Raw genomic sequence first — 144179 nt, 5'->3', positions numbered from 1 at the left:
ATTGAAAACAAACTAAACAACTACTCATTAAAACAAGAAATTTGTGGATTTAATTTAACTAAACTAACACTTAATGAAACTTAATTGAATATGAACTAAAACACTTTTTAACTCTAATTCAAGAAACCATGAAATCTAAACTAACTAATTGAATTGACTAATAAGTTGCACTACTTCTACGTAAAGACGAAACATTAATTCATGTAAATTACTTAGAAACAAAGATTAACCTAATCTAAATAATTTAAGTACTAATTTGATAATGTTAATTGCTAATGTTAAAATTATGAATCCAACTAACTGGTAAAAAAATTATGAGCTACACAATGAATTATTCACAAAACTAAATATTCAAAACAATATAAATAAACAGAGACATGGAATCAAATAAGTTAACTGAATAATACTAACCAAAAGTTATTTGCTGAATCAGTATGCTAACTAATAAATGAAATATAAAACTAGAATGTAAGCCAAACAAAACTCTATTTCTTAAACGACCTGCATGCAATATTAAACTACTTGACTCAAGCCCACAAACTAGACTCACGCACGTTGCATCTCATGCTTTACCCAATGACGTGATTGTGACGTGCACATTCACATGTTCAGTCCAGCATATAAAAAAATGTTATTCCCAATACCAGTCAACTGAACTACATAGTACACGTAATCCCTGTATTACGAGGAAACTGTGTAGCACCCACATATACCGGACTTCATGCACTATATAGATTTTGATTTCTGCAGATTATAAAACCTTGATTCACGTCTGAAATCAAAACTTCAGATCCTGAGCACGCCCATAAATATGGATATCAGAATGCATGGTCTAACAAGAGTATGTTGATCTGCATGATTTATAAAAATCACATTGAAAAACATAATCTCCTGTTGACGTGAATAGGATTCGGCCAACCGGTTAGATCCTAATCCAATGACTGACCAGACCTGTCTACATAGACATCTCACGGTCGATTTCTTTCTTTTTTAGCAAGATCAAACAACGTGTGTTATACTAAAACTCATCTATTTGACGCTGAAATAAATTTATCGTATTCTAGATACAACAAAAAAAATCATGAAAGAAGAAAAATATGAATCTTAAACTATGGAAATAGATAAGAACAAACAATCTAAGCTAGATGTCACTAATATGCAACTCTTAAACTATGCTATATGTATAATGAAACATTTATCCTAAAATTAATCTAAATACTAAATTATAAAGAGACGAGAGGGGAGAAGAAACAAACCTCACGGCTCACTTCTGATGGAGGGGTTGAGAAGAAGAATGTGGTCTTTCCTCTTAGCTGCACGTACCTCCGATGATGGGGATAAGGAGAAGCCAACGATAGCAGGCATTAGAAGCAAAACAAAATAAGAGTGAAAGGAAGAACTGAAAGAGGAACCGACCAAGAGTGAAATGGAGGAAGAAGAGAAGAGGAGGAGGGAGACAGAGGACGTGTTTTTCAAAAGAGAAGACACCTCTCATGGCTGAAAAAACAGATATCATAATAAAAAATTCGATCACACAATTTTTTAAAAGCGGTCTGATTAATTTTCAAAATTTCTAAAGACCACCTCTAGAAAAATGTATTTTCAAAGAGAGGATAGATCTAAACTAATTAAACTAATTATTCCAACTCCAAATCTAATTAAACTACAAATTAAAAAGTCTTAAACTAATATAAACACTAAAAATGCAGAGCAATTTTTTCTTTATTTTCAATTTAAAGTAGTTTCTTGAAAATATTGACAAGAATGAGTTTTTAATGCAATTTTTTGATGGATCATGCATAAAAATGTATGAATAAAATACAAAATATTATGCATGATCACTACGCAACACAATTTCCACTCTCCCATGGTGGAGGACCAAAAATCATGCATCTTACTATATTTGGTGCGAGCAAGCTCATATACAAGAGGGTACAAGTCCCTTAGTTTGATATTTTCATGCCATAGCTCTTTTCAAAAAAGAGTTTGATCACCACATCCTATTTTAACTTCCATTGAATGTCGTTAACACTGATATCCAACCCTTTCAAATATCAGATCGATCCGCTAACCCATTTATGGTTTTTGAACTAGCACCAAGACCACCCTTTCAAGGCATATTTCTCCACAAAGATAAGGGTAAGAATGTCTTCTCTGCTACAAACTCTCCATAGCCACTTTGCCAAAAGGGCTTTATTAAATCTATCTAAATTGTGTATTCTTGACCCCCCACAAATTAGAGGTTGAAAAATAGAGGCCCAATTAACCCTCGCCTTAGCCTTGCTCTCCAAAGACTCATGCCAAATGAACTTTTGGAACAAAGAGTTAATAATTTTTTCACTTTTTTAGGAATCTTAAAGACTTGTGAAAATGAATAGTCAAGCAAGAGGTGTTGAACCACACTAAACTGATTCTACCCATTCTTGAAAGAAATAGGGAGGCACATGATTGAATCTTCCATCCACACTCCAATGATGCTCCTTAGAGACCCCCAAGTGTAGTGGAAGACCTAAGTAGATCATAGGTAGAGTACCAATATCATAATTAAAAATAGAGGAAGCCAAGATTTGGAAGCACCCATTAGAGTCGTTGAGTACCAAGACTTGAGATTTTCCCTCATTTATTCGTAGGTCCGATATTTCTAAAAATACTTAAGGACGATCCATAAGTTCTATGTGTTAGTCTCTAATGTCTCACTAAAGATTAATGTCGTCCACAAAGAGGTGTGAGATTGAGACCAAATCTGATACCCTACAACCTTTGAATATTCCCGCCTTCTTTGCATTGATGATTATAACTAGCAATGCTTTCATTGCAATAATGAAGAGAAGAGGAGAGATGGGATCACCTTGCCTTATACCCTTCTTAGGTTTAAAGAATTCACCCTTTCACCATTAATAGACATCAAGATGGAGGTGGCAAACAACCCATCTATCCAATACAGCCATTTGTCTCCAAACCCCATGCATCGCAAACAACTCAACAAGAACCTTCAATCAATAGAATCAAAGGCTTTTTCTAGGTCAATTTTTAGAATGATTGAATGCATACCTTGAAGATTGATGGAGTGGATGGTCTCGTGAGCTATGACACATGTGTCATGAAGTCATATTCTCAAAATAAATGCACTTTGTGATTCCGATATCAGTCGCCCAATAATACTCTTCATTCTTGAGGCCAACACTTTTGAAATAAGCTTGAATAGGGAAGCCACCAAATATATTAGTCTAAACCGACTATAGTCCTCGGGATGTGGTTCCCTAGGGATTTAAAATCATCAAAGACTTACCCAAGGACATTGGAATTTTTGCATTTACATAGAAGTCTATCATTATTTGTAGCAACCTCTCATTTAAGGTATACCACATAAGCTTGTAGAATTCGATAGGGAAGCCATCCAAACCTAGAGTTTTACCATTGTCAAGGAACTAAATAGCTTTTTTTATTTCTTTCAAGGAGAACACAAGCGATTCCCACCCTCTCCGATTTATTTAAATATTTCAAAGTCAAGGGAGAAAAATCATAGCCGACAACTACCACCTTCGAAAAATGATCCTTGAAGTATAGAGTGACACACGGAAAAATATGTGACCCTTCAATTCTCACCCCATCAATAATTAGAGAGATAACCTCATTGACCCTTCTCCTTGAAGAGGCACATTGGTGAAAACAGTGAGTTTGTTTCCTCGGACTTAAGCCAATAAGCCTTAGCCCGTTGCTTTCATCGCATACATTCACTGATTCTCTACTCACCAATAAGGTTTACAAGATTTTGCCTTTCCATTTTCAAGTTGGTTGCCTCCTCCACTTCAATGGTTGATTCTTCAAGGGATTGCAAATAATGCAATCTAGCTTCTCACTCTTCAAGGTCCTTAAATTTTGCAAGACATCTAGATTTATTTCATTCAATGAGTTGCCTCCTCATAAAACCTAACTTAGCAAAAATTCTTTGTGCACTCCAACCACTAAGTAAAGAGGCTGAATTCCACCAATCACATAGGAGTTTTAAAAAGTTGGGTTTTCAGAACCACCACATTTTCATCTTAAAACCATAGCTTTTTTGGTAGATTCTCCCCACAAGACATCCAAATCATTGAGTGGCCCGATATCTCAATCGAATCTGTCGAAGCTCGCAAGTCATGAAATTGATATACCATATTAGAGAAAACCAAAAACACGGTCCAACTTCATCATCACCGGCGGTGCAAGCTTATTGGACCATGTGAATTTTGATCCATTCATGTGAAGGTTCGATAGATGTGCATCATCCATAAAAGAGACACATGTTCCTTGTGGGTAATTGTGGATGATTCGAATCTTTCAACCTAAGGATGGAGTTGAAATCACCCTCAATGCACGAATTGCTTATCATTTCCGAATTTAGGTCTTCTTTGATTTTCTTCAATTAAGCCCAAAACTCTTTTTTGAGGGCATTAGTACAGAGCTTAGAAAAGAAGAACAAATTTGAGTACACTCCAATGTTCTCAACCAAGTCATCCAAATGATGGAAGCAGATCAGGTCATGTTGAACATGTTGAACATCAGCTCTGAGATCACCGGGGACCTAGAAGAGGCTGCCAAACTGAGTTTGATAGCACTGAGAATCTCGCCGTGGGTGCGCTCATCATCAGAATCACTGTAAGCACTGTCGTTGGCCATTGTAGTTATTGCAACATTATTGCCAGCATATAATCAGACGAATGTGAGGAGGAAGAAGCCAACGTTGGGTCGGGGGTCACTGGCAAATGAGTCCAGATCTAACGCGAATGCTGTCAGCACCATCGATTCTGGCAAAACCGGTGCAACGGCTTGCACTGGCGTTGAGTCCCAAACTTGGCAAAGCAGGCCCGGGTGAGGCTGTGCACCACAGTTGGGTATGGGTATGCAGCATCGGTTCAGTGTGTTGGGTTAAACAATGAACCGGTTTCCAGCTCTTCAAGCTAATCGGCCCCTCAGTCAAGTCTGGAGCGAAAACCGAATTCGAATCCTGGCCTTGACCCAAGCAGATCGCTCCAAGGTCCACTCAGAGGTCCGATATGTGAATGATTTTGGATCCTGAAACCAGTATGACATCTTTCGAAATTTTCGGATCGGGTCCAGGTCTAAGAGACCGTGAAATCGTTTATGGTATTTGAAAAAATCCCATATCTGTTAGTTGTAAAGGAAGGGAGGCTCCACACAATTCCCAAAAAAAAGAAGAAAGAAGAGAGAAGCTTGGGCCATTGAAGGTGAATAGACGGTTCCAAGACTTTCCTTTAAAGTCTCATATTTCCAAGGAAACGCCAGTATTCCTATTGGCCCATAAAAAGAAAGAAATATTTTGTTGGTTGGAGTTACTGACCTTGGAGATTGCCATCTGACCCAGTCCATGATTATTGCTCGAAACTTGTGTCACTTTTGGGGAGGCTACCACGGCAGCCATTGACGCACCAGGGAGCTTCCGGCATGAGCTTAAGCCCAGATCAGCATTATATTGGGTTCTCACCGTGGCATGATGGGCGGATCTACCCCTTCCCACTCCTCCTTTTAGAGTACAGCGTACTTGACTGAAGAAAATGACCCCGTCATGGAAATAGGTGCTATGACGCACAGGGTAAACATTGGGACGAGATGAAGAGGGTCCATCCTTCAAGGGTTCTTTCTTCATTCTTGACTTTACCACAGTCCAAAGATGTTCATCCATGGCATCTTGCTCCGTAGGCCGACCGTCGGCCGTGACAGCCGTAAAGAGATGAGTCACGATCAAAGGAGCAATGCAGACAGTGTGAGCACTTCATAAAAGGTTGGAAATGAGCACTTTAGATGACACAATGACAAATCTAGATCTGAATACAAGAGTAGATACCTTGTAAAAAGGTTGTCCCTATTCAGGGAATGGAAACTGAGTTATGGTCATGATTCGATTTGATTTTCACATGTGCAACTTATAACATGCCTTCTCTCTTTCATCCATCCGTAAGTATATATACGTGGCCTATGCTCTCTCTCTCTCTCTCTCTCTCTCTCTCTCTCTCTCTTTATATATATATATATATATATAATAATGGACTCCCAATCATCGATACTCATTCATTCGATTTTGCAAAAAAAAAAAGTACATTTTGTGGCGTTCTCAACTGCCATTAAATGTACTTTTCTTTATTTGTCTTGTAGTGATAGACTTCCTATAAGTGATCATCTTCAACATTGTAGCATTTCCCTTGCTAGTAGATGTTACTTTTATAGTAATGCAGAAGAATCAGGTCAGCGTATCTTTATGTTGTGTAGTGTTACTAAGAAGATATGGTATTTCCTTGCTATGAATAGTTGCAAACACCTTCCTTTCCATTTTATGATTGAGGGGTCTAAATAGCAGTTTGTTAAATCTTTTAAATGGCCATAGCTTCCTAAGTGCTGGAAGTTAATCTTTCATCTTATTATCTTGAAGTTGTGGGGTTTTCGTAATAAAATTGTTCATGAGGATTGGTCCCTTTCAGTGACCTCTATGTGTGGTGAGGTGTGGGCAGCTTGCAAAGAAAATAATTTAAAATTGCACTAGAAATCGAATGTGTTATAGTTGGTGAAGGTCTGGTTGCAGTTTAGCATTATTCCTCATCCTTGGTCCCATGTTCTCGTTGTTGATGTAGAACTGTAGATAGCTTCTTTGAGACAAAGATCCTTTGTACGTATGGATTTTGTTATCAAGTATGAAGATTGATATGGATCCAGTTGCTAATGCATTGAATCCACAAGTCAGCTCATACATGGAGATGGGCCCATGATGATGTTTTGGATCCATACCAAACCGGTTCACACATTGAGATGAACCCATGCGTTATGAAGGAAAGATCCAATAAGGTTTCCTACCTTGGTAACTATACAAAACAAGAAAACGTTTCTCACAAGGCAACTGATGAAAAGGAAAAGAAAATCTCACAGCTAAGAAGAAAGAAAGAAAGCCTCTTAATGGAGATATTCCTAAATGTATTTGTAATCAAAAGGAGTCTAAACTAAGTAGAAACACCATGCATCCAGTAAACTTTCAAAATTTTATTACTACTAGAGTCATCAATAAAAAATGGAGGAGATTTTCTCTCTATCATATGCGTGAGAGAGAGATCCTATAGTGGACGTAGGTCATGTTTAGGCTGAACCACTCTAAAAATGTATTTAGCATTGTGTGGTTTATGATTTTTCATGGTATCATGAGCTTATTAGTTTTCATGAGTGTTTTGGGTGGTGCTTCTCTCTAGCTTGTGGTTATACAGTCAAGCTCTTCCACTACAAGAAAAACTCTAATTAGCGACGAAAATTTGTGACGGATTTTTTCTGTCCCAAATTTGCGACGGATTAGTTAGAGAAAACTATCTATCGCTAACATTCGAATTATTTACAGAATTATTGACGAACCAAATTCCATCGTGAATTAGCAACAGATTCACGACGAAAATATTATGTCTCAAACTTCATCGCAACTTCGCGATGGATCATCGACATAAATTTTTGGTCGCTACTCCATCACAAATTTGTGACGAATGCGCAATGGAATTTTGTTGTCATGAATCGTCGCTAAATTTTCTGTAAATCCCTAATGCAAGCCTCTTTTCCTTTTTTGTTTCAGTTGTCGCCCGCCTGCCTCCCGTCGACCATCTCGCTCCCGTCGACTTCCCGTCACTCACCCGACCACCACCTGTCGACCTCTCGTCGCCTACCTGCCTCCTGTCGCTCGCCTGCTACCTAACGACCTCCCGTCGCCACCCGCCTGCTTCCCGTCGCTCGTCCGACCGCCGCCCGTGGACCTCCTATCGCCCACCTGCCTCCCGTCGCCTGCCTGCTACCTGACGACCTCCCATCGCCCACCCGCCTGCTTCCCGTCGCTCGTCTGACCGCCACCCGTGGACCTCCCATCGCCCACCTGCCGCCCGACGACCTCCTCTATTGACAGCCTCTTGTTTCCTCTCCCATTGCTGGAGGGTCGACGACCCCAACCCGCCGGCAGGTAACCCTCCCCCTTTCCCCTATGCTGGAGCCCCCCCCTCCCCCTTCCCCCTATGGTTGTCGGAGGGCCAATAGAGTCTCGACAGCCTCTGTCAGGTCCTCCTCACCCCTCTGTAGTCGGTGGGGGCTAGCAGAGGCCCCGATCGCCTCTGTCAGGCCCTCCCCTTGCCCCGATCTCTGGTAGGACAGGGGGCTTCGCCCCTGTCCTTTGGAATGCCGACAAGGGGGGGGGGGGCTGTCCTCTTGACTTCTTCTGCAGTGGGGCTCCACCCTGCTGCCAAAGAATGATCGGCAAAGGGAGAAGTCCCCTGCCATTTTGCTTTCCCTGGCAGGGGGTGGCTTCGCCTCCCCTGTCCTTGATAATTTCAACAGAGGGCGAAGCACCAAAGCCCCTTGTTTGTTTTCCCGGCAAGGGGCGAATCCTCTTGCCAGAAAGTTTTACCTCAGGAAGGGGGCAGTGCCCTTGCCTGTCTCGCTTTCAGCAGAGGGTTGTGTCTCCCTGTTCAGGCTTATTTTTGACAGAGGGTGTCACCCTCCTTGTCATCCGATAAATAACAATCATTTTAACATAGTGTCTCCTGCAAATTCTGCAAGGGATCCCGCTTGTGCCCTACGACCCGTGGTAAGTAAGTGACAAAAGCAATGCAAATCGGGTAAATACCTGTGGTAGTAAGTGATGCATGTGCATCACAGGTTATTTAATTCCTTGGATACAACACTTTTCTGTTCACACACTCACTTAGTTGTAGATATCTAGGACTGCTTTGATGGAGTTCGGAGATCATGCTGAGCATGATTTTGATGTATGAAAATAGAAGTGTTCTTATTTTTAGAGTTCGGATTCCATGTTAGTCGTGTTAGTAGTTAGCAGGATATTGGAGTGTGTTTGATATGAATGATTTAAATGTATTGCAATGTTTGATGTGATTGTATCCATGCTTGCATGAAGTTACTTTTAATTTGATTCTGACTTTCATGTAAAATTGTATCATGAAAACATGCTTCAAATGAATGTATCATGCTATGAATGAGTTTGCACATGAAAATAAATGATAAGTTATCAATGCTTCAAATGAATGGTTTTGCTCATAAAAATATTAAGTTGTCAATGCATGCATCATTGTTCTTGTGATTGAATGACATTATATATATATATATGTGTGTGTGTGTGTGTGTGATATATATCAAATCATTACATCTACCATGAATGCATGATAAATTTGATATTTTCTTCATCATAGCATTCTGATGATTCTCTTTTAACTTGTTAAGATAATATCTGTAACATCATATGATAAAATGATTGCAAACCGTAAATGGATGTACCGTAGGATAGTTGACAATGAGGTATCGCTTAAATATATGGATGGTGTTGATAGTTTTATTAAATTTGCAATAGAAAGTGTCATTACAGTGGATCCCACAGGTCGGATTAGGTGCCTCTGCACGTTGTGTAAGAATAATCGATTTGTAGAACCTCATGGCGTTAGACATCACCTATATAGGAAGGGTTTTGTGAGTGATTATCAGAATTGGACGTTTTATGGTGAAGAATTTATGAACAATTTTGACACACGGATGGATGTGGTACACGATAATTCATATATAGATTTGGTATTTGATGCCGCAGGACCAGAACTGGGTTTTGATATGGGTCCTAGTGATGTAACAACTGGGGTAGAGGAAGAAGCACCAAACGATGCAGCTAGTAGATTTTATGATTTACTTAGAGATGTTGATGAGCCATTTTGGAATGATTGTGAGAGTCACATTATCTTGTCTGCAGTTCTTCAACTACTGAATTTGAAGTCCGAGTATAATTTGAGTCAATCATGTTTTGACCGTATGTGCTCTATTGTGGAGAGTATGTTGCCCACATATGAGAAATTGCTACAAAATTTCTATTGTGCGAAGGTTATGGTCAACGCTTTAGGTATGGGGTATCAAAAGATAGAGGCTTGTCCAAATCATTGTATATTGTATTTCAAAGACCAAGAAAATAGCAGATCGTGTCCATCATGTGGGCATCCTCGGTTCAAGCCAAAGACAAGAGGCAATGGTAGCACGAGGTCAAAAGAAGTATCATACAAATTGTTTCGCTACTTCGCTCTCACTCCTAGATTGCAACGATTGTATATGTTTTTAAGGACAGCTAAACACATGAGATGACATGCAAATAAAGTTCGACATGATGAAGACAAGATCACGCATTCTGTTGACGCGGAAGCTTAGAAGCACTTTGATCGTACTCATTAGACCTTCGCAATGTAAGTAAAAAATGTTAGACTCAGTTTATGTATAGATGGATTTAATCTATTTGGGGGTTGATAAACTCCATACTCATGTTGGCCAGTATTTGTCACCCTATACAACCTTCCTCCAAGCTTGTGTATGAAGCGTCAAAATCTTTTTTTGTCTCTATTGATCCCTGGTTCGACCTCTCTGGGCCAAAATCTTGATGTATATTTAAGGTCAATAATTGATGAACTGAAAATACTATGGGATGACGGTGTTCTCACGTACGATGCCCACAAAAAACAAAACTTCAATATGAAGGTTGTTGTTCTATGGATAATCAGTGACTTTCCTGCATATGGTATGTTATCTTGTTGGATCACACATGGAAGGTCGGTATGTCTATACTGCATGGATGATACAAAATCTTTTAGATTAAAGCATGGAAGGAAGCCGTGTTGGTTTGAATGTCACCGTCGATTTCTACCCAGCGACAATCTGTTCTGACGACAAAGGAATATGTTTCGAGTAGGCACAACTGAAATGGAAGGTTCACCTACAAGGTTGTCTGGCATAGAGATTTTAAGAAGATTGCAATACTTTCCATATGGACTGACAGATGGCCGTAGCTCGACTCCCTTCCTTGGATTTGGGAAGAATCACAATTGGATAAAGAAATCTATATTTTGAAAACTACCATATTGGCCAACCTTATTGATATAATTTGGATGTGATGCATGTGGAGAAAAATATGTTTGATAATGTGTTTAATATGGTAATGAATGTGAAAGAGAAAACAAAGGATAATCTCAGGGCCCGTATGAATTTAAAAGTAATATGTAAAAGACCAGAATTGGAACTCAAAGAGTACAATGGCAAAGTACTAAAACCAAAGGTAAGGTACGTGTTGTGACCAGATCAAATAAAGCAGGTATGTCAATGGTTGAGACAGTTGAGATTTTCAGATGGATACGTCTCTAACATTGCTCGAGCTGTGAAGATAGATGAGGGACAATGATATGGGTTGAAGAGCCATGATTGTCATGTCATTATGAAATGGTTGATACTCCTAGCATTCCATAATATATTAGACAAACCTATATGGGGGTATTATCCGAGTTGAGTAGATTGTTTAGAATACTATGCGCATCGAAAGTCATAGTATTTAAGGTAAATAATCTCGAGAATTCTGTTGTCACTACTATTTGTCAGCTAGAGAAGATATTTTCGGCATCATTTTTCGATGTTATAGAACATGTGATCATACATTTGCCATATGAACTAAGGGTCGGTGGTCCTGTGCAATATCGGTGGATGTACCCATTTGAAAGGTATATGTTTTTTTATATTTTTCTCTTTAATGCTATTGAGAAATTTATTGTAATCCGAGATGTATATTGTTGACAGATGCATGTTTGAGCTAAAAAAAAAGGTTCGGAATAAAGCAAAAGTAGAGGGCTCTATTTGTGAGGCGTACACTTTAGAAGAGATTTTAAATTTCTCATCTATGTACTTTGAACCTCATATTCCAACACGTTACACATGCCCACCTCGTAATGATGATGGAGAATAATCTACTGTAGCTGACAAACTGTCAATATTTCAATCACTTGGGCATGCCTTTGGCAGTTGCCGGTCAAGGCTCTTGGAAGATCGAGAGCAAGACGCAGCACAAATCTATATCATTTTTAATTGCTCAGCGATTGACCCATACATCGAGTAAGTATACTTAATTTGTTACACTAAGTTCTATACGTGCATACATGGTTTGGTAATATAAGTATTTATTAAGTGCAGATGATTTGATCTGGAGTTGCGAAGAGGACTTCCACATCTCACTGATGTAGAAATACAAAAAGAACATGAAAATAAGTTTGTGGTATGGTTGAAAGAGTTGGTAAGGATGATGACATACATTCTTTCCATGTAAATAACAATAAGTTACTTAATTGGTCATGATCACATACATTGTTTATGTTTGTAGGTCCGCCATGGTGATGTTAAAGATCAAGGAATATGTGATTTACAAAATGGTCCGATCAAAGTTGTGCAATATTACAACGGGTACATCATAAATGGTTATTGATTTCATATAAAAGACTACGGTGTAAACAAGTCAACGATGAATAGTGGCGTGTGTGTCAAGGTAGCAGCTACGATGAAAATGAACATGACTACTACGGTGTTATAGAAGAAATAATGGAGTTGACTTACTTAGTTATAAATAATAGGGTAACTTTATTCAAGTGTCATTGGTTTGATTTCACAGCAACAAGAGTCGACAAAGCCTCAGGCATTATGGAGGTGAATCATAAATCAAGGTTTGAAACATATGAATTATTCATATTAGCCCCACAAACTCAACAAGTTTACTATACTTTATATTCGATTACAAGAAAGTCAGATAGAAATGAATGGTGGCAGTTTGTCAGGTGAAGTCTAAACTATACCCCGAGTATGATCAGTTACAGGAAGACAAGTTAACTGAAGAGAGTGATTACTATCAATCAGATGATATGTATGACTTCTCTTATGGTCATGATGTCGCGCATGGTATGCATGTCATATCTCTATTGGTTGATGGCACATGCATGGAAGAATGCGATTCAAATGATATACCAAATGGATGGGCACTCAATGAAGAAGAATAAGAAGATGACGAAGAGGAAGAGGAGGAAGAAGAAGAATATGAAAGACAAACAAGTGATGAGGAAGAATTATCGAGCTAGTGAAATACATCTTGTAATACATACCTCTATTTGATGTAAATGATTTGAATGTATTGAAATGTATTGCACTGACTTGAATGATTTGAATGTATTGCAATGTTTGAATGTCTTGCATGAAGTTATTTTCGATTTGATTATGTATCTTCGATAGGTATAGAGTTATGATTTGAATGTATTGAAATGTATTGCAATGACTTGAATGATTTGAATGTATTGCAATATTTGAATGTATTGCATAGAGTTATTTTTTATTTGATTATGTATCTTCGATAGGTATAGAGTTATAATTTGAATGTATTGAAATGTATTGCAATGACTTGAATGTATTGCATGAAGTTATTTTTTATTTGATTATGTATCTTTGATAGGTATAGAGTTATTATTTGAATATATTGAAATGTATTGCAATGACTTGAATGATTTGAATGTATTATAATGTTTGAATGTATTGCATGAAGTTATTTTTTATTTGATTATGTATCTTCGATAGGTATAGAGTTATGATTCGAATATATTGAAATGTATTGCAATGACTTGAAGGATTTGAATGTATTGCAATGTTTGAATATATTGCATGGAGTTATTTTTTATTTGATTATGTATCTTCGATAGGTATAGAGTTATGATTTGAATGTATTGCAATGATTTGAATGTATTGCAATATTTGAATGCCTTGCATGAAGTTATTTTTTATTTAATTATGTATCCATGAAGATATAGAGTTGTGTACTTGATCAAATTGTATTGCAAGTTAAGGATAAGTTATCCATGATAAGCAAGTGATGTCATATCTTATGTTTTAATGTATTGCAATATTTGATGTGAATGATTGAAATGTATTGAAATGTATTACAATGATTTGAATGATTTGAAGGTATTGTAATGCTTGAATGTATTGCATGACATTTTTTATTTGTTAGAATATGGTTCGTGGAGGTTACAGTGGTCGAGCATCCAGTGGTAGTCAGTCTCAGCCTTCATCTTCACGGGCTGCTTCGATAGGTATATCATTTAACTAATTATATACTTGATTAGTTTAAATGCGTATTATGTGAATTTCTAACTCATTTTTTTATAGATGATATTTTGCCTGCACATGACCCACCTACACCAGTTGTTCATACAAGTCACGAGACAACGTTGGATGCAGGGTCTTCTCAGTTTGACACATGGTGACTTATTCAAATAGTGTATATCGATAATCGACCGTAAGTATTTTATTTTCACTTATCCTATACTTATTTTATAAATATTGTATATTGATAGTTAATGTGTACAAATTCATGTGCAGCGTGAGGTTAGAGCCATAAGAGGTAATACGAGAGATTAGGCATTCACTTGTTCAACATCTACCAGGATCGATCGCTCAATGAAAAGAGTACCTGAAGGAGGTACAAATTGTGGTCCTTATTTATGCTATACAATCATTTCTCATAGTTAATGTGTTTCATATTTAATTTTTTATTATAGTCATGTCTACTAACTTTCTAAAATTATTTGTAGGCTTCGAATCGCTTCGAGACTACGATGGAGGAGCAGGACGCGAGGAAGGGTGGCTGTCAGTCGATTTGCAGACATGCTGCACAATATAAAGACTGCAGCAAGAAAAGCATCTGGCGGGATAGATGATCCACTGCAGTGTAAGGGCTATGGCCCTCCTACTATCAGGTCAGATGTTTGGGAAGGATGTGCGACAAGTGGGTGGGGCATGAATTTCAAAACCGCTCAGCGAAGGCTGCACAAAACCGAGCAAAGATGTTTGATGCCCATCTACACACAGGTGGATCTAGGACTTTTGGGAGCCACCTGAAGAAAATGGTAACTCATCAATATATATATTGTCAATTTTATAAGTATTATTGCATACCTGTTAAATAATTTTTTTAGCATTTAACTTCGCAGGAAACAGAAAAAGGAGGCATTGTGCCATATAAGGATGTGTTTGTTGAAATACATAAACGTAAGACCACGGGAGAGTTTGTATCAGAGAAGACGAGAACAACAACGGTATGTATTTATTGTATTAATAAACATTATAATATACAAGTTATCATAAATATTGTAATTCTTAATTATTAATCCATATTGTAATCATTTCTTTGTAGGAGTCATACGAGCAACAGATGGTAGAGCGATATGGCAATGACTCCACTCAGCATCCGCCTTTTGATCTTGCAGCATAGGTGACTGCAACAGGTGAACCCAAAAAGGGTCGTGTGTTCGGGTTTGAGAGTAATATGAACACCTCACCAGTCGTTGCCTCCTCCAGTCACGACTCTCAGAGTTCTCCCGCCAGCATCAACTCTAAGCATCCGACTGACCCGCCTAATTCTTGGGATGGTGTCCGCCAGCTTGTTAAGGACACAATGCGTGACTATTTACATGAAGTAATTTTTGATGTTGTCTGTAATGAGTTGTGTAGTTTTTTTCGGGACAGGAGAACTCCGTCTGCAGGTGCCTGTCAGGTATGAAAGTTTCATGTGATTTGTTTCATGTCATTAGATTTCAAGCTAGTATATGCATGATTAGAACACATATTTGCATGATTGAATCATTATGAATTTTTTATGTCAGCCTTAGAACATATCTGAATTCTGTTAATATCCTTCACTTTATTGCTAGCTAGATTATGTATAATTCACTCATATTACATTGATTGCCTTAACTTAGGTGCATTGGATATAATTTATTTCATTATATTTTGTTTATCAATACTAACCTTTCTTTTCTCTTATAGAATGTTGGAGATAATCAACGTAGAGGAGCTGAAGGGGCAGATCGAGACAATGAAGAAGATGACGTTCAGAATCTTGGCAATGATTAGATTCAGGTGTTGAATTTGTTGTACCTTCTTGTTGTTTCAAAAGAAAATCTTTGTAAATGTTCACTTTTAAATAATTAGAACTTGGCGAGGATTATAGTGGATTGATAAATTATTTTAGTTGCTTTTTATATGTATTTTTACGTGTACTTTATTTTTTATACACAGGAAATATAAATTATATCACAAGAATTTTTTCTAGATATTTATATTTTAAACGATTTTTAAAAAAAAAATTATTGTTTGCTATGGATTAGCGATGGATATTATTCATCGATATTTAGTATCGACGCCTAATTTCGTGATGGATTAAGGACGAATATTTATCTGTCGCAAAAGTGAATCGACCAATGTTTTGCGACAAAATTTAATTTGTCGCTAATTCCATTGCTATTGTAGTGACGGATTAAAATCCATCGCCAAACCAAATCTTCGCAGATTAACGATGACCTTGCGATGAATCATGGCATTCACTAATTCATCATAAATTAGTGATGAAACTAGCGACATATAGTTTTCATCGCTAATTAGCGACTAGAATTTTATGATGAAAGTTAGTCATCATTAATCTGTCGCTAATCTATCACTAAACTCTAAAACGGCGGATTAGCGACAGATTGAGGTCGTCGCTAATCCACAGATTTCTTGTAGTGTTCCTCCATTGTTTCCAATATGGCTTTTAGTATAATGTGTTCTCCTATCTAGTGTCCATCAAGCTGGTCTAAAACAATTACCTACTGTAGTGCTCACAAATTAAGTTTGTTATGTACTATGAAGACCTCATCAAATACGTTGATGGAACTTATTTTGATCAACTTGCAATTGAGTTGGATCAAAACTATTGTTATGGAAACTGTGTTAGGGCAGATTATTTGGATCCCCTCTGCTTGAGTTGCATGCATGAATTGTGTTAGAACAATCATATGCATCTCATCCGAGACTCGGAATTCTATAATTGAAACAAGATCTTCAGACCATTAAGAAATAAGATAAGACCATGGTAGAATTTTTAGACCATATAAAATTTTATGTAGATTCTCTTTGTGATATGGATGAACCAATTTTTTATGGAGATCTGGTCCAATATATGTTGAATTGTCTAACCGGAGATTATGAAAGTTTATTATAACAATTACTACTTTCACTCTCAATAAGCTCCCTAAGTTTGCTAAAATTTAAGATCTCTTAATCAAGAAAAATACTTCAAATGTTAAATCTCAAGCCTTCTGAACAAGTTGAGACATCTTCAACCTCCTTCTCTTAATGAGTGCATGGTCAAGACCATGGTGGTCATGAAAGAGGAGTTGATCATTTTAATCCCTTCTTCCAAAGTTTTCAAAGATTAGGTGCTAGGGATATCTTGGGGCAACCAAGAGCCTCCCAACATGATGGTGGTCAAGAAGACAACCAAATAGTGTGTCAGTTTTGTGGTCGTAAAAAAATATATGACACATACGTGTTATGTCATCCCTAAGGCTTTTGCAGCTATGGCATTAAATAGTATGCATGACTATTTGTGGTACCCAAATACACGAACCCACATCACACACTACAAGGAATATGGTTAATAGTGGTGACTCATTAACGGTGACACAAAACATCGCCTCTATTGTTGGAATTAAATTGCCGCAATAACAATGACTTTATATATCACTGTTATAGATATATCTATAACGACGACTTTATATATCTCTGTTAGATATATGTCTCTAACAGTGATTAATAAATGTTGCCGTTATAGATTGTCTTTAACGGTGACATATTTGGCCATTAATTCTTGCCATTAAAACACTTTTGATAGCAAGATTTAACGACCATTACATGTTGTCATTATTGATCAATAATGATGGCATTACAACATCATCATTATAGGGTTTTACTCTATAACGACGATCGTGTTTGTCACCATTATAGATGTGTCATTAACAGTGACATATGTGGCCATTAAATATATATACAAGGATTAGGGTCAATAATGGCAACTCTATAATGGCGACATAAATGTCGCTATTATAGATTACTCAATGACGATGACATAAATGTCATTGTTATTGAGTCTATAATTAGGGCTCGACAGGCCTTTTGAATCTCTCTCTCTCTCTCTCTCTCTCTCTCTCTCTCTCTCTCTCTCTCTCTCTCTCTCTCTCTCTCTCTCTCTCTCTCTCTCTCTCTCTCTCTCTCTCTCTCTCTCTCTTTGACCTCCCTCCTTTCTACTCGGGTGGTGCCATTGGACCTCGCCTTCCCTCCTCCCTGCTCGAGTGACACCGCCGGACCCCGACCTCCCTCTCAACTTGGTTGATGTTGCTGGACCCTGGCCTCCCTCACCCTTTATGCTACCTCCTCTTCTTTCTCCCTCTTTCATTTTCTTTTTTTATCTCTCTTATTCACTTTTCTTCTTCCTCCTCGTGTTCTTCTTTTTGCTACAACCCAACCCTCATTGCAGCAGCCTAAACCACCACCGTGTGAGGCCATTTCCACACTCTTCCTTTCCTTCCTCATGATTGGAGCCAAAAGGAGTAGAGATTTCATAGATCGGCCATTGTATGAGCCATGGATTTGAGGATTTTGCGAATTGCAGTGTAGGCTCAAGGATTCTCACCATATTTTGGGCAAAAATCAAAGGTAGGCTCTTTCCCTTCATTTTCTTAGGTATTATAATGTGTAGATTTTTTTTCTTCACAACCTTGTTGGTAGTACTCTGTGTAGGATTAAGCGTTTGTTGGAGTTTTGGGGCTCAATATGTTACCAAATGGGGGTTTAGTGAAATTAATCATGGCCATTAGGTGGTGGCATTTTCTTTTTCTTTTCTTTTTGTATGCTTTAATTTAGTTGTTGTTTTCTGTAGGATTTTTCACCTTGTTCATAACTACCCAAGAACATCTGATCTACACAAGCAGATTGAAGGATTAGTTCAAAGAATGTAAAAACAAGTTTCAAAAATCTCCTTAAACTTACTATAAAAGGAAAAATCTTTAAAAGAGAACTATTCTTGAATTCAAATTTTAAACTGCACAAGAAGAAATTTTTTTCATCATCGAATTACATGCACAAGCATGTGTGTGTATAGAGAGAGAGAGAAAGTTGATTATGCAAATCAATATTCTATTTCAGTGCAAACAAAAGTTACAAAGTTACTTTGACAACTAGCTCATTTTATCAACTTAAATACAAATTAGCAACTGCGGATTCCTTCCAACGTAAATATGGAAAGAACAAATGCATAGCCCACCTGAAGCAACTCAAGCAAGGAAAGACTTCAGTAACCATCAAGCGTAGGTCGTGTGGAGTTGTGGGCAAGGCCGCCTCACAGTTCTTTAGGAGGCTTATGTGCATCATCAAAGAAAATGCCAAACTCACTCGTCAGTCGTAGATAAAGGTCCTAGAAGATGAGAAGACATTGTTACATGAGATAACTTTTATAAGTAGATTGTCTAACTATATTTTGATAAATTGATTAATCTATAAAAAAAAGTGTTATTAACTATTTTTTGATAATTTGGTGCAGGCAGAGTTTACTTTAGATGTGAATACAGTTTATTATCGTGTTGCCATGAATAAGCAGCTTCAGCTATCATACAAAAAGGTGCAAGAAACATCCTACAAGCATTACAAGATGTTTAAAACTCACACCGAAGCAGAAGGACATCCTACCGAGGGAATCGGCTATGAAGTGTAGAATGATCTTTGCAACTTTTTCATTAGAAGTTATTAGATGGTAAATATTGGATATATATTTATAAGTAAATAAATGTTTAAATTTTTATATTTTAATCTACTAATTGATCTTTGTTTGGTCAACAAGCGACGTACAATTAAATTTTAGCGAACAAAGCACAACAAAAAAATTCACCTTCGTATCTCCAAAGGTTTCATATGAGGGTAAGTTCCTTACTCGCTAAGGTTATTTTTTTTCATATAGTAGTATAATGTTAAATATGTTTGATGTAATAGATTCTAAATTTGTTATTTATAGACTCTTGAAATGAAAGGAAAAGTACTGACAACGAGTGAGTTTTACTTTAAGACGCACACTCATTCAGATCGCAAGACATTCATCTGTACTGAAGCATCATAGAACTATGTAAATAACCCACACTTTATAGTGAAACATTCATTCATTCTATTTTCTACATTATCATTAGTTACTAATAACCAATTATATATCATTGACGTGTAGAACAAACTGCGATATGTGGAGATTGAAGATGATAAAACATATTCTTCACAAGGAGGCATGGCGATGTCACAACAAGAAGTCATTATGAAGGTCTTTGGGGAGCTGTCTGGATATATGAGAGGGGTGAATGCATTTTTCATTCCATCCAAAGGCAAAACCCGACTTTTAGAGCTATCTTCTCAGTTGCAGGCAACGCAGTTGGAGGTCGAACGACTGGAATAACAAATGGAGTGAGAGACAGAACAAAGGATGAACTAGTTGGAACTCAAACATGATATAGAGCGAGCGAGAGAACAAAGGACAAATCAGTTGCGACTCGAAAAACAACTAGAGTGAGAGAGATGAACAAAGGGCAAATCAGTTGCGACTCGAACAACAACTGAAGTAAGAAAGAGAAGAAAATAGGAAGTTTAGAGAGAAAATGTTGAATATGATGATGTCACTCAGACAGAACCCCCCATCATAGATCTCTCCACGGTTTTGGTATTCTCTCTCTCTCTCTCTCTCTCTCTCTCTCTCTCTCTCTCTCTCTCTCTCTCTCTCTCTCTCTATATATATATATATATATATATATATATATATATATATATATATATATATATATATATATATATATATATATATATATATATATATTCTTCTTAATAGTTGTCATAGGTACTAACATGTTTTGTTTTTTTATGGAAAGGAGGCAGATGAACCAGTCTACAAGTCATGATGAAACTTTGTGTTGTTCATCTATTAAGTTTAATTTTGGTTGGTTTTGTATTTGGATTACTTATATTTTAGAGTATATACTGTTGGGAATGATTAATGCAACTTTATGACAAATTAACTCTTGTATATTTCTTTATCCGCTTTAAAGTATTTACAAACTCTCTTGGTTGTGTCCACATTAGACTTGGTTGTGCTTAATACCCTAGCTAGAATTAGTGAGAGAATTTAACTTCAAAAATAAGCTAGGCATCTTATGAATTTCATACACTAGTTATGTATTTTTGTCACAACTTGCTTCATATGAACTCTTACTGCTTTATATGAATAACATGAATTCAAATCTTCTAATTGTTTCCCTTGTTTAGTGGATCCGTTGTGGGTCAATCATTGAAAGAAGCTGAAATTTTTTGGGCACTCTTGATGATCACATCGTTTTTCTTTCAAGCTGTTAATACAGATTTGAAGGTTGCTGCAACTTTTAATAACTAAAGTTAACTAGCAGAAAATAATTTTCACGGATGCTGCCTGTAATATCTATAATTTTTTGAGACATTTTCATAAATTTTGTATTTTTCCTTATTGAATAGTAAATCCAAATTTTTTAGTTTAAGTAGATACTATGTTAGAGGGTTTGTATGATTTATAAAAATTTTAAATATGAAAAAAATACCCTACACACCCAAGGATCTCGACCCTGTTTAGTTTGAATTTTTTAGAAATTATTTTTGAGAAATTTGAATTTAACCCTTTGGGGATAATTAAAATAAATAATTTAAATATATGAGAATTTGAAAATTTATAAATAAAATTTAATTACATGTAAGTCTATCCAAATTACATTTATTTACATTTCATGTAATCTCACATTTAAACTTTTATAAAGTTCCATTTGAATTTAATTTGAATTAAATTTCATGGAATGAAATTTAAATAATTAGCTAAATTTAATAAAATGGTAGGAGACCATAGGTGGGTCATCCCATCCTATGTGGCATCCAATTTAAAACTTTCAATTTGTAATAAGAAAATAGCATTAAAATTAAGTTAAATTAAAAGTTACCAAAAATAAAAAACAGAAATAAAAAGGTCAAAAGTTGCCCTTTTTCCAAACCAAGCCCCATAAGGGGGGGGGGGGTGTCTAGCCTAGAGGGATCTAAAAAAACCTAAGAAGGGGCTGCAACAAGGAAGGAAGAAGAAAAGAAAGGAAAAATGAAAGAAAGAAAGAAAATAATAATAATAAATACAAACTTATGAAGTCAACTTGCTTGCCAAGCAAGCAAGTTGACTTCTATATAAATTGAAAAGGGGGCCAACCCATGGGGGTTGACCCACCCCCTTCCTTACTTATGTAGCATAGAATATATGAATAATACTATGTAATATATATAATATAGATGTCATATACTATGCTCAATCTAACCAAAAAAAAAAAGGAAAGGGGATTTTAGAATAATAATAATAAAGATAAAATAAAGGAAAAGAAATTAGGAATTTGGAAACTTAAGCATAGATTAGATCAAGGGTTGAGATTAGATCCAGCTCTTGAACTAAGAGTATATAAAAATAGAGGAGGGGCTCACGCCTCTGCCCCCCCATTTAATCCCCTATTATTTTTTCCCAAGCTTCTTCTCTCTCCCAAATTCCTCTTCTCTCTTCCTTGTCCTACACCAAACTCTTGGTGTTTTCACCCTCGGCTCAGAAAGGGATACTTTTATGTGCTTGAAGGGAGCTTAAGGAGGTCATGTTCGAGGTTGTTGTATGTGTGGAACGGTCGGTTCATGCGAGAAGAGCACTCTATGCTTGTAGGATCAAATTTCGCTAAAAGAGGTAGGGGGTTCTATGCTCTACACGTAGAACAGAATTTGTGGGCATAAATTTCATTGATTTTTCATAAGTATAGACCCTAAACTATGCCTCCCACATTTGGGTTTGGCTTAGGGCTATCAAAGTATAAAAATAGAATGAGTTTTTGAGAGAAAACCCCTCTAAAAATCATATTTTAAAAAAAATAATTTCTTAGAAAATAAAACCGTAAAATTTTGAAATACATAAGTTATCTAATTATTGTTCTATAAATTTCAATTTGGGTTAGTAGATCATGTTAATATAGATGCTTTGTAAAAATTTGAATGATTTTCATAGTTGAATTCCTTAGAAATTACGTATATGGTGTTATCGGGTTTCTAAAAAAAATTGATAATTTTAATAAAAACCATGATATGTCTAATTAGTTTCATGCAAAATTTAATTATAAATTATAGTGTTTGTGCATACTGATATTCTATAATTATTGCATGATTTTTTTTATTCATAGGAAAATTACATGATTTACTTATTTTATTATGAAACTTACCGAAATTATTTCTGAGAAAATAAACCCTATCAGATACAGGTCTGTTTTTTGGCCAAACGAATATGAAAATAAGATTTGTCTATTTTAGATTATTTTAGTGTAGTGTAGTATAAATCATATAATTTTTCTAGTTTCATTCATGCAAAAAAATTAAAAATATGGATTTGGGTGACCCGTTTTGGCCCCACCTGAATGCATATACCTGGTATTTTCTGTTTTGGCCTAACACCCAACCGGTAAATTGCTTGTATCTCTCTCATGCAAAGGAGTTTTGATAAGTAGTTTATTACGTTGAAAATTTAATAAAATTTCACATCTACTATGAAATTTTGAGCTTTATTCATGGACTGAGCACTGTTCTGTGATAGTCAGAACAAAAAAATATATACTTTTACCAAAACGTTCATAACTTCCTCATACGGATGAATTTTTATGAACGGTTTGTGGCATCAGAAAGTTGATAGAAATTTTTATAAACTATAAGAAATTCATCTCTTACCACTAACCAAAATATTTTTTGCAGTCTCTATAACAATCAAATAGAGTTGAGTTTTTACGAGATAGGAATCTAGTTTCAATCCCAGCTAGTTATTTATTATGAGAACTATACGTGTAAATACATGATGTTTCGAATGGATGTCTATGTTCTATGAACTGTTAAAAAGTATGAGTTTGCTGCAGGAAATGTAAGTGTCCACTCATGGGAGACAGATTGATAAAAGCATTAAGGCACAGGCGTGCCTGTGGCCTACATCGAGTGGTTGGACTGAAGTGTCCATTATGTGAATGAATGTGAATGTTGTACGATAATGAACATGCTGCAAATCCTTACGTATGACTGTAATGTACATGATATGAATGATGTGAATCAATGGATGCATCTAGTGTTTAAAGAAATTTCATTTCCTTGTTATGCATCCATGCACGGTTTTAAAAGGAATGAAATATATACCATGTTCTTGAACCAAAGGTTTTAAAAATGCATCCTTAGGCCTTGAAATGGCCAACTTTATTAAATGAGATTGTTAAATGGATGTTAACCATGTAACATAAAATGATTGATGTTCACTAAGAGAAAGTGAGTGAAATTAATCTAGCTTCGTGGGTATTGTTTTGAACATGAAAAGTTGCTCCTCCCCAACTACAAATATAGAAAAACCCTCCATATTAGACTGCAATGTGAAGGATACAGAACCTCATGAGTAAAGTCCAATGCATCGAGATGATAGTATGGAAAACTTCTCTCGCTTTTTGCGTCTCTCACCCGGCACTGGAAAATGGTGTCCGACCAAGATAAAAGCTTTCTCTTAATTAAAAACATCGCCAGCATCATGGCCCTGACCAGGACTTTTGCCTGTATTTGTACCCACAGGGTTCTGTTAAAAATTGTAACCTAAATTATGTGCATTAGATAGGCATGGCATGCATCATATAAGAAAGAAAAGACAATTAAAGATAAAAATTGATTCATGCATAGAAAGGGCTTCTGCATTGGTAAGTACATGCATTTTTAATTGTTCATACATTTTATTTTATTAAGTTTGAATGAATCATGAATATTTGTTATTTTTGCAATAGCATACTTACTTGAGTTGCCTTGTCCACACACCTCAACAAAATAGAAATGTTGAGTGAAAACATAGACACGTTGGTGAGACAAGGATAAGTCTTTTTCTGCATGCATCTTTAAATGTTAAGTTTCAGGTTGATGTTTTTTATACTATTGTTTATTTTGATTAATCATCTCATAAGTCTAAACTTGAGGGGATAAATCCTCATATGAACTATTGTTGAATCATGTGTAACATCTTAAAAGTTTTGGATGCACTTGTTATCCCTATCAAAAAAAATTCTGACATAGACAATTGTATAAGGACATCTTTAACCACACAATCCAAAACCCCTCAAATTGCTAAGCATGCCCACGTCAGCAACAGGGATAACCTCAAATTGGGTTACCATCATCTGCTATGTCATCCCTATCCTCAAACCCATCTCTGGGATTTCATTGATTCAGGTTGTTTTGATCAAATTGGACTTTGTAGATGTGATCTACGTCATTTATTTAGTGAAGATCAATGTTTAAATCACCAAAATCTGCCTTGTGTGCGAGATTTTTTGGCGATTCAAAAATCAACAATTGATAAAACACAAATTTTTGATTGGCTGCAATGTGATTGGTTGTGCACCCATAAGGGGTGAGTTCAAATTAGATCAGCTTCTAGCCCCAGTCCTATATTTTGTTTTTGTGAACCGTGAATATTTTTTATTTTTCATGCCAATCATAACAAATCATCGCAACTTTCAGTCCCAGGTCCAGCCACAAGATATCTAAGAGATGGTTGAAACTTGAAAATTATCATTATAATGCAGACCAAGGTTTCCAAAGAGGGATGGGAAATGTGTTGGAAAGCTAAAACATAAAATGAAACTTTCTAAGCTTCGCGTGAAATGGAAAACATGAAATATATATAGAAAAAGTGGTAGTTGTGCAACTCGTCAATTTTTGCAAAAGACCTTTATTGTCGTACTAAAAGTGTGTACTAGTAAAGGTCTGAGACCATTAACAGCGCACTAAAAGCGCCAGTAAAGGTCCCATGTGTGTCGCTAAAGGTCCTAGACCTTTATTAGCGCACTAAATGAGTGCACCAGTAAAGGTATTTTTACAGAAATTGGCACTAACCATCTACCACACATCGCGATGGACGCTCGACATCATCCTGCTGGCATTGTGCTCCTAGTGATTGTACAGCTATGCATCACTTTATATATATATATATATATATATATATATATATATATATATATATATATATATATAGAGAGAGAGAGAGAGAGAGAGAGAGAGAGAGTAATGGGTATGTGCTAAATGAGTTTTTTAGGTTTTTTTTATTTTATTTTTAAATTCTGACCGTACAGATCTGATCTATATTTTATAGGGATCAGATCTTGAAGTGTTCGATTCTGACACATGAGTAGGTTTTTATAATGTTCGAAAAATCCACGGTCCAAAATCTTTGTAAATTTTTTAGACTCCAAATATTCTTTTTTTCATCGAAAACACATGCTTTGTGTGGATTTCTTATAAATCAACCATGCCCGACACATTTATGAGGTCAGAACTGTGAAACCATTTAGCATATTTCATTTAGCGCGCGCGCGCACACACACACACACACACACACACACATACATATATATATATGTGTGTGTGTGTGTGTGTGTGTGTGTGTGTGTGTGTGTGTGTGGCATGTTAGAGAAAACGTATAAATATTGACAATATGCATGAAGAATATTCTAAGATCATGCAAACTCTACCACTTTGCTAATATTATGATAACTAGTAAGAATTAGTAATTTATTTATTTTGTAGAATACATAATTACATTGACTACAATTAGAGATATGTTATAACGTTTATATTTTATATAAAATGAGTGCATAGTCAGCCTACTTTTAATAAAAAAATTCAAATACCCACCAAACATTTTTGTCTAATTCATATGCACACCAAACTTTTTTTTGAGGATTTTCAATTGCCCCCCCAAAGGTTTTACTTTGGTTAAGCAAATTACACCTAAATTAGCTGGTTATTTATTAAAATGATTTATTTGTCCATATAAATTTTGAGATAAACCTTTTTCAGATAAAAAGACCTTGTTACTAGAAATTTTGCCTCCATTTAACCCCGTCTCTGATATTCCCTAATCCATTGGTCTCTCTCTCTAATCATGAAATTTATTTGTAAAAAAATTGAACTGCACTGAAAACAGTGGGTTTCGAACTACGTAAAAAGCTAACACCTTACCCGTCTTTGCAAAGCCATTTGTATATATGCTATTTTACGTGCATTATATAACTACACAAACCGAGCTTAATCGGGCTAATCGAACTCCACCGAGCTTGATTGCCTGATCAAGCTCGGCTCGTTTATCTGCCCGAACTAGTTCGAACCGAGCTTGCTCGTTGTGCAACCCTAGTGGACATTACCTAATCTTACAATTTTCTATTCGCTATATGTTCAAAACAGTTTATGGTTTTGAGTTGGAATAAAACAGCTGAGTGGTTAGGTCACACTATCATAACCAAGGGTTCTCTAATCCCAACGCTTATTTAATAAAAAAAAGTATGATCTCAAAGAACCTAATCAGAAGCCATTATTCACACCCTGGTTTTGTAAAAAGATGAAAGGGGTGTTATTTATATAAAAACGGGTATTTTTTCTCGTCTCCTCAGGGCCAGAAACTGCCTGTGTCAACCACAATGCTTGGCAATTTTCATGGGGAAAATTGTTGAAAACTAATTTTGGCATGTTGCGACGTGCACGCGGAGGAAACCGGAGTTCCCACTTTAACGTGGGAGTCCATGCGGATGGCCTGAGGGTGTGCGTGTGTATGTGTTGTTGGCCACCTTGGCCTGTCACCTACCATTATCTCACTTTTCCCTCCCAATGCCTCTTTAAATTATTAGGGACTCCAAGTCAGATTCTCACTATAGATCTTATCACCTTATTTTATCACTAAATCGTTCCTTGCTTTTTCAAAATCAAGGAAGTGCCCTTCAACCCTTTAAGACCAACGAAACCCCTGCATGAGAGAGAGACTAATTTTAACCAATACATTAAATTTGTTTTTACAATACAAATACAAATACAATGGAACTTGAAGAATTTGGCCCCTTGGCAGAGAGATTCATGAACTGTGGATCATAGCAGTCTGACAATATCTTATTACAGGTTCTTCTAGGCTCATTTGTGGCCTCAAGATCTTTTCTTTTTTTTTTATTAGGGTATTTCTTAATGAAGAAGGACAATTCCCTCACCAAGAACTGGATCACTTAATGGACCTGTTTCCCTACGTCGAGGACACGCGTCAAGAACACAATCACTCAACCTTACGTGACCCAATTGTGATAAAGCAATGGCAGTCCCTCATGCACCAGTGGGGTTCAATTCTGGGCCTTCACCTTGACACGACCCCACTGATCACCTAGGTAACCAGTATGGTGGTTCTTATTAGGGTTTCTTTTTAAGATGACTTTTTTTCGACAACGAAAGCTGGGGTTAGGCAGACCCCTACCTGTTTATTGATAAAAGTTGAGGAGATTGACAGAAAAACAAAAGAATTTACAGCCCGGGAGTCCAATCTGGACTTAATTTTGTTCCTTGACCATCCGAATCTGAAACAACTATTTTAGCCTTTGAGCCTGAATCCCTGGCTGGAAGGTCCGTCATCTCACTGTTTGAAGATTTCAAGATGAAGACTTCCCTTACATGCCTACTCTACTTCCTCTAGTTCCAAAAGCCCAATAAATTTCCAACATGATCTTGATGCAGTTGTAGGCACTGGCACACTGACCGATAATAATACTGAGAGGATAAGTCCAAGGTATGTTGGACAGTTTTCTGTCCATGGAGTCTTGGATGTCGTCCATCTTCACGATGAACACCAAAAACCCATTGAGAATACTGGTTTTCACATAGATAGGCCCCACAAAAACTGTTGATGCTATTTAATTTTCAGATGGGCATCAACGGTTGAAAAGTAGACGGCTCACATTCTTTCAAAACATCAAACTTCTTTTATCTTCATTGTGGGTGCATCCAAGACTTCTATCTGGGCCTTCACCTTGACACAAGACCCAGTAAACTATTGAATGGATAAAGGGAGATCGACTTACCTGATTCACCAAATCACCTACCATCATATGTGGGTGACTTATTTGGTGATAAGAGTCCTGGGTAATCTAACCTCACCTGATATGGCACCACCTAAGGAGTACACAGATAGTAACCAGAGTCCAAAATATGCAAACTACCATTGTAGTAGAAGTCGTGTATAAAAAGCATATTATAGTGAATGAAAAAGGATGAGAGTGCCTGACGGACTTCGATCATGGACATAGGTTCATATTGAACCGAACCACATTAATCTTTGTGTCTTGTGTGTTTGTGTGGGTGCTTGGAATCTTTTATGGTATCAGAGCCAAGTTGATGGAGATTGCATCTTCAGATTCATCATCATCTTCATCTGGTGTTGCATTTGATATGAGTTAATCTTATTTTCCTTTGTTTCAGGGCCCTATTTGTCTTCACCATTTTTTTATCATAAAGCTTAATGGTGAAAACTACCATCTATGAGAATCTCAGTTTATTCTCATCCTTATTACCAATTATTTGATTTGATGGGGTTTATTGATGGCAGTAAGCCTGCCCCATCTAAGTTCAAAGAAGGGTCAAGTGAAATGAACCTATAATATGTTGAATGGTTGAAACGAGATCGGCTTTTATTGAGATAATTGTTATCGTCTCTGTCAAAAATTGTGCATAGTCAGGTCATAGGCATGACATCCTCATATGATGTCTAGAATGCCCTTAAGCAGTCATATGCTCCTCATTCAAGATCAAGAGTCATGCATTTAAAATTGCACTTTCATGATCTTAAGAAAGGGTGAAAATCCATTGATGACTTCTTTCAAAGAGCTAGGGCCATAGTCCACCAACTTGCTATTGTTGAAAAAGTCATTACCGAAGAAGATACAGTTATGCAGATACTCAAGGGTCTTCCAGCTGAATATTCGGCTTTCAAGACGTCTATTGTAACACGTCAAAATCCAATTTCTTTAAATCAGCTTTATGGTCTCCTCTTGATCAAATAAGCATGTTTTAATGATGATGAAGAATTCAAATCAGATCATATTGCCCTTGCTGTCAATAATGTATCCAAGCAATACTTTGATAATAACAATAGGAATCGTGGTGGCCACAACTAGCATGGGTCAAATCAGCCTAGAGGTCGAATTTGTGGTGGAGGTAGGTTTAATGATAGAAATAATAACCAAGGTGAAAGATCAGAAAGACTAATCTACCAAATATGTGAGAAGCCAGAGCATATAGCAAAAACATGTCATCAGTATACTAATATTTTGCCTGGAAAGAACATGTCTCTACAAGTATAGCATGTAGGCCAATTTGGGTTAGAGATCGGCTATAACGATGAGAGTTGGTTTCCCGACTAAGGGGCTACCCATCATGTGACCAATGACATCAATAATCTTTTTTTTTATGTTGAATATCAAGGTCTAGATGCAGTAAAGATTGGTGATTGAACATGTTTGGATATAAAAAAATATTGGTTTCACTAGTCTTCAGAATGGTTTTTTACTTAAAAATATTTTGCATGGAATAAGATTGTCAGAAACCTTTTATCAATTCAAAAATTTTCTTCTAATAATAATGTCATGTTTGAATTTCACCCTCATGATTGTTTTGTTAAGGATCAACGTATAGGGAAGGTGCTCCTGTAAAAAACAAGTGAAAATGGGCTTTATAAATTGAATCTTGAATCACATAATAAATAAGCACATCTTAAAGAACAAATGCCAGTGGAGAAGTGAAATCAATGTTTGGGTCATCCTACATTGAAAGTGGTTCAAAAGACTTTTGACTTTTATGATTTACCTTTTTATAAGAATATAGATTATGGTGTGGGTAAGGCCTGTCAAAATGGTAAAGCTCATAGTTTACCCTTTAGAAAGTTCTCTAATGTGATTCTTAATCCTTTAGAGATTATATATTCTGATGTGTGGGGACCTGCTCCTGTGATAAGTGCAAATGGTTTTCGGTATTATATAACCTTTTTGGATGCCTACTTGAAATACATTTGGATCTATCTAATCAAAAGAAAATCAAATGCCTTTCAAGTATTTCAGGACATGTTATTTTTTATGAGAGCAATTTTTCTTTCAAAACTATTAGTGAACCTTATTTTTCAAAAACCCAAGAGACTCAAGAAGCCCTAAACCATGTGTAGATAACCTCTCCCCCAACCCATACTCTGCCTGTTGACTACCATGATCCTTGGTGTGTGGTCAAGAAACTATTCAAGACCTAGCAACTGATAATAGTCCTAATATTGATCATGTCAATTTCAGGAACCAGAGTCATCATGACACTACTCCACCTAGTTCAACTAGCTCAGAAGTTTTAGGTTCTATTCCTCAAATTACTAAAACTCATCATATGATCACTAGATACCAGGATAGAACTTAAAAACCAAAAGTTTATAATATAACTACTTCCAAATATTCCATACCTATGGTCTATTTAGTCACGACCCTCCAAGATAGTGAACATGTTAGTTTCAATGAAACATGTCAAAATTATAACTTGTGTGCAGAGTGTGATGCTCTTATCAAGAATCAAACATGGTCATTAGTCCCAACTAAACATGCATAACATGTTGTGGGCTGCAAATGGATTTTCAAAATTAAAAGAAGAGCTAACAGTACTCTTGAATGATATAAAGCATGGCTAGTAGCTAAAGGTTACGGTCAATTGGAAGGCATGGATTATTTTAAAAGTTTTAGTCATGTAGTTAAACTCACAACTATTCGAACCGTGTTGACTATAGCAATTTCAAAAAAATAGACTATTGGGGAATTGGATGTGCATAATATCTTTTTATATGGTGTTCTATCAGAAGATGTGTATATGTAAGACCCTGAGTGTCCAAATCTTGTGTATAAGTTAAGAAAGGATCTTTATAGCCTTAAAAAGGCTCTAAGAGCTTAGTACTCTAGAATAAGCTCATTTTTTCAAACAATGGGTTTTCAAAGGGCTAAAACATATACTTCATTGTTTAATTTGAAAATGTCTCATTTTGTGGTGATGATCATGATTTATGTAAATGATATAATAATCACCAAAAGTTTTGAAAAGTAGGTTCAAACCTTGATTGACAAACTTGGTTGTGAATTTGCAATAAAACACTTGGGGATCCCTTTATTATTTTCTTGGTATTGAAGCAAAATTTTCAAAAAGAGTCTTTATCCTAGAGAAAATATATATTATGGATCTGCTTTTATGTGTGTCTATGGAAGGTGCAAAACCTATTTTCATGCCCATGGCCACATCTCTTGTTTTGTCCAGTAATCAGGCCTGTCTTTAAAAACCCTACTTTGTATAGGAGTATAGTAGGAGCACTTCAATATGTTACTATGACCAGGCCTAATATATCGTTTGTAGTGTCAGTTTATGCATACTTCAATTGATCTCCATTAATCAACAGTTAAAAGAATTCATAGATATCTTTAAAGTACATTAGATCATGGTCTCTAGTTAAAGAAAATGTATGATCCAGTTCTGCCAATTTACACATATGTTGATTGGGCTGAATGAGATGACAAAAAAATCTATAGGGCGATATGCAATACTTTTTGGACCTAACATGATATCTTGGAGCTCACACAAGCAGTGTTTAGGTCGAGTACTGAAACAAAATATAGGGTGCTGGCTAATTCTACAAAAGAAATTATGTGGATACAAAACTCGCTTCTAGAACTAGGAGTTCAGTTAAGCAAGTACCCCATTATATGGTGCAATAATATTGGAGGATCTTATTTAGCATCTTATCTAATGTATCACAATCAAAGCAAGCATATAGAGATCGACCTGCACTTTGTGAGAGACAAACTGGCCAAAAAAGAAATATAAGTAAAGTATATATCATCTAAAGATCAGTTGGCAGATATTTTGATTAAGTCATTGCCAAGTCCAAGATTCAAAGATTTATGTAACAAGCTCAATGTTAGTCAAAGAACCTTGAGCTTGAGGGAGGCTATTAGAAGAAAGAAGGATAAAGGAGAAATTGACTTACCTGAGTAACCAAATCACCTATCATAAAATGTGGGTGACCTATTTGGTGATAAGAGTCCTACCAAAGATAGAACATCAACTGAAATGTGTAATCTAACCTCACCTAATATGGCACCACCTAAGAATGACTGAAAAGATGGTAACCAGAGTCCAAAATATGTAAAGTACCATTGTGGTTGAAGTGTTGTATATAAAAAGCAATTATAATAAATAAAAAAGGATGAGAGAGTGCATAAGGGACTTTGATCATGGAATTAGGTTCATATTGAACCCTATCTGTTCCTGTGTATTTGAGTGGGTGCTTGAATCTTTTATAACCAGTTGACCAAGTTTCTAGTTTAAACAAGTCCACTATAAGGGGCAAAAAGATGGGTACATTTCTTCTTTAAGAGAGGGTATTGGAAGGAATTTGGTGCATAGGTGTGAAGATTTCAGGTGCAATATGATTGCACAAATATTTGTGCATTAAGCACATGATCACCCTCCATCTTTGGGACGGTCTTTTAGTTGTGGGGCCTAAAAGCCTGATGGAAGGCAATCAGGTACTTAATGCACAAAAATTTGTGCAATCATATTGCACTCGATCTGGACTCTGAATCGGTATGATTCTTGGAATATTGGGGGCAATTTAGTGATTTAGACAAAAGCCATGTGAGACCAAAATTGTGTCCATGTACAATGCATTGAACCTGCATAAATAGCTCTAAACAATGCACCAGCATTACAAGGTAACTGGTGCTGGACCTAGAAAACGAGAGAGAGAGAGATGGGGTGGAGGAAGAGCTACTTGGATTTGATCTTGGTTCCCCTAGCGCTTTTTCTCACCCTTGCATACCATTGCTGGCTTTGGTACAAGGTGAGGACTCAACCATTGCAAACAATCATAGGCATCAATGCGGCTGGCTGCCGTCTCTGGGTAGCTACAATGATGAAGGTATATGCATTTTTGACTTTCTTTCTCATCCTTCTTGTTCTTCACCAGGCAAAACATTGTTCTAAAAAATTAAGAGTTTATTGATATGATTAACTATCGCCTAACTCCCTCCCCAGGATCTCTTCCGGGACCCAGGCTAGTAATCATCTAATATATAGAATTTTATCATCTCAAGGAAACAGGATAGGTACATGTCTCCAATTGTTTAATAATCATGAGAACACCTCCTGCAGTAAGCTTATTCACCTCTTCTTTCCTTTACAGTTCTATTGCTCCTATAGGTTAAAATCTACAGAATGTTTTCTTCTCAGCATGAATCATAACATGATTTCTTAAGTATTTACTCTCTCTCTCTCTCTCTCTCAGGCGTGAAATTTGAAGCTATTGCATATTTTAATATGAGATAGCATCATCAAAGTGACTCAACTGATGAGGGTCAACTGAACTGTAAATCAAACATTTAAAGATGAGCAAGCACTTCGTTTTGCTTGTTACATTTGACATGGCATATGATTCTTCATGTTATTTACTATTGATCTTGATCGTTACTTTCGTGGGTGTCACTGTTATTCATTATAACGTAAGGTTCAAACCCTAAAAGGATTTGCTCGTTCTAAAATGAACTACATGTGCTTGTTTCTTTATCGGTTTAAAATCAACCGCATTCTAAACTCGAGTAATTTAATCACAAATCAACATCTTTAACTTTCAGATTGTTTCTCAACTTGGAAGACAATTTTTTTTTTTTAAGATGGAAACTTGGAAGACAAATTTAACCACTTTTTTAATGTATAAACTTTTTTTTTGAAAGAAAATTTTAATATATAAACTTTCTCTATCTTTTGATAAAAACAAGTGCCTTTTTTTAATTTATAGGATGGCACAATGCCTCCAATTATCGAAGAAGAACCAGAATTTGCTGTAGTTTCTGAAGACCAATTTCGTGGCGAACGTCTTTTAGACATGAAAGATGATAAGAAACAGTTGGAATCTGTAATCACAATTTCGTGGCGCACTTGCCCAATATTAATTGGTTACATTAGATCTGAGGGGTATAGGTTGGCTCCCTTCAGTATACAACATTAATTACATGAATATAAGCACCTTTTCATGGGGTCGAATGAGATAGATGGATGGTTAAGGGGAACTATCATAACCAAGAGGTCTCCAATTCGAATTCCACCCCCGCCTTGCCTATCAGAAGAAGAAGAAGAAGAAGAAGAGAAAAAAAAGTTTGTCTATGACCAGCCTATCATATCCTAGAGTTCACATCTTGATGGATAAGTTAGAAACTTCACAAAGCATGCAAGGTGAAGTTTCAAAAATAAATGGAAAGTTGTGCAAGATATGCTTGGGTTCTTGAGAAAATGAATTGTGTAGCATCATTTTCCTCAGTATATAAAAGTGTCAAATTTCTATGACATGAGAACTGAGATCACCTTCCCAGGTGCTGGACAAAACATGATGCATGGCAGCTTTCCCATCTCAACAGAACGTTGCATGAGACATCACAGTATCTTTTTGTTGTTTGCTTTTTTTTAGGAATTTTAAAAGGGGTGCAACACGAGGAGACATCACAGTATGTTTGCACTCATAAAGAAAAAAGGCTTTTGCCACAGCACAAAACACTTGCCAACCCACAGAAAATTAAGGAGACTCTTTCTTTTTTCGGTTTCTTTGAATCCCAAAATTGACCACAAACTATGTTAGATGTTAACCGATGCCACCATTCTATCTAGTGATCTGACTTGGTTCAAAACCAGGCTGGGAGTTGCACAGACCAGGTCACTTAGAGTAAGCAAGTCGATCTGACTTATAAATTGACCAAGTATCAGAAAATTTCTTAACGGTGAATCTAAATCAAGGTAAAAAGGAAGGTCAATCTGACTTCAGACTGTCATTGACTACCTGAGTATGGACCAACTCACTGAGTCAGCACAAGTTGATGCTCGGTACCCTCAGTGACCAAATGGGCAGCAACTCTGTTGGTCTCGGACTGTCTCAAGTTGTTGATGAATCAAAACCAATTATTCTAATTGCAGGGTCTTATGTGGTTGTAGACTGAAGCTGAGCTGAGTCCACTACAGCCATCTCATAATTTTATATCATGATAGATCCTTTTTTCTTCTTCATGCAGGACAATGAGAAGAAGGGCATCTTAGCAGTGCAAACTCTTCGAAACATGATCATGGGCGCGACACTAATGGCGACGACATCTGTCCTGCTCTGTTGCGGGCTCGCTGCAGTTATAAGCAGTACATACAGTGTAAAGAAACCGCTGTACGACTCAGTGTTCGGCGCCCATGGGGAGTTCATGGTGGCACTCAAATATGTGATTTTGCTTCTTATCTTCCTCTTTGCCTTCCTATGCTACTCACTCTCCATAAGGTTCATCAACCAAGTGAACTTCCTCATAAACACCCCACAGTACCAGACCTCAGTTGTGAGCCCAGAGTATGTGGGTGAGCTCTTAGAGAAGGGAACCATGCTTAACACTGTGGGGAATAGGCTGTTCTATGCTGCTTTGCCTCTCCTGCTATGGATCTTTGGGCCTGTCTTGGTTTTCTTGTGCTCCATAGCCATGATACCTGTGCTTTACAATCTTGACACTGTCTATAGAAGAGGAAAGGAAGAAGGGGGAGTGATGGTGGAGAATGGGGGAAAGAGCACTTTTGCAAATGCGTAGGAGAAGAGTGGATGGCTTGATGATTTGGAAGCACTGTTTGTTAATTTACCCGTGACATCCTTGAATGCAAAATTCTTGTTGGGTGCTTTATGATCTGTACCAAAAAGCCACAATGGACTCGTGAACAATAGTTGTTTTTTCAACAATAAAATATTGCTAGTGGATCCGAACTTAAATCTCTCTCTCTCTCTCTACATTAAGATCCTAGTATCTTAAGCATGCCATATTGGACTCATTGACAATGAGGCATGGTAAGGTGATCGGGCCGAGTACTTTACAAAGTAATCGGGCCAGCCCCAGGGTAGGGGGCCTAGCCTCAGAGTTTTATGTAGGTATGGGGCCAGCACGATCAGGTCTTCGTGCCGAGAGCCATTTTTTGGGGTTATAAATTCAAAAAAAAAATCAGGCCACAAAACTTTTTTTTCGTGCATCAATTTCTATGTTAAACACAGAAGATCGCAGAATAACGATTTTCTATATTTTGTGTAGCCTGAGTACCAATCGTTGGATCTGTGCCGATTGACAATGAGCTTATACCTTGCAATAAAGACTTAGGTATATCATCATTCATCGCCACTTTAGACTGTGGCAAGCACACCAAACCGGGGCCATATCAGGTGCAATCACATTACACATTTTTTATGTGCTGCTGCACCTGGGCACCGCTCCATCTTTCTTATACAGCTTGTTAGCTGTGGGGCCAACAGCAGATGGTAGGTCCAGCAGCACAATTAAAATGTACAATGTAATTGCACCTGATCTTTTTTCCCACCAATCCGACAGACAAAATAGGGCAGAATATGCAATTCCAATGGAACTTCTGCTACATATTTATATAGTTGTCCCATCAATTTTTTTTTTTTTAAATTTGCAGGATTTCATTTATAAAATGTCACTAATTAGCAATAGTGTATTTACTTCTTTAAAAAAACAATAGTGTATTTGCTAACAAGTGGACCATGATAATTAAGGTTTTTTCTTTTTCTTTTATTTTTTTTAGGTCGAGGAACCCTCACCAAAAACTGGGTCACTTAATGTTTTTTTTTTTCAGTTCTACCCTTCTTTTGTCACTTTTTCACGAGGATAACTAAACAAGTAAAATGACCAAATTTATATATAAGCCAGTATTTCCATGTGAGGACAAAAGTTCAAAGTGATGGAATCCATGAATTTGGTTATGATTTACGTGAGTGACAACCACACATAGAGTGTGAATTCACAACATCAACATGAATAGAAAATAAGGATCCCAAATTTCAGTAATTTCCAAAGAAGAGAGTTTTTTTATAGGCTCCAAAGAAGAGAAAGTTGAATAAGCTCAAAAAAAAGAAAGAAGATGAGAGGCCTCACCCAAGGGAGAACCAAAACTGTTAGAAAAAGAAAGTGTGGCATGTCCCATATGAATGTTGGACAAGGCTCGATGGTGATGATGATGAAATAGAGGCGTGTTTCCTAGTTCTTGCATATTTCAGTAACCGAGGGAGCCAAGAATAACGCTGTGGTAATGATGCAGCTCAGTGAGAAGATCTAAGATAGTCATGTGCTTGTCCACATAACCTTGATATATAATATTAAACTAGGAAGACTTGGACAGAATAAACTAATCATTTTTCAAGGTTTTCTACAAGTAGTGCACTAGGATTTGAAAATGATATCAAAATCGTGTGGGAGACTAAAGAAGCATTAGTGCCATCTTTTCGTAAAGAAGATTGCTTTCTTAAAGATGGTTTACATTAAAAAGCTTTTTTCTTCTTAAAGATTGCTTTCTTAGCAAGCGAATCTTTCTCTTTGACAAAGGGAATCATGGCCTTGATTGCCTTTCTCAGGGAGTTGGGGAATCATTCTCTAAAATGAATCACTCTCACGCAACCACCAGGGAACTATTTTCTCACGTTTGCAATGACATGAAAAAATGGATCTCTTAAGAATCACTCTTAAAAACTTGAGAGAATGATTCTAACAGGGGTATAAACAAACATGCCCTAAAATGCAACAAGATTATCATTCTTGAGTTTATGGCTTTCTTTGCCTTCTCACTAACAGTTTATCTAGATTCCTCAAATAGGCTCAGACGCTTTTCTCTTTCAGTGACTTTATCACTAGGAATATACAACTATAAAACTGGAATTGTTGAACAACTTGGTATAAAAAGTACCCAAGAATCACAGTTTTCGGTTCTCCCTTAACAAGGAGAATCTTGGTCTATCCTTGCTCCTATCTGATGAAAATTTAAGACTCAGCAATTGGTTTGAACAGATGATGGTTGTTGCTCCCATATGAAATGTCATAAAAATGACTTTGCAGAGTTCCTTTACCACTTTTCTTAATAAAATGCCTAACCCCAGCTAGACTATAAAAAAAAAAAAGGCTTGTCTTAAAAAACTAAGTATGCCTAGAATTTCACATTTGGCAGATGGAGTCTTGATGTTTAAATTCTGTACGAGTCATCAGTATAAATAGGGCTGTCAATAGGTCAAGTTAATTTGTATGGGGTATTCAACCCGACCTGAACTCGAATTTTGGGGTATGGGCATAAAAGTTGTCGATGTAAATAATATTTCAGCCAACCCAAACCTGACCCGAGCAATATGCAGGCCGGGTTTAGATTATGATTTTTTGCAGGGTACCCGGCCCAATCCTACCTTTTTACCAGATATTCGAGCCAACCCTGGCGCCTTACATCTATTTTTAGTAAAAGTAAACTTTTGAATTTGATATTTCATTTGTGTGACGTAACAAAGCTTGAACTAGACAATTTGTTATTTTGGTGGGTCCAGGTACACCATGATGGGTTTGGTACCCACCCACCTTAATTATAAAAGGGAGAGGAGAAATCCCGCCAATTACCTTGCAAGGTACTCATCCTCCTCCAAACCCCACGTGTCCATTACTCCTCCAAAACTGTCATCACCCTTAATGGTGGTTGTTTAAAATTATAAAAAATATTATCCTTACACATATGATACAGATCATATCACACGTTGATCATACCCATCCAACTGATGCATCTGATGACTAGGATCCGTCTACATCCAGGTGAGAACGTGGATTAATCCTAATCGTTGGTTGAAAGTACCCCTCTATTAGGTTCCTAATGGGCCTATGGTGACCTAGATTTGAACCTAGGTCTGGGTTATGTCGGGTAGATTAAAAACATTGTCAGGTTCAAAACATGATCCATTGGATTTTGACAGACTTTAGGAAAAAGATGATTTCTCCTAAAGTTTCTCAAAACTAAGAACTTGTTTTGAACCTGATCATATTTTTTATCTGCCCGACCTAACCTAGACTCACTGTTGGCCCATTAGAAACATAATAATTGGTATCAGGAGTGAATGATCATTGTTCCTCTATACTTTTAAACTATAAATCCCTCTTTCATTGGTCAATCCGCCAAGAAAGAACCCAACACACTAGTTACAAAAGTGTTTGATTGAGATCGCAACACGCATCCAAGTCATGTTGGACCATACACATCAAGTGCAAGTGGACACACAAGCCCTCCGACAGCAGCTATAGCAAGCCCAGGTCACGTTGAAACAAATCTAACCCACTTCCTAATGTATAGGCATTTTAGAGAAGCATGTCAATTCTCTGACATGCAATTCCACCACATTACACTTAACCATGTTTGGTGGCTCATGCAAGGCAAAAATTATGTTGACATCACAAACCCCGAAGGCAAAAGTGGTGGTGGTGGTGGTGGTGGTGGGGGGGGGGGGGGGGTGTAAGGTGACTCCGAGAAAAGGAGCATGAAACCTGGAGAACCACTCCTAAGCTCAGTTTGGTTAGAACTATAATAATTGTTTTTCTATGTCACAAAGATATGGATACAACCTGATACGTGCGTTCAAAATTTTTTCAAAAATAAGATACGGAGACACAGCTTTTTGAATATTTTAATTAGTAATTTTTTTATGTTTTAATATATAAAATATATCTTTACTAAAATATTATTCAAAAGTAATAAAAGTATATTAAAATATTAAATTAATGTGTACGTGTCCATGGATGTGTCATGGCGTGTCTGACTTGTGTCATTGTGACAGTTGCTTTTTGTTTAGCAATTTTGTTAAAACAAAATACTCTCCCTTAATATACTGTTTGTACTTGCAAAAATCGGTGGACCATTTAAGAGTATATATGACTTGTAATGTTTCGCAAGAAGAATCTGGTGCATCTAAGGAATGAAGGAAGTCTGCGGATGTCAATGGGAGACCTATCAAAGTTAAACGCAGTGAGGGAGGAGAGCGGAATAAATAAAAGGGACCTTGAACAGAAGACTGTTCAAGGCACCTTGGATGCCATCCATCAAGAAAATAGACGACACTCAAATGTACCAACATCTTGTTCTGGATACAAATTTCAATGGTCCATTTTTCAGTTGTTATTGTTGTTCTTCAAAGAAGTGAACGGCATCAAACATTCTTGTGACTGATTATTTTCTTGATGGATGGCATCTAAAGTGCATCATACTGTTTCTGTTAGGAAAATCGCAAGCAAGAAACAACAGAAGAAAACAATAAATAAGAACAATCAAACTAAACACAGCAAAGTCACAAACATTTAAGTGGAAAAACCTCTTCTCAAATCTGAGAGAGAAAAAACTTTATTGCTCTTCTTCGACTATTACAAGAGAGAAAGAAAAGAAAGTATTTATACAAAGCAAGGGCGACAACCTTAAACCTAAATGAATCAGGTCTAATCCATAAAAAATCGGGTCTCAAACATAAGCCCCTCAAAAAAATTCTTTTGGGGGGCGCTGCCCCCCACGACTCGCCCCCTGGACCCCCGCCCACTGACCGTGTCGGGGGGAGCCCCTGAACCCCCCTTTCTACAAGGGTAAAAAACTTTGAATCAAGCTCCACAACTCATTAGTTTCCTATTCAAGGCCCTTGAGACCTGATATGCTCTTGTGAGGGTGGGATTTGTTTCGGGTTTTGGGTGCATGAGTATCTTGCAACATATTTGGCTTGATTACTAGGGTATGTTTGGCTATATCTCATGTGATTTGAAGTCATATTAATTCAATTAACTTATTCCATCACATTTCATTTCTTATTTTGCATGAGATTCCAAATCATATGTTTTGTTATATGTACAAATGAGATTTATTATCTCATTTGCATGATATTCCAAATCACATGATGTTTAGTTAGTTATGCAAATGAGATTCATTCCCTCTTTTACATGAGATTTCAAATCACAATTTGATGCAACCAAATATTTTGTCTCATGTTGACCATGTACTAATATTGTCTCATCTATAATGTAATAAAAAATATGTTTATATATAAGATGGTATGCATTTCTCAAGTAACTTAGATGAGTTTTTTTTGTGAAAAAAAAATAAAGTTATGTATTAACTCTCAAGATGGAAAGAATTACATCGAAGATTCTAAGTAATAAGAAATCACTCCTGATGAAATGATGATTACATTAGATGATGCTTACTTGTCCTATTGATAAAGAGCCAACAAGATGGAGATAAAAATTGTAGACAAAGTGCATCTTGAGGTCCTTCTCTTTGAAGACCGTAGACATATTTCTTGGAGCTCACATTTAGCATCTCAATTTTTAGTCCTTTTTAGTTTGCACACCTTTTTAGTACTCTTGAGCACTAGCTTGATAAAGGGCATGAGAAATGCCTGAACAACTAGTTTGGGCATTGCAAGACTGCTGTTATTTGACGACTCAGTGGCACTTGGTGTTTGTTGGCGGCTTTTCTTGCTTTCCAGCTTGGTGATTTGATGACTTTTCTTGTATACAAAGCCATCAAGTCAGCTTCATGGTTGGTGGCATGATATCTTATTACGTTGACAGGACAGCAGCCGTAAGTACGACAGGTAGAGCCAGCACAATTAGGTTTATGATCACGAAGTTGGTTTCTTCGAGTAAAAATATAAAAAATTTAGTTAGTTGTACATCTTTCTAATTTGGTTTGTTATGAGATTTTGTCAAGTTGAAGCATTTTTTTTCGGAATAAGAAAAATGATATTTGTTGTTTTTTTTATTTTAAAGCATAATATATTTTAGAATTTTTGAAGAAATTTTCCAATGTTAGACATGGTTATCTCCTCTAAATAAAACTAGTAATATGGCTCGCTCATGGACAAAACTAATATAAAAAAAAAGTAAATATATAACCATGAACATAAGTTTAATATTTCATGCAAATAATATTTATCTTGAAAATAAGCTCTTAAAATAGTATTAATTTTGCAAAAAAAATACAATTAGAAGCCAAGAAAATACAATTGGATAACCTGCTAACCTAAAATTAGCCCCCACATATTTAACAAAACATATATGCAATCTCAAACTTGATTTAGAGAATCTCATGAAAATGAAATGAAAAACAATCAAATAATACAAAGAAAACAATCTCAACACAACTATGGAAAATAAAGCTAAGGAAACTACTAACCTCACAAAAAGGTCTAAAACATGTTGAGGTTCCTCTCCAAACAAACCACGCAGTAAAACCACCAAAGAAGAGGGAAAAAATTAAAACTTCCAAACCCCTTATTATATCAAAAAGTAATTATACTGTACAGGTAATTTGAGCTGATTTCCTAAAAACCCTATAATTTTTTATATTTTTTTGATGTCTAAAATCGCAAATATTCAAAAATGTTAGGACCCTTTTATCCTTCACAACTGCAAATTGAGGTCCTTTTGGGATAAAATTATATTGCCCATCGGCTAGGTCCAACTTTCACTTAAATACAGAATCACATATTTTTTTATGTGAATTTATACCTCACGAACAATGTATAAATTTATTTATGAATTTTTGGTGAAATTGAAACCACCACTCAAATATCTGATTATTTTTCATATAATAAATTTTTTTTCATAAAAATATTTATGAAAGAGCTCACGCAAATATCTTATTGTTTTGCATATACTTCATCAAATAGTATAAATTTATGTGTGAAACACTTACTACTAATTTCGTAAATAGCTTACTTTTTCGTATATATTATACGCTCTCGCATGAAGTTATTTGTGAATCTCCAAATATTGCAAATACCGTACTTAAATATTTGCAAAACTATGACCAACGTGTAATATTTCTTATTTTTTGTGAATTTCTCAAATCATACTTGTTCGCATATACATTCTGAAGTCTCGCGAAATATATTTTAAAAAATCCAACTGATCGGCAAAAATTAGAAAGTTTTGCAAAATTGTTTATGTATAGACAAGTCAATATGATTAACATATAACTAAATAGAGTTGGTTTGTCCAAAATTAGATAACTCGAAGTTTAACAATTACAAAGTTGCATTCAATACATGGGCTTTATTACAAAGTAATAGTCAAAGTTTAACTTGATCAATTCGATTACAAAGTTTAAGTTGATTTATCGAATTACAAATATAAATTTAACGTGATCTATTATAAAGGTGCATTTGTCCACAACTCAGCTAGCTGGACAGACTTTTTCTGACATCTCTCTAGCCAATATCTTTGCTTTTTCATTGTCTTTTGCACCCTTGGAAGCTCTTTTCTTCATGTGCTTATAGAACTTGATCATATGATTCCTTATATCTATGATATCTTCCTAAAAATAACCTTTTATTTGCAAACAACTAACTACAATGAACATTTCAAACTAGTGAATAACTGACATGCAAACACATACCTTCATGAAGTTCAATCTTCGTTTTTGCCCAAGTGTTGCATATATTGTATAATAAATTTACTATAGTCATACCTATAAAATGAAAAATATCAAGTAAAAAATATGTACATGCAGAAAATGAGTTAACAAACAAATACAAAGTAATTATTCATTCTCTTGTTGAGGAATACTCTCCATCATCTGCATCATCTAATCTTTAAAACAGTTGAAACCTTCAACACATATGCACGAAAAAAAGATAACAAACATACACAAAAAAATGAGTATACTATTGAGTAAGTTATGTTATCATACTATTTGTTTAAGGTTTTTACCTGCTAAATATGTGTTCGACATGGAATTATACAGCCTAAAGTTCTTTTTCTTCATGTCCATTTCCCAAAGAAGCTAGTGCTTGTTGCTCCAGTTGAAATGAATTAAGAGTCGCAACATAAATCTAGTGTAGCATTATCGTGTATGTGAAAATTTATTTATAAGTATGCAAAGTTGTGTAAAAATATACCTTATCAGCATCATGAAAATGATATGGCAAGTCATTGCTCTTCAAGCAGTCAGTTTCCCCTACCTCGCTATCCTTTAGTTGTGATCATTTATTGTAAACAGACAAGGTTTATCAGTTAGTTTTTATTAATCAGTAGTAAAATAATATAAACATCACTTTTATAACTCATAGAGAAATACAAGGTAAATTAAAGGGTCTTCTACAAGTTGTCTCTTTCCTTGTTCTCGTTGTGAATCACTAGAAGTCTTTCTACGAATCATGTTAAATGTTACATAGTAAATCCAGTATGGTAACAAAAGAACAAAAAAAATTATATGCAAATTAATAATATAACATGCAAAACTAACACTTATGTCACTTGCCAAGAGAGTTTTTCTGTCAAACTCAAACTCTTTCGGCTCTGGAGTATTCTCTTATATAGTTTTTCTTTCTTATTAAACTGTTTTTAACAACAAAATTAATTATATATGATTAACATCAAATATATACAAATGATTCAGGATATTGCTTACCTCATGTAATTGTTCATTGCTCTTCAAAACTTGGCGCCCTTTGAATCCTTTTTTTAAAGAACATGTATGACCATATCTAACTACCGAGATATACACATAAATAAGTAATTAATTAAAAAACACTAGATATACACATTAAAAAGCAATTCATTAAATAACACTGTATATATATACATACTATTATTTGTGGTGCTACCTATTGTAGCCAACATCACCTCATACACTGCACTTGTATGGCACATCCATGTGTTCTGTTCTCCATCTGTTAACCTTAGGTCGCCCTATTTTGTGAACCATTTTTTGTGGATAGACACTATAAGACTAGGTGGAGCGATGTGTGTGACATTATCTGCATTAAAAAAATGAGTATTGATTATATGTAGTTCGATATGATTCAACTTTAAATCACTTATCGCAATAATCCTCTAGTAGGTTGCCCTCATATAAAATACATATGGTTGTATATTCGCAATGAATCATGCTAACATGTCACTCTTTACAAGAACACAAGCACCTTCGAAGATCAACATTGTAACCATGAGATCGGTCACAGGCTTCGTATCATTGTTGGAGGCAATGCACTACTTGCACATATATTTGTTGTGCTTTTTTCTTCAATTTCTATAACTTTTCTTTGACCTTGGCACTATAACGCTTGTCATATGTTATCCCATAATCTTTCTTTTCTTAAACAATTTCATTAGCATGAGACAAAGCTTTTCAATAAGTGAAATTAGGGGTTTGTCACGTATGACGAGAATCCATGAATTAAAGTTCCTTGCTATATTAGATGTTAAGCAGTTATATCTTTTCACTTGAAAGTGACAATTAGTTCAATGTATTGGATCCATGTCTATGAAAATATAATTATAGCCATTTGTGTTTTGTTCCTTAACTTTGTCAAGAAAATAATTACATTATTGTTTCATGACTGCTCGAACTGCACTCCACCAAAGTGCACTAAGTGGTGAACAAAGTTTCTTAAAAAAATTCTTCATTAAATGCTTTATGCAAAATTGAATGACATATAGGTCATTTGTGGGGGACAATATACTTTAAACTTGGAAGCCTATCTGAGATAACTGTCAATACTTATTTCTCTTTAAACTCATTGAAGTATATGGATATGTGCTTTAATACCTTTAAAAATCATGCTCATGAATCTTTGGACTCCTTATCAACAACTACAAATGCCACCAAAAATATCTCACCACAAGGATCAATACTATGAGCCAACAATAATATACTCGTATATCTTACTTTTAGAAATATGCTATCTACTACAAGACCTAGAGGACATCATTTCAAAAACTCATTGATACTTGGCTAGAAGGATAAGAACATCTACTTAAATCGATATTTATGACCGGTCTTAGTTAGCATTCATTAGATGATCTAATTAAGTAGGAAGCATCTTAAATGATTGTTCGAATTAACCATATAATGCAGTCTTAGTGTGTTCTTGTCCACGCCATGATTGTTTGTAAGTGACCTCCATACCTTATTCACGACTAATGTCATTCATGGTTTGTCTTGAAGTTATCTTCGGGTTATCGTGCATTCATTTGTGAATAACAATTAAAATTTACTTAGAAGGCACTTTCTCCACTACAGGTTGCTCAATGATCCACCATATGTATGCTTGCTATCATACCTATTCACTTAAAAGAAACCTGTTATGTATATCTTTATGTAATGGATTTTTCAAGGGCAATTAACAACCATACAAGTGTTCTTCCTCGTGTGTACGACATTGACTTTGTTATTGCACCTCTTAAGAATTTTGATTTATAGTTATTCTTAATCACATAATTTTTAAAAAATTTGTGGTAGTGTTGGATATCATTAAACCTTTTGCTCAAAGCAAATTTTTGATCGTTTGAGTTCGTTGATAACTATTGGAATTGTTCACAATAATTAAGCCTTTCATTACGCAATTGCTCTTACAAATCAGATGTCTTTGTTTCAATCATTTCCAATTGCCCTTTATTGTATAAGAACCCATTAAATGAGAACCAAGGGTTCACATTTTCCAATGCTATTGGTGCATCACTTTCACCCACCCTTATTTGCCCAATGTCATCAATGTTTTCATCATCTCCTATCGACATGATATACTCATCATAAACGATATCATTCGATTCTACATTATCAACATGTTCGCTGGTATCACTAGTTGACTATTCAGTTGCACTAACTACATCAAAATTCATTATATTTATTAGTTCATTTGCTTTCATGTATATATAATTGATGCATTTTCAATATTTAAGATTAACCATCAAAATATCACATTTGTCATCACACCTACATCTCAACCATAAATTACATCAAAATTATTACTTGTATTTAGCATTGTCATATGCCTGGAAAGGCTGCATGTCATTCAAATTATTGCGATGAAGATCATTAACACTTTTTTTTCACATGGTTACATATCCTTTGCAGTGATCTGTTGATTATATACAACATCAATATCGTTCAGTATTTATAACAGTCAGATAATCGATAAATTACTCAAATCGATACATGGTATCTGAGATAGATGCACATTTTCCACATGATTCATATCATTTCATTGATCAATTATTTCATGTTTAACTACTCATTCATTAACTTTGCATACTTTCAACTAAACCACGCCATTAAATAACATTAATTTTATATCATCATCATCATCCTCAACATCTATTCATATTTCTTTGTTATTTAAGTTTGGATACAACTAACAAAGTTGGTTGCTACATATAAAGAATCCTTGAAATTGGAGAAGTTAGGCATTTAACATCTTTATATACATTTTGGTACAAGAAATTAAGAAATGCTATTAAAGTGACATAAATAGAAGATTTCAAGCTTAATGCAGCTTAACATAACCATAATCTAGTTTAATTTTCAATAATCATTGGCATAAAATCTATATATGTGTGACCCAACCAATTCGCCATAGTGTCTTGGCCTACAATATAGCCTATCATTAGCTGAAAATGAAAGGAAGAATGCATTAGCCACACGAAGAACTACATCTTCTAAAATGCCAAGGACCACACTTGGATCATACAACCAAAGGAATTTGAAGGATACCCTCAAACCATGCCCTTTCAGGTTTAAACTTTTTACTAAAACAAGATCAAAAGAGGATGCATTGCACGTAAAGAATCCTTCAAAATAGGAGAAAACTATAGGCGTTTAACATCATAATAAACATTTTAGTACAAGAATATTGCACAAGAAATGCTTAACTCAATGATTCAAAATATTTCAAGCTCGGTGCCATCTTAGTTAACAAAATGATAGCTTGTTTATTTACCAATAATAGTATGACATAAAATCTATGTATACCCAACAAACCTGCCACAATGTTTAAGCCTAGTATATATCCTATCATTAGTTGAAAATGAGAGAAGGATTTCATAGCCACACACAATATATCTTTCAAAATGCTAGGGACCACAATAAGGATCATACAATCAAGAAGTTTTCTTTTGAAAGTGTTCATTCAGATTTCAAGAAAATAGATTGAGGAACAAGTGAGAGCAATCACCAAAGTCATAAAAACAGTAGAAAACCAGCAGCACATACAACAAAGAAATTTTAACGACCGACTCATACCATGCCCTTTTAGGTATTAAAGATTTTATTAAAACAACATTAAAAGGCTATGCATTGCTTGTACATGTTATAGGTAGCTGAAGAAAAGGACAACCCAACTCATGCCTAACAATCCACACCCTCAATCCTTAGCTTGCACCGACCACTGGCCCACTTGGTTAGTGCATAAGTTCAATAAGTTTGTCCCATATCTGGTTTTACGAGATATCAAAATTGCAAATTCCTTAAAGGCAATATTTTTTTATATCATCATAGATTTTCAATTAGTGTAATAGTAGTGTACTTTAGCCCTTTCAAACACCATCTTACAACAATCATGATAGTGTACTTTAGTCATTTTAATGCTTGTGCACAGTGAACCCTAGCCCTATTACACAAATACAAGAACAATAAATATTAACTAAAGGACAAACAAACAATCATAACTCATCTACAACAATATATATTTTTATGAAAAAAATCATAAACATAATAAATCCTAAAAAAAAAAATGATTATAAAGATGATACCGTAACTTCCTCGAAAATACGCATCGGGATACACATGTATATATTTTATGGAACTCACTTTTCAAACCTATAAATGGGGAAGTCGATCACAAAGATGATACCGCAACCTCCTCAAAATGTAGGAATTGTTGCAAGGGTTCTACAATGAAGTTGTTTGCAGACATAAACGAGAAGAAAAAACCCTCGAACAAAAATGAGTGTATATATGATTCGATAAAATCACAACTATTAAAAAAAACACATATAATAAAAATTTTGCAAATATGTAAGTAGCATATTTGCGATTTTGTTGGTTCCATGAGTTTCACACATAAATTTAAGTGATTTTGGGAAGTATATGTGAAACAGTAGGATATTTGTAAGAGGTGCTTCACAAATATTTTTGTGCAAATTTTTTTTATTATATGCGAAATAGTCAGATATTTATAATTTTGGTGGTTTTAATTTCATTGAAAACTCACAAATAAATTTATGTGATGTTCGTGATGTCTAAATTTGCATAAAAAACTTGTGATTATGTATTTAAGTGAGAGTTAAACCTAAGAGACAGGCAACACAATTTTATCACAAAAGACCTCAATTCATAGTTGTGAAGGGTAAAAGGGTCCTAACGATATCATATATTTATGATTTTAGGGAAGCAGATCAGATCATGCTGAAAATGAGCATTTTTGCTCGTGCTGACATCGTGGCCTGATCTTCCCGATTTTAGACATTGAAAGAATATAAAAAATTATAGTGTTTTTAGAAAATTGGGTCAAATTACCCATACATAACGGTCATTTTCCGTTATTATATACAACACTTCAACACTTGCATCTAAAGAGACCAAAAAAATAAACACTCAATAGAAAATAATAGTTTTTTTTTAACAAAAAATGTTTTTATAAGCTTTCTCAAAATAGATCAATACTTTATCTATCTAAAAACTAGAAATTAAAGGAAACCCCTTATTAAAAATAATAGTTTTTTATCGACAAAATACTAAGGTTTCCTATAACCCTGCATTTCTCAATATTATTTCCCAACTTCCTAATGATAATTTATTACAAAATTAAAGGCAATACCTAATTAAAAGGATAGTTAAAATTTTCCTATTCTTCATGCGTTACCAGGAAGCCTATAAGTTCCTTGAACCTAAGGAAAAATATTTATAAAGATTTTTTTGGAAAGAGAGGAAGAGAGTTTAAAAAAATTACGAAGTGCCACTTTTCCCTAAAATGGTCTGACGTAGTGGAATGGTGGCTAAGCTGCTAGTCTGGCAGTCTAGACTCAAATCCCATATGCATCATCCCTTGCAAAAGCTGAAGAGTGGCGACTCTTTGGGGGTAAGGGGTAAGCTCATGGAGTTTTACACTGTCAGGACTGATCTTAAGTGGGGCCGCCATAGGTAATGTGGCTAGGACTTTGATCATGAGGGTGGTTTTTTAGTGTAAATATAAAAAAAAGTAACACTTTTTTATTGAAAAACAATACATAAAAAATCAAATGAATTTAGAAAACGATTCATAAATCACATGGCAACAATATCATTTGAAAAAAAAAATATAAAAAAATCTAAAATTTGGCACCTATTACGCTTGCTTCTGCTTTTATATATGATATGATCTGACAAATTTTTTTTATTGGTGGATTGCATCTCATTTTTCAAGAGCTAGTTATCCCAAAACAGAGTCGAACTATCTAACATCGGAGTGGATCAGGTGCAATCACATTGCACACAAAAAATGTGCCGCTGCACCTGACCACCCTTAATCTGCTCTTGGGCCCCACAGCTGGCAAGCTGTATCTCAAAAACAGAAGGCGAACAGTGCAGTGGCACACATTTTGTGCCCAATGCCATTGCACCTAATCTGCTCATCTAACCCCAATCCTGACATGGAAACGGCCCTTAAAGCAAAGGGATTTTTTAAACTAACTTATTGCCTAATTACGTTTTAATTAATACTGATACTTTTACGAAAAAGGAAACTAACGGCACTCCTAGAGATCCATTTTGTAAAGAAATTTGGGCTGGCATTTTGCTGCCATGGCCTGATTTTTCCAAATTCAAGACTCCTTCACTTGTACGGTTGTACCAGTTCTATTTAGTAATATCCTACTAACGGGTTCCGCTTGTGTAGCAGGAGCACGTCACCTTGACCTGGTAGCTCTGGTTGAGCCTGCCATACCTATGGTCGTCGTGTTGACAGTAGGGATGGCAGTGGGGCGGGGCGGGGGACAAGGTCTCCACCCTGGCCCCGCCTCAAGATTTTATCCTCCACCCCCACCTCCATCCCCGGCGGGGAATGGATTTTATCCTCCATCCCCGCCTTCATCCCCGTTTCATGTCCTTCATCCCCGGTTCAAACGGGGATGAGGCGGGGCAGGGTGGGGATATTGCGGGGAAAAGTGGTCGGGGCGGGGTGGGGAAAAGTGCACGTCCATCCCCGCCTCCACCCCCGACGGGAATGGATTTTAACCTTCGTCCCCGCCTCCATCCCCGTTTCATACCCTTCATCCCCGGTCCAAACGGGGCGAGGCCCCGCTTTCCCCCGATCCACTGCCATCCCTAGTTGGCAAAGTAAAACTCCAAGACTAAGACCCCTGCCTCTGGGGCCTATGCTACGTGTTTGCTTGTGCAGAGGGCCGACGCCCATGAACAATGTTGTGTGAGAGGCGTACGCCTCAGAGGCGAGGCACACGCTCAAGGTACTGAGCCGTTGCTGTGATGCGCAAATTGCCCCTCATCAACCTCCGACCAGTTGTGACCACCGACCATCGGAGTTGTTGTGCTGCAGCTACTGCTCAGTCTTCTTCGACCACCGGACGACCGGCATATCCCTCGCTTCCGTACCAGCTGGGCGCGTGGTCTTTCTCCTACTGCCTCCCCTCCCACCGCTTCACTTCCATACTAGTTGTGAGAGACGTACCTCTCAATACCTGAGGCGTACGCCTCAGAGGCGAAGCGCAGGCTCAACGCCTCGCTTCGCCTCATCACATTTAACAACCTTGCCCATGAGAAACAAACCTTGACAGCTAGATGCCAGTCAAGGCCCCCACCTCACTTCGCAACCTCCCTTGGGGCACAACCTTGTGTTGGGCGTTGCAAGTTCCAATCCGAATGGTAGATGGTTGTATAGCTGGTAGGGGTCTGCCTAACCCCAGCAGCCCAGCTCTCTCCGTCCCCCAAAAAATATCCCACTACTTTCATTTTCAGGGAAAAAATAAAATCCTTGCTAGGTTACAAAGATTGAAACCTACACTTTGATTTGAGAATTTGATTTTTTTTTTCATTCTACACTCCCACATTTCATTGAAATGTGGTGAGCCAAGGACTGTCAACGGGTTGAGTTTGTCTCATGTACGTGACTTGTTCCGAACAAAAAAAGGCTGTTTGATTTACAAATTTTTCAAGGTTTCGCCTTCTCAATGATAAACGCGAGTCTTTTTTTTGGAAGGGTAGAATTTAGAAAGGTCGCTTCTACGGTGGTAGCTCCAAAATCTAACCATAGAATCATGTTTAGTATGTTTTATTTATTATTTTTATATATAAAGTTCAGTTAAATATGATATTTTATGCATTTTTAAAACACCTTATCTCAAAAATAAAATCTTATGATATGTTAAATATAAAAAACATTTTAATATAAAAAAAATCATGCTAAACACATCTGTATCGTTAGATTTGCTATTTGATGGCTAGATCTATGCACTACCACCGTATGATATTCGTGGTACAGAACTACCGTATATTTTTCCATTTCCCGTCCTTTTTCGCGGCTTCGAACGTCTCTCTCTCCACCGATCGCCAGTTCCACTTGAAATTCCCTTCGTTCTCACTCCACTTTCTTCGATCTCACTCCACGTATACCAGAACAGAAAGCGAAGTATGATGGGTGTTGGGTTGCATTGCCATTAAGACCCCAAAAGCCGAAGGCTCGCAGGCATTCCTCTGCCGTTTCCGAGATGGGTGGCTCGCTCTGGCCCTCCGATGAAGAGGTATATTCTGCTTGATCCCCAACTCTTAATTCTCATTGCTTTTGAATTCGATGCCATTTCCCCGATATGGGTTCTCGATTCTTCGGCGTTTCGGTCTATGTGACGGCTCCAATTTGTGGCGTATTTTGTGGATTCTTGATTTTTTTTTTCCGTTTTCGATTGATGGGCAGTTTGTTTTCTCGGTAGTGAGGAAATCTTTAATTTGTTTCGATATTGGCGCTTAATTTGGTTTTCTTGGTGGGTTTTTGGAATATCTCATGGTCCGAGCAGAAATTGACTTGAGGCGTTGCGAATTTCTTGGGTGTTTTAGCGTGTTTGTTTGGTATTTTGTTAGATTTGAACTTTATCTATTGTGTTTGTTATGGGATCTAAATCGATTTCCTGAGATGGGTTTCCATTTCTCGGCCATTTCGATTCTCATATTGATGTTAACCAAGGAACCCTAGTTGTTTTTGTTGTCGTGTTGGCGGTATTTTGCTAATGGTGCCTTCTGTTGCTTGTGTTTCCTTTCTTTTTGCACATTTGGTTAATTTCAGGAAGTTCAGTGGGTGCATTGCCAGAATGTGATTGGATTCATGTCACGTTATGGTGCCCTCCTAGATTTTACAACTGTTTTTCTGTGATGTTCTACTGCTCCTCTATTTTTTTTATTAGAACATCTTCTCAAATCAATGAGACTTTTGTGGGATTCTGTTGTCGTGGTACTCTTTAGTTTTTAATTACCACTTGTTTCGATAATAATTTTATGTGGTTTAATGTGCATTTTTGTATTGTCAGGCTAATGATTTTCTATTTTTATTATTAATGGGTAGCTGGTTAAATTGCGGAAAACCGTGGCCGCATTAGCAGAATGCGATTACAAGGATGTGAGGGTTGTGGTGTCTCCGTACCGGATATGTCCGCTGGGTGCACACATAGACCATCAGGTTAAATAACGCATTCTTTTTTCTTCTTGTGATATTTGCTGAAATTTGTTAAGGGTAAAATGTCAGTTTGACTCTTATTGTTGTTTTGTCTTCCTTCCCTCCTTTGCTTTGGAGCAAAATAGTCGGCTTCTCTTTCTGCATCTGTTACAATTTACGATACATTTTTTTTCTTCATTCGAAAAATAGATCTTTATGTTGAACAGTAATGTTTTTGAAAATTTATATTCATTTTAAATGCTAGTTCATGAAAGTGTAAGAAAATGTACTTTGATTTTTGAAAATTTATATCCACTTATACACAGCTATGTCACACAGATACTCCATTTTGGCCCCTGTAACATGTTGCCTTATGTATTAGTCATATTGAAAACTTCATAAAAATGGCCCTAGCTGTATCCATGTGACATAGAAACAAAGAAAGACTACTAGTAGTGAAAATGGCACACAGTCAGTTCATGTCACATAGATGCTCTTTGATGGAAAAGCAGATAAGAATCAATTGAAACATTTAGTTTTTAATTTTTTATGCTTTTCATGTTCCCATTGCCAACTTTGTGCTTGCAAAGTTAATAGTTGTGTTTCCATGTCCAAATCTATCTCTAGGACTTGTAAACTGTAGGGTCTATTACTTTTTACTAGAAATAGATCAAATAATACAATAGTTTCTGCAAAGGTTGGTGCCTTTTCCACATTTTTTCATTCAACTCAAGTTCTACAAACAACAGAGGTTTTTGGCCTCTTTAAATAAAGTGACCTTAGTGTTATGTGGTTGTTGAAGTTGAAGCTGTAATATCAAGGTATTCTTGTCAATTAGCTTCTTGTGCTCATATGCTTATATTGATCAACCATCTTGTTCAAGTATTTAATACCTCAAAAATAAAAAATCAAACCATTAGCTTCAGAACAAGATATATCCTACTTAGTGATATCAGACAGAATACCAATGGACTCAGCGAAGGATGTGTTATAGTTATTACATAAAATTTCAAATGGATTTTCATCTGCATTCTACATGCATGAATTAAGCTTTATTTCTGTTTACAAGCTTGTACCATTGATTCCTTATGAGTATTTTATTTGAGGTCATGCAGAATCTCTGAAGCGCTTAGTTATTCGATTATCATTGGTAAGGGGACTATGTAATATATTTTCTTTCCATCTTGTTTGATAGGGTGGAAGTGTTTCAGCTATGACAATTAACAGAGGTATTCTACTGGGATTTGTTCCTTCTGGTGACTCAAACGTAATTTTCTGGTTTATCTGTGTCAATTTTGTTTTTTCACTAGATAATACTTTCTCAATTCCATTGGTGGATATGTTTGAGTGGATTCATGTTGGAGTACACATACACGCACACAAACGCACACACACACACACATAAAAGGCTTTCTTCTATTATGTGATAGCATAACCAACTTTGCCTACAAAAGCTATTCTAAAGTCCTTGAATGCTGTGGGATGGGTTGAAAATTTTCCCAAGGGCATTCTAGCCCTTTAACTTCTAAACCTGGTCTCTTTGTAGTCCTTTTGAACAATGGCAATTGTCCAGTATTTTTCCTCCATGTCACCATAGGGACATCCTAAACTAGTTTCCAAGAGTGGAGGCGTTATATCTGACACTTTCAAGCGACCCTTGTCAAAACTAGTCTTCTACTCTTGGATGAACACCAAGATGCCCTTGGCCATTCAAGGAAACTTCATGGGTTTGACAAGCCAAGCTATTTTTTGTCTTTTTGAAAAAACGGAAACACCTGGTGATGACTCCTCTCCACCTATGTCACATGGATACGAATGTGGGAACAGGACATGATGTGGATATATATATATATATACACACACATAAATTTTTAACGTAAAGTAATAAAACATATCATTTCAATTTTAAAATCTTAAAAACCATTTTTAAATCACTGTAATTAAAAGCATCAAATAATAGAAACTAAGTTGAAATTGAAATGTAATATGATTGATGACAAATTTTAAAAGAAAAAAATCATAAGAATACAAAATAAGTAATCAAGCCATTAAAGGAAATAGATAAAGTTAATGATACCCTGTTGACTATGTTTAATAGGGGTGGCCAAAGGGCCGGGTACCCAACTCTACTCGGATTGGGCTTGGGCCTCATTTTGAGGACCCAACCTGAAAATTGTTGGGTCAGGTCTGACCCGATAATCCTGACCCAAGTTGGGCCCTTGTACCTGGCTTTATAAATATAAAAAATAAAATTTAATATTCATAAAACATGTTTTATAATTATTTATAAAAAATAATATTTAATATTTATAAAATAGCTATGTTTTGGGCTGATTTGTCCATCACTTACAAGACTATTTGACTCTAGTGTACGCCATTATAATACATGAATATCTTAACACTCCCCCTCAAACTCAGGAAGACGTGAAAACATTCATCCCAAGTTTGGTGAGAAAAGTCCGAAAGAGTAGGAGACACGATTTTGGTAAATAAATCTGCTATCTATTCGGCCGAACCAATATAGGAGAAGGAAATTATGCCTTCCAAGTATGTGTAAAAAAAAATATATATATATATATATATTTTTACATGGGGTTACATGTATATATATCTCTTGTTTATGTATATATACATTTATATGTATATATACATTTATATGTATATATATTCAGTTTCTATTATTGTAAATTACTAATGCCTACCAGGGCCATTTTCGTCCTTTTATTCCTATGTAATTGGTAGGGGTGTCAATTGGTTGAGTTTACCCGGACCCGACCCGGACCAAACCCTATAGGGTCCGGGTATGGTGACAAATAAGAAGACGCGATTAAGACCCGAGTCCGGACCCGATGGTCTTATTAATAGACCCAGGTATAGTTTGTAAAATTTTATACCAGACTCGAGCCCGACCCGAGTTTCGATTAAGACCCGTAATTTTTCAATGTAAAAACAATAAAAAATATTATTTTATTGGGTCTGGTTCATGTAGTTCTTATCGGGTCCGGGTATGGTTTCTCTTATAGTAGACCCGATTAGACTCGGGTTTGGACCCAACACCATACCTGAAAATCTGGCCCAAGTCTGGTTCCACCTGAGTCTGAATCAAAGTTGCCAGTTGAGGAAGCAAAGAGGGTGAGAAGGATATTTATAGGCTTGCAAAGATGAGAGATAGGAAATCGAGGGATCTGGGTATGGATAGATGTATCAAAGATGGAACGCAAAGGGTTTTAGTCAAAGTTGAGGAGATTAAGGAGAGATGGAAAGATTATTTTGATAAGCTATTTAATGAAAGTCATGCTCAGGATCTTGAAGACTTTTCAATTCCTTTTCATGAGATGAATCGTGACTTCATGCGCAAGATTCAAAAGAAAGAAATTGCAGAGGCTTTTGAAGAAAATGAAATCAAGAAGGGCAGTTGGCCCAGATGGTATACCTATCGAGGCTTGGAAATGCTTGGGAGAGAAAGGTTTAGAATGGTTGACAAATCTTTTTAACAATATTTGGCGGACAAATAAGATGCCTAATGAGTGGAGGAAGAGTACTTTGGTGCCTCTATATAAGAATAAGGGTGATATACAAGATTGCACAAACTATCGTGGTATAAAACTCATGAGTCATACTATGAAACTTTGGGAGAGGGTGATTGAGTCTAGGTTGAGGAAGGTTGTCATGATATCAGAGAATCAATTTGGTTTTATGCCTGGAAGATCAACTATGGAAGCTATACATCTTCTTAGACAACTTATTGAGAGAAATAGAGAGAGGAACAAAGATTTGCATATGGTTTTTATTGATTTGGAGAAGGCATACGATAGAGTACCTAGAGACGTTCTCTGGTGGACAATGATGAAGAAAGGTATTTCTCTCAAGTACATTAGTATAATTGAGGATATGTATGAAGGAGTAATAACCAATGTCCGCACTTATGGAGGGGTGACAACCAATTTTCCTATAACGGTTGGGTTACATCAAGGATCTGCTTTAAGCCCTTTCCTATTTGCTATAGTGATGAATGAGCTTACGAGATCAATTCAAGAAAATGTGCCGTGGTGTATGTTGTTTGCTGATGATATTGTTTTGATTGATGAGTCTAGAGCTGGGGTTAATGCTAAGTTAGAATTATGGAGACAGACATTGGAAGCAAGAGGTTTTAAGTTGAGTAAGAGTAAGACAAAATATATGGAATGTCGGTTTAGTAAGCAACGAAGTAGTGATGGGAGTGTAGTGAAGCTTGGTGAGCAAGAAATACCGGTGGATGATTGTTTCAAATATTTGAGATTTATCATTCAAAAGTATGGAGAAATTGATGGAGATGTAAATCATAGGATAAAGGTTGGGTGGATGAAATGGAAAAGTGCAACTGGAGTGTTGTGCGATTGAGAATGCCATTGCGGTTGAAGGAAAAGTTTTATAGGACGATTATTAGGCCCGCTTTACTATATGGTATGGAATGTTGGGCTGCCAAGAGACATCATATTCAAAAAATGAGTGTAGCTGAGACGCGTATGCTTAGATGGATGTGTGAAAATACAATAAAAGATAAGATTCAGAACGAGGAGATACGTAAGAAGGTAGGCGTTGCACCCATTGAAAATAAGATGAGAGAGAATCGTTTACGGTGGTTTGGACATATTCGGCGAAGGCCTAATGATGCTCCAGTTAGAAGGATGAATAAATGGGAAAATATATTAATTAAAAGAGGTCAGGGTAGGCCTAGGAAGACTTGGAGGGAAATGATAGGAAAGGATATGAATGCTTTGAACATCACCGAGGACATGGCATTGGATAGAAATGCTTGGAAGGAGAAGGATTCATGTGGAAGACCCAAAATGATTTTCTTTGTTGGTTCATATTGCCGACCCTAATTGTTTTGGGATGAAGGCGTAGTTGTTGTTGTTGTATTGTCCTTTTCACTAATGTGAAAGGGCATTATTATAAACAACCAATAGAGCTATTAGAGCTCCCCAACGACTATAATTATAACTGTTAGGAGCTCCTCAACAACTCTTTGAGCTCCCTTGTAGTCTATTTAAAGAGGGCTTCCACCCCTCTCTTTTTCAATGCTTTCCTTAAGCATTTTTATGACTAATAAAGATCCTATTTTTTACTTTGATGTGTTTGCCCTTAGTAGCGATTGGACCCAGTTTTCGGGTATGGTATCGGGTTCGGATCCGGGTCTAATCGGGTCCATTATAAGAAAACCCATACTCGAACTCTATAAGAACTACATGAACCAGACCCGAACCATTCCCGATAAAACCATATTTTGTATCATTTTTACATTGAAAATTTGCAGGTCTTAATTGAAACTTGGGTCGGGTTTGGGTCTGGTATAAAATTTCACAAACTATACCCGGGTCCATACCCATATCTTATTATTTATCACCATTTTCGGACCCTATAGGGTTTGGTTCGGGTCAAGTCCATGTAAACCTGACTCGTCAAAACCATATTTTGTATCATTTTTACATTGAAAATTTGCAGGTCTTAATTGAAACTTGGGTCGGGTTTGGGTCTGGTATAAAATTTCACAAACTATACCCGGGTCCATACCCATATCTTATTATTTATCACCATTTTCGGACCCTATAGGGTTTGGTTCGGGTCAAGTCCAGGTAAACCTGACCCGTCAACACCCCTAATTGTAAGCACCTGTTTGTACTCTTGTTATTGCCATTGTTTAGCTCTTTGTATTGTCCTTTTTGAGCACTTATGATTGTTCTTTATGCTCTTTGTATGCCCTTAGAGGCTTTTATTATTTTCGCTCATTTGATTACATGATATCAGTGCCTTGGGCTCTTGAAGTGTATTTATTCATGTTCTCTTGGAGCGTGTTGACTCAAGTTCGTGATTTGAAAGCCAAAGCCTTGGTGATCTTAAAGTGAGGAAGCACAAGATTCAATTTTTTGCTTGGAGAAGGATCGTGTGATTGTGGACTCTACTTTGGAAAGCTCACCATCAACTCTCTCTTCTCCAACTATCTTATTCTCTCTTCTCTCCCCCATCTATTCTCTTTTCTCTCTCTTTGCTCTTTTACCCACAAGATGGGTGAAAAAGAACACATGACGGTGGTCACATTCAAACTTAATGATTCCAACTACCTAATGTGGGTTGCCGCCATGGAAAACCATTTTAAAGGAAAAAAATTATGGGGGTATGTAAGTGGATCTACATGTGAGTCAACTCATACTTACCAAAAAAGATGGTGACCAAATTAGAGCTCTTGATAATGAAGAAAGAGAAAAAGTTTTAAATGAATTTCATATTAAGGTGGAAGATTGGGAGGCCGATAATGCGCAAATCCTATCTTGGTTCCTAAATAGCATGAAACTTAAGACAACCGCTATTATTGTTAAATTTAAGAAGGCTTATGATGCATGGGTCTTTTTAAGAAATATGTTTGTTCAAAAAGACTTGGCTAGACAATATTCACTCTAAGAGAAGGTTCGAACCACATGACAAGGAGATAAGAGTGTTAGAGATTACTTTGGAACTCTCTCTCCTCTTTGGAATGAATTAGTTGTGCTTAAGCCTCAATGAAAAGAACCTCGTATTGAGATGAGGCATAAACAATTGGAAATTGAATAACTCTTTACATTTCTATTTGTGTTGAGAGCCGAATTTAAACAAGTTAGGTCTTCTATTTTGCATAAGACCAAAACTACATCACTTAGTGATGCTTTTGCCGAAGTATACCAAGCCAAAACTAGACTTGGGATGAACAAAGGAAGCGAGGAAGTCCTTGTTGTGTCAAGACCCGACAATTATGTTAAGTCTTATAGACCTCCTCATTTTGAAAGAAATAATTATGGGTGGAATAACTATAGAGGAGGGAGGAAGATTATATGTCATTTTTGTAATGAACCAGGACATATCAAACCGGATTGTCCCAAGCTCAATAAGAAGGTGGATACCATTGAAGAATCATCCAAAAAGGTGAAGAAACACATAAGAAAGGAGGAGATCTTAAGGATACCATCACTCAATTGATGAAAGCGCTTCAACAATTCCTTAAAACATCCCTTCACTTATACTTTCGGTGTCGCCGTCTTCATATCCTCTCCTGGTATATTTTCTTGGATACTTGATTCTGGTGCCTTTTTTCATATGACTCCTCTTGAATCTCTTATCCGAATGCACTAAACCTTTTTATAGTTCTAATGTTTTTACAGTCGGTGAAACTAATTTAGAAATAAAATGCATTGGTATGTTTAAAAGTATTTCAAAAGATTTTCAAGTTTCCAAAGTTAGAGTTGTTTCAAAACTAAATTTAAACTTATTTCCCGTATCGCAAATTTTGGATTGTGGGTATGAGGTTTCCTTCTCATCTAAAAAGTGTTGGGTGCATGATCGCCAGTCAGGGAAATTGATTTGGGAAGGACATAAGAAGGGAGATCTCTACTACATAGACTTTCTTCATATTCCCAAATATTTTTTCGTAATTTTGTTAAGGAAAAAGATGTTGATTTATGGCAGAAAAGATTAGGCCATCCAAATGTATCTAAGTTGTCTCTTTTTTTTTTCTGAAAAATTCTTATATAGAAAAAAAAATCATATTTGAGGACTATATTCTTGAAAAATTAAAATCCATTTCATTTGGCTCTAGAACATTCTTTTCTCAAAAACCTTTTGAACTTGTGCATTCGGATGTATGGGGACCCGCTCCAATCCTATCTAAAGGACTCTCTTACTATGTTGTGTTTATTAATGACTATACTAGATATACCTGGATTTATTTTCTTAGGCAAAAATTCGCTCATGTTTTAAGAATTTCACAAAATCGTACAAAATCAATTTCAAACCAATATTGTTACTTTTTGATCTGACTCAAGGGGAGAATACTTATCTAATGAGTTTAAAAAATCTTTTTAAAAGAAAATGACATCTTACATCAATGATCTTATCCAAACACTTCACAACAAAATGGTTTGGCCGAACAAAAACATCGTCATATTATTGAAACAACACGAACCATACTCATTTCAAAAAAAGATCTAAAAAAGTTTTGGGCCGAAAGCGCACTTACCGCGGATTATCTTATCGACCGGATGCCCTCATCATCTTTGCAAAATATATCTCTAAATGAAAAGCTTTACCATATTACTCCAGATTTAAGTAAGTTATGGATGTAAATGTTTTGTTCTCACTAAAAAGAGAGATACATTATCCCCTAAAGCCTTTGAGTGTGTTTTTCTTGGGTATGGAGAAACCCAAAAAGGATATAGATGTTATGATTTGAAAAATGATAAATTGTATATTTCAAAGAATGTGAACTTTCTTGAAAAAGAAAATGGATTTAATATGGATAAGCCTAAGGATGATTTTAAGTATTCTTTTTTATTTGATTGTCACAATACAATTATGTTCCTTTGGTTAACTTTACTCCTATATCTTCAATTTGCCATCTCAACCATATTATCTAAACCATAGCTCTATATTCGACTTCTGTAGTGGATAAAGCATCTCTTTGTTGCTTCTTAGTCTTCCAAGATATTAAAGAATCACCCAAGAAAATTGAGATCCCTAATGTAGAATATCGATCCTTGGATGATCCTTCAAAGTCTGAGTCACAATATGCTTTTAACTCTAATTTTGATGGTGAGGAGAAAAACAATCCTTGGTGCATAGTATTCCGAATATACTGAATGATTCTGAGGACAACTCCCAAATGAATCGACCTGGGAGAACTCATAAATTGGCTCACAACATGCACCACAAACGTAATATCAAGTTTGAAAATAGTCAAGTATATCAAACCCCCACAAGTTGCTTGTATATAATAGGATCCTCTAACAACTCTCCATAATCATGCCTTAGTTTAGCATTTGGTTCTATAGGAGTATTAATATGTTTACTATCATCTATCAATCTGGCCTTAGCTATTAGCTAAACTTTTTATTTATGCCGAGTTAACAAATATCCTCGTTTATCTTGAGCAACTTTTAGACCAAGAAAGTATTTCAACATTCCTAGATCTTTCATTTCAAATACATCAACAAGCCTTTTCTTCACATTTGCGATCATTAGTGGATCATCACCTGCAATGATCATATCATCTATATAGAGTAGCAAAAGACAATGCCCAGTATTAGATGATGATACAAATAAGGCTGAATCATGGAAGCTCTATCTCAAATCAATATTTTTCACTATTGCACTGAATTTCTCAAACCATACTCGAGGAGCTTGCTTCAGTCCAGATAATGCTCTTTTGAGTCTACAAAGTATTCCTTATTGATTTGTCATTTCTTGAGGTAACTCTATATAAACTTTTTCTTCAAGGTCACAATTCAAGAATGCATTCTTTACATCCAACTGCCACAAGCCCTAGCCCTTAACTGTATGCTAATAGAGTTCTAATAGTAGTCATATAGACCACAAGTGCAAAGGTTTCTGCAAAATCAATGTCATACTGTTGACTTAACCCTTGGCTACAAGTCTTGTCTTATATCGCTCAATTGTTCCCTCAGCCTTGGTCTTCACCTTATACACTCACAATCAAGGTCTTCACCTTATACACTCACAATCAATTACATTCTCTCCTTTAGGAAGTTTCACTAAATCCCAAGCTCTCATTTCTTTCCAAAGCATTCAACTCCTCACTCATTGCTTGTTGCCATTCTGGATCTATGTTTTAGGCTCAAAGTAAGAGTGAATTAGAGCAAGAAAGGTCTAGTGAGTAGCAGAAAAGGATTCATAAGAGACGAAGCGAGCGGGAGCTACAAAATGACAGGTACTACAACGTACCTAAAATAGAGGAGTATCCTGTGCCATCCATCTAGGATCAGTGGAAGAAACATTTGGACTAGATTGAGAAAGATCCTCCACCTCCTGAGCATGTTACTCATAAAATGATGGGAACTCAACTCCAGTCACCCTTCTGTTATTAGTTATAAATCTATTCTCCTTTTCTGGTTCAATATTCTCAGGGAAGAGAACAAGAAGAAAAAGTCCAATCCACCCTTGTCATCCTCCTCAAAGCAGAAATATGGCTGATTTTCAACAAACTCTACATGTCTAGATATCCATATTTTCCTTGAAACATGGTCATAACACTTGTATCCTTTTTTACCATTGGGATATCCTAAGATACAACATTTCACAACCCTTGGTGACAGCTTATTCCTTTGATGTGGAATAACAAAGACAAAACATTTACTTCCAAATACTCTCAACGAATCATAATTAGGCTTCTTCCCATACAATTTCTCAAAAGGAGTTGTCTTTCCAAGAATGCTTGAGGGCATATGATTGATCAAATAAACAACTCCTATAACTTTAGCCTGATATATTTTGGGTACACTACTCTTAATCTCTCAATCAAAAGGGCTTGAGTGGTCTCAAGTATGTGTCTGATCCTCATTTTCGCAACACCATTTTCTTGAAGAGTATGTAGACAAGATTTTTGATGCATAATTCCCATTTCACATAACAGATTTTGAAATGTATGACTAATGTATTCTCCTCCTGCGTCTGATTGGAGTTTTTTTATTCTAGTAGAGAATTGCGTTTTTCAAGTAATTCACTTCTTTATCTCATAAAATATATCCAAGTAAATCCCGTACAATCATTTATGAAACTAACAAAATAGATAGAACCCCCTTTTGAACCCATAGGAGAGGGTCCCAAGACATTATAGTGTACAAGATCCAAAGGACTACTAGACTCAATCTTATTAGATATAAAAGGAAGAACATGACTCTTAGCCATCTTACTGTTAAAAATGTAATCCTTATGCATATATATTAGTATGTATGTATATAAAGATATGTATACATATATATTATATATATATGTATACATATCTATCTATCTATTTATATATATATATATATATATATATATATATATATATATATTTGATCCTAATACCAAAAAGGGTATTTCTGTAAATTCACTTTTTACACATATTCCACTTGGAATATGATTGTATTTTCTTTTTACTTTTTCTTTCTTTTCCTTTATTCTTTTTTTATTTTCTTTTATGGCTATTCGTGTCACCTTGGGAAGGCTCCCCAAAAGAGTCGTTGGGGAGCCCCCAACGGTCACAAACTGTGACCGTTGGGGGCTCTCAACGACTCCTTTTGGGAGCTCCCAAGGTGACCCCCTTGAGGTGTATAAATAAGGGTATTTCCCCTTGTAATAGTATGGCTTGAGAGTCTCAAGCTTCTCTCCTTTTATTTAATATATTCTTATTACATGCATTTGTGCATGTTTGCATTATTTTACGCCTTTTGCATATTTGTTCAATTGTTCTTTTGGTGCCTTTGTGCACATCTTTTGTGAAGTATTAGAGCTTGTATGCGTATTGTCTCTTCGTAGACATTTTTACATGGTATCAGAGCTTGGTCAAAGATTGAAGATTGTGTGATTCTTCATTTTTTGGGTGCCCCCAAAAATGTGCCTTTGACTTCTTGGAGATTGGAGTGGAGGCTTCTCCTTCTTCAATATTTTGGAAGTTTCCTACATCAAGTAAGACCTTAAATCTTACTACGGTACATGATTTTTTCTCTATTCTCTTCTCTCTAATGGGCGAAAAAGACTCCCACTTCTCTCTTGGCTTCAAGTTGAATGACTCAAACTATCATGTTTGGGCCGGGAACATGGAAGCTCACATAAAAGGTAAAGGTCTTTGGGGATATGTTCTTGGTTCTATACCGGAACCCGAACCAAAGATCACTTCGTAGAGAAAGGCAAAATCAAAATTCTTGAAGAAGAAGAAAGAAATAAAGCCCTTGAAGAATATTCCAAGAGATATGAGGAATGGGAAATGAAAAATTTCAAGATTCTTTCTTGGATTTTTTCATCGGTTGAAACTAAGATCAATGCCAATATTATTAAGTTCAAGATAGCATCGGAAGCTTGGCATTATCTTGAAAAAATGTACACGTCAAGAGACTTATCTCACAAGTACTATCTCCAAAAAAGGGCTTTGACCCTTCAACAAAATGAAATGTCCGTAAGGGAATATTTTGCGGAATTATCATCAACCTTCAATCCTTGGTTTAGCAAACTAAGTGTTCTTCCTCCTTCCAAAGCTGTTGGAGTCCTCTCTTAGCACACATACAATGCTCTGACAATGCTAAGAGGAGGAGAAGAGCACAATGAATGAGAAACTTCTATAGAAAGAAACAAAAGTGAGGCGTATAGCATATAGGGGTCAACTCCCTTTATTACATATTTTACATGACTAAAATACCCTTAGTTGGCAAACTCATGACTCGGGCTCGGACCCCTACTTGTCATCGAGTCAGCGAGTTGACTAGATGACTAAGCACATGGAAATAACTAAACTTCAAGCTAATATGTCAATAGATAAGTTACAAAAACATATAATTATACATGATTATTAACTTTTTCTTTGAAAAATATTAGATTCTTCATAAAAATTGACTTTAATATAAGAATTTTGCATTAAAATAATAAAATACATGATAAAAAAATATATTTAATGGGTTGGATTCGGCACACCTAAATCGTGACCTAGTTGGGGTCCGATCCGGGTCGACTCTGGCGATTCCAGAGTCGACTCGCCGGGTTTGGCGATCCCTAGTTAGACCAATGCATTTTAAATATGGACTGATTTTTTCATCACTTAAAATACTAATTGACTCTAGTGTACAACATTATAATAAGTGAATATCTTAATACCATGGAGGGCCCTTACTTTCTGTGATGACTTTTCATCCCACAAAATAGTTATGCATGATGTACAAATGATGTATGAAAAAGTTTCCTTTTATGTATATATGTACACCATTTAATGTAGCGGGACATGGTTGTTTCCATTTAGGGTTGGGTTACATCAAGGGTCTGCTTCAAGACCATCCCTTTTTGCTTTAGTTATGGATGAAATTGTGTCTTGTATCCAGTTAGAAGTCTTTTAGTGTATGCTCTTTGCAGATGATATAATATTGGTTAGTCAAGATAGAGACAATATACAACAGCAACTAGAATTTTGAATGAGCATGCTGGGGAAAAATGATTTACAAATTAATATAACAAAAACTGAATATATGGAACACAAGTTTTGTACAAAAGCTAATGATAGAAATGTCATTAGAATACATGAAATATCTATTCAACAATTCCATAAGTTTCAATATTTAAGGTCTATATCACAACAAAATAGGGGATTTGAAGAAGATATTACTAATACTATCAATGCCAATTGGGTTAAGTGGAGATAGGCCAGTGAAGTGTTATGTAATGAAAGAGTACCTCTACGACCGAAAGGATGCTTCTACAAGAATGCTATAAGACCAACACTATTGTATGGAATTGAATGTTGGGCGATAAAAAAACGACAAGGAGACAAAGTGCATGCAGAGATGCATATGTTAAGATGAATGTCCAGTATTACAAGAAAGGATAAAATTAGAAATGAATATATTAAAATTCGCCTAGGAGTCAAACCAATAAAGGATAAAATAAGTGAATGTTGTTTAAGATGGTTTGGCCATGTTGCACGAAGGCCTCTCACCGCTCCTTTGAGAAAGGTTGACATGGTACAAGGAGTTAGGAAAAGAGGAAAACCAATAAAGACTTGGAAGCTATGTCACACGGACTCGGCTAGGGGGTCGACGCACCCGCGTCGACACCTCCCGACACTGGTGCGACTTTGGACATGGGGCGGACACGGTCAACCAACTGTCGGACTCGGTCAACGCATCGGGGCCGAGTCCGTCCACATTTTGGACTTGGTCAACTTTGACGAGTCTATTTTTGTCCATTTTAGGACAAAAAACTAAAAAAAAGTTGATTATATATATATAGCCAGAGTGTGCACAGTCACATGGCCAGTGCTATCTTATTACTTTGATCGTTCCCAGTGCTATATATATATATATATATATATATATATATATATATATATATATATATATATATATATATATATATATATATATATATATATATATGAGTCCCCGTGTCCAAAATTTTTGAAATTGCGCCGCACCCACACCCGCACCCGCACCCATGTGACATAGCTTGGAAGAAAGCAATTAGAGGTCACCTGAAAGATTGTAAAATGATTGAAGTTTTAGCTCTAGATAGACAAGAGTGGAGAAACATGACTCGTAAAGCCAAGCCCATGTAGTTGGGCTAAGGCTTAATGTTGATGATGATATACACCATTTAATGCTCTCTCTCTCTCTCTCATAAATGGGTCAACACACCATTTAATGCCCTCTCTCTCTCTCTCTCCCATAAATGTCTTACTATTAATATTCTTTCCCTCTTATGTTAAAGGAAAATGTTCATATATTTAGTCTTATATTGTTCAGTTGAGAGGGTATGCCCCCATCCAATGCATATAAATGGAAGACACCCTTCCCCTTTGTACATGTTAATACACGGGGCTAATTTTAGATTGTGAGTTGGCTTGCCCCGACCTGACCTGGTCGTCGGTGGTTTGTGGGCAAGCTCTTAAGACGTGAGCCCAAAAGATGTCAGGCCTAGCCCAACCCAATAACTATTGGGTTGGGCTTTTGGCGGCTCACAATCTTCATCGGGCCTGTTGGGCCCTAATGGGTCGCTAATCAGGTCAGCCCGATCCGACCTAATATCCATCCCTATTGTCCAACACTGGCTTTGTAATGAAATAATCCACAAGTGTAATGAAACACTAAGGGCAATAGCACAAATAAGGCACACACATAATAAAAAGTATAATTGATTTTATTAATGTTGAAATCTCCAAAAAATGCATACATTAGAGAAGGGGCTTTGCCCATTCATGTACAAAGAAGCTAGAGTAGGTGTATCTAGCTAGCTAGCTAGCCATTAGACTCTCTAACGCTTAGCTATATTGGCTATACTGAATATAAAAGAAAAAAAATTCCTATGCTAAAGCGTACATAGCATACTACATAGGAAACATCTATTTTACCCTAGCACTTTAAATATGACAACACAAAATTGACCTAAAGTGCATATAATTTCTGACACTACACAAGGTATTTATACATAATTTTAACAATACACATATTTTAACAGGTTTGACTATATCCATGAAGTTTCATGGTGTCCAAGTGTCATGTTGACACGGGATATGCATGCTAAGTTAAATGTCCATGTGACATAGCTCTCCTTGTCGGTGGTCCTCCACTTCTTAAATAGACTCATTCTTCCTTGTTTATTTTGTTGAAAGCTGTGGATTGTGCTCATATTGCCTCTTGCGTTGCTTATAAATATCAAAGGAATTCTGATTAAGATAAAAATGCATAACAAAAAGCAAGAAAATGTTTTCTTTAAAAAAAAGCTTAATAATGATCTAAATATTGGTTGTTTCTTAACTTCTCATGCATTCATATATTTGCATTTATGTCACAAGGATACTTCACTTGGCATGCCTATCCCGTGTTGGCATGACGTGACACTCGAACACACTAGGGCACTTCATGGACAGTCGGACACAATCTACACGTCTCTAACTTTTATCTATTTACTTTTGTGATCTTGATTGCTTATTTTGTACTCACTTGCATTCTGTTTCTTTTAAAATTTGTCATTAATTATATTACATTTCAATTTTCATCTTAGTTTCATTATTCAATGTCTTTAATTATAATAATTTAGAAATACTGTTCAAGTGTTTGCACTTGAGCTGATATTCATGGTCATGTTTTATTATTTTAAATTAAGCATTTTGAATGCATATAATTATACACACACATGTACCACCGTGTTCCGGCATCCTAATGCAGGGCTGAGAAACTAACCGAGCAACTCATGGCTCGGCTTGGTTCGGTTCATTCCAAACTCGTTTGTGTTCGGTTTGTCTGGATGGCAAGCTGAGCATGAGCTCATTCACTATAGATAGCCGAGCTGATCATGAACAAGGGGTGTTCATTTTGGCTTGTCTCTTATAGACTGGAATTTATGTCATACATGCCAAGAAAAGCATGCTAGCTCAGCTGGGTGGATGGGTATGCTTGCTCCTAACAGGTCAAGGGTTCCATTCTCACAATGTAACCCCTTGATTAGGCGAGCCAGCTCGAGATCGGCTCGTTTGGCTTGGTCTCATACGAGCTGAGCTTGGCTCGGCGCGCACGAACCATACGAGCCGAGCCCAAACAGCCCCTGTTCGGTTTGTTCGGCTCGTTTACCAGCCCTATCCTAATGTTTGAGAACTGTTGTGTCATACCAAGGGTACCTGCATCATATCCTGTATCCGCATAATGGGGACATGCATATGTAGATACATATATAGGATTTAAATGTTTCAACAAGCTGAAAAGCTTATATTGATGTTCCTTTAATTAGTGGGCTATATTTTGATAAGACTGTTACAGAAATGCACACACAAGGAAATATGGGCCACTAAATTTGTTATCTAATGTTAATCTCTGCAATTTTTTTCTGCCACCTACTTACTTGAGAGTTGGGACAAGTGCTTTTTTTATTTATTTAAATAATTATGTATTCAGATTTTTTTAGAAAGCTTCCAACAATGGTTTTGAGGTCTGACGCACAGTACTTTTGGCAATGTTATTTCATGTAGGTATTAATTCAGTCAGGACAATTTAAAGGAGAAGTAAGTTTCAGGTACAAAGTTGACTGGTTTAACAGGATATAGTAGTGTTTCTACTTCTCATGCCATCTTCTGTGAGTATTCGTTCAGTCAGGACAATTTATGTGGATAATGGGAGATATAGTAGTAGTTGATAGTGACGGGCTAACTATTTGTGTCTATTGTTAAAATGTATTGTGTATATGCCATTTGTATCCATTTGTATTATATATATATATATATATATATATATATATATATATATATATAGTTCACTATGTATGTAAAAGGGTATTTCAGTATTGTTAAAATGTAGTGTATATGCCATTTATATCCATTTGTATTTTGTATCTATATATATGTATATATATATAGTTCACTATGTATGTAAACTGAAATAAGGATATTTCAGTCATTTCATGTTGTAATAGGAGTCAGTCCACTAGGGACTGACGAGTTTTCTATTTTCAGCTGTTTTTGTCTTTTTATTTTTCTCTTGATTCTGATGTAACAGCTGACAGCTGATTGGGAGCTGGTCCAACTAGCTGTTGGGCCAGCCCCTTTTTGCATGGGAGTGCTATTATTCATGCTTGTTGTAAAGCATATTGCAATAAATCTTTTATTTCTTTACTTGTGCTCTTGCTCTCTTTTGAGAGTTTGTGTGTTGACCCTTAGTGGCTCTTTGTATTTGGCCCATTAGAGGCTTGTGTGTGCACCTTTGTAGCTATTTTGTGGCATTGCATTTGTACACTTGTTGTTTCCTTACATGGTATCATAGCCTTTGGTGCTCTTGGGTAAAAGCTTGAAGAGGAGATTCGTGGGATTGGAGCATTGGTTCATTGCCTTGAAAAGCGTGCCATCAAACTTCTTCAACACTTTTTCCTTGTTTTATTCTCTTCCTATTTTTTCTCATTCTTATATTTATTCTTTCCTCCACTATAGCCGATAAAGAAATTGTAACAACTACAATATGTGGGCCACGGCGGTGAAAAGAATCCTTATGGGTAAAGATTTGTGGTATTTTGTTGATGGATCCTCGTTAGAACTATAATCAATTCTTACGAAATTGGTTATTGAAGCCGATGGTGGATCCAAAGAAGAAAACCTTAAGGGGATTGAAAAAGAAAAGGCTATGATTGATTACAAAAAAACTTATAATGAGTGGGAAGTAGGCCATGCCAAGGTTCTTTACCTCTTTATGGGTAGTATGCATGAGGAGCCTTGCTCCCATATTCTTGAATTTAAAAGATCCGATGAGGCTTGGGAATATGTTAGACAAACATATACCCAAAAAGATGTGTTACACAAATGGGATCTAAAAAACAAGGTACATAATTGCAAACAAAGTGATAAGACCGTGAGAGAATACTATAGTACCCTTAAGAAGCTTTGGGATCATGATGCAGTGAGGAAGCCGAAAACCCTTCACGTAAAGGATGCCGACGTGATGATCGTAGTTGCAGCGAGAGAATGGACGTTGTTCCGCTGTTGGGCTAACGTTGGGGCTACTCTCCCAGTGCGCAATAATGCAGCAACAGTAACTCAATGAAAGATATGGAAGACAAGGAATCGGATCAACTGATCCGATTAATGGTTTATTAGAAAATAGGAAAGACTACAATGAATAAAGACAAAGTAAATAGTAAAGTGAAACTAGCGGCTGGAATGAAAGAAAATAAAGGCAAAAATGAAAGTGCTGTAACGACTGGTAACCAAAACAAAAGAACCTAAATGCAGATAGCCAAAAGGATGCTATAGGCTGAATGTGCCAGGTAATATAGATTTCTGTCATGCATCGTGAAATATGGTGGTGTCTATTCAAGGTTAGGGTCATAGGAGCAAATTACTAAAATACAAATTCTTTTATTAGTGACAGAGTTCTATAAATTGGGTAATACATGGTTGGTTTAATTAACATCAGGATGTTGGTTTTTAAATTAATCTTTTGGCCTTCAGTATCATGGTGCTTTCTAGATTTAATCTCTGATTTAACTTGATTGAATTATTATAATCAGTTCACTATATGTTGATCGATACTGTAGTCTTTGTTGGTTGATTTTCCCTCAGTTTACTAGTTTTGGCACAATAAGATTCAAATTGTAAATTGAAAAAACACTTACAATAGGTGATTCATGCAAAAGTTCACTTTAGAATACTTTTAATGCAGTACATTGACATCTGGAATAGTTCAATTTCTTTATTCTTCATATTATTGTGTGCAAATGCAGAGTTGATGAAATTCAGTATCCAAGATGTCCGAATGCTATGAATCTTATGAGCCATGGAAACGGCTCATCAAAATGTTATGAAGAATGTGCATGGGGAACTTATGTAAGAGGTGCACTATATGCCCTGCAAAAAAGAGGCAAACAGATATCACAGGTCAGTTGAGACATGTTTTACACATGTATGGTTTTCTCATTCTTGAAGCACTAAGATTCATGTTTATAACCAAGTCCTTATAGTGGCGTGACTCATGAATATAATGTCTACTTTTGAAATTCATCACTAATCCACTGGTTGGCATGCCGACCGACTAGTTCAACAGCTGCACTAAATTACTAGTTGGCATGTTGTCGAAATTTTAGGGAAAAATAGAAGTAGGCTGTTAATAGTTGAAATCTGAACCTAGTCATACCTAACTTAAGTCTCATTTTTGGTGCTTACAGTGTAGCTTCTTGGGCTTGATGAGAGAGCAGCTCAGTTTTGGATTTGGTGAATTAAAAATGGTCATATTTAGACCTAGTGTTGAGATGACCTGTTCTATGTCAATTGTCAAGCATGTGTCTAGTATCTGTGAGGATCTGACACATTTACTCGGCCCATCACCTGGTGCTTCAGTTTGAATCTGTGAATACTTTTGTTTGTCAAAAGCATCACATTATCAGGTCTTTCTAGGTTCATATCTATCTTGTGTCACATGTATAATGCATGACTCCCGAGGAAATGCTATGGGTTTTTTTCAAATGAAAGAATCAGGAAAACCATAAGATGAGGAATCAAAATTGAGAAAATTGTCCTATAATGTGTCAGAACAGAAAAAGTGTGCCAAAATCTCCACCTACCTGGATAATATAAAACCTGTGGTTCAGGATGCTTGTGTCTTTTTAGCCTTGAGCATCTTGAAGCACTCTGAGTCATAAGACTGGTCCACTTTAATAACTTTGAGACGAATGAGAAGTAGATAATAGTGAAAGATCCCTCTCTTTCATAATCTTTGTCTTTCTATTCCTTACATGGAAAGTCTACTGAGCTGTAATCTCTTCCTTAGTGAATATTTCTATTATTATACCCATGATTCTAGTTTATGTTTCTTGACTTGACTGACAGACACTTGTGAGAAAGGCTGACTGGTAGATGTTATACCATTGCATTCCATGAGTTATTTTCATAATGAAGCTTAGAGATGGCCCCTGGTGGGATCCAAAACCAAGAATCTGTAGTTAAGATGGTGCTTTTCAACTGATTGAGCTATTGTTAAAATGTAAAACTGTACATATAATAATAATAATAATATTATTATATATATATTTTCATTTCTTTCATTTCTGTAATTTTTTTCCTTTATTTTTATTTTTTGTCTTTATGTCATCTAGTTCAGTTTGAACTAGAATGACTGTTGCTAGTCAAGTCCTGTCCAGACTTGACTAGCAATAGAGCTGTTGGACTGACACAGTCCAACAGCTCTATTGAGTCCTCTTTCAGCTGTGTATATAGAGGGGTGCAGCTCCTCTTGTATTTTATTCCAATGCTTCTTAAGCAATTGGTTTTTCATATCAATGAAGAATACATTTTTATTTTTATTTTGTTTTCAGTTATACCCTTTTTAAGGGTTATGCTTTTAGTGTCATTCTTGACACTTGCCCTTGTGAATCTAAGCTCGTGTTTCGAAGATCCCCATTTCATTTCATAGTATCAAAGCCCCGGAAGTACTAAATCTTGAGGAAAAGCTGCCTCAGTTTCCGTGCCCGTTTGCAAAAGTGTTCGCCACTTGAAGAGAAGTGTTTTATCACTTCATTGGGGGAAGATTTCACATCTTGTTGTATTGTTTTTTCTTCTTTCTTTTTCATTTTCATCATGCCTATGAAACTAAGCGATACGAACTATGTAACATGGGCTTCAATCATGAAGCACCATATATGGGGAAAAAGCCTATGGGGGATTGTGGATGGTTTCGATTCGGAACCTAAGCTATCTCTTACTAAAAATGAGGGAGATAAAGAGGTCCCTCTATCGGAAGAAGAGAAAATCAAGACTATTGCCTCATACGAGAAGAAATGGAAAGAATGAAGAATATCTCATGCGAAGATAATGTCATGGTTTATCAATAGCGTTAACATTAAAAAATGCTCAAGTCTTGCCAAATTTGATCATGCTGATAAGGCATGGCAATACCTTAAGAATATGTATTCCCTTAAAGATATTGCACACGTGTGCAACCTCCAAGAAAAAGTTCGAATGATGACACAAGGAGATAAAACTATTCATGAATATTACAATGGGTTGTCCGAACTTTGGGAAGAACTTTCCCTTTTAGAACCAAAGTGGCATTGTGCCGAAGACATCGAGCTTCGTCAGAAACAACTCGATGCTGAACATTTTTACCAGTTTATCACTGGATTAAGGCCGGAATTTGAACGACCCTACTTCACTGGGGAAAAATTCCTTCTATTGTTGAAACTATTGAAGAGTTAACAATGAAAGAAAATCGTCTCCGGAAAGGTTCTTTAAAAATTGAAGATGATTCCGTTTTAGCCGTGTCTAGACCAGGGAATCATGTTCGATCATATAGGCCTCCTCACTTTAACCGACAAAATGGTGACTATGATAAGAAGAAAGTTATTTGTCATCACTGTCATAAACCGGGACACTACAGGCCACAATGTCCCAAACTTAAGGAGCTGAGAGAAAAAAAAGCTGCAATTGCTGGTTCGGAGCCTAAAGATCAGGATGCACCAGTTTCTCTGACCCAACTAATAAAGATTCTTCAGCCTCTCATCAAAGGTGCCTCTTCCTCATCTGAAGCTTCAACCGGCGCAACAACCTCATCTTTTTTTGATCCAGGTAAAATTTCTTGGCTCCTTGACTCTGGTGCATCATTTCATATGACCCCAAATAATCAAAGTCTATCTAAATGTGTTAAAAATAAAACAAGTGTGTCAAAGGTCTTTATTGCTGATGAGACTTCTCTTGAAATAGAAGAAATAAGAAATTTTGAAAAAATTTATAAAACAAAGAAATTTTCTATTCCAGAAATTAGACATGTTCCCAAATTAAATTTAAATCTTTTATCTGTATCTCAAATTTCTGATTATGGGTGTAATATTTCCTTTTCTTCTTATGGTTGTTGGGTACAGGATCGCCAGTCAGGCAAGCTGATTGGGGAAGGCTACAGAGAATGAGGACTCTATTACATGGATTTTTTGGAAATGCCGAAGAAAGCTTTTTGTTATAATATTAAAAAAATAGAATTGGAACTGTGGCATAAGAGACTTGGTCACCCACATATAGCCAAAATCCAACATTTTCCAAATCTAGGGAAATTTTGTAACTCTGAATCATTTGATTGTAAAGATTGTATTCTCGGCAAAATGAAAAGATTACCATTTCAGAACAGAACCTTTTTCTCTTCAAGACCACTTGAATTAATACACTCAGATGTTTGGGGTCCTGCACTAGTAATTTCTAAAGGAGGATTTGTTTACTATGTTATTTTTGCCGATGATTTCCCCCGACATACGTGGATGTACTTTCTCAAACATAAGTCTGAAGTATTTTCATACTTTCAAACTTTTCATAATATGGTTAAAAACAAGTTTCAAAATGACATTACTATTTTTCGCACAGATTCAGGGGGAGAGTTTTTATCCACGGATTTTCAAAATTATCTTAAATTGCATGGCATTACACATCAAAGATCTTGTCCTTATACACCTCAAAAAAATGGACTGGCAGAACGAAAACATCGCCATATTATAGAAACCACTAGGAATTTATTAATAGCAAATCAAGTCCCGAAAGACTTTTGTGCAGAAGCTGCCTTAACTGCCACCTATCTCATTAATAGGATGTCATCTTCTTCGTTACAAAATATCACTCCCATTGAAAAACTTATGAACATTTCTCCAGACTACTCTAGACTAAGAATATTTGGGTGCAAATGTTTCATATTTACTGACAAAAATGATAAACTTTCCCCTCGTGCGATTCCCTGTGCCTTTTTAGGATATGCTAAAAAACAGAAACGTTATAGATGTTTTGACTTAAAAAATAATAGACTATATGTGTCTAGAAATGTTTCCTTTCTTGAAAAGGAGAGCTTTGATTTTAGAAAATTAAAAGACGTCACTGAGTACTCCTTTTTGCTAGATCTAACATCAACATCTCATGAATATGACCTTGAGTGTAACTTTGATGATGATCAAAGAATTATTGATCTTAATGTTGAAAATGAAGAAGTTCATAGAGATACTAGTATTTAATATTCAGGCGACAAGAGTCTAATCCTCCATTTGCACTTGAAAAATATTCTAACATTCCAACTAGACAATCATCCCGAGTCTCGAGGCCTCTAGGAAAGTTTGTATCATACGAGTCTTTCTCACCCACATATAGGGCAATTATTGCATTAATTCACTCATATGAAGAACCATCAACATATTTTCAAGCAAAAAATAATATCAAATGGATAGAAGCCATGAAAGCTGAATTAGATGCACTTGAAAAGGCTTCTACATGGAATATTCAAGATCTTCTTCCAGGGAAGATAACTATAGGATGTCGATGGGTTTATAAAATTAAAACCAAGAGTGATGGTACTCTTGAAAGATATAAAGCACGTTTAGTAGCTAAAGGTTATGCCCAAGAATATGGGATTGATTATGAAGAAACCTTTGCTCCGGTGGCTCGTATGACAACTGTCCGAACCTTAATTGCCTTAGCTTCTATAAAAAAATGGTCTATTTTTCAAATGGATGTCAAAAATGCTTTTTTAAATGGAAAGCTAGTTGAAGAAGTATACATGGAACCCCCTCCTGGTCTAAGTATTCCTAAGGGTAAAGTCCTTCGCTTAGAAAAAGCTCTTTATGGACTTAAACAAGCACCAAAAGCTTGGTATGATAGGTTTAGTCGTGTTATGATTGATATTGGTTTTCAATTCTGTTTAACTGACACTGCTTTGTTTATTAAGAATTCTGATGCAGGGATCATTGTGCTTCTTCTTTATGTGGATGATATAATCATCACCGAAAGCGATAAACAAAGAGTTGAAACAATCAAAACACTTCTTAAATCTCATTTTGAAATGACTGATTTGGGCTTGTTGAGATATTTTTAGGCATTGAAGTTGCTTATTCTCCTAGAGGATATTTATTATCTCAGACTAAATTTGCTTTTGATATTGTTTTCAGGTCTGGTATTACTGATGATAAGAAAGTTGACACTCCAGAAGTTGTTAATGTTAAAATGAAGATTGATGATGGAGAACTTCTTGCAGACGCTACTTCTTACAGACAACTTGTCGGGGCACTTTCCTATCTATTCATTACCAGACCAGATATAACACATTGTTGTTCACACAGCAAATCAATTTCAACATGCTCCTACTTCTGTTCATATGAGAGCAGTCATGCGTATTATCAGATACATCAAGTCCTCTCTTTCACGAGGACTTTTCTTATCTTTCTCCTCTTCTCTTGATTTAATTGCATATACTGATGCTGATTGGGGAGGTGATCCCAATAACAAACACTCAACCACTAGCTTTTTGTGTCTTTTTAGGAGAATCATTGATCTCGCGGAGGTGTAAAAAGCAGCAGAATGTATCTCTCTCATCCACCGAAGCTGAATACAGAGCCATGACAACCACGACCATGAAAGTAGTTTGGTTCCGACGACTGCTTGCTGACATGGGAGCTGAAGTAACAAAGGCTTCACAAATGTGTTGTGACAACAAAAATGCGATCTACATTGCGAGTAACAGAACATTCCACGAACGCACTAAACACATCGAAATGGATTGTCACTATGTTAGAGAGAAATATCTACACGGGATAATTGATATGTCATATGTCACTTCAGAATATCAGTTAGCAGACTTCTTTACAAAGCCTCTCGCTGCTCCCCGATTTCACTTTCTCTTAGACAAACTTTCGCTCATTGTACCGTAAGTTTGAGGGAGAGTGTTAAAATGTAAAACTGTACATATATATATAATAATAATAATATTATTATTATATTATTATATATATATATAAATATATTTTTCATTTCTTTCTTTTTTATAATTTTTTTCCTTTATTTTTATTTTTTGTCTTTATGTCATCTAGTTCAGTTTGAACTAGAATGACTGTTGCTAGTCAAGTCCTGTCCAGACTTGACTAGCAATAGGGCTGTTGGACTGTGTCCAACAGCTCTATTGAGTCCTCTTTCAGCTGTGTATATAAAGGGGTGCAGCCCCTCTTGTATTTTATTCCAATGCTTCTTAAGCAATTGGTTTTTCATATCAATAAAGAATACATTTTTATTTTTATTTTGTTTCAAGTTATACCCTTTTTAAGGGTTATGCTTTAGTGTCATTCTTGACACTTGCCCTTGTGAATCTAAGCTCGTGTTTCGAAGATCCCCATTTCATTTCAGCTATAACATCCAACTGTCCCACACAGGTTATAGACATAAGCAGTTCTGGCCTGATTCATCTAACCCTAAAATGTAGAATGAATCATTGTGTGGCAGTATTTCTATATTTTCAGATGATGGTGATTGTTGATAGGGATTTTGTCTGTCTTGATCTTTCTGCTGACCATTGACTGTAAATATTGCTTCATTATCCACAATTCAATCTTCAACTACCCACATATGTAGTTGCATATTGCTTATCACACTTTTGGCAGTCATGCTATTACTGTAGCATAGTATCTTTTATATTCACATTTCTCTAGTCTGCTTTGACTTGTTAATTTTGTGACTATTTAGCTTTTGGTTCTCATATTGTGTTGTTAGTAATAATACTCATGGGCTCTGATGTAGGGCATCATAGGATTTATCTGTGGCTCAGAAGGACTTGATAGTTCTGGTCTTAGCTCATCTGCTGCTGTAAGGACTTCTTGTTCAAACTACATTTTTACTGCTGCTATGAATGCATATTTTTTATTTATTCCTTCATGAACATGAGGGGAAAATATCTATATATAAATTATATATATATATATATATAGAGAGAGAGAGAGAGAGAGAGCTTACTACAGGATTTAGAGATAAAAGATACTATAGCCCTTGGTTAAGAACAATATAGTTTTCATATCATAAAAAGACCAAAAATGATCCTGAAATTTCTCCTAGCATCCTTTCTCAAGTTGGTCAAGGATGTCAATCATCCACGACTTGTTAGTAATCTCTTTAAGAGTTTTGATCCCTTAATTGATTTTGAGACCTTATATGTAGCATGGACGACTTATCTTTGTTCTTTCGACAATAGAGTGGCAATTTGTATCTATATGCTTGGTGTTCTTATGTCAAATTGGGTCATAAGTTATTTGAATGGATGCACTGTTATCATAGCACAAGTTTATGGAAAGTTTCAGGCTTATATCCAATTCATTAAGGATGAATTTAACTAAAGCCCTTCATAAATATCATGCACCACAGACTAGACTCAATTTTTTTTTGTTTTACGCAAATAACATCACTGAATGCACAATATCTTAAAGTGGACTCATCTTCTATAGGACAAGCCTAATCTGCATCATTATAAATTTCATCACTACAGTGATCATGATTAACATAAAAAATTCCTTTCTCAGTGTTTTCTTCAAGTATTCTATAATGCAGTTCACAGTCACCATGTAAGACTTAAGAGGGGCATGCATGAAACAACTACCACACTGACTGTGCAAGCTATGTCTAGTGCAGTCATGGTTAGTCAAATGAGCTTATGAACCAACCTTGGTGTGCCCAACATCCTTTTAATTGGTTTGTTTTAATTAGAGTATCCAATATCCATTACCTCATGTCCCAACGTTTTGGTCTCTTTGAGAAGATAAAAAACAGATTTTCTTTGAGATATGATGATTCTTTTTTGAGATCTTACAGCTTCTACACTTCGAAAGAAATGTAATCCTTGTTTTTAATGCCAAAAACTTCAGAAGGGTGCACTTTTAGCCTTTGAATTTCTTTGATATCATCTCCAGTTACCACAAATTCATATTCACAATTAATATGAATGATTTCTCACATTTTGTCATAGAAAAATATGATCACTAGCATTTCTTTTTGCATCCAAATTTTATCACTGCTTTGTTGAGCTTTTCAAACTGTGCCATTAGATATTTTTTTTAACTCATAAAATAACCTTTTTGAGTTTGCAAATTGTATCTTTTTCACCCTTAGGTAAAAAGCCAATGGGTGAAGCCATATAAACATGTTTCTAAAAGTCTCCATGGAGGAAGACAATTCTTCACATCTGACTGAAATAACCACCAAGATTTATGTGCTACAAAAGCAGGAAGTAAATGTATTAAGTTAAGCTTTGCTACATGAACAAAAGTCTCTTGATAATCAATTCCATTTTTTTCAGTGTTTCTGGACACAAGTTTAGATTTATATGTTCTGATTGACCTATATGGTTTAAACTTCAAGACGTAGACCCCTTTACATCCAACAACTTTCTTAATTAAAGGAAAAACTTACTCTTATGTCCCTTTTTTTCCTAGAGCTATCATTTCATTCAGAATTGCTCTTTTGCTTTGGGACTGGTCCACTGTTTTGATTTTAGGAATAGGGATAGAATCACAATTGGCAATTAATGTCTTGTATGGCTTGGAGAAAAAATGGTTAAAAACAAAATAACATAGATGATGGGCAGTGTGTGGTCTTTTCTCTTTACAAGTTGCAATAGGCAAGTCAAGGTCATTGAAATTAGTACTTGAAGTTGAAGTATCCATTGAAATGCTCTTATTTGGTGGGTAGAATCTAATATCAAAAGGATTCATTGGTAGAAGTTGGAATTTCTTGATTAAAAAAAATTCCTTTCCATCTAAAATATGTCCAACTCTCATAATTCATTTATTCTACATGGACAGTACATGAATCATTGCCATTTTTTTTAAAATCCTTCTACATGGTTTTTTTCTACTTCCATTAATTTTTAAAGCTAACATAGCAAGACATGGTACATGTGACATCAACTCTACACGTGAAAAGGACAAAAATGGTCCTTGCACTCCTCATATATACTCGTCTTAGTAGTCGAAACAAAAGCACTAGGTGATGCATAGCTGTTGCACTATGTACCCTATGTGATTCCAAGAGGCCCTTCATATATAGTATTTTGAATGTAAATTATAAAAATATGAAAAAAGATGAAAATTGCTAAAAACTCTAAACTTGTTTTAAACCATTGCTAAATAAAATTGTAATTTTTAAAAATATGTAAGTAATGTTTTAGGTGCCTCCCATTTATGTTTTCCCCTAGGTGCCTAAGCTCTGTGATAGGGCAGTGCCCTGGTGCGATTTTGTCTAATAAGAAACTAGTTTATGTACTAAAAGAGCCATTTATGACTTTATGTGCAATACAACTTTGAAGAATCTTGAAAAGGTCAATATAGCTCCCTAGACATTAAGCCATGCCTCTAAGCGAGCCTACCACTGTCTCTTTTCATCCACTCACTGATTAGTAGGTTTTTGGTGTTTCTCTCATGGACTGTCTTCTCCTTGAGCTGTGAAACTTTGTTGTTGGTTAAGCCAACTTAGGATTTGTGATGGGGTATTTCTTTGTTAAAGCTTGGTGTGCTTCTTGCTTTGTGATATTCTTTTTCTTTGTCATGATCATATATATTTTGGTTGATGTCTTCAAGCATAATGTTTAGTTAGCACAATTATAATTGAAGATAAAGCAGATGCAAATGTTGTCATGTGCCTTATATTTTTCCTAGGTGTAATAGTGGGTAAACTTAGTTCATTTGCTGCTATTACTTGTCCTGAATTTCCTATCTTTAAATTTTCTTATTTCTGTCTCACATGCAGGTTGGCATAGCATATTTATTAGCTTTGGAAACTGCAAACAATGTAATAGTTTCTTCGGTAGATAATATCGAGTATGACAGGTACAATACTTAAATCAATTAGTGCTTGTTCTTGAAGTTTGGGTTGAATGTTTAACAATGTTGCCATTCAGACTCTAAGATTTACTTCAATTAGAACCATGGTTGTAAATTGTCTCTATCATTTCTTCTTGCAAAAGCCAAGACAGGTTGTGTATCATATTATATCATATAATATTCTTAGTAGTCAAAATTGTGACTGGGTACTCACCTAGGAGCTAAAGTGTCCTAAGTGCAGGCCTAGCGTGCCTACCTGCCTAGATCGATACCTTGGTTGGGGGCACCTAAAAAGTGTATTTTAAGAACATTGTTATAATCTTTGTTTTGATAGCGTATTCTAAAATATTTAAGTTTTTTCTGATTTTGTTATTTTTTACAACTTTTTATATTTTTTGTTGGCAACTACTATATTTTTTTATGGGTCTTTGGACGAAACCTAGGTGCTTGTCTGCCTAACACCTAAGGCGGCTAACATCGTCTATATATATATATATATATTTGGAAGGTATAGCTCTAGGCCTGTGAATAGGCACAAACTTCTACAGATAGTTACAGTATCAGCTTGTATGGCCACAGCTTAGCATTATCGAAAAGGTCAAAATGTGGCCAGTGATATATATATATATATATATATATATATATATATATATAGTATGGAGCCCATGCAAATTCACAGGATGAGAGAGAGAGATGCTAAATATTTGTTAGTTTCATCTTATCATTTTCAAAATCACTCGGATCCTTTCACAATAAACCAAAAGAAATATTACATAAAGTGATTGCTACTTCAGCCATATTATAGCACCCACTACAAAAACAGAAAACAATTGTAGTGCAAGAGGTCAATAAACACGTTAGATTCCAAGAACCATGCAACTATAAAGGAGACATTCTAAGAAGCTCACATCAAATGTTAAACCATGAAGAAAATCTGCTTATGATGTTGTAAATAATAATTATAGATAAAAAAATCAAAGTATGATTATGAATCAAGTATATTGCCGACGCGCTGTAATGTTCACAGGCTTATGTTTTGATATATATGTATTATATATACATATATATAACTTTGTAAGGTATGTAATTTTGCGTACTCCTGCCTACCTTGCATTGCGCTTGCATTTAAAGACGCAAATTTGTGCATACTCGCCAAGTCTTTAAAGAAAAAGAAGATTTCACATACGAAATTCCAAAGCTTGTAATTGTCATTGTTTCAAAAAGCAAAAACGAATATTTGGCGTTTTCATATTCGCAACCGTCTTTTCCTCAACCCTGGGTAACGAAAGAGCTTCGTGTAGCCCTAAGTGGTATGTACGGTCGTTTGTTTTGATATCTGAAATGACTCAGATATCTTTGGCCTAAAGCACGAGACTTTGAGATTCTAAAGAAATGTTGGGGTTTCTTTCTGAGAAACTAATATCTCTCTCATCGTAACGGTACTATCAGACATGCACGGCATGCTAGTACTATGATGATTGGATGAAAGGTTTATGGTAACCTCATAGCGTGCAAATGCGCAATAAAAAAATCACATAAATTGTAATAATTAGGACTTTGAGAATTCTAAATAAATGTTGGGGTTTCTTTCTTAGAAACCGATACCCCTTTTATCGTAACGGTACTATCAAATATGCACAGCATGTTAGTACTACGATGATTGGATGAGAGGTTTATGGTAACCTCGTAGCATGAAAATACACAATGATTAAAAAGAAAATCATATAAATGGTAATCATCGCCTTCATAGGCAAGATGCTCTATTTGGTTTGAAAGACCAAAGCATGTAGAATGGGTCGTCAGTTAAAATAGAACCTAACATACCCATTCGTCTATTTGGTTCCGTCAAGGGAGAGGATAAGATGGTACAATAATTCTAATGAAAAGGTTATTAACAACTACGCTCCTCGAGTAGCAATTGACTCGGTGTCCCCGATCGTCGGAGTTAGGGGATGGGGTTGTAATACCTGTGAATTTTATCATATAAATAAACTTAAAATCTATGTCCTTAGGTTGTTACAAGGATAATTTATTGTTTTAATTGTTTATTTGTACTTGAATCTCGGATATCCTATTTGGATCTTCAATGTCGGATCCATAAATACCTTGTTCGGATCTTCGATAATCTATTAAGATCATTAGATATCGGATCACGAACCTTAATTTGAATATTTAATAATCAATTTTCAGTCAAGGGGATCAAATTTCTGGTTTTGGATCCACAAAATCCTGGACATCGGAGATTTAAATTGGTTTGGGTCTAATTAGAGTTTCTAATTGGATCTGAGATACGTTGCTTGCAGTCCATACTAGTTGGCTTGGACTCGTAAATATTAAATTTAAAGCCATGGTTCCAAGTCAGGGTACGATAAAAACTTCGGATCCTTGGATCCAGATTTATTTAAGGGGTGTATGAAGCACAATGGACTTGAGATCCATAATAAGTTAGTAGATATCCATAATAATGTAACTGGATCCACGAAATCTTGTTTTAGTTGGGTTACATTAAAAAAAAACTAAAATATTTAATAAGATAAACATTTAAAAATGGGTCCGGATCCTCGGATGGATCTGGATATGCCCAAAACATGGACCCCGCTGTGGTGGGTCGTGGGTCACGGGTTGGGGTTCGGTTGAACCAGACCCGCACCCGTACCCGCAGGTGCATGTAAAAAAAAAAAGGGGGGGTCGGATCCGAGGTCGGGTCCGGACCCGAACTGGATACCCCCCACCCAATGCTTTTATAAGGCATCAGAGGGGTTAGGGTTCTCATTCTTGAGAAAACCCTCCCCGCCTTTGTCGCCTGCCCGGGTCTCCCCTCCCGTTCGGCCTCGGTCTCCTCTGGTAAGCCCTCAGTCTCTCTCCCTACAAGCTCCTCCACGCCCTCACCTCCCTGCGTGTGACCGGGTCGACGCTGCCGGCTCCTGCCGAGCCCTTCTCTCCCTCTCGGTCTTCACCTACTCTCGACTCCTCTCTGCCTCTGTCTCTCAATGTCTCCATGTTCCCCTCTTGGTCTTGACTTCTCGCAACGGCAGCCACCCTCACTGGAGCCAGCCGACCTCTCCTTCGTTGTAGCAGCAACCACCTCGTCGGAAAAGGTAGGTTTACTGTTTTTTTTTCTTTTGAGTATTCTATAGGTCGAGCACGGGCTGGGGGTTGCTGGAAATCCATAGTGAGGGGAGGATTTGGGGTTTGAAGTGCTTGGGAAGCCCCAAATCGTGAACTTTTGACAGTAGGGTTTTTGTGCTTTTGCATAAGTATCGATTTCAAGTATGCCTTGTGTTGTTGTTCGAAATTCCTTTTGGGAATTTCGATTCTGATGTAGGATATGTTGGGATTTCGTAGCCTATCCGTTTAAATAGGTGAAGTCGTTGAGCATGGCCCATATGAGTGGGTTTAAGTTGTGCAAAAATGCAGAATCACGATTCTGAGTTTGGGTTGCACACACGGGAAGCCTTCGTTTGGTTCCCTGTTTACCATATCAGCAAATGGTGAGGGTGCACTTATATATATAGTGGTTAGTTTTGTATTTTGGGTTATACAAAAAAAAAAATTGTGATTCTGTATAAGGTCCAGACCCTATGTTAGACCAACTTGCGCTTGTTTTTGGGCATGAAGTCTTTCTGTTAAATTGATCTTTGTAAATCAAACTCAAGATCTACTTGTTACGTTAGTTGCGATTGGATTCCTATATAACCTTTACTTTCAACATGTTGTTTTGCTAAAATCTTTATCTGTTGGAAATTCTGTATCCAAAAGTTTCTATGTTAGGTTATTGACCAAAAAGGTTTGCATTCTTCAGTCCAATGACAAAAGTCATTGCCTGCACTCTGAAGAAAAGTTATGAAAGAAATGTCATTTCTTGAAATTGTTGCATGCAAGCAGACTCTACGATTTTCTTTTCAAAATTTTCATGAATTGGCCCATTGTGGATTCAAGATGAACGATAGAGCATGCTAGTTGTAGGAGTCAGTAAGTGCACTAGATGAAATATGTCTGGGATTTTACTACCCATTTTAGAAAAGTGGCAAGTATATCATATTGTTTGCAGAAAACATTTTTTATCTTGCAACTGTCCTCTTCATTTGTGAAACATAGTCAGAGAGGAACATGCTTATCCTAGCCATACCCCAGGCTTATGCAAGACCGTATGAAGGACAAGTTCCTTGTTGCTTGGTGTATGTTTCACATTTTGTTTTCATTATATAGTACAAAGAGCTTTAATATATATATATATATATATATATATATATATATATATATATATATATATATATATATATGAACCAATATGAGAATTTCATTGGGGCGTTCCCTACTGAGCGACGCGCTGTACTCTATAGGCCCAGAGGCAGTGATAAATGGGCAAGGGTTGCTAGGTCGTCGCCCAGAAGCGACGCGTCACACCGGCGCACGGGTGGTGTCAAATAGGCAAGGGTTCCCTCACTTTGTTGGACGGGTGGGGGTAAAAAAGATAATTCAAGACCATAAAATTAGGTTGGCCACTTAGAACATAGGGTCTTTAACTGGTAAGTTGGTAGAGTTAGTAGATGTTATGTGTAGGAGAAAGATTGATATTTTATGTCTACAAGAGACCAAATGAGTAGGTGAGAAAGCAAAAGTGACAGAACCTTGGGGATATAAGATTTGGTATACAAGAATAAATAGGAATAGGAATGGAGTAGGGATTGTTATTAGTCGTGAGTTTATAGATAATGTAGTTGAGGTCCGTAGGAAGGGTGATAGAATTTTACTTATTAAATTAGTATTAGGTACAAATATTATTAGTGTTTATACACCTCAAGTAGGTTTAGATGATTTCATTAAGCGTCAATTTTGGGAAGATTTAGATGGAGTAGTACAAGGGATATCTTATGGAGAAAAGTTTTTCATCGGCGGTGACCTGAATGGACATGTAGGCATTAGTAGGGATGGATTTGAGAGTATCCATGGAGGCTATGGTATAGGAGAAAGAAACGAAAGTGGAGAAAGAATTTTAGATTTTGGTTTGTCCTATGATATGATCTTAACAAACACTTGGTTTAGGAAGAGGGAGTTTCACCTAGTAACATTTAAAAGTGGGGTTAATACGAGTCAGATAGATTTTTTCCTACTTAGAAAGAGAGATAGGGGTTGTTGCATCGATTGTAAGGTTATACCGAGAGAAAGTGTAGCTACACAACATAGAGTCTTAATTTTAGATTTTAGAATTAGAAAATACCGCAAAAGGGATAAACATAGGATAGATCCTAGAATTAAGTGGTGGGCACTAAAAGGAGCTAAAAAAGAAATGTTTGTAGAGCAGGTAGTTAAGGAAGCTGATTGGTGTCTCGAAGAGGATTCAGAATCAATGTGGAATAAGATAGCGGGTGGCATGAGAAAGGTGGCTAAGGAGGTATTGGGTGAGTCTAAAGGCGGTGCACCACTAGGTAAGGATACATCATGGTGGAACGAGGATGTCAAATTAGCTATTAAGGTTAAAAGAGAGTGTTATAGAAATCCAAGTAAGAGTCGTGATAATGAGAATTTGGAGAAGTATATGATAGCAAAGAAGGAAGCTAAAAAAGTAGTTTAAAACGCGAGGGATAAGGTATATAAGGAGGTTTATGACAAGTTGAATACCAAAAAGGGCGAAAAGTATATTTATAGGCTTGCAAAGATGAGAGATAGGAAATCGAGGGATCTGGGTATGGTTAGATGTATCAAAGATGAAACACAAAGGGTTTTAGTCAAAGATGAGGAGATTAAGGAGAGATAGAAAGATTATTTTGATAAGCTATTTAATGGAAGTCATGCTCAGAATCTTGGAGACTTCTCTATTCCTTTTCATGAGATGAATCGTGACTACATGCGCAAGATTCAAAAGAAAGAAATTGCAGAGGCTTTGAAGAAAATAAAATTAAGAAGGGTAGTTGGCCCAGATGGTATACCTATCGAGGCTTGAAAATGCTTGGGTGAGAAAGGTTTAAAATGGTTGACAAATCTTTTTAACAAGATTTGGCGGACAAATAAGATGCCTAATGAGTGGAGGAAGAGTACTTTGGTGCCTCTATATAAGAATAAGGGTGATATACAAGATTGCATAAACTATCGTGGTATAAAACTCATGAGTCATACTATGAAACTTTGGGAGAGGGTGATTGAGTATAGGTTGAGGAAGGTTGTCATGATATCGGAGAATCAATTTGGTTTTATGCCTGGAAGATCAACTATGAAAGCTATACATCTTCTTAGACAACTTATTGAGAGAAATAGAGAGAGGAACAAAGATTTGCATATCGTTTTTATTGATTTGGAGAAGGTATACGATAGAGTACCTAGGGATGTTCTCTGGTGGACAATGATGAAGAAAGGTGTTTCTCTCAAGTACATTAGTATAATTAAAGATATGTACGAAGGAGTAGTAACAAATGTCCGCACTTATGCAGGGGTGACTACCAATTTTCCTATAACGGTTGGGTTACATCAAGGATCTACATTAAGCCCTTTCCTATTTGCTATAGTGATGGATGAGCTTACGAGATCAATTCAAGAAAATGTGCCGTGGTGTATGTTGTTTGTTGATGATATTGTTTTGATTGATGAGTCTAGAGCTGGGGTTAATGCTAAATTAGAATTATGGAGACAGACATTGGAAGCAAGAGGTTTTAAGTTGAGTAAGAGTAAGACAAAATATATGGAATGTCGGTTTAGTAAGCAACGAAGTAGTGATGGGAGTGTAGTGAAGTTTGGTGAGCAAGAAATACCGGTGGATGATTGTTTCAAATATTTGAGATTTATCATTCAAAAGTATGGAGAAATTGATGGAGATGTAAATCATAGAATAAAGGTTGGGTGGATGAAATGGAAAAGTGCATCTGGAGTGTTGTGCGATCGTAGAATGTCATTGCGGTTGAAGGGAAAGTTTTATAGGACGACAATTAGGCCCACTTTACTATATGGTACGGAATGTTGGGCTGCCAAGAGACATCATATTCAAAAAATGTGTGTAGCTGAGATGCGTATGCTTAGATGGATGTGTGGAAATATAATAAAAGATAAGATTCGAAACGAGGAGATACTTAAGAAGGTAGGCGTTGCATCCATTGAAAATGAGATGAGAGAGAATCGTTTACGGTGGTTTGGACATATTCGGCGAAGGCCTAATGATGCTCCAGTTAGAAGGATGGAGAAATGGAAAAATATATTAGTTAAAAGAGGTCGGGGTAGGCCTAAGAAGACTTGGATGGAGATGATAGGAAAGGATATGAATGCTTTGAACCTCACCGAGGACATGGCATTGGATAGAAATGATTGGAGGAGAAGGATTCATGTGGAAGACCCAGAATGATTTTCTTTTTTGGTTCATATCGCCGACCCCAATTGTTTTGGGATGAAGGCATCGTTGTTGTTGTATATATACCGAATATAGGTTTAATATGAAAAACATTGAATCTGCACATTTGAACTTTGTACTACCTGTTTATGCAATTACTTAATGGTTTATAAACTCTTAATACAAAGGAATGACCGTCTGTGACCTAATCATGTATAGTGTTGGGTTCAAAATTGAGTAATCATTAGAAGTATATAAAATGAATATCGGTTAGTGTTAATTGACTACACTGTTATGTTCTGAAAAATTAGTGTTAATTGATTACCCTTTTAATGTTAATAGCATGCCTCGTTAATCAGTTTGTGTCAATTGAATACCTTGGTGTATGCTGATCAGTTAATAGAAATTGTATACCCTGTGATATTCTGATTATCATACCCTGTTATACTAGCATACCCTGTTATCGTCTGATTAGATATAGTTAAACTGTATTGCAACAATATGACCTGCTTTCACCATACTGATTTTTATTGCACCATTATGAATTGCTTTCATAGCTCTGATTTTCTTGAAATAGTAGGAATTTACTTCACTTGATTAAAGTAACGTTGACTATGGGTTTTGTATTTGGTTATACCAGATTGTTTACCTTTTCCTAATTGTGAATATTTGAGATACATTCTCTTGAATGTCTTGTTCTGTTAATATGTTATTGCAAAGTTTGTTTTGGTACAGGTGCATACATGATATGAATGTGTGCAACCCTGAAATTCAATTCCTAGGTCCGGGTTATGTTCATGTGAGTGGATGTTAACATATGTTATGAATGAAAAGTTTCATGTGCCTACATTTATGGGACATGTTTGATTATCGTGCATTTATGAATCAGTTTCAAGTACATGTGCATACATGAAATCGATGTGTTTGGCATACAATCATGCATAAATGTTCTCATGTACTTATGAATTATGGATGAATGCATGTGTGTTAAGTGATTACATGAAAGCACTTGCACATGGATGGTGAATACATGCATATGACTGTGGTAACTCATGCACATTGTTAAATTGGATTGAATGGATGTGCATTTGGAAGCATGTTGACCTCATTGCATACATTGCATATTGTTATGATTTTTGCATACGATGCATTGATGGTCTAAATGAATTATCACAGGCCTGGAGAGCCTTGAGCCTTGGTTTGCTCTTTCTTTAATTGTTTAAATGCATCGCAAAAATCATATTTATACTATGGTTTTAATTATGCTTTTCTATTGTTGCCACGTGTGGTAGACCGTGAAGAGCTGCACATGCTTATTTGCGAGCTTATGGTTATATGTTGATTTACAAGCGTATGTTATTAATTTTGCATGTTGATTTGCAAATAAAATTTTATTGCACTGTTTGATGTGTTTCCACGGGCTGAAGTCCTATGATGGTTCTCGCAGGGGTAGATACTTGTTTTTGCATGCTGAATTGCAAAACTCAATAATTGGCTCTTAATAAAAAGATAATGAATAAGAAAAGTGTAATATACGTTCTGGGATCTCTCATCTGGAGAATGAGGATCTTAGAGTTCCAGTCTTGGGGAGATTATGAGGATACAAAAACTCTGTGTGCTTAAATTTGGTCCCCTGAACCCGATATTGAGGTTCCTTCTCCTGGCTACAGTTTTAGGGAGAGTCTGTCACTTTACCTAGGGGTGGTGTGTTTGTCACAGTTGTGATTGTTTTTTGTACCAAGAAAGTGACACTTATGGGCGTGGGGTATCCCTTGTGTCCCCGACATTAGATGTGGAGGTCTAATGTTCCGATGGATGGTGTTGTTTCTTGATATCAGTTGAAGGCTAAGTTTGGGAACCCAGTAATAAAATACAAATTGTGTGTTAAGGTACCCTGTAAACCTAACTTGATATCGGGGTTTTTACCCGTTTGGTGTATCCGCGGGCAACGATAATTAAAAAAAACTTAAATTGTATGCATTAAATAGGGCATGCATATGGAAAGAGAAACTTTAATGAAAGATAATGAAATGTTCATGCATTCACATAAATCATGCATATTCATGCTATGCATTAGAATATGCATATGCTATATGTTCCCTTAATTGTTATATGTTTGATGGATGTGTGATGTTAACTTCTAATGCATGTTAAATGCCTTGTTCTACTTGAATTGTGATTCATGGTATTGATTAATGTTCTTTTATGCTTAATAGATGCACCGTGTTGTATGAATGCATACCTGAATTATGTAATTGTCATAATTGCATTTCTCTGAATCATTACATGAATTCATATATGTGGTTATGAGATATTTAAATGCTGCTTACGATGTTATCTGTCAGTTAGCTTCTGATACATTATTGACTGTCGTAGCGTAGACTTATTCTTGTATATGCTGAAAATCACACTCGGCACCCGCACCACATACTTGACACATGATATACCTACAAGAAAATTTACAGTAATTCCTACTTAGACAGTTGTAGTCTAATTCCTATAAATTTATCATTTTTCAGGTGAAGAGTAGAGTATATGAGCGACTGCGGGATGAGGCTTCGATCAAGATTTTGCATTTACTGTTCCAGGGATAGTTTGAGAAACTCTGATGTTATTATTCGTTGATAATAAAAAACACAAATGTTTTGGTCTTGCTTCCCTGTAATGTTCCGGAATACTTAACCTTATAGTATTACTTGTTTCCGCTGTTTCAAAAAAAAATCCTCAAAATTTGGGTTAAGATTTCAGGGCGTTACAGGGGCTATCAAAAATTATCGTAGGTGGTAGATCTCATGGACTTCTGCAAAAGTTGGATGTATCTCTTGCCACGAATGCCTCTAAGGAATTCTCTCTCGGTCACTAGCTGTTCCCTTAAGAACGAACTTAGCTAGTTATTTGGGGTATCAAAATACATAGTATAACAAACCCCCAAGCAGTCTCAATTGTTTCTACATTCTCTCCTGTGCGTATCCTCAGGACAGTTAATATCAAAACAAGATTATCATGATCATTGTGCTTATTCTAAACTGCACATCATGAAAGGAACAACATATATGTTAGTCTTGTTCTGAATTGTTATATCTATACACCTATTAAATTTTTATCAATCTGACTCGTTTCATGGGTACAAGTAATGATTAGATCAGAACGACAAGTGATGGCACGATGACGTGATGATATCAAGATGAGATTCTTTCTCTGACGTTTTGCTTCTAGAGACATTTTTGTAATTTGGTATAATGGTCTCTTTGAAATTTCGCTTTTCGTATAAACTTTTATTATTAAAACCTCGTTTGGAATCTATTTGATTTCAATGAATGTATGAAGTTACAAATCCGTTGTATAAAAGAAAGTTCGCCTGTAACGTGCTAAAGGTCCATTGACTTGTTATTTCTGTTGAATCTGTCAGCTCTAGATTATATTTTAGAGAGACGAGAGAGAGAGAGTTTGATCGATTTCATTAACCCTAATCACCTATTTAAATAGGTGATTAGTTGGAATGTGATTACAAGTAGGCATACGTAATTATGCTAAATTATGTATAACCACCCTCAGATTTATAAATATTGCTTTTAACACTCCCCCTCAGGCTGGAGCATATATATCTATCTTGCTCAGCTTGCTGCAACATCTTGAGAAACCTGCACTTGTGAGAGGCTTAGTAGAAATATTTTTCGCCTGCACTAATCACGTATATAGTGACAACTTCAATGTGTTTCATTCTCTTATGAAAAACTGGATTGTTAGCTATATAGGTGGTTGCTCGATTATCACACATCATCAATATTGGGGATGAAATCATCACTTGTAGATCTTTTAGAATGGACCTAACCCACATTAATTCAACAATTGTTTGAGCCATAATTCTATATTCTGATTCAACACTCGAACAAGCTACCACAACTTATTTTTTACTTCTCCGAGTAATTAAGTTTCCTCCGACAAACACGCAGAACCTGTAGTGGACTTTCTATCATCGATGGCCCCTGCATAGTCTGCATTTGAGTACACAATTATATCAAGGTTGGAGCTTTGTTTATATAACAATCCCTTTCCAGGAGAGGATTTCAAATACCTGAGAATCATCATAGTTGTCTGCCAATGCACTCGAGTAGGTTTGTCCATGAATTGTCTTATCTTGCTCACGGCTAAGGAGATATCTGGCCTTGTTACAGTGACATATAAAAGTTTACCAACTAAGGATCTAAAACTTCTACTGTCAATAAGTTTTGCTTTTTCATCATGCATATGTAGTTTAGGATCTATTGGTATATTGGCTGGTTTGGCACCTAACATCCCTGTTTCCTGCAGTAGGTCAAGTATATACTTTCTCTGTGATAGAACTAACCCCTCACTGTTTCTGGCCACCTCTATGCCCAAGAAATATCTAAGAAAACTGAGATCTTTTGTGACAAAGTGCTTTTGAATATGAATCTTTATGTCTGAGATGTCCTTTGCACTACTCCCTGTAAGAATAATATCATCTACATATACAACCATAACCACAATACCAGCGGAGGTTTTCTTGATAAACAATGAGTGATCTGAAGATGACCTGTAGAAGCCAAATGCAAACATAATTTCAAATAACTTCTGAAACCATGCACAGAGACTTTGTTTAAGACCATATATAGCCTTCTTTAGTTTGCACACCTTGCTATACTCCTCCTGAACCTCAGACCTGGAAGGTTGTTGCATGCACACGGTCTCAGACAGATCCCCATATAAGAAGGCATTTTTCACATCTAACTGACATAAACTCCATCCATAATGAACAACTACAGATATGACCAACCGAATAGTCCCAAGACGGGCTACTGGAGAAAAAGTCTCAAAGAAGTCAACTCCATATGTTTGAGTATACCCTTTAGCGACCAACTGGGCCTTGTACCTTTCGATTGAGCCATCTGAGTTATACTTAATGGTGTAGACCCACTTACATCCAACGATATCTGCATTAATGGGAGGAAGAACCAAATCCCATGTGTCGCATGAGAGCAAGGCATCCATTTCAACCTGCATCGCTTGCTTCCACTTAGGATCTAATAATGTTTGATGATGATTAAGTGGGTCAGTTGTGGTAGATAAAGCGAAGATAAAATTCTTCATGTGAACCCCAAGTCGTGCCTCAGTAACAAACTTGGAAATAGGATGTAATGTGCATTGTCTTTTACCTTTCCTGAAAGCGATAGGTCTATCATCATCAACATTAGACATCTCAATATTTTCAGGAGAACTTACTTCTGAAGAAGGCAGTGATGTAGGTTCTGATTCAGGTAGTGATCTGCGAGTGTACACCAAAGGAGGATCATGATACCGAGCAGTTGGGGGAGATCGAGAATGAGAGATAGTTTGAGAAAACGACTCCAAGGGAAAAGGAGGAATGGGAAGAGGCCGGGCATCACTATGTTCAACATGTAGTCTGGATGCAGTGGTAGAAAAATAAGGAACAAATTCAAAGAAAGATACATCCGCACTAACATACTCTCGACGGGAGATGTGATCATAACACCGGTAGCCTTTTTGATTTTTTGGATATCCAAGGAAGACACACTTGATGGCTTGGTCAGATAATTTATCACGGTTAGGTCCAAGTTTATGAACAAAGGAAACACATCCAAGCACTTTGGGAGAAATCGGGAACAGTGGAGCATTAGGATATGAAAAAGGTGCAAAGGATCTGACCCGATCCATGTAAAGATCATGTACCGAGCCATGTAACCCTTTCAATTTATCGGGTCTGGATACACCAGACTCGGATCCATATCTGTAATGTACATATATATGCACTGTTTTAGGTCACGTGACAGTCACAGTTATCTTTCTCCTATCTTTTCTTTCTCTCACGCAGGTTCCAGAGAAGATTTGTAACATGGTATCAGAGCTAAGATCCATCTAGCGGTTGAAGATGATTCCAAAGGTGCAACAGATCAAAGGTTTGAGGATTCGTTCATCTCCCATCTTCTTTTCTCCTTCATATTTCTTCTTTCTCTACCTCCATTCCCAATCTCCATCTCTCGTTTCTCCCTTTTCTACTTTCTTAGTCCTTTTTTTTCTCTTTAGTGTATTCACGTCTCATGTGAATCCCTAAGTTGTTCACTAGGAGTTCACGTGAATCCTGGTTCACGAAAACCCTGTGCATCAAAAGAAGAGGAAAAACTCGTTTCACGTGAATCTCCTGTTCCACGTGAAACACTAAGATCGAATTATAACCCAACCTATTCTTCTTTCTTTATTCAAATCTGTTTTTTTGCTGTGTATCCCTTCTTTTCACTGGGCTGGATATCCAGATCTGATCGTGAAGTTCAGTCAGACCTGAGACATCAAATATGAGATTATAAACTTTTTTTGTTGTCCAGCCTGCTGTGTGACATCCTTTTTATTTGATTCGATTCTTATTCCTTTTTGCTCTCATTTGTCCTTTCTCGTATCATATTCCTTCTGACTATCACGAGTGGGATCCACATTGAAAATACAGTCTGTAAAAAAAAAATTCCATTGCTTAAATATCCAACCTTACAGAAGGTAGAAGAGAAAACGCAGTCCTTCTGACAGCCTCTGGTCGCCAATCTTTGAGGTTACTCAGTTGTCAAAAAAAAAAAGGAAGACGATCAACAAACCTCTCTGGCTGCAGACTGAGCATTCTGTGAATACTCTGGTAACAAAAAAGGTTCCTTTTATTGTTAAAATTCTTTTCTTCATGGATCTTCATTCTTCTCCATCCAATCTTTCTTCAAGTTTTCTCAATCAGCTCGTTTCTGAAAAGTTAACTACCTCAAACTTCTTGATTTGGAAGAGACAAATCATTCCTTTTATAAGGAGTCAAGGTCTCTTAGGTCACCTGGATGGAACCAGTCCCGCTCCACTCGAATTTGTTACGAGAGAAGAAAAAGATGACAAAGGAGTAAGTTCAATTATGTATGTCAAGAATGTAGAGTACCTCAATTGGGAAAGGAAAGATCAGTTAGTGGTTGCATATATCACTTCTACCCTGTCCCAAGAGGTCCTTGTTGCAATTCCCGACAATTGTACCGCTCTGCAACTTTGGGAGAAATTGGTTCAAACATATTCACAAGTTTCGCAGGCGAGAATGGTTTTTCTCAAGAGGGAATTTCAGATGCTGAAAAAAGATTCCATGACCATCATGGAATATCTGAACAAGATGAAGACTATCACAGACCAACTTGTAGTTATAGGACGCGCGGTGAGTGACAGTGATATGGTGCAACAGACTCTGAGTGGATTGGGATCCAACTACAATATGATCGTCACTTCACTATTGTGTCTCCCTGCCCTTCCTACCTTTGATGAGTTGCGAGCAAAATTGATTCAGTATGAGATGACTCTGAAAGGATTCTCTGAAGAATCTCACATTCACACAAATTCTGAAGAAGTTTTTGCCACAAGAGTGACTTATGGTAGAGGACGAGGACGAGGAGGACAAGGGCGAAGTGGACACGGAGGGCGTGGTCTGCTTCCCACTCTAAATATGTTAGCTTATGCGCAGGGATCAAGATCCATTCCTACTTGCTTCCTTTGTAACAAAAAGGGGCATATCAAGGCGAATTGTTGGCATAATTCAGAGAATAAAGGAAAGGGTCCACAGACAGAAATTCTCATATGGCAGAGGCAGTGGAGAGATTAAAGATCTGCTGATATCTGCCTTGTCAGAGTTGAAATTGAAGCAGAGTGATGAAGACACTTGGTTTGTCGACTCAGGGGTAGCGACTCATGTGACAGGTGATGCATGTAAGATTTCTAATCCTATTCCTTATTTTGGAAAAAGTAAGATTGTCACTGGAGATGGATCCCACCATCCTCTTTCTCATATTGGAAAAATTGTCATTCCCATGTCATATTTCACTCTTACTCTTTCTGACGTTCTTCATGCTCCTGACATTAAGAAAAATAGTCTCTGTCTTCAAACTTATTGATGATAATAATGCTTCAGTTGAATTCACTCCCTTCTCTGTGCAGGTCAAGGACCTACGCACGAGGGAAACATTCGTTGAAGGAAAAGAGACGAGGCAATATGTATGTCTTTGAGGAAGCTCCTTGTCATGTTCGCTTTGTCCACCTGAATTCAAAGCCCTCATTAGAGTCGTGTTCATCCTCTTCTGCTAATGTTTTTAGTATTTCTGAATGTAATAAGCCATTCTTATAGCATAGTCGATTAGCACATTGTGGGAGTCATTTTATTGAGAAACTTGTCTCTAATAATCTCATTCCAAAAGAAAGTCTCAATAGGGATGAGAACAGTCACAAGTGTTCCAGTTGTCTTTCATGCAAGAGTCATGCATTGCGTTTTCATTCCATTAATAAGAGAGCTTCAAAACCTTTTGAGATAATCTATTCTGATGTATGGGGACCCGCCCCAATTGCCTCTGGATCTGGGAGCAAATACTATCTAATATTTGTTGATAACTATTCTCGATACACTTGGATATATTTCATAAAAAATAAGTCAGAAGTCTTCTCTTTATTTCAAAATTTTCTTTCCTTTGTCAAAAATCAATTTTCTGAGTCTATTCAATTTTTCCAATGTGATGAGGTGGGGAATTCTCATCCCGTGATTTTATTTTTTTTCTTTAAAATAACGGAATAGGAAGAAGGGTGTCCTGTCCTCACACCCCTCAACAAAATGGAATTGTTGAACGAAAACATAGGCATATCGTTGAAAGTGCCATGAGTATGCTTCATGAATGCAATCTTCCCATCAACCTATGGACAAAAGCTTTCCATTCTGCCATGCATGTGATAAATAGACTGTCTATGGTTATTATGGAAAATAAGTCTCCTTATCACTGTCTTTTTGGAACTCATCCTAGTTATTATGATCTGCCTGTTTTTGGATGTTTCTGCTATGTGCATATTGATCAGTCCCTGAGAAACAAGTTTCAAGACAAGGCCCAGAAGTGTAGATTTGTGGGATATGCAGATGACTACAAAGGATATAGGTGTTATGATCCCACCGACAAACGCATCAGAATCTCAAGAAATGTTGTCTTTGATGAACAAAATTTTGATCACGGAGCTGACACAACGAATATGTCAACTGAAATTTACTATCCTTGGCTGAGCTTAGAACTTTTTGCTGGCTCCAATGAAGCATGTTCCTCAGATTGCGTGCAATAAGAAGAAGAGGTGTTTGAGAACACTGGGACATCGGGGTCACAGAATGCAGAGGAAGTACCGGGCAGATACAAAGGCATTGTCTATTCTAGACAGAGACCGACAACATCAAGCCATTCAGATCATGTCTCAGTTGCCAATCCTACTCCTTCTTATACTCTTGAGGTCAGAAAATCAAACCGCATACGACATCCTATTGACAGGTGGGTTAGTTATAACAACTTCTCCTTGGATCTTCAACTGTTTTTAACGTCCATCAATAAGGACGAAGAGCCCATCATGTATTATCAGGCAGCCGCTTCTATGAAATGGGTAGAAGCCATGAATGATGAAATGCAAGCCTTGCATGAATGTGGAACATGGGAAGTTGTTCCCAGACCACCTGACAAAAATGTTGTCGGATGCAAATGGGTCTACAAAATCAAGTACAAGCCCGATGAAACCATTGAACGATATAAGGCAAGGCTTGTAGCAAAAGGATTCACTCAAGAAGCAGGGCAAAACTATGATGAGACTTTTAGTCCGGTTGTAAGAATGTGAACGATTCAAATTATCATTTCCCTGGTTGTTGAACATGGATGGAAGTTGAGTCAGCTTGATGTAAAAAATGCATTCTTGCATGGGGAATTGAAGGAGGAAGTATACATGGAGCAACCTCCTAGATATCAAGAACAAAATTGTAAAACCCATGTATGCAGGTTGAAAAGAGCCATCTACGGTCTGAAGCAAGCATCTCGCTCTTGGTTTGATAGCTTCTCGCTAGAGATTCAGAAACATGGATTTTCACGTTCCATGCTGGACCACTCATTATTTATTTTTAAAAGTCAGCCTCTGACCACTCTATTATTAATTTATGTCGATGATATTATCATCACAGGAAACTCTGCGGACCACATCCAAGAAATAAAAGACTTATTAGGTGAGAGGTTCAAAATGAAAGATCTTGGAGTTCTACGTTATTTCCTTGGTGTAGAAGTTGATAACCAGGCTCATGGCTTGACACTCACTCAGCACAAGTACACCGTAAATGTTCTCAGCAAGGCAGGCATGAAAGACTGCAAACCTCTAGGAACTCTGAGTGTGCTTCATAAAAAACTTAGCGCTCATGATGGAGATATGTGTGATGACCCCACCAGGTATCGCAGCATAATAGGAATGTTACAATACCTCATGAAATGAAATGGGGATCTTCGAAACACGAGCTTTGATTAACAAGAGCAAGTGTCAAGAATGACACTAAAGCATAACCCTTAAAAAGGGTATAACTGGAAACAAAATAAAAATAAAAATGTATTCTTTATTGATATGAAAAACCAATTGCTTAAGAAGCATTGGAGTAAAATACAAGAGGGGCTGCACCCCTTTATATACACAGCTGAAAGAGGACTCAATAGAGCTGTTGGGCACAGTCCAACAACTCTATTTAGAGCTGTTGGAACAGCTCTATTGCTAGTCAAGTCTGGACAGGACTTGACTAGCAACAGTCATTCTAGTTCAAACTGAACTAGATGACATAAAGACAAAAAATAAAAATAAAGGAAAAAAAATACAGAAAAGAAAGAAATTAAAAATGTATTTATATATATATATATTATAATATAATATTATTATATATACATATATGTACAGTTTTACATTTTAACACTCCCCCTCAAACTTACGGTACAATGAGCGAAAGTTTGTCTAAGAGAAAGTGAAATCGGGGAGCAGCGAGAGGCTTTGTAAAGAGGTCTGCTAACTGATATTCTGAAGTGACATATGGCAGATCAATTATCCTGTGTAGATATTCCTCTCTGACGTAGTGACAATCCATTTCGATGTGTTTGGTGCGTTCGTGGAATGTTCTGTTACTGGCAATGTAGATCGCACTTTTGTTGTCACAACACATTTGTGAAGCCTTTGTTGCTTCAACTCCCATGTCAGCAAGCAGTCGTCGGAGCCAAACTATTTCCATGGTCGTGGTTGCCATGGCTCTGTATTCAGCTTCGGTGGATGAGAGAGATACCTTCTGCTGCTTTTTACACCTCCACGAGATTAATGATTCCCCTAAAACGACACAAAAGCCAGTGGTTGAGTGTCTGTTATTGGGATCACCTCCCCAATCAGCATCAGTATATGCAATTAAATCAAGAGAAGAGGAGGAAGATAAGAAAAGTCCTCGTGAAAGAGAGAACTTGATGTATCTGATAATACGCATGACTGCTCCCATATGAACAGAAGTAGGAGCATGTTGAAATTGACTTGCTGTATGAACAACATGTGCTATATCTGGTCTGGTAATGGATAGATAGGAAAGTGCCCCGACAAGCTGTCTGTAAGGAGTAGGGTCTGCAAGAAGTTCTCCATCATCAATCTTCATTTTAACATTAACAACTTCTGGAGTGTCAACTTTCTTATCATCAGTAATACCAGACCTGAAAACAATATCAAAAGCAAATTTAGTCTGAGATAATAAATATCCTCTAGGAGAATAAGCAACTTCAATGCCTAAAAAATATCTCAACAAGCCCAAATCAGTCATTTCAAAATGAGATTTAAGAAGTGTTTTGATTGTTTCAACTCCCTGTTTATCGCTTCCGGTGATGATCATATCATCCACATAGAGAAGAAGCACAATGATCCCTGCATCAGAATTCTTAATAAACAAAGCAGTGTCAGTTAAACAGAATTGAAAACCAATATCAATCATAACACGACTAAACCTATCATACCAAGCTTTTGGTGCTTGTTTAAGTCCATAAAGAGCTTTTTCTAAGCGAAGGACTTTACCCTTAGGAATACTTAGACCAGGAGGGGGTTCCATATATACTTTTTCAACTAGCTTTCCATTTAAAAAAGCATTTTTGACATCCATTTGAAAAATAAACCATTTTTTGATAGAAGCTAAGGCAATTAAGGTTCGGACAGTAGTCATACGAGCCACCGGAGCAAAGGTTTCTTCATAATCAATCCCATATTCTTGGGCATAACATTTGGCTACTAAACGGGCTTTATATCTTTCAAGAGTACCATCACTCTTGGTTTTAATTTTATAAACCCATCGACATCCTATAGTTTTCTTCCCTGGAGGAAGATCTTGAATATTCCATGTAGAAGCCTTTTCAAGTGCATCTAATTCAGCTTTCATGGCTTCTATCCATTTGATATCATTTTTTGCTTGAAAATATGTGGATGGTTCTTCATATGAGTGAATTAATGCAATAACTGCCCTATATGTGGGTGAGAAAGACTCGTATGATACAAACTTTTCTGGAGGCCTCGAGATTCGGGATGATTGTCTAGTTGGAATGTTAGAATATTTCTCAAGTGCACATGGAGTATTAGACTCTTGTCGCCTAGAATATTGAATACTAGTATCTCTATGAACTTCTTCATTTTCAACATTAAGATCAATAATTCTTGGATCATCATCAAAGTTACAATCAAGGTCATATTCATCAGATGTTGATGTTAGATCTAGCAAAAAGGAGTACTCAGTGACGTCTTTTAATTTTCTAAAATCAAAGAAGCTCTCCTTTTCAAGAAAGGAAACATTTCTAGACACATATAGTTTATTATTTTTGAAGTCAAAACATCTATAACCTTTCTGGTTTTTAGCATATCCTAAAAAGGCACAGGGAATCGCACGAGGGGAAAGTTTATCATTTTTGTCAGTAAATATGAAACATTTGCACCCAAATATTCTTAATCTAGAGTAGTCTGGAGAAATGTTCATAAGTTTTTCAATGGGAGTGATATTTTGTAACGAAGAAGATGGCATCCTATTAATGAGATAGGTGGCACTTAAGGCAGCTTCTGCCCAAAAGTCTTTAGGGACTTGATTTGCTATTAATAAAGTTCTAGTGGTTTCTATAATATGGCGATGTTTTCGTTCTGCCAGTCCATTTTGTTGAGGTGTATAAGGACAAGATCTTTGATGTGTGATGCCATGCAATTTAAGATAATTTTGAAAATCTGTGGATAAAAACTCTCCCCCTGAATCTGTGCGAAAAATAGTAATATCATTTTGAAATTTGTTTTTAACCATATTATGAAAAGTTTGAAAGTATGAAAATACTTCAGACTTATGTTTGAGAAAGTACATCCACGTATGTCGGGAGAAATCATCGACAAAAATAACATAGTAAACAAATCCTCCTTTAGAAATTACTGGTGCAGGACCCCAAACATCCGAGTGTATTAATTCAAGTGGTCTTGAAGAGAAAAAGGTTCTGTTCTGAAATGGTAATCTTTTCATTTTGCCGAGAATACAATCTTTACAATCAAATGATTCAGAGTTACAAAATTTCCCTAGATTTGGAAAATGTTGGATTTTGGCTATATGTGGGTGACCAAGTCTCTTATGCCACAGTTCCAACTCTATTTTTTGAATATTATAACAAAAAGCTTTCTTCGGCATTTCCAAAAAATCCATGTAATAGAGTCCTCCTTCTCTATGGCCTTCCCCAATCAGCTTGCCTGACTGGCGATCCTGTACCCAACAACCATGAGAAGAAAAAGAAATATTACACCCATAATCAGAAATTTGAGATACAGATAAAAGATTTAAATTTAATTTGGGAACATGTCTAATTTCTGGAATAAAAAAAAAATTTGTTTTATAAATTTTTTCAAAATCTCCTATTCCTTCTATTTCAAGAGAAGTCCCATCAGCAGTAAAGACCTTTGACACACTTGTTTTATTTTTAACACATTTGGATAGACTTTGATTATTTGGGGTCATATGAAAAGATGCACCAGAGTCAAGAAGCCAAGAAATTTTACCTAAATCAGAAAAAGATGAGGCTGCTGCGCCGGTTGAAGCTTCAGATGAGGAAGAGGCACCTTTGATGAGAGGCTGAAGGATCTCCATTAGTTGGGACAGGGAAACTGGTGCATCCTGATCTTTAGGCTCCGATCCAGCAATTGCAGCTCTTTTTTCTCTCAGCTCCTTAAGTTTGGGACATTGTGGCCTGTAGTGTCCCGGTTCATGACAGTGATGACAAATAACTTTCTTCTTATCATAGTCACCATTTTGTCGGTTAAAGTGAGGAGGCCTATATGATCGAACATGATTCCCTGGTCTAGACACGGCTAAAACAGAATCATCTTCAATTTTTAAAGAACCTTTTCGGAGACGATTTTCTTCCATTGTTAACTCTTCAATAGTTTCAACAATAGAAGGAATTTTTCCCCGGTGAAGTAGGGCCGATTTAGTGGTTTCAAATTCCGGCCTTAATCCAGTGATAAACTGGTAAAAATGTTCAACATCGAGTTGTTTCTGACGAAGCTCGATGTCTTCGGCACAATGCCACTTTGGTTCTAAAAGGGAAAGTTCTTCCCAAAGTTCGGACAACCCATTGTAATATTCACGAATAGTTTTGTCTCCTTGTGTCATCATTCGAACTTTTTCTTGGAGGTTGCACACGTGTGCAATATCTTTAAGGGAATACATATTCTTAAGGTATTCCCATGCCTTATCGGCATGATCAAATTTGGCAAGACTTGAGCATTTTTTAATGTCAACGCTATTGATAAGCCATGACATTATCTTCGCATGAGATATTCTCCATTCTTTCCATTTCTTCTCGTATGAGGCAATAGCCTTGATTTTCTCTTCTTCCGATAGAGGGACGTCTTTATCTCCCTCCTTTTTAGTAAGAGATATCTTAGGTTCCGAATCGGAACCATCCACAATCCCCCATAAGCCTTTTCCCCATATATGGTGCTTCATGATTGAAGCCCATGTTACATAGTTCGTATCGCTTAGTTTCATAGGCATGATGGTGACTTTATCATTGTCATCCATCGATTACAAGGAGAGAAAGAATAGGGATAGAAGAGAAACAAGAAGGAAAATGAGAAAGAAAGAAAAAAAACAAACAAAACAAGATGTGAAATCTTCTCCAATGAAGTGATAAAACACTTCTCTTCAAGTGGCGAACACTTTTGCAAACGGGCACGGAAACCGAGGCAGCTTTTCCTCAAGATTTAGTACTTCCGCGGCTCTGATACCATGAAATGAAATGGGGATCTTCGAAACACGAGCTTTGATTAACAAGAGCAAGTGTCAAGAATGACACTAAAGCATAACCCTTAAAAAGGGTATAACTGGAAACAAAATAAAAATAAAAATGTATTCTTTATTGATATGAAAAACCAATTGCTTAAGAAGCATTGGAGTAAAATACAAGAGGGGCTGCACCCCTTTATATACACAGCTGAAAGAGGACTCAATAGAGCTGTTGGGCACAGTCCAACAACTCTATTTAGAGCTGTTGGAATGTGTCAGTCCAACAACTCTATTAAGAGCTGTTGGACTGTGTCAGTCCAACAACTCTATTGCTAGTCAAGTCTGGACAGGACTTGACTAGCAACAGTCATTCTAGTTCAAACTGAACTAGATGACATAAAGACAAAAAATAAAAATAAAGGAAAAAAAATACAGAAAAGAAAGAAATTAAAAATGTATTTATATATATATATATAATAATATAATATTATTATATATACATATATGTACAGTTTTACATTTTAACAACATTCACTAGACCTGATATTGTTTATTCAGTCAATCAAGTGTCCCAATTTATGCATGCGCCACGTACTGGACATATGGAAGCGGTCAAGAGGATCCTTAGATATCTGAAAGGGACTATTGGGGATGGATTGATATATTTACCACACGAACTTACTGTATATTGTGATGCAGACTGGGCAAGAGATCTTGACGAACGAAGATCTACATCACGATATTGTGCCTTCATTGGAAGAAATTTAGTCTCTTGGAGCAGTAAAAAACAAAAGGCTATCGCTAGATCAAGCACTGAGGCTGAATATAGATCCATGGTTGCTGCCACTGACGAAGTCACATGGATCAGGCATCTTCTAACTGAAGTAGGAGAAAAGATCTCCCACACTACCTTGCTATGTGACAATCAAAGTGCTATCAACATGTCATTCAATCCAGTACACCACAATCGTGCCAAGCACATTGAGATCAACCAACACTTTGTGAGACAGAAGGTTGAAGAAAAAGAGATTGAGCTTGAGTTTGTCAGTACTGAAAGACAGGTTGCAGACATATTTACCAAAGGGTTAACAAAGGATCACTTTTGGATGCTTAAAAGCAAGTTGTTCATGGTCCAAAACCATGATCAACTTGAGGGGGGGTGAAAAAGGTGCAAAGGATCCGACCCGATCCATGTAAAGATCATGTACCGAGCCATGTAACCCTTTCAATTTATTAGGTCTGGATACATTAGACCCGGATCCATATCTGTAATGTACATATATATGCACAGTTTTAGGTCACGATTTCATTATTGAAATCGTGACAGCCGCAGTTATCTTTCTCCTATCTTTTCTTTCTCTCACGTAGGTTCCAGAGAAGATTTGTAACAGGATAGAGAATTTGAAAAAGGATTTGTTCTTCAAAAGATGAAGACGGCATACGATTAATGAGATAACAAGTAGTGAGAATAGCATCCCCCAGTATGAGGGTGGCATATTTGATTGCAACATAAGAGTGCGAGCTATATCTAGAAGATGCCTATATTTTCTCTCAGCAATGCCATTTTGCTGAGATGTATGAGCACAAGTAGTTTGAGGACGGATGCCACGATTTCGATAAAATTGTAACAATTCATTGGACTTGAACTCGAGAGCATTATCAGTGCGGATAATCTTGACAAGAGAATGAAACTGAGTCTTTATTTCAATGACAAAAGACATAAGAATGAAGGCAACCTCAGACCTTTCCTTTAGTAAGAAAACCCATTACAATCTGGAAAAATCATCAACAATAACTAAGTAATAACGACACTGAGATCGACTAGGTACTTTACTAGGTCCCTATACATCAACATGCAAAATCTCAAACATTTCTTGACTCGATGGACTCTGACGAGAAGGAAAGAAGCTTCTGTGATGTTTGCCCAATCGACAGACGTCACAAAGAAATCTGAGGAATAAGTCTACGAAGCTTTGGCAAAGAAACATGACCAAGACAGAGATGCATTGATAGGTACTGGAAGATAGCTCAAACACAAAATTCATGGATCCAACCGGCTGATGTAGATAATAGACACCACTCTCCTCATGGCCTCCACCAATCCTCTTCTCCATCAGCAAGTCCTGAAAAATACAACACGCAGGATCAAATATCACCCTACAATTATGCTCCTTAGCAATACGACTAACAGATAGTAAGTTCTGAGGAAATGAAGGAGCATGGACATTAGTCAATTGAAGTGTGGGGGATATAGAAATGTTTTTTTGGCCTACAACAGCAGCAAGTATAACATTGCAAGGTTCAGCAATAGGATGTAGCTTAGAAAAATTATGGGAAGAAGTCCCACACAAGTGTCTAGAGGCACCCAAATCAATAATCCATCTACTACCTTGATAACTCAGGCTATCACCTGTGGAGCATGCCACATCAGCAACAGGCAGAGGAGAACTCGAACTAGGAAGCCGGTGAGACACCAATTCATCATACTTTGCACGATTGAGAATAACTGAATCGCTGGAGGAGGTAGTGGGGGTCTCTACCTCGAGTTTAGCAACTTGAGCCTTGGACATATTCAGTTTAGGTGATGGGATAGGAGGTCGACCAGTCTTATCCCAGCACCTATCTTCAAGATGTCCAAGTTTACCACAATATGTACATTGAAGCCTTCCTCTTCCTCCAGTACTGCGATCGCGACCTCTTCCTTGAAAATTCAAGAAAGTACCTCTTCCACGACTTGAGGTGATTGCTAGGGCTGATGCCTGTGATTCAGATTGAGTTTGAGGAGAGTGATGGCAAGCCTACTCAGACGATTATAGGCTTCTGCAAGAGTAGGAACATCAGAACTAGTTAGCATTTGAACTTTGGCAACTGAAAAATCAAATGATAATTCTGTAAGGAACCGGGCAACCATAGTCTGCTCCCGATGGGTCTTCTGTTTGGTGCAACATAAGGGTTTGTGTGCATTTAGCCTCTCAAAAGCAGATTTAACAGAGGCATAGTATTGGGCCAAAGTCTGGTCTCCTTGCTGCAATTGATAAATATCCTGCTCAACTTGTAGAATACGAGTCACATTGGTTTCATGAGAATATGTATCACGGAGATTGTCCCACATTTGTTTAGCTGAGGTATAATAAATCAGTCCATCAGCTATATGAGGTTGTACATTGTTCATTATCCATGACATCACAATGCCATTGTCTTCGTCCCAAGAGACATTTTCATGTTCTTTCAGTGGGCTCCAATTCCAACAGGATGTGCTTTTTCCGATGACCAGAAATAGACATCATGAAGGTGCGAGACCACCTTGCATAATTAGTATCATGTAGCTTAACTGAGGATCCACATGAAAAGGGGTTCGCAAAGGCCTTATATTCACCGATGACCTCTGCTTTTTGGTCGTTATTTAGAGCACGTGAATCAGCCATAACAAAAAAAAATATTTGCTCACCAAGGACAACAACTAGACACTACCAAAAATATTTTTTTTTATAACTCCACTATTTCTGCGCAACAAGAGTCTCCTGTGTAATCTAGTTCCAGATCTGAATAGCGATCAGATCATCACCCCAACCACAAACTGAAAATTTTCTTTAGCAATGACTATCGACTTCAAGACTGATTTTTTTTTTCCAGCAAAGACGACCAACATCAAGACTGGAACACCTACTAGTTAATCTTCACGATAATGATCTGATCGCCGACGTTCGATAACAATCTAATAATTTTTTCAGGTCAAATCACTGACTGCAACATAGTTTAACAGCCTCCACCCAGGACAACACCAATCTGATCTGAGTCGTGACTTCAGATCAACGTACTTTTCTTATGTGTCACGATGATTAGACACGGACCCACAAGCAGATCACGATCCATAGCATCCAAACCTTCTTCACGCTTCCTGATCAGCGGCAGCCTCATCACCACGATCAACAGCTTCAGATCCAATCGTTGTTTTTAAATCAGCGTCTTTTGTTTATGCATCACTATGATCAGACACGATTGGAATATTTTTTGTTTACGACATCCAATTTTTTTCTTTCACAATCTGCAACAGCAGCGTCACCCGATCCACGGCATTCAGTCCTTCTTCACGATCAGCGGCAGCAGCATCATCCCAGAAGGGAGACCTGTTCTGATACCATGTTGAATCTATCAGCCCTAGATTCTATTTTAGAGAGAGAGAGAGAGTTCAATCAATTTCATTAACCCTAATCACCTATTTAAATAGGTGATTAGGTGGAATGTGATTACAAGTAGGCATACGTAATTATGCTAAATTACGTATGACCACCCCCAGATTTATGAATATTGCTTTTAACAATTTCAAACACTATTTTTTTCTGATTTGCTATTTTAAACTCTGAAAAAAGGAATGATTACAAAGTTTTCAAATTTTTCCTAAAAAGTTACAAATTCGGGATTTTGGGGTCGATACAAAAATGTCCCTTCTTTTTCATTTTTAAAATTTTTTTGGTTGTTTTTCATGGACCAACCTTACTAAGCAGGTTTTTATAAGGCTTTAAAAATCAATGGCCTACAACGTGGGATACTTTCCTGAGTCATAAAATCGTGTTTAAAAAAAAAGAACATGATTTAAAAGCTAGTTCCCACTATTTTCAACATGTTGAATCCATCAATGAGGTTGGATTGGATCAAAACAACTTGCACTTGGGAGATCTAGAGGCATTTGTATGTAATGGCGTCATTACTAAAACATTACCCTATATATATGTATGTATATAGGAGGGAAAAGGTGTCTTGAAAGAGAGCTTAAATAAAAGGGAATATGCTTTACATATGTGTTTTATAGTGTTATAAAAGTAACCATTTTTTTAATAGTTGACTTTGTATTTTTTTATTGGCTGAGAAGAGCAGGACTTTGGTCACTTTAAATTTCGTTCATATTCTAAAACATTCGGACTTATATATATATATATATATATATATATATATATATATAATGTGTGTGTATGTATCATAAATATTCTAGACGATTAAAAAATTCTATAAGCTTGAAAACTAGAAATAAAATAGTATAAAATCATATAAAATTTTGTTTAAAATATGTAACTAAGATAACAAACAATTTGGGATGAGAATGAAGTTTTGTAAATTATTGAATTAGCTTTTTATCCATGTATACTAAACTCAACTTGCAATAATACATCAAATAGAACTATAATTAGATGTAACTTTTATTGTTAATCTAGATACGAATATAAATAAGCCTAGTTTTTTGGTGGTAAGGATGTATAAAATGTGAATCTTTTACTGATAGAAGATCATGAAGGAGAAGTTCTAGGATTTACTACTTGACCACACTCTTTTGTTCACTTTGGGTTACATAATAGTACGAACAACTAAAATGCTTATGTAGTATTACATTCATTACAACTACCCAAAAAGTCAAACACGTAAGACTAGTCAACTAGAGAAGGACAAGAATGGTCCTTCCACCCACAACACTCCCCTTCAATTTGAGGGTGAAAATGTCTATCATCCAATCTTGCCTAGTAGATCCATATGCCTTGTCTTTTGACTGACATCGTAAGAATGTTGGCTAGTTGATCTTGAGTTCTCTTGTGAGCAATCTTGAATACCCCTTGATCTATTCTGGATGGAATGACAATATATACCAATATATTTTGTTTATTCATGATGCACCAGATTTGTAGCAGTGTGAATGGTTGCCTTGTTGTCGCAATAAAGTATAACGGTTAAAGCAACATCAATACCCATACAACAACTACGCCTTCATCCCAAAACAATTGGGGTCGGCGATATGAACTAAAAAAGAAAATCATTATGGGTCTTCCACATGAATCCTTCTCCTCCAATCATTTCTATCCAATGCCATGTCCTCGGTGAGGTTCAAAGCATTCATATCCTTTCCTATCATCTCCATCCAAGTCTTCCTAGGCCTACCCCGACCTCTTTTAACTAATATATTTTCCCATTTCTCCATCCTTCTAACTGGAGCATCATTAGGCCTTCGCCGAATATGTCCAAACCACCGTAAACGATTCTCTCTCATCTTATTTTCAATGGGTGCAACGCCTACCTTCTTACGTATCTCCTCGTTCCGAATTTTATCTTTTATTGTATTTTCACACATCCATCTAAGCATACGCATCTCAGCTACACTCATTTTTTGAATATGATGTCTCTTGGCAGCCCAACATTCCGTACCATATACTAAAGCAGGCCTAATAGTCATCTTATAAAACATTCCCTTCAACCGCAATGGCATTCTACGATCGCACAACACTCCAGTTGCACTTTTCCATTTCATCCACCCAACCTTTATCATCGGTGAGGTTCAAACATCAATACCCATCTCTTTAAAAAATTTACTTACGTATATATCTGCACATGCACCGAGTTCAATGGCCCGATACTCCGATCACACACTCAATTTTGATACATCATCTTGTTTCTTGCTTCTCTTTGGGACAAGATTTCCACCAACAAAGGCACAATATCTGATTGTGGATCTTCTAACCCCTAAGCATTCGGCCCAATCTGCATCTATATGTAACTTCACATTATAATGATTATTATTTGTGTAGAGAATTCCTTTCTCAGCTTTCTTCTTTAAGTACCTCAATACTTAAGACATAGCTGCATATAAAGACAACTTGGAATATGCATAAATTCACTTCACACTTATGACATTTGTGATGTTAGGCCTTGTGATAGTGAGATAGCTTAGTTTCCTCACAAGCCTTTGATATCTACCTTTCTTTAATAGCTTCTCCATTTCTTTGAAAAAGTTTGTGATTTTGTTTCATAAGAGTTTTTATGGGTTTGCACCCTAACATGCTCCTTTAAGAGATCCACCAATATTTTCTTTGGTAGATATTATTGTTTTTAACTTTAACTCTTTAATCCCAAGAAAGTTCCTTAACAAACTCAATCCTTGATATCAAACACTTGATTCAAATAATGCTTTATCTTTATAAAATTCACCTCATCATCGTTGGTTGCCACTATGTCATCTATTAAAAAAGAAAATATGGTCAAATGCATTCCTTTGAAACCCAAATTTTAATAGCCTTGTTAGACCTTTCAAACCAAGCTCGGGAGGATTGCTTCAATCCATAAATGGCTTTCTTTAGCTTGCATGCCATCTTTATCCTATCTCTTGTACAAGCTTGGGTGGAAGAGCCATATACCGAATTTTATATCTCCATGCAAAAAGTTATTCACATTTAACAGGTATAACAATCATGATTAGCAGCAAGAGCAAAGATAATCTAAAGAAAGTTCAGTTTCTTTACTAGTGCAATGATCTCTTGATAGTCTCTACCATAAGTTTGTATATAGCTTTTTGCCACCAATTTATTCTTGTGTCTCTCTTTGGACCCATCTGTCTTGAACTTCAACGTGTGTTGTATCCACTTTGGTCCTACAACTTTCCTTCTAAGAGGCAAAAAAAAGATGTCTCAAATTTGATTTTCTTGTGGAGCCTTTCTTTTACTGATCATGGCATCTTTTTGTTGAGAAAACTTTGTAGCTTTCTCCACACTCTTAGGAACAAAAATTGAATCACAACTGGCAATGAAGGCCTTGTAGGACGAGGAGACAATTTGATATGAAAAAGGTAACACATCAGCAATACAATGATTTTCACCTTTTAGATAGCATAGTAAGGTTTAGGTCATCTTTTTTATGAGAGGAAGTTTTTGGTTCTTCAACTTGCGTTTCATCCAAGATTTTGGAATTATCTATTATGTTCTGGATATTAAGAGCATGAACACCCCTAGAGTAGGTCCTAATAGTTTCAAACTGAAATGTGTCATCGCTAGTAGGTAGACCTTCAAGAGGAACTCAAGGCAAGTATAGTAGTGGTGTGTCAAGATCAATTTCATCTAATGAATTTGCCTTTTTTCTGTCCTTGTGATAGTACAATGTATGCTAAAAGAGGGTCACATCCATAGGAACAAATCTCAAATTTGCTATGGGGTCATGACATTTGTACTCTTTTTGGGATAGAAGAAGAAAAGCGATAGAAGTTATGTCACATGGATATGGCTGTGGATACATGATACAGCCATTTTTATGAAGTTTTCAGCATGACTAGTGTATAAGCAGACATGATAGGAGCCAAAATGGACTATCTGTGTGACATAGGATAGAAGAAAATTATGGAGTTCTAGGGTCTAGTACTCAACCCCTCTTTATACACTTTGGGTTGGAGAATGTTACGGAGGACTAAACTGCACGTAGTATTACATTCATTACAACTGCCCAAAAAGTCAAGCTCTTAGGACTAGTTGACCTGAGGGCTGAGAAGGATGAGAATGTCCCTCATAGCAGAATGTTTAAGAAAACTTACTTCATCAAGAATATAAAAAAATTCTTATATATTTATTTGAACTCTTATTTTTTATTAATGAAATATCTTGAAACAGAGACACATGATGAGCTAACATGTCTAAGAGCCTATCCTTTTCTGCCAACATGCAGCCCAAGAAAACCCAGGCAAGATCAGGGAAACAGGTAAAGAACTTTGGCTTTGAAATAGGATTAAAATGACCTTGATATGCTAATGTTGCCACCCAGCTAAGTGACCAAAAACCAGAGGAGTAGGAAAAAAACGAATAGTTTTTTTTCTATTTTTGGAATTTATCATAAGTTACACGGGTGATAAGGTATGCATTCCCTATTGCACATTGTGTATAATGCATGTAAGCTGCAGCCCTATATCTGGACACAAATCCGTACTGATCTATGCTGTATTATTTTCCTATTATTATGGCATAATTTAATGTATCATTTTTTTCTGCTTTACGACATTTGATATATGGCATTTGCTTCATCCTGTTCAATATAATATTTTATTTTTGACAACCCAAAGTGTTCTGATTTGTATATTCATTTGATGCACACCCCCTTGGGTCATCGTTGCAACTTCTGTGTCATAATTTGATGAAAGTTACTTTATGCACATGATCATGGTTTAGTGAACTGTAAAGCACTGCAGTTGTCAAACATTTGTAATGTTTGTGTATGTTCGAGCCATCAAAGAGTTTTGTGATTAGCTTTTCTGGTATCATGTTTTTAAGTTATGTCTGGTAGCTGTTTATAAACTTGAGAGCCCTGGTAATAGATGCAATATTTTGGGAATTCCTCCATGTTTCAGTAGAAGCACTGCAGTGCATCTTTTCTTCAGGTTGCTGTAACATTGATTTTCTCGTTCTTTCAGATTTCCATGTTCTTAAAACTTTATAGCATTGAATTTGTTTGAGGAGAAATTAAGCATTTCATATATTTTTACTTTCTTTTGAAAGAGGATGGCAAAATATCTTCTCTTTACTGATTTAGCAGGGTTAGGATCAAGCCGTCTTATATAATGAAATATTTTGCATGTGCAGGCTCATTGAAAATGAATATTTAGGTTTGAAAAATGGCATTCTAGATCAATCTGCAATTTTGCTTTCTCGCAGTGGTTGTCTTACATGCATGAATTGCAAGGTAAGAATGATTTCATTATGGTAATGCAATTTCTGTTGATAGATGCTGTGTTTTAGGTGGCGAGATTTGTCATAATGTGGAAAGTTGCTGTGTCCTTGATTGTGGCATTTTTTAACTTTTCAGGAATGTATTAGCTGATATCATTGTAGTATGTATGCACTGTTCTTGGTTTTTTTAGTACCTTTAGTTATTCCTATGCTGATGGTGTTCTTTGGAGGATTCACAAATGGTATTTAAGCTACGTTTTTGCAACTTTAGGCGTGGCTTGTAACTTCATCATTATGCATGAGCTTAAATGCAACACTATTTCCATCCATATGGAAAACTCATGCAGCAGCTTGTCATTTTCTTCCATGTTATTGGAAAACAGAATAGATGGGATGAATGTTTATGTTCTTTTATCATCACATATTCAAGTTGAAGTAAGCATATTGTGTGACCTCTCTTTGATAAGGCCAACATTTGATGGTCTAATGTCTGTTTCATGATAACCTTATTTAGAAGACCATTTTATCCTGTGCATGGTGGAGATGTTCCAAGATAAACCATATGGCATTGACCATCACTGGCATGTGAAATTCCTCACGAGCCACTTAGGGGCTAAAATACAATTAAAAAATATAAGAATATTATTAAGAGAATTCTTGTGAACAAGATTAACATACCCTATTTATACACAAAAGGAACCAAAGAAGAGCCATTGGAAAGTGCTCCCAACAGCTAGAAATATAGCTGTTAGGATAGGAGTACTCCCAACAGCTCTATTCCAAGGGCATTATAAGGACTATAATGTTCTTGAGAAAAAGAATAAAATACATTAAAAAGAAAAACCCTAAAGTGCCCTCTAGGAACACCACTAATTACATAATATGTAATGACCAAAATACCCCTAATGGGTTTCACTTATTATATAAAGAATATATATATATATATATACACACACACACACACTTTAACACAAGTTTGAACAAATCCACCTGGTCAACGAAGCTAAAAGAATGACCTTTAAAAAACAAGTTTCTCTCTCTCTCTCTCTCTCTCTCTCTCTATATATATATATATATATATATATATATGTATCCGTGTCCCCATACCCTTATTTTTTGAAATTGCCGTGTTGTACCCTCCATACCCGAACCTGTACCCGCATCCGCACCAATACCCAGGTCACATAGCAGCAAAAGAATCCCAAGAAATACGAAAATGTGGAAAATACAATGGGATTACTTCCTTTGGTGCTTCAAGTCTTTTCATATCTTTGCATCGTCAATTTACACTTGTTGAAAGTTGCTCATAACATCATCGGCCTGCGTCTCGTGCACATCACTCATATAAAGATGGAATTATCTGAATCACTTACTAATGTGAGTAGAGTCTTAATTCATATTTAACTTTTTGATCGACCTAATCACAGACAAATTCGACGTTAACTGATAAAATGTTCTTCGACATGCATTGACAGTCTTGGCCAACTTACTTTTTTGACCTAATGACATGATCAAGGACTCATCAAGTCAGTCTTTTATGTTAGATGACTCCTGTGGTTGATATATAGTGGCTGGGAGTGGCATCGTGAATGTCTATGTTGTGAAGCCACTTAACCTTGTACAAGGAACACCTCTAAAAATATATGGAGTGAAAATTCACAAAAGTAGGTAACTGCTGCTACTAGTTCTGTTTCACCTCATATTTTTTTGTCCTTGACCTGTGAGGATTAATTCACATGTTGGGGGCAAGCAATAGTTTGGGGCATTTTGTTGACAAGAAACAGAGATGTAGGTGGAGTTCTTATAATGCTGATTGCTTGTAGGTCAAACTTGACCTATGCTTGTGGATCAAACTTGAGATATGTTTCTTGGACATATACTAAATGTAACCACATTAGGCTTGAAAAGAGTTACACCATGTTCCTCTATGATATTACACTGATCTCCAAAGTTTTACAGTTATGGTTAAAATTTGTTGAGTACTAGAGGCCTTTTTGATGCATTTGCAAAGGAAATTACAAGAAGTTGAAGGATCTTTTTCTCTGGTTTTTCTCTTGTTAATGTAGAAGAATTATTATGAGTTTAGTTAAGTATGTGGATTTTCTATTTTGTTCTTCTAAGAAGGACATGCACAATTCCTCGAGCCAGCTATAACAAGTCGTAGCAGCTTAGGCACACAAACAGTAGTAGGCTTTGTTTTCATCTGGCTTAATATCTATCAGTAAATAAAATTGATGGGCGTTCAGCACTTGTGCATATCGTGTGGATGCAGAAAAAAGTTGCATACAATATTAGGGGTTTTCAGGGTTTTCTATACAACAACAACAACAACTACGCCTTCATCCCAAAACAATTGGGGTCGGCGATATGAACCAAAAAAGAAAATCATTCTGGGTCCTCCACATGAATCCTTCTCCTCCAATCATTTCTATCCAATGCCATGTCCTCGGTGAGGTTCAAAGCATTCATATCCTTTCCTATCATCTCCATCCAAGTCTTCTTCGGCCTACCTCAACCTCGTTTGACTAATATATTTTTTCATTTGTCCATCTTTCTAACTGGAGCATCATTAGGCCTTCGCCGAATATGTCCAAACCACCGTAAACGATTTTCTCTCATCTTATTTTCAATGGATGCAACGCCTACCTTCTTACGTATCTCCTCGTTTCGAATCTTATCTTTTATTGTATTTCCACACATCCATCGAAGCATACGCATCTCAGCTACATTCATTTTTTGAATATGATGTCTCTTGGCCGCCCAACATTCCGTACCATATAATAAAGCAGGCCTAATTGTCGTCCTATAAAACTTTCCCTTCAACCGCAATGGCATTCTACGATCGCACAACACTCCAGTTGCACTTTTCCATTTCATCCACCCAACCTTTATCCTATGGTTTACATCTCCATCAATTTCTCCATCATTTCGAATGATAGATCCCAAATATTTGAAACAGTGATCCATCGATATTTCTTGCTCGCCAAGCTTCACTACACTCTCATCACTACTGCGTTGCTTACTAAACCGACATTCCATATATTCAGGGTTTTCTATATGTTCTTTTAAATAGAACAGGCACAATACTTGGCCCCAGCTATGGAAGTTATAGCAACTCAGGCACACAAACAGATAATTGTCCGTGCTTAGTAGGTTTTTGTTTCATTTGGGGGGAATCTTATTCTACAGTATCATTTTACTGAATAAAGTTCCTTGGCATTTTGCATGTCCCATGGATACAGAACAAATATGTAAATACTGAACCAAGACTTCTCTGAAAAGTGAAATGGGTGTTTAGGCAATGCATTGTGCTAATACCATAAAGGAACAAAAAAGATGTTATAAAGAGGATTAAGGCTCTGTTTGGGAACTGGTAGCTGCGATGGGAGTTTATGCATTTGGTAGAAACCTGCTAAAACTACCTTGGTGGTGGCTGTTTGGAAACTGGCAGCAGGGATGGGAGTTTCTGCATTTGGGGAAGGAAGTGAAATTGTATCACCTTCGTATTTGCACCAAATCCTGGATTTGGTAACTACCAAGTTCTCAAGGTGATGGCTGACAAATCCAGGATTTGACAGCTGCTGCTTTTCCAAATGCATAATCTCCCTCTGACTACCAGTTTCCAGACAGAGCCTAAGGACGGCATTTAATTTTAAATATATGACCCATAAGTATCATAATAAAGGCTAACTTAGTATGAGATACAATTGATGTTTTTTCTTCTCTTTGTTTTCGGAAAGTTGAAGTAACCACCTGCTGATTTGTCTGCTGTATAAATTTCTTGTTGCATAAGAAATGAAACTTCTCATGGTGTAAAGCATTAAACTCAAATTGAAGGAGACATCTTGCATAAAGCATTTTGTCCTTTCGTTGCCTTCATAGTTTACCATTATAATACAATTCAGTCTTCCTCTATACCTTTATAATACTCTTCTTCCTGTTATCATGAACTGATTCACCGTTTGGATCTTCTTATCATAGGCTTGCGTGTCTGTGCACACGTGTGTGTGTGTTTGTGTGTACAAATGTGCACATATATAAATTTATGTAGGTATTGTTAAAATGTAAACTGTAATATATATATATATATATATATTATTTAATATTATTATATTTTCTTTTTTTATTTTCTTTTTTTATTTTTCTTTATTTTCTTTTTTAGCATCTAGTTCAATAGAAACTAGATATTTGATCCAGTCAAGTTCCTGACTGTGCAAATAGCTGTTGGACAGCTATAATAAATGTTGTTGGACTATAGTCCAACAGCTATAATAATAAATGTTGTTGGACTGTAGTCCAAGAGCTATATTAAGAGACGTTGGAATCCAACGTCTCTTTTGGAGAGCTCAAAATGAGCTCTCCTCTCTCTTCCACTTTTTTGTATATATAGGGGTGAACCCCTTCAATGTAAAGTATAATGCTTCTTAAGCATTTTGTTCATGAATAAAGTATTATTTATTTTTCAAGTGTTCTTCCTTTTATACCCTTTCAAGGGTCATGCTTGTAGTGTCTCCAATAGACACTTGTTTGTGAGTTATTTGTGCATTTGTTGAAGACCACCATTTCATTACATGGTATCAGAGCTACGAAATGCTTAGATCTTGAAGTGCTTCTGCCTCGATTTCCGTGTCACATTTACAAAAGGTGTTTCATCACCTTGTTCTTGGCTCAAGAAGATTTGTTTGAAGAAAGGCGAACTTGTGCTACAAAAAAAATTGGTTTTGTATCCTCTCTTATTCCTTTGTCTATTCTTTTTCTTTTCTTTTTATTTTTCTCTCTCTCTCCTCCTATTTATTTCTCTCTTACCCTTGTAAAAGATGGATGACAATGATAAGATCACCATCATTCCTATGAAGCTAAATGATACTAACTATGTAATGTGGGCTTCGATTATGAAGCACCACATTTGGGGAAAAGGTTTATGGGGTATAGTGGATGGTTCCGATTTGGAACCTAAACTATCTCTTACCAAGAAAGAGGGTGATAAAGAGGTTCCTCTAACGGAAGAAGAGAAGAGTAAGGCGTTAGCCACTTATGAAAAGAAATGGAAAGAATGGAGGATAAGGCATGCAAAAATTATGTCATGGCTCATCAATAGCATAGACATTAAAAAATGCTCTAGTCTAACTAAGTTTGAGCATGCCGATAAGGCTTGGGAATACCTCAAAAACATGTATTCCCTTAAAGATATTGCACATGTATGCAATTTACAAGATAAAGTTCGGACAATGACTCAAAAAGATAAAACTATTCGAGAATATTATAATGAGTTGTCCGAACTTTGGGAAGAGTTGACTCTTCTTGAGCCCAAATGACATTGTGCCGAAGACATCGAGCTTCGCCAAAAGCAACTCGATACGGAACATTTCTATCAATTTGTGAATGGTCTAAGGCCGGAGTTTGAATCCACCAAATCGGCCCTTTTACATCGTGGAAAAATTCCTTCTATTGTTGATACTATAGAAGAGCTCACTATGGAGGAAAATAGACTTAGAAAAAGTACTCCAAAAGTTGATGATGACTCCGTTTTAGCTGTATCTAGACCGGGGAATCATACTCGTACTTACAAGCCGCCTCATTTTGGAAGGCAAAACAGCGATTTTGATAAAAGAAAAGTTATTTGTCATCATTGTCATGAACCGGGGCACTATAGGCCTCAATGTCCAAAGTTAAAAAGAAGAGAAGAAAAAAGAGTTGCATCTGTTGAATCTGAGTCAAAAGATCAAGATGCACCTGTGTCTATGGCTCAACTGATGGAAATCCTTCAACCTCTTCTCAAAGGGGTATCCTCCTCAACCGAAGCCTCAACTGGAGCGGCAGTTGCATCTTTCTCCAGTCCAGGTAACTTTCCTTGGCTTTTAGATTCTGGTGCTTCTTTTCATATGATCCCAAATGTTAATAGTCTATCCGAATGTCTTAAAAATAACTCAAGTGTGTCAAAGGTTTTTACAACTGATGGCACATCTCTTGAAGTAAAAGGAATAGGATGTTTTGAAAATCTTCAAAAATCCAAAAGATTTTTTATCCCAGAAGTTAGATATATCCCTAAACTTAATTTGAATCTCTTATCTGTCTCGTAAATATCTGATTATGGATGTAATATCTCCTTCTCTTCTCATGGTTGTTGGGTACAGGATCGCCAGTCAGGGAAGCTGATTGGGGAAGGCCATAGAGAATGAGGACTTTATTACATGGACTTTTTGGAATTACCCAAGAATGCATTTTGTTATAATATTCAGAAGTTAGAATTGGATTTATGGCACAAAAGGCTTGGCCATTCTCATATGTCTAAAATTCAATATTTTCCAAGTTTAGAAAAATTTTGTAATTCTGAAAATTTTTCTTGTAAAGACTGCATTCTTGGCAAAATGAAAAGGTTACCATTTCTTAGTAGAACTTTTGTTTCCTCACGACCACTTGAGTTAATACATTCGGATGTTTGGGGCCCCGCACCAGTTATTTCCAAAGGTGGTTATACATATTATGTCATTTTTGTTGATGACTTTTCTAGATATACTTGGATTTATTTTCTTAAACATAAATCTGATGTCTTTGCTAACTTCCAAATATTTCATAAAATGGTTAAAAATAAGTTTCAAAATGATATTTCTGTTTTTCGCACTGATTCAGGGGGAAAATTTATGTCCAACGAATTCAAAGACTATCTCAATTTACATGGTATTACACATCAAAGATCATGTCCACACACTCCACAACAGAATGGCCTAGCCGAACGCAAACATCGGCACATTATGGAAACTACTAGGACATTGCTAATTGCAAATCAAGTTCCAAAAAGTTTTTGGGTTGAAGCGGTCCTAACTGCCACCTACCTCATTAATAGGATGCCATCTTCCTCGTTAAAGAATACAACTCCAATAGAAAAGCTTGTTAATTTAACTCCAGATTATTCTAGATTAAGAGTCTTTGGATGCAAATGTTTTGTTTTCACCAACAGAAATGACAAACTCTCTCCTCGTGCAATCCCATGTGCCTTTTTAGGATATGCTGATAATAAAAAAGGCTACAGGTGTTTCGATTTTCAAAATGACAAATTATATGTGTCAAGAAATGTATCTTTTTTGGAAAAAGAAAGCTTCTTTGAATTTGAAAAATCCAAGGATGTCACTGAATACTCGTTTTTAATTGATCCAACTTCAAAATCCAATGAATGTGATGTTGGATGTGACCTTGACAATGATCAAAGTCCTATTGTTGTTGAAAATGATGATAATGAAGAGCAAATCCATAGGGATGTTAGTCTACAATATTCAAGACGTAGAGAGCAAAATCTTCCATGTGCATTACAAAAATACTCTGAAGTCTCACCTAGAAGAACGTCTAGAATATCTAAACCTCCAGAAAAATTTGTGTCTTATGAATCTTTTTCACCCACGTATAAGGCCGCCATTACATTAATACAATCATATGTTGAACCATCATCCTATTCTCAAGCAAAAAATCATATAGAATGGATAGAAGCCATGAAAATAGAATTGGATGCACTAGAAAAGGCCAATACTTGGACGATACAAGATATTCCTCCGGGTAAGAAACCTATAGGTTGTAGGTGGGTATACAAAGTCAAAACCAAAAGTGATGGGACCCTGGAAAGATATAAGGCCCGTTTAGTAGCAAAAGGATATGCCCAAGAGTATGGCATCGATTATGAAGAAACATTTGCTCCTGTGGCCCGTATGACCACTGTTAGAACTTTAATAGCCTTGGCCTCCATTAGAACATGGCCTATCTTTCAATTAGATGTCAAAAATGCTTTCCTGAATGGGAATCTCGTTGAAGAAGTATACATAGAAGCCCCACCTGGTATTAGTATCCCTAAGGGTAAAGCTCTTCGTCTAGAAAAAGCTCTTTATGGTCTTAAACAGGCTCCAAAAGCCTGGTATGACCGATTTAGTCATGTTATGCTTGATATTGGTTTTCAACCTTGTTTAACTGACACTGCTTTGTTTGTTAAGAAATCTGATGCAGGCATCATTATTCTTCTTCTCTATGTGGACGATATGATCATCACCGGAGGCGAAAAACAGGGAGTTACAAATATCAAATCTCTTCTTAAAACTCACTTTGAAATGACTGACTTAGGTTTATTAAGATATTTTTTAGGCATTGAAGTTGCTTATTCCCCTCGGGGGTATTTGATATCTCAATCTAAATTTGTTCTTGATATCGTTTCCAGGTCTGGAATTACAGATGATAAGAAAGTAGACACTCCAGAAGTTGTCAATGTTAAAATGAAAATTGATGATGGAGAACTTCTTGATGATCCTACTCCTTATAGACAGCTTGTTGGAGCTCTTTCTTATCTTTCCATTACTAGGCCAGATATAACTCATGTGGTTCATACAGTCAGTCAGTTTCAGCATGCTCCCACCTCCGTGCACATGGGAACGATTTTGCGTATTATTAGATACTTAAAATCCTCTCTTTCACGAGGACTCTTCTTGTCTGCTTCATCTTCATTAAATTTAATTGCATATACTAATGCTGACTGGGGAGGTGATCCCAATAATAGACACTCAACTACTGTTTTTTGTGTGTTCCTAGGTGAAACCTTAATTTCATGGAAGTGCAAGAAGCAGCAGAAAGTCTCTCTTTCCTCCACCGAAGCTGAATACAGAGCCATGACAACCACCACTATGGAGGTTGTTTGGCTCAGACGATTGCTAGCGGATATGGGAGCTAAAGCAACGCAAGCTTCAAAGATGTGCTGTGACAACAAAAATGCGATCTATATTGCAAGCAACCGAACATTTCATGAGTGCACTAAACACATTGAGATGGACTGTCACTATGTCAGAGAGGAATACTTACATGGAACCATTGATCTGCCATATGTTACATCAGAATATCAATTAGCAGACTTCTTCACCAAGCCTCTCGCTGCTCCCAGATTTCACTTCCTCTTAGACAAACTTTCGCTCATTGTACCGTAAGTTTGAGAGGGAGTGTTAAAATGTAAACTGTAATATATATATATATATATATATATATATATATATATATATATTATTTAATATTATTATATTTTCTTTTATTATTTTCTTTTATTATTTTTCTTTATTTTCTTTTTTAGCATCTAGTTCAATAGAAACTAGATATTTGATCCAGTCAAGTTCCTGTTGGAACTTGACTGTGCAAATAGTTGTTGGACTGTAGTCCAACAGCTATAATAAATGTTGTTGGACTATAGTCCAACAACTATAATAATAAATGTTGTTGGACTGTAGTCCAACAGCTATATTAAGAGACGTTGGAATCCAACGTCTCTTTTGGAGAGCTCAAAATGAGCTCTCCTCTCTCTTCCACTTTTTTGTATATATAGGGGTGAACCCCTTCAATGTAAAGTATAATGCTTCTTAAGCATTTTGTTCATGAATAAAGTATTATTTATTTTTCAAGTGTTCTTCCTTTTATACCCTTTCAAGGGTCATGCTTGTAGTGTCTCCAATAGACACTTGTTTGTGAGTTATTTGTGCATTTGTTGAAGACCACCATTTCATTACAGGTATATATGTAAAATGTGAGTTTTGTGAAGTTTCTGCCAATGGGGCTTAAATACCTTATATGGATTTGAAATTTTTGAGGACTAAATGTTAAACTAGGTGTTATTTGTTTGATTGACCATTTTTTATAAGAACAGTTAACATGGATTTATCATTTTGCTTGTAGACTAAGGAATATAGTCTTATATCTCTGCCAAAAATGGAAGGAAATCCAGATGTCAAAGGACAGGAAGCCTTTAAAATATTATTGGCATTTTCTGGTCTGAAGCATGCTTTACCAAGTAATCCAGGATATAACTGCAGAGTTTCTGAATGTCGAGAGGCTGCTAGAGTTCTTTTGGAGTAAGATTTCATAACTTTGTTGCCAACATAAAGTTCCATGCTATTTTTCCTATCTCAGCTTATTGCTCTTGTAAGACTAGGATGACCATATATATGATTTCTTTTTTAAACAAATCTTTTATTTAGGTGGATCCTTTCTGAAATTGTGTTCATATTTTGTGTGATATTTTCAATCATGAACAATAATTTATCCTTAAAAAGTCTATACACATTTGAAGGTGTGAATCATCTGCCAATGTATGTTCGGAGATGGTTGGAAATTTGTCTTTCTAAAATGAAAAATGATTTTCTTGATTCTGAGTTTTTAATGGTTTCTGAAAAATCAGTAGGACTCAAACTTTTTTTATTAGGGGAAAGTGCACAGTTGAACATGGTAAGATTCTGCTTTATCAGTAACCTGTATATGTGTGGATGTCTTTTGTATATATTTTTGCATATTGGTATAAACCAAAATCATATATCTTGCTAATGTATTTGCATAAAATTCTCTTTCCCTAGGTTTTCTTCGTTGAAAATCTCAGTTTAAAGGGTGTCATGTGGATACTGATACATGGTTACTCAGTGCAACATAGTTACATAGGTAAAGGTTGGGAACAGGGTATTCTCAAAAGGTAGACCAGTGCATGGGGGTGTGTCCATATCTGATACTATTAATATTATATCGTAGGTATATAACAGAGTGCAAATTTATATAAAAGAAAAACTACAGGTACCTAGGAGCAGTCTGAGTTCTCACGAAGGTTGACTGGCCATTTTAAAGAACTTCGTGGTAGCATAACTCTATTATGCAAGTGTGATATATATATATATATATATATATATATATATATATATATATATATATATATTGAAATTTTCATAGCAAAAAAGTCAGGTTGGTTTTCTATAATGCTTGCTGTTTATTTTTTTTTTTGTTCCATAGATTGGGGGAGAATGTTGGATTGAATACTACCATTTTGTTATTGCACATCAATTTTGGTATGTTTGTCCTAGTATGGTGAAGTAATGATGACAGAATTCACCAAAACTCCCCATTAAAAAGTTATATATTTCTTGTGATTTCAAGGGCCTTTTATACCAGAATTTCTAGTGGAAGGTTTCTTGCCAATGAGCATCTGGAGATGTATTCATAGACAACTCAAGTTTTGTTATTGGCAGACATGATGATAAACCAAATGCTATTTTGTGAACTTGTATTTTTATTAAGTCATGATCTGATCACAACTATAAGCCAAGTGCTAGTACATCAACTTGTCAGTATATTTGCAGGCATTGCCTAACTACTTTATGGAGACTCGACATCTATAATTTACATAATTTGTAGACCTTTTTCTGCTAACCTGGTTTTTTCATGTTTATTGAGTCTTGGTTCACATCTAAAAAATAGCATGTACCAATAATTTGAAATTGAAAATATGGTGTCCCTTACATTTAATGATTTATGTACATAGTTGGTTTAGATGACTGTGCACTTGAACTAGTGCGATTAGCAGTCTCTTTTGACGTGCACCACTGCCCTTGCTTCTCATCAGTTGTTCCGTGTTGATAAACATGTTGCATTTTGTAGTAGTTTTGTCTGTATGACAAGTTTATAGTCTAATTCACCTTTTTTTCAGTATGATAAACTTATAGTCTAATTCATCTTATTATATCTATTGCAAAATCCTACTGTCTGTTATTTGCATTGAAGTATGGCCTATTTGCAGAGCATCTGGCAAAGGAAAGCTCGAGCCTCTTCTTTGCAATGGTTAGCTTCAATTTGTGTTTGTTTCAGCATTTGTGACTTATTGACCCATATGGTTCTTAAGAACGGACTTTTATGACGTTGTTCTCTTTTTAACAGTTGGCTTTGATGAGTACAAAGATCACAAGGTAATTATGTCATCCTTGAATTAACTGAAGCTTTAATATCCTCATGTTATGCTTTTTATATTTTGAATATGATGCATAGGATTCTATTTTCCTTGAAGTAGCAGGCAGGATGACTTCATATGCAGTATGAATAATGAGCCCAAGTGTTTATGTATCGTTTATATTATACTGCATCAAACATGCTGAAATATAACCAAAATGATTTTCTGGGATGGGATTCCTCTTTTAGGCGGTCTTTGCATGGCATGGAATTACCACTGTTCCTGTGGAAATAGCACCATCTCCATGGCCCCCACGTGTGTTAAGACATGGGCACCATTTTCTCTGTGAAAAGTGGCTTCTCTGAAGGCCAGGGGGGTGGTGTGAAGGTGGGGGTTGTGTTGGACTACGTTTCTGTAGGAGTCTTCTCATTCTGCATGGAGCTGCCTCCTGCGCATGGTAAATGGTGCCACCTTGGAGTATCGGGTTAATCTTCATTTTTGGGAAGTAATTGCTGGAGAATTTCTTGTGACTGGAATTTTACCTTCTTAGGGACTGTGTAGGCCCTCAATTGTGCTGTTTCTTAAAATATGAAATTGTATAATTATCATTTATCAAGTTCTAATAACTGAGAACCGAGTAAGCTTTTGTTGATATCTATCAGTTCAAGTGTCCCTTAAACAAAAAACTATCAGAGCATGCCTTTTGCGGGCATTCTTGTGAAAAGGTGTGCTAACATCAGTTTCTTGCTGTGGTGATGGTGAATATAGTAGAGGGATTGTTGTCCTTTTAAGATGGTGCCAAACCCACCAGTTTCTAGTATTACCATGGCCAAATCATGTGAATGTATTTGCCACCCTATAAACTCATGAGCATAGGATCATATCCCTGCACAGACACTCACACATAGGATCATCCCTGTACACATGGACACACCCATACACAATAGGATTCTACAGTTGAAAGTGTACATTTGGTCCTCTAGGACAAGTTCTTGCTATATCTACTATAACTAGGATCATATCCCTGCACACACAGGCACACACACACTCACACATAGGATTGTCCCCTGTACACATGGACACATCCATACAGAATAGGATTCTACAGTTGAAAGTGTACATTTGGTCCTCTAGGACAAGTTCTTGCTATATCTACTATAACTAGCACCATCTATCTACTATCTCTACTGTTGCATCTCCTAAACTCAGGATCTTCACCATATGACCGGCAGTAGTGTCATATCTTTATGAAATCTACACTGTACGTTTCTTTTTTGAGAATTGAGATGACAGTGGTTAATTATTTTTTATACATCTGTTTTCTAAAGTAATTCCTTTTTTTTAATTACCAAAAAACATGATTTTCTTTTTTTTCTTCTGATTTTAGTAGTACAAAAGCTGTATATATAAATAAGGACATTCCTATGGAAATGCATTTCAGCAAATATTAGATACTGAGCCATTGATTTCTTGTTCTCTTACTAAAATTCAGGATAAGTTGGATGTAGTTCTAGCTAAAAGAGCAGAGCATTATTTCTCTGAAAATCTTCGAGTTGCTGAAGGTAGTATTCATTGAAAATTTGATTTTCAATTTTATGGTTGAAAGGTCTCAATCATTAACTGTTTCTCCTTGTGGTTTCGTATGTGAGGCCTTTAAGAAATGTTTTGTGACTCATAGCACTCTTTTCAGGCCTTAAAGCATGGGGTCTGGGCAAGTTGGAGGAATTTGGAAAGCTGGTTTCAGAATCTGGTCTAAGCTCTATCCAGAATTATGAGTGCGGTGAGTTAAAACTCATGGTAATCTCTTACACTTATGAATGACAATTCTAATCATGTACTTGCATATTGGTGAGTGCATGCATGCGCACACATATGCATCATTGGACCTTATCCTACCTACATAGGATTGTCTAGAGGATTCTGTTTCCATCCTATTTAAAACTCAAACCTGAGTTATGCCACAATCTTTCATTTCTTTAGATCATATGCCTTCTCCTTACTTTTTTAAACCTATTTATTTGACCCTTTTGTCCATCCTTTGTCCATGTCACATGGCCAAGCTATCTCAAACAACAATTCTCTATCTCTATGAACATTTCTCTTAGGTTGCATTTGAATCCCTCAGATCTGGATCTTGACTGGAGATCCTCAGATATCTAGCCTGAACCCCCTCCATCAGAATTTAAATCCATGGATTTGAGGGGGGGGTTGGCCTGTGGTGGGGATCTTAGATCCGAGGATCTGAAATCCCTCCATTTTGAGTGTGGATCGAATCAAGGCATATCCCTGGATTTCCTCAAAGATCCATGGGAAACAAACACATCCTAAGCCCACATGCACTTGGTACACCTGCATTAAATTTGTGTAGCTTGATTTCAAAATATACAACGACGAACAAGAACATGACGATGCACCCGGTTTTACAATTGTAGCTGTTTAATTCTCTTGTTAGCTCTGCCCGGAGGAAAACTTGACATCTGCCTCTGCCATGGGTCACTTTATTTCATTAAGGCCCCTTCTCACATCTCAAGTTATGCCATAGCGTCATTCCAATGCATTGTACTCTTTTCTCGGTTGGTCATTGTTGGAGTTAACAAGCATTTTTTGCATGGTGGAGCCATTTAGAGTGTTACATGGCTCAGCAAGCTGATATTGAGTAGAATGAAACATATCTCTCTCCCTCTCTCTCAAAAAGAGGCTTGCATGGCTGAACGACTTATAATGCGCTTAGGCTCTTCTTTTCTTGTCACTCGATAGGTTGTGAGCCACTAATACAATTGTATGAAACAATTCTGAGGGCACCTGGTGTGTTTGGCACAAGATTCAGTGGAGCTGGATTTCGAGGATGTTGTTTAGCATTTGTTGCTGCTGACCGTGCGGCCGAAGCTGTGGCGTTCATCAAGTTCGAATACAGAATTCTTCAGCCACAGTTAGCAGAACAACTCAGTGATGATAGGGCTGTATTAATTTGTGATGCAGGGGAGAGCGCTCATGTAATCTGATGAAATGTGTCTTTTCTCCTATCTTTTATTTGTTGTCAATGACGTGTATGTCAATGGCGTGTACCCCCAATGCAAATAAAGTCTTTGCCATCTTAGCATGAAAAAGCAACAGCTTTACCTGCATGATCATGATCATGAAGCAGGGTGCCAAACCTGAATGTGGCACTTCATTTCACTAGAGGGCAAAGGTCGTCAGCTTCAGACTCAGATAGTGCTGACATCATGGTGGGATGGGATTTAGTTCCAATGAGAGAGAGAGAGTTTGGATGTCCCATATCGTGAGATTCAGGCTCATACAAATGAGAGAATGGAATTCCCAACTAACACATCTATGAGAAATGGAAGTGAAATTACTCATATCTCATGGTTTCAAATAACATATTCCACCTTGTGATTTAGAATCACATGCCTCTGAATCAGATAGGGGCTGTTTGTTAGACTCCCACTTAAGGGAAGTCTTTCCTTTGAAAGAGCCATTTTGGAGGGAAAGTGCTTCCCCAAGGGGGAAGGTATGGATTCCATTTTGAAAGAAAGCTGCTTTCTGCATTTATTACATAGGTCCAATCATATATTTCTCATAGATGTGTTTTTGTTTCACTCTTTGTAGGAAAGAGGCCTTATTTCCTATGAAAGTAAAGTCTTTTTCATAAGAATGACATGAAACTGTTCACTTCTGTGGTTTCAAATCACATGGGATACAACCATACAGGGAAGTCTTTCCCATCCTTTCTCCCCATCCACTGTTCACTTCTTAAACAGGGTGCCAAACCTGAATGTGGCACTTCATCATTTCCCCAAGGAATAATCTAGTTAACAATATATGCACCATCCAACTAATGGGTTCCTTTTTCCAATCTGTACATGCACTGCCTGTGTGCATGTACTAGTCAACTGATGAGGCTTAAGTTTTTTTTTGTGTGAAGGGAAACCTTCAACGAGAACTAGGTCACTTAATGGGCCTGCCTCCGTGCAAGGTAAAACTCTGGGTTGAGGATACCACCACCCAGTCTTGTGTGCCCCAACCATGCTAAACAATGACAACCCTCATGCACCAACTGGATTTGATCCATAGCCTTCAGCTAAACACAGGCCCCTGCTGACCACATGGGTAACCACCGCCGTAGTTCTGATGTATGAGACTAAAGCCAAAGGGTGCATTTGGTTGCATAGGAAAACAAGTCTTGAAATGCAATTTGTCCCTGGGACAAATTTATTTGGAGAATTTGTCATGATGACGAATCTCCAGTATTTGATACACGGAAGTTTCTGGGTATGAATTTTGTTTGCGTTTGATTATTCCGATATCAAAAACTAGAATATGGGAGTGTAGGTATCTTTTTTGTTCAATCCATAAACCTGGACACTAAATTTGTTGTCTCAATTACGTTTGGTTTAGTATGTGAATTTGGATCTTGGTTAATGTCAAGGTCCAGTTTCTTGTTTTCACAAGTTTATGTAAAAACTTGCATTTAATTTCACAACTGTTTTTTTTAGCAAAGCCAAGGGGAAAACTGAATATCATATTTGATTATTCAATAGAAAACAAGTTTTTTATTAAGCATTTTATGCTCGAATGTATATTTTAAAGAGGTAAAAAATCAATGGCTGATATTGTAGTAAAATTTAATGAAAAAATATTTGCATTTTTTCATCAAATAAATTCAAAACAAAGCATGTTTCTTAATAAATAAGCAATGATAAGCACATCTAAAGGTTCAGTTTTAGCATAAAAACATCTAAAACTAAGATTTTTGGAGGGTCCTGACGGACCTAATGAAAATGGGGGCAGCACAATACCTAATGAAAATGGGGGTAGCCCAGTCCTGCCTCCCGAAACAGTTAAAAAAAAATGTTAAAAGCCCAGTCCTAGCCCAGCCCTTACTGCAGCAAATAGTTTGATTTGTTCATATGAAATAGATTTTTATTAATAATTGTAGCCACTTTTTATTTTATCTCAAAATTTTTTTTTTCGGGGGCGCTGCCACCGAACCCCCGACTATCGCACAAATAATTTGTTTTTTACTACACCCCTGTTTGCCCCCCTCCCCCCTCACATGAATCCTAGCTACGCCCCTGACTGTACGGGGTCAGCTAGGCAGGACGAATGAGGTGGATCGGTGTATAGGTTGCGCTATCATAACCAAAAGGTCTTGTGTTCAAATCCCAGTGAGCCTTCATCCAAATGCTAAAAAAAAAAAGCGATAGGGTGTCTACTTATAATTAGACAAAAAAAAAAAATTTCAAGAGTTTTCTTGAACTTCAGGTGCACAATGACATGAATGCATTCGACAAAGGGCTGCTGGAAATGCATCATGGAGAGGTTGCTGCTTTTGTCTGCAACTTCTGGGGCGCTCAAAGCAGCCGATATGATGCATAAATTAAGCTAACATTTTCAGTTGACCACACAAACTAAAGCTCTTTTTTTTAAAGGCAAGCTGTTACCACACAAACCAAAGTTGCTTATACGATTAGTAGCTTTAATGTGTCAAATCGCCCAACAATCTTATTTGTCAAATCAGATATGCCATTACATATTTGGTCTGAGTTTTATCTCAATCTAAATTGTCAAATAAGATATGAGATTACATTTGACAAATCCAACCTCATCTCTCATTTTCATTTTCACTCCCATCACCACTCACCTTAATTTCAAAACCTTTTCAAATTCCTTCAATAGATTTAAGACACGCATTTCAAGCTTTAGCGGTCGGTCGATCTCTATGAGAAGATAAAGTAGAAGCATGTATCTACCTCGGTAACTCGAAGCTTTCCAACAAGAATATAAGAATTCAGGATTCTAACTCCCTGCAATGCGAGATATGCAATAAAATCACACATGAATAAGTATTTACGCAAGAAATAATAATAGAAAATGAGCATAAAAAATTAAAATAGAAAAATAAACTATCAAATCAATTTAAAAATTCACCTTTTTTGGATTTTAGGTTTGTTTATCTTTTTAGGCTTATCTTCGGTTCGACAGCACCTCTATGTGGGTTCGATGGTTGTTGTAATGGCTTTGACAGCACCTTCGCATAGGTACGACAATTTAGAGATCAAGTCGAAAGAGGGTTAGAGTGAAAACAGGACTAGGGTAGGCATTTTCTTTAAAGTCATCACTTAAAAAAATTTTAGATCATCTCATGCTCTAGAAATCAGCCTTGAATTATAGGAATCTTTGATGGGATACAAATCAAGGATTTTCTAGATTTGAATCCAACCTAAATAGATTTGTGTTTGTCCAAAAGAGGAGATAAAACCCATCTCATGTAGAGTTTTGTTCAGAAAAATATGTCTAAAGCATATTGTTGTCTGAAAGATGGATGGCAAAAATGGTATTCCCCTCTTTGGGATAAGCACAAATCCATTTAGGTTGAATTTGAATCTAGAAAACCCTTGATATGTATATCATCCAAGATTCTTATAAATAGTGGTTGATCCCTAAAGCCTAAGATGATCTGAAAATTCTTTATATGAGTGTTAGCCTTAGAGAAAGCATGTACCCTAGTCTTGCCTTCACTCTGACACTCTCTCAGCTCGGTCCCTAAACTGCCATACCTACCTGAAGGTGTTGCCGAAGTCATTACAACAACCATCATACCCATGAGGAGGTGTTGCTGAATCCAAGAAGAACATAAAAAGACAAATGAGTTAGAGTTCAAAAAGGTGACTTTCTAAATTGATTTGATAGTTTGTTCTATTTTAATTTTTTTACTCTTTTTCTATTATTATTTCTTGTGTAAATACTTGTGCAGATGCAAATTTATTGCATATCTTGCATTGCAAGGAGTTGGAATCATGGATCTTCTCATTGGAAAGCTTTGAGTTACAGGGGTTGGAACATGCTTCTACTTTACCTTCTCGTAAAGAAGGACACCTTAAACTTAAAATAGGTGTCACACATCTTTTAAGCAGATTTAAAAAGGGTTTCGTGAAATCAAGGTTAGTGCATATTTTTTTATCATACATTTTTTGATAATTTTTTTCAATCATAATGAGACGTGTTTTTTATCTTTTATAGTTTAAAAATTCATTATTTAGGAGATTCGGGGTTTTTGTGAGACCCGAAATTGTAGATAGAATAACTTTGTTTTAGCTTTCAAGATGTATTAGACCAAATAATAAACAAAGTGTGTTGTTTGGGATTGAAATGATGAAAAAATTATCATTAGAGACTGAAACGACAAACTTTTTTTTAGGGACCAAAACAGTAAAGTCTCTTTATTGTTAGGGACTCCAACGGCAAAAACCCTTTGTTGTCAGGCCCTCGATGGAAAAATCATATTGTCGTTAGGGACCTGAATGGCAATACAGCTTTTTCCATTCAGGACCAAAAGGGCAAAGCGTCTTGTCATCCAGGACCAAAACGGTAGAAACTTCTATGTCATCCAGGACCAAAACTGCAAAAGCCTTTTCTCGTCTAGGGACTGAAACGGCAAATCGTTTTGTCGTCTAGTCCCTATAACATGTTTTCTCAACAGCTTATTTTTCAGAGGTTGTATCTCACCACTTTGGTTTCAAAATTGAATGATTTTTTATTCGTTGAAAAGCTTTATTTCATCTTTTGGGTGTTTAGCTTGAAATTTCATATTTCTAACTAAAAAGTTTTTGTTCTAGTTTTGAAACAGAAATTTTTGCATAGTTTGCATTCTGGGAAGGGAATCTTCGTGCTTCGATGTCAAAATTATGTGATTCTTATTTGTTCTAAAAGATCATTCATTTTTCTACATTTTATCTTTTTAAGATTTTTCAAAAAACCAAAATTTTTAGGTCTAAATCTCCCAAAAATTGTTTGTTTTTCATTCGGGAATAGTTAAGGAAGCAGGACAATTTCTATTCTAGGAGGCATTTTTCTTTGCTCGGATGCCAGAAGTTGACAAAATCAATCTCTTTTGAAAGATGACATTCTAATTTATTTATTTATTTTTAAAGAAAATTGTTTTTCTTAGTCAAAAAATCCCAAAAAAATTATGTTCTATCATTTTGGGGTAGAAAAGCTTATTGGGTGCTTGGTGTTTTGAATAGCCTATTTTCACACTTCGAAATTCAAATCTCATAATTTTTATATTTTTTTTAGATATCATTTTATTTGCTTGTTTTAGATAATATCATCTTATTTTGCATTATGTGTATGCATACATATTTGTTTTATGTTTTATTACATTCTTAAAAACACTTGTTAGATAAAATCTGTCACTTAGAAATTAGAAAAATATCAACCTCCAACAAGTTAAGGTTTTGATTGAGACCTTATTTGATTTGTTGTGTGATCTTCGTATTTTATCTCTTCTTTTAGGATTAGAGCATTTCTTTTATTTATGTTTCAAAAAACTCTTGTTCTATCATTTGGATTTTTGAATTGCTCTGTCAATACCATTAAGCTGTTAGCTTAAGTATATCAATGGTGGTAACGTGAAGCTAGATACAATATATAAAACCTACATAACTTTTATCATCTTTTAATATGGGACTAAATATTTTAGTTGTATAAATAGTTCTGATTTTTGTTTTAAGAGGTCACAAAACACAAAAGATTAAAAGAAAACTTAGAAAATCTTGAAAATTAGTATAATTTCTAAATTAACCTTCAATTAATTTGCTAATTTCACTTTACAACGTCCCCTCTCTCCCTCCTTCACCTAGGTCAGATGGGAAACGTTATCAATGTTGTCATATAGCATGGCCCTCCTCACCAATTAACTGGATGGTTGGCTATGTCTTACACCGTTTCTAAATTTTTTAATTTCCAATGTTTTTTATTTATAGAAAACCCTAGACATCTTGAGAAATTGCCTTGCAAAGTTATTATCAAGACCAATATCAACAACTCGGATAATAACTTTTTTATCTCCTCAAAAGGTTAACACACTTGCACGAGAAAACATCAATTTAAGTTTGAATCATGGTTATGAGCATCTAGGGGATGATTGGAAAGATCCAGAGTAAGGGTGACCTTCTCAGTTCATCAACGAGGGTAAAAACTACATCCCGAACATCATGACCACCATGGAATTGGGGAATATTTGATGGATTCTAAAGAGTGCTCCCAAACTACTCTAAGGATTTGCTAAATTCATGACCATTATGGAATCCACTTTTTCATCCCCAAGAGGCAGTTTCCAAACGGTAGCCAAGATGAATAGGAATGTAAATATGTTAGGTTCAGTTCGGATGGGAACAATTATTGAATCTGACCTAATCAGATATTTCCTTATGGCATTGGGAGTTAGATTCAGCTTCAGATGTAAAAAGATAATAGCCATTCCAAATCTGAGTAGCTTCAATAACTAATGTGATCAAGCATTTACATGTATTTAGATTGGGATATCAGTCAGATTTAGTTCAAATTAGATGAATACCAAATCCCTTAAGATCAATGTGTGAAAGATTGAGCTAATTGGATACAATTAAGGGGCCTCCTTGTGACTGTAAACCAAGATTGGTCTTTTGTGATTGATCCAATTAGGTCAGATTTGGTTATACCTGTTTTTAAAGAGTATCTAAACATTTTTCATTTCTATCTAGCTCCCCTTGAGTTAATTATCAGATGGGCAAGGGAGAATGTGTGATTTATATGGAGTACAATGCTCAGTCTGGTGCACCTAGAATAGGGCTCCTGTTTCTATTGGTGCAAACGGAATAGATATGAGCTGGATCATGCCATATCTTGTCCAAATCTGAATTACAAATTAGCATATCTAAATTCCAATCATATCCAATGAGGCAGCGCTGAAAATAAGCCTTCTACATGTAAAAAGTATGGTTGAATTGGATTTCAATCTGAATCCAAATTAGATCCAACATAAAATGATGATCCAAATCCAAAAACAATCTGAGTAAGCAAATCTGAATCCAACCTGAATGTATATTTGGATCTTACTTTAAGGATCCAAATCCAGGAATATAATACAAGATTCAGATCAGTTGTCCATCTGTGTCCGATCCGATTGCACCCGTAACTGTCTCCAATACTTAAAGCTTGGTCAGACCTCCACTTAGGTCTATTCCAAATTATCTCAAACAAGGGATGTTGGTTTTGTCAAGTTTGATGGTCAACTCAGGAGGAAGCTGCAATCAGCCAAGCTCCATTTGCTTCACCTGATATGGGCCAGTGGCACAGATTTCCCATGCATCAAATTTTTGATAGGCAAGCTGGGGTTAGGCAGACAACGTACCATTGGGATTTGAACTTGCAACATCCCAACATAAGGTGGCGTGCACTAACGGCTCCAACCGAACAATCGGAGCACCCGTTGGTCCCATGCATCAAATTTGGGATGAGCACAATTGTTATTGCACCATGGCAAAGCTGAAGTAATTATACTTAGGCTCTGCCTGGGAGCCTTGAATCGATGGTCCATTCCAGTCTCCGCAGGTTGCTCTAATGAACTCTGATGCTGTTTGAGAGTTGGCCGCCCCTACACTACTTTTCAACACAAGAGGATGTGTTTGGAAACTCCATCCTCAACACCACATTTTGGCAAAATCATATTTTGGTAACAGGTGAAATCTGTGTTTCCATCTCAATGCAAGGCTCCTAAACCGAGACTTCATTATATTGTACTTTCACCAAGCTCAAACAAAGCGAATGCACTTTTATAAGCGAAAAATGATCGTACGATTTGCTTAATTTGACGTGTTTTCCTAAAAACCTTATAATTTTTTATATTCTTCCCATATCCAAAATCGCAAATAGCCAATGTTGGAATGTCTTTTTTACCTTTCACATGCACGAAACTTATGAAGTTTGTGCAATATATTGTTTTATTCCTTGAGTGCTACATACCATGTTTTTTTTGTGGACTTCACGAAGTTTGCATAAAATTATATGTGAACTTCCTGTTAAACTTCAACAAAACGAGACATATTTTATAGGAACTTCTTCAGAAAGTCTGCACATATTTTATATAGACTTTCTTAAGTCCGCATATATTTTATATACGAACTTCCTCAAGTCTGCATTTTGCAGACTTGAGAAAGTTCACGTATATTTTATGGAGACTTGCTAAGTCTGCCTATATTTTATGTGGACTTTTCTCATCATCACCCATGTTCATTGTTTGCATGTTTAGGAAGAACATCCTATCTTATAGATGATGTTTCTCTAAAAATCACTCACCAGATCAAGGTGATCTTGGTAGCGGTAGAAAGCTAATGTCTCAATCTGTTTCTTTTTTTTTTGTTTCTTTTTTTATTGTAGGTAACCAAAAAATAGCATAGAATAGAACCAACGAAAAATATGCAATCATAAAAGGTGCACAAGAACCCTAGATGGGTTTTCAGTTTTGACTCAAAACATAAAAATTACAGGTCTATGTCTCAGCTCTCCAATGACTAAAAACACAAGTTTTCGTCATCTTATCAGAGATATACAAATATAAGAACAAAGATTGTTCTGCAAAAAACAATTACATATTTAAGACAAAGTTTGCATATATATATATATATATATATATATATATATATATATATATATAAGAGAAGTTGATCTTTTTAAATCTGGATATTTATGATTTTAGACATGAGAAGAATATAAAAAATTATAAGGTTTTTAAAAAAATGCATCAAATTACCCATCCAGTATGATCATTTTTTGCATTTATAAAATGAGAAAACACTACAAAAAAACAGTTGATTAGCGACGAAATTTAGCGACGGAGTTATATCGTCGCTACTTAGCGACGGATTAACGAGAGAAATGAATCTGTCGCTATATTTGTAGAATTTTACGAAACTAGCGACAGATTATATTCCCTCGCAAAATCCGTCGCTAAGTAGCGACGGATTGTGCGAGAGAATATTTTGTCGCAATAAATACGGTAGTTAGCGACGGAATTGCGATGGCTAAAATTCCGTCGCAACATAGCGACGGCCTAGGCGACGAAATATTTTCTGTCGCCTTTTTGTTTTTTGAATTACGATGGCTTAGCGACGGAATTAATCCGTCGCTAAATGTCGCATTACCCCTAATCCCAGTCCTCTTTTTCCTTTCTCCTTTCGCTGCTCCCGCCCGCCGCCCTCTCCCTCCTGCCGCCCTCTTCCTTCGGTCGCCCTATACATCCTGTCGACCTCTCTGCCGGCCCCCACCGTTCACCGGAAGTCGATCTCCGTCAACCTTCCGCTGCCGCCGCCGCTGCCCGGAGCAACCGCAGATATTTCACCGTTAAATGGATTGGGGGTCGACCCCCTGCGTTTTCCGGCAGGGGGTCGACTCCGCCAGGCGGTCGACCCCGGTAGGTGGTCGACCCCCTGCCGTGTCCGGCCGGGGGTCGACCCCCTGCCGTGTCCGGCCGGGGGGGGGGTCGACCCCCCGCCATGTCCGGCAGGGGGTCAACCCCTTTTGATGTCCGACAGGGGGTCAACCCCCTGCCGTGTCCGGCCGGGGTCGACCCCCTGCCGTGTCCGGCCAGGGGTCAACCCCCTGCCTTGTCCGACAGGGGGTCAACCCCCTGCCGTGTCCGGCCGGGGGTCGACCCCCTGCCGTGTCCGGCAGGGGGTCGACCCCCTGGTTTCTTGCTCTTCTTTTTCTTTTTTCAGAAATTAGGGTTTTTATTTTATTTTCATTGTTTAGTTTTCTTTGATTTTCATTGATTAGGATTTTTTATTTTGATTTTCATTTATTAGGCAATTGAATCAAATTTCTTAAATTAAGGCTATTTGTAGTTAATTTAATTAGGGTTTTTTATTTGATTTTGTTTTATTAGGGCTTTGAATCAAAATTTAAAAATTAGGGCATTTTATAGTTAATTTGATTAGGGTTTTCTTTGATTTGATTAGAGCTTTTAGAACCATCAAACAAGCCTTAAGAACCATAAATAAGAGTCTAAATAGATGTTTTTATTTTATTAGAATAAATTACAAAAGCCTGTGCACTCTGTTTGCAAAAACTAGCTCAACTTTTAGATTATTACATTGTAGTGCCTGCTTATCCATGATAAAATTCAATAGCCACTTGGTGTATAGAATTACTCCTTTTCCTTCATTGTTAATATCCACTCTTACGTTCTTTTGTTATTGGAATAAGAGATAAATATTTTAACCTTTTTTTTTCTAACCATATATGGCCAACCAATTAGTTTATAAACAGGCGTGTCCTTTTTATAAATCATTTGTTTAGAGTGAGTTTTTTTTCATGGTGACTTCATTTTAAAACATCATTTTTTTTTGCAGATTTCTCAACAGAACTCGCTTGTGCCCCACCACCCGTGGTAAGTAAGTGACAAAAACAATGCAAATCGGGTAAATACCCATGGTGAGTAAGTGATGCAAGCGCATCACATGTTATTTAATTTATTGAATGTAACACTTTATTGTTCACACACTCACTTAGTTGTTGATATCTAGGACTGCTTTGTTGGAGTTCGGAGATCATGCTGAGCATGATTTTAATGTATGAATATGGAAGTGTTTTTATTTTTGGAGTACGGAGTCCATGCTATGCATGGTAGTAGTTAGTGGGATATTGAAGTGTGTTTGCTGCAGGTACATGTTTGATATTTGTTTGATATGAATTATTTCGATGTATTGCAATGTTTGATGTGATTGTATCCATGCTTACATGTAGTTACTTTCAATTTGATTATGTCTTCCATGTGAAATTGTATACTGAAAGCATGCTTCAAATGAATGTATCGTGTCATGAATAGTTTGCACATGAAAATATTAAGTTATCAATGCATGCATCATAATTCTTGTGATTGTATGACATCATATATTGCATGGTAAATTTAATATTTTCTTCATCATAGCATTCTGATGGTTCTCTTTTAACTGGTTAGGATACTATTCTTAACATCATACGACAGAATGACTGCAAACCGTGAATGGATGTACCGTAGGATAGTGGACAATGAGTTATCGCATGAATATATGGATGGTGTCGACAGTTTTATTGAATTTGCAATGGCAAGTGTCAGTACAGTAGATCCCACAGGTCGGATTAGGTGTCTCTGCAAGATTTCTAAGAATAATCGATTTGTAGAACCTCATGGCGTTAGACATCACCTATACAGGAAGGGTTTTGTGAGTGATTATCAGAACTGGACGTTTCATGGAGAAGAATTTAGAAACGATTTTGATGCACGGGTGAATGTGGTGCACGATAATCCATATACGAATTTGATATTTGATGCTGCAGGAACAGAACTGGGTTCTGCTATGAGTTCTAGTGATGTAAGAACTGCCGTAGATGAAGAATCACCAAACGATGCAGCTAGTAGATTTTATGATTTACTTAGAGATGCTGATGAGCCACTTTGGAACGGTTGTGAGAGTCACACTATCTTGTCTGCAGTTCTTCAACTAATGAATTTGAAGTACGAGTATAATTTGAGTTAATCATGTTTTGACTGTTTGTGCATGATTGTGAAGAGTATGTTGCCTAAAGATGAGAAATTGCCACAAAATTTCTATCGTGCGAAAGTTATGGTCAACGCTCTAGGTATGGGTTACAAAAAGATTGATGCTTGTCCAAATCACTGCATGTTGTATTTCAAGGAGCAGAAAAATGACATATCATGCCCGTCATGTGGGCATCCTCGGTTCAAGCCAAAGACAAGAGGCAATGGTAGCACGAGATCAAAGGAAGTTTCATACAAGTCGCTCCGCTACTTTCCTATCATTCCTAGATTGCAACGATTGTATATGTCTTCAAGGACAGCTAAACACATGAGATGGCATGCAAATAAAGTTCGACACGATGAAAACAAGATCACGCATCCTGTTGACGCTGAAGCTTGGAAGCACTTTGATCGTACTCATCAGAACTTCGCAATGGAAGTGCGAAATGTTAGACTCGGTCTATGTACAGATGGATTTAATCCATTTGGGGTAGATCAACTCCATACTCATGTTGGCCAGTATTTGTAACTCCATACAACCTTCCACCAAGCTTGTGTATGAAACGTCCAAATCTTTTCTTGTCTCTGTTGATCCCTGGTCCGAGCTCACCTGGCCAAAATCTTGATGTATATCTAAGGCCATTGATTGATGAATTAAAAGTACTGTGGGATGACGGTGTTACCACGTATGATGCCCACAAAAAACAAAATTTCTACATGAAGGCTGCTGTTCTATGGACAATCAGTGACTTCCCTGCATATGGTATGTTATCTGGTTGGATCACACATGGGAGGTTGGCTTGTCCGTACTGCATGGAGGATTCCAAAGCTTTTAGATTGAGACATGGAAGGAAGCCTTGCTGGTTTGATTGCCATCGTCGATTTCTACCCAGCAATCATCCGTTCCGACGTCAAAAGAATGCATTTACAGCAGGCACAACTGAAACGGAAGGTCCATCCTCAAGATTGTCTGGCATAGAGATTCTAAGAAGATTGCGATACTTTCCAGATGTATTAACAGATGCCCGCAGTCCTACACCCTTCCGTGGATTTGAGAAGGATCACAATTGGACGAAAAAATCTATTTTTTGGGAACTACCGTATTGGCCGACCCTATTGATACGACATAATTTGGATGTGATGCATGTAGAGAAAAATGTGTTTGATAATGTGTTCAATACAGTAATGAATATTAAAGGAAAAACGAAGGATAATCCAAAGGCCCGTATGGATTTAAAATTAATATGTAAAAGACCAGAATTGGAACTCAAAGAGAATAATGGCAAAGTACTGAAACCAAAGGCGAAGTACGTGCTCGGACCTGATCAAATAAAACATGTATATCAATGGTTGAGACAACTGAGATTTCCAGATGGATATGTCTCTAACATTGCTCGGGCTGTGAAGATTGACAATGGACAGTTATATGGGTTGAACAACCATGATTGTCATATCTTTATGCAACGATTGATACCCCTAGCATTCCATGATATGTTAGACAAACCTATATGGGGGGTATTGTCTGTGTTGAGCGGATTTTTCAGAACATTGTACGCATCGGAGGTCGTTGTATCAGATGTAAAGAATCTCGAGGACTCTGTCATCACCACTAAAGATATTTCCGCCAGCATTTTTCGATGTTATGGAACATTTGATCATACATCTGCCATATAAACTAAGGGTTGGTGGCCCTGTGCAATATCGATGGATGTACCCATTTGAAAGGTATATGTTTTTTTATATTTGTCTCTTTAATGACAGATATTTAAAATTTGAAATGTATATTCTTGTCAGATGCATGTTCGACCTAAAAAAAAAGGTTCGTAATAAAGCAAGAGTAGAATGCTCTATTTGTGAGGCGTACACTTTAGAAGAGATTTCAAATTTCTTATCTATGTACTTCGAACCTCATATTCCAACACGTTACACATGCCCGCCCCGTAACGATGATGAAGAACAAGTAACTGTAGCTGACAAGCTGTCGATATTTCAACCACTTGGGCATGCATTTGGTAGTTGTCGATCAAGGCTATTGACAGATCGAGAGCAAGATGCAACACACATCTATATTCTTTTTAATTGCTTAGCGATCGACCCATACATCGAGTAAGTATATGTATATGCAACTCAATTATAAATTCTTTTATGTTCTATATGTGGATACATGACTCGGTAATATAAGTATTTGTGGTTTGCAGACGATTTGATCTGGAATTGCAAAACGAAGTTTCACATCTCACTGATGCAGAAGTACAAAAAAAACGTGAAACTAAGTTTGTGGAGTGGTTGAAACAGTTGGTAAAGAAGCTAACATAAATTTTGTACTTATAAACAACACTAAGTTACTTAATTGATCGTGATCACAATTATTGTTTATGTTTGTGCGTAGGTTCGCAATGGTGATGTTAAAGATCAAGGAATATGTGATTTAGAAAATGGTCCGACAAAAGTTGTGCAATGCTACAACGGGTATATCGTAAATGGTTATCGATTCCATACAAAAGACTAAGGTATAAACAAATCAACGATAAATAGTGGCGTGTGTGTCAAGGGTAGCAGCTACGGTGAAAATGAACATGATTACTACGGTGTTATAGAGGAAATAATGGAGTTGACTTACTTAGGCATGAATAACAGGGTTACGATATTCAAGTGTCATTGGTTTGATCCAACTGCAACAAGACTCGACAAAGTTTCATGCATTGTGGAGGTGAATCATAAATCCAGGTTTGGAACATATGAACCATTCATATTAACCTCGCAAGCTCAACAAGTTTATTATACTTCATATCCGAGTATAAAAAAGTCAGATATAAATGAATGGTGGGCAGTTTGCAAGGTGAAATCCAAACTATACCCCGAGTATGATCAGTTACAGGAAGATGAGTTAGCTGAAGACAGTGATTACTATCAATCAGATGATGTTTGTGACTTCGCTTATGGTCACGATGTTGCGCATGATATGCATGTCATATCTCCATTGGCCGATGAAACATTCATAGAGGAATGTGATCCAAATGATGTACCAAGTAGATGGGCAAACAATGAAGAAGAAGAAGAAGAAAGTCAAACAAGTGACGAGGAAGAATTCTAAAGCTAGTGAGCAAAATCTTATACTACAAACCTCTATTTAAATGCATTGTAATACTTGATGTGAGTTGTATTGCAATACTTGGTGTGAATGATTAAAAATTTTATTTGAATGTATTGTAATACTTGATACGAATGATTCGAATGCATTGTAATACTTGATGTGAATGATTTCAATTATCTGAATGTATTATAATTTATACAATTAACGAATGATTTGAATTAGTGCAATACTTGATGTCAATGATTTGAATTATTTGAATGCATTGCAATGCTTGATGTGAATGACTTGAATGCATTATAATACTTGATGTGAATTATTTGAATGTATTGTATGACATATGTTATTTGTTAGAATATGGTTCGTGGAGGTTATAGTGGTCGCTCATCCAGTAGTAGCCAGGCTCAACCTTCATCTTCACAGGCTCCTGTGATAGGTATATCATATAACTAATTAGATGCTTGATTAGTTCAAATGCACATTCTGAGAATTTCTAATGTATTTTTTTACAGATGATGTTGCGCCTGTACACGACCCACCTACACCAGTTGATCACACAAG

At 36.5% G+C, this 144179-nt stretch overlaps 2 protein-coding genes across 2 annotated transcripts; both read left to right on the top strand.

Annotated features, from left to right (window-relative positions):
* The first annotated feature begins 33430 nt into the window (after positions 1-33430).
* Positions 33431-36284, top strand: LOC149833788 (uncharacterized). Its single transcript, XM_090009217.1, has 2 exons — positions 33431-33598; positions 35736-36284. Exons 1-2 carry the CDS (start codon positions 33431-33433, stop codon positions 36282-36284), a joined length of 717 nt encoding a protein of 238 aa, XP_089865343.1.
* A 16533-nt stretch (positions 36285-52817) lies between these two features.
* On the top strand, positions 52818-129311 carry GALAK (galacturonic acid kinase). The gene is made up of 14 exons (XM_090011019.1): positions 52818-53051; positions 53864-53977; positions 55149-55220; positions 70461-70504; positions 72698-72851; positions 79497-79562; positions 82491-82570; positions 114381-114480; positions 124158-124333; positions 126040-126080; positions 126177-126205; positions 127679-127748; positions 127877-127966; positions 128944-129311. Exons 1-14 carry the CDS (start codon positions 53019-53021, stop codon positions 129186-129188), a joined length of 1314 nt encoding a protein of 437 aa, XP_089867145.1. The 5' UTR covers positions 52818-53018; the 3' UTR covers positions 129189-129311.
* The last annotated feature ends 14868 nt before the right edge of the window (positions 129312-144179 follow it).

Source organism: Nuphar pumila, chromosome 6 (assembly GCF_984573655.1).
Source record: "Nuphar pumila chromosome 6, dmNupPumi1.hap1.1, whole genome shotgun sequence".
In the NCBI taxonomy this organism is placed as follows: Eukaryota; Viridiplantae; Streptophyta; class Magnoliopsida; order Nymphaeales; family Nymphaeaceae; genus Nuphar; species Nuphar pumila.
The sequence above is the reverse complement of the archived record's forward strand: the minus strand, read 5'-3'. Positions and strand labels throughout refer to the sequence as shown.

Excerpts from the sequence above, each read along its gene's own strand:
- LOC149833788 (XM_090009217.1), top strand. The coding sequence starts at position 33,431 with ATGGGGTGGAGGAAGAGCTACTTGGATTTGATCTTGGTTCCCCTAGCG. Across the intron at positions 33,599-35,735 it reads GGGTAGCTACAATGATGAAG|GACAATGAGAAGAAGGGCAT; the intron begins GTATATGCATTT and ends TTCTTCATGCAG.
- GALAK (XM_090011019.1), top strand. The coding sequence starts at position 53,019 with ATGGGTGGCTCGCTCTGGCCCTCCGATGAAGAG. Across the intron at positions 126,206-127,678 it reads ATGAGTACAAAGATCACAAG|GATAAGTTGGATGTAGTTCT; the intron begins GTAATTATGTCA and ends ACTAAAATTCAG. Across the intron at positions 127,967-128,943 it reads TATCCAGAATTATGAGTGCG|GTTGTGAGCCACTAATACAA; the intron begins GTGAGTTAAAAC and ends GTCACTCGATAG.